A 131,561-nucleotide genomic window follows, 5' to 3' on the forward strand; every position below is an offset into this window, starting at 1 on the left:
TATTATTGAATGTTCAGTCACTGACAAAAAAAAATCCCACTGATAAATGATCCGTTAGAAGATCTAAATCCCACTATCTTCTGCATTTCTGAAACCTGGCTAAATGAAAAAGATAATGTACTTTTAAATCAAATTGATCAACACAACTATGATACCTTTCACTTCCCCAGACCTAAACATAAAGGTGGAGGTCTACTAATTATCAATAAAAAAGAACTTAAACTTATACCTTACAAGTACAGATTAATCCACCCTATGAAATAGCAATACTAAAATCACCACAACTAAACATAAGAATGGTCTATTGTTCCCCTAGAATACTTCAAAAAGACTGCTCACCCTAATTGAATTATTCACTAAAGCATATCCATCACCAGATTCTACAATAATAGTAGGAGATGTTAACCTATATATAGGGCCTCATTTTCTAAACGTATCACACGCGATAAGGAACGTTTCGCACGCGAAATGTCCCTTTTCGCGTTCGATACCAAAATGGGGGCGGAGTCGGCCCCGGAAGAGGAGGAGTCGGGGCATCACCGGGGCCGACTCCGCGAAGACGCCGCGGATGACAAAAAGGTAAGGCCCTTTTCGCATCCATGTTCGCGCCCAATGGCTACACCTCCTATGGTGGCGCTATTGGGTGCGAAACCGGCAGCGATCACACCACGACGGTGCGATCGCTGCCGGCTAGCGCAGGCCCGCCCCCCCTTTCGGGCCCCCCGCCCCTCATTCCCTAAAGTATCACAGGCCTGCGATACTTTAGAAAATGAGGCCCATAGAGAGAACACCAAGAACTACAGCATGTGAAATCTTTTTAGATACAATGGAAGCAATGGGATGGTCACAATTTGTAACCAACCCCACTCAGAAAGGTGAACATATCCTAATTCTATTTTTTGCCAACAGCAATAACTGTTTAATCAGTTTCTCCCGCAATACATTACCCTGGTCTGATCACCAACTAATAAAAGCAGAAATAACACTCCTCAACACTAAGCAAACAAATTCAAATAATAATCAAGCCTTCACCTTCAGAAAAAAAAGATTTTATTCACCCCTTGTTTAATGTAAACCGGCATGATGTGATGCCTATCATGAATGCCGATATAGAAAAACACTAAATAAATAAATAAATAAATCAATCAAACTGGATACTCTTGAAGAATCATTGAAAAATTAGATAGTTGAATTCAATCAAACTAATGCCACCTCTTTTAACTCCTGGGATAAGATCGTAAATGACATTGCTGAAAACCTAAGCCCAGTACAGACAAAAACTTTCCAAAATGAACGGAATACCTCAAAACAAAGGAAGCCTTGGTACAACGAAGAGCTGAGACAAACTAAACAGTCACTAAGAAAATCGGAGAAAAAATAGCAGAGACGCCTGTCTGCTAAATCCTTAGTAAAATATGGATCCCTTCTATCAAAACACTGTGAACAAATCAATAAAGCAAAAAAAGACTATTACGTTAAACAGATTCATGGGGTAATATTTAATTCCAAATTACTCTTCGAAACCATCAAAAACTTAATCAAGGACCCATCTTCCTCCAACTCGAATATATACAACTTCTCAGAGAATGACTGCAATGAATATGCCACCTCCTTGTTAGATAAAATAAATAGATTAAAAACTCAATTCAACACTTGCTCACCAACAAAAGAACATGAAGAAAAACCTGGATGTCCTACATGGAATACATTCAACATAGTAACCAAACTCGAAGTAAATCAAATCATTACCAATATTAAGCCTGCTATCCACCCATTAGACCCAATTCTGGCAAGTTCCCTTGAAATAGTACACAGAGCAATCACTCCAACAATCACAACCATAATCAACCACTCGCTGTCAGAAGGGCTAGTCTCATGCGGAACGAAAAAAGCTGTGATCAAACCAATCCTAAATAATAAAACTGGCAGAATTGATGATTGGGACAATTATCGACCAATATCCAACTTGCCTTTTATTGCAAATGTTCTAGAAAAGCAGTGTTATCTCAATTGGAAAATCATGTAGAAGACAATAATATTCTATACCCAAACCAATTTGGATTCAGAAAAGATCGCTCAACAGAAACTTTACTCATATCTTTAATGGACCCAATGCTTCAGGGGTTTGACAATGATAAATCTTGGTACTAATAGAATTAACTGCAGCATTCGCCCTGGTCGACCATACTCTGCTATGCCATCAGATGAAAAAAATTGGAAAAGACAGAAGTGTACCTAAATGGTTCTCCTCCATCCTAGCTAATAGGACATTCCAAGTCAAACTGGGCAACCACTTGTCTGACACATTCCCAATCGATACAGGTGTCCCCCAAGACTCTGCACTCTCGGCCGTATTTTTCAACATTTATATGCTTCCACTATGTAAATTACTAGCGGAACTGGGAATCAACTTCTCTATAAGCAGATGACATACAGTTCTACATTTCCATCGCCAAATCAATTGAAAATACAGCATCGAAACTATCAACATACATGAAGGCAATACAGCAAAAGCTATCTCAGCTTAAACTAAAACTAAACACAACAAAAACCTAAAATTGTGTGGCTAAAGAGAAACCACTCTATAATTAAACAGCTATCCCTAGTCTTGGGTAATTTTCACATCACACCCTCTGAACAAGTACGGGATCTAGGAATACAGATCAATGAGAACAACACAATGAAAAAGCACATAAACAAATTAAAACAGGATATTCCAAGTTACGAATTTTACAGCGGTTGAAGCCTTTACTAGCATTCCAGGACTTCTGATGTCGCGGTCTCTGGCCGCAAACTTCCGCGGCCGGTGTCCCTTTCCACCCACTGCTGCGGGACTCACCCCGTGCGGGCTCCTTCTCCCCGACGGCCCTGGGACGTGACCTTGCGGCAGGGAGCCGCCTCCACTACACCCGACATCGCCAACGCTGTTTTCCCTGCTGGAACCTCTAGGTGAGCGCGCCTTCCCCCGGTTTAAAGGGCCAGCGATTGGGAGGCTGCCGGTATCCCCGTTTGATGACATGGGCTGGGGCTCTATTTAAGGCCAGCCTTACCGCTTCTTCCCTGCCTCAGCAACAGGTCCCACTCTGCTTCAGAGCTCCTGGTTGCGTTGTGTTCCTGGTTGTGTTCCTGCTCCTGCTCCTGTCCCTGTTCTGGCTTCTCGTCCCCTCGGTTTGCTCTTCTGGTTCTTGACTTGGCTCGTCCCTGGATTCTGCATTATCTGCAGCCTGTCCTGACCACTTGCCTGCTCACCATCTCTTCTGCTAGCCACCTGCCCCGACCTCTGGCCTGTTCCTGGATTCTCCTGTTCTCTGCCAGCCCCGATCTCTGGTATGTCTGACTTCGCTTCCGCCTTTGAGGATTGTCTTCGTCTGGAGACCCGCACCTAAGTCCTGCAGGCCCTGGTATCCAAGGGCTCAACCTGCGGGGAATGAGGGCTGGTATAGATGAATGTCCGGTTGGATCTTCATCAACTGCGTCCACCTTCTGACGATGAGGACTATAGGGGCCCCTCTCCTATAGGTGGCACCAACCTCGTCTTGGCTCAGATGTTCACCACTCCGCGTAACATCCGAGCTGTTTTACAAACACTAATATTCTCAAACATTGATTACTGCAACTCCCTATTACTAGGCCTACCCTCAGGACTATTAAACCACTACAACTTAGATCACAAAACAAAGGACTATTAACCGTACCTACACCACAGAGCACTCATCTAACACAAATAAGAGACCGAACATTTTCTATAGAGGGTCCCAATTTGTGGAAATCTCTACCTGAGTCATTAGGTTTGATTACAGAAAGAAAGAGCTTCAAACGTGAACTGAAAACATGGTGTTGTGCTCGGGGGTTGACCCTTGTCCTGAGGCAGTGGAGAACTGCCTCCTGGTTGGGACCAGGAAGCAACTGCCCCCAGGGGATGGAGCACTGGAGGAGACAGAGGCTAGGTAGAGCTTCACCACTGGAGGACCGAGGTCCCCTTGGGAGGAGCCTGTAGGGAGCCGGGCCGCTTGGACTTAGGTGGGCCTCGCAGGGTCTCCTAGGAAGGTGGAAGTCTGGCGTGCCCATGGGCAGAAGGGGAGCGCAGTCAGGTTCGAAGCAGGAGGTCCGATGTAACAAGGAGGACCAGAAGAGCGTGGGTGATGACAAGGCGAAGAACAGAGCCAGAATCTAGGGACGTGGTCAGGCAGGCAGAGGTCAAAGTCCAGGAGTCAGTCCGAGGAGTGGTCAGTGAGCAGAGGTCAGGTATCGGAGGTCAGACGGGGTCACAGGCAGGCCGAGGTCAGAAGGCAGGCAGCAGACAGGCAGGTCGATGAACAGACTGGAGTCAGAGGCAGGCAGCAGGTAGGCGAGTCAAGGAACGGACTGAGGTCAGAGGCAGGCGGCAGGCAGGTGAGTCTAGGGACGGACTGGAGTCAGGAGGCAAGCAGCAGACAGGCAGGCAGGTCGAGGAACAGACTGGAGTCAGAAGGCAGGCAGCAGACAGGTAGGCAGGTCAAGGAACAAGCCGAGGTCAGTACCAGTAAGACAGTCCAGGGTATTACCTGGGTAGATGAACAGGAACAGGAGGACACTGGAGTACTAGGAAGCAGGAACAAGGCAGGAACAGAAGGATCCTGGAACAAGACAGGAGCAAGCAACAAACGCAGTGACAATCTAGCACAAACTCTGACCCGATTGCCAAGGCAAGGAAGTTCAAGCAATGACTTCCTTATAACGGTGAATCAATCAGGGTGCGCCGCGGAGCTAGGACCCATCCTTGGCCCTACAAGAGGCCGGGCGGTCCATGTGCGCATAGGGGCATGGCCGACACAGCCGAGGACACCGAGCTCCAGCGTGAGGCCTGGTGTGCAGTGGAAGGCCCAGCGACCGCCGCCGCAGGACGCCGGGACCTTGGAAGTGCTAGCAGCAGCCGCTAGGGAGGCCGACCCAGGACCTGCGGTGGAACCATGAAGGGGAGCAGGCCCGTGCGCGAGCCGGGCATGGACGGGATGCGTAACACATGGCTCTTCAAAAATGCGTATAATCTAACATAAAATAACAACTTGTAGAAAATTACACAGATATTGGTTGTTGAACGAGCGACAATTATTAAGAGACGTAAAGATTATTAAGACAACTCATTGACTACTTCATGAAGGTTATTTAAAAATAACTTATTTATCATGAATTACTTTTTAAGAATCTAGTTAACATGTTTTGATGTTGGGTTGACCTTTAATGTGAATGTTGCTTTTGTAAACCATTGTGATCTTCTTTTGGAACAGCGGTATATAACATGCCTAAATAAATAAATACATCTAGCCCCCAGCGCTTCCTGCCTGGTAACAGGACCGGGGCGCTGTAGAACTTTTCCCCATTCCCCAAGGAGAAGCACTGAAAGGCACTGCCAAGGGAGGGAGGAGATTTTCTGTTCGTTGGGCAAAGAAGGCAGGGAGGGGATGGCTGAGAGAGGTGAGACAGGAGCAGCCAGGTGAGGGATGCCATTTTTTTTTTCCTAGCAAGGTATGGGATGTAATTATACATTTCTTTGCCACAAAATGTGGGGAGGGGGAGGGCACTTCCAAATCTGATGATGAATTGAGATAAAAAATGTCTTAAACCGGTGCGCATATTTCTTAACATGCTTGCTAAAAAAAAAAAAAAAAAAAAATAGTTAACTCGTGATGCAGTATGCTAATTGTATGCAAATGAATGAGAGTTTAAAAAAAAAGTACATAAACCTAACAATGTGTACAAAAAAAAAAATAATAGCACACAGAAATCATGTTCAGACCTGGGAATGTGTGATGTCCAGTCACAATGAGATTCTGCATTAGGAAGGGCGGTTTACACACGAACCTTCTCCTTTCTCATATGCACACGCGTCAGCACACTCACATGTTCACTCTGAAACTCTCTCTCTCAAACACATGCCCACTCACTCTCCTCTGCCTCAACCCTACACACACACTCAAACACACACACACACACCCACGCTCACTCATTCTCTCTTTCCTGGCCTCAAACCCTTTAGGAGCAGCTGCCTACCAACAGGACTCCTCCTCCTATACAGCTCTGTCTGGCTATCTGGCTACGGTTAGCTGCACACTTAGCTGGATAAGTACGGACTTATCTGGCTATCTGGCCAAGAGGAAAATCTTCTTTAATGCCTGTCCCTGGATTTCTGTGCCAGCACAGCAACACTGGAGACGTTACTCCATCTCTGGCCAGGAGTAAAGTTTTCAGCATTAGCAGAACCTGGGTTAGGGTCTGTGCATCTCTCTGCATTGGGGAGTACTGCTTAATGCCCTCATTTCAAGGGATTTCCATGTGATGGCACTAAGCAGTACTCTGTTTCTGCTCGCAAATCTCCTTTCTGTATCAGCAATAAGTCTTGCACACAGATATAAGTGCAGTGAAATGCTGGTAAAACCATGCATTTGCCTGAATGCAACTTTCGGCATCGGTCTGTCAGACAAGCATAGCACATGCGAGATACAATAGGGGTAGCACAGGGAGAAACAGTTAAAGTAAGTGTGCTGGTTCCATCTGGCTTTTGAATCAGACAGGAATGGGAATTGAAAGATTAGTCCTATGGTGTCATAATGTGGTCTGTGAAGGGCAGGACATTTTTGTGCTCCCAGATGTTGCAAGACCTGCTTGGATGAGACGTCGGTATTTCTTTAGTATGAGACAAGAAATCAAGATGCAGGGGAATTTTTTAAATGCTAGATTGAAAAGGAAGAATAAAGCACATACACTTTGATGCAAAGCAGCTTTGAAGGAATACATCAGCCACTCTCAGCATTGCAGAATTGGAAGCTGCCGAGTCTGTTGAATTACAGTAGAAGAGCCTGTAGCTTGAGAGGGGCAGAAGCCACGGGTGAGATCTCAAAGGCATTGACTCTTTTCAGATGTATACCCATTGTTCCAGAGTTAAGTTGTACCCAAGTGAATAACAGAATTAGTACATTTGTTAGACAGTCCAAGTTTTATCCTGAGTAATATTGCATTGCCTGTACGATTGATTTATGTTACCGTGAACCACTCTGGCCAGTATTTTTCTGAATGTGTGGTATAAAAAAAGCGTGGAAATAAATAAATAAAACATCCCCTCCTGTGTTTGAAATCTCTGAAAGTTACAAATGTCTTAAAATAACAGTATTTGCCTACCTTTGTATTTAAAGCAGGAGCCTAATGATTTTAAATTTCGGGAAAGCTTAAAAGCCCTGCTTTTTATCTATGCTTTTAACTTATAGCAATTAAGTTTTTGTTTTTAAATCATAGTTTGGTCTCCTGCTTAGCCTGTTTGATTAGTTTGCTCTCAAGCATTTGCTGCTGATCTGTGTTATGTTTAGCACATTATTTGTACTATTTTATTATTATTATTTTGTTCATTTTAATGTTTATTTTATGTATTTTATTCTTATTTCATTATACTTATAATTGAATGTTTAATTTCATCTTGTATTAATTGTACACCGCTTTGGTATACATTTTTCTGGAAAAGCAGTATATTAAGTTTACAAATAAACATAAACATTGTTTCCTATGAGGGGAAGTATCATCATAATCATTGTTTGCTCATTTCACGCTTTTCAATCAAGGCAGTTCAAAGCTTGTAACAGCATGGGAAATTATTCATGGGATCCACTGGGACAGTGGTTCTTGACCTTGTCCTTGGGACCTGCCTGGCCAATCTGGTTTTCAGGATATCCACAATAAATATGAGAGTTATTTGCATACAGTGGAGACAGTGCATGCAACTACATCTCATGCATATTCCTTGTGAATATCCTGATAACCCCACTGACTGGATGAGTCCTGAGGAGTAGGTCGAAAACCATTGCACTAGGAGATCTTCATGGATAATGATTATTTATTTATTTATCAAGTTTTCTATACCATCACTAAGACAAGCGATCGTAATGGTTTACAAATCATAGAAGTAAATAAAATAGCAAATACAATCATAAAAACAACTTTATAAAATAACAATAATTTTAAATAACTAAAATACATATAAAATAAAAAACTTAAACCCTAAAATATATATTAATATTAGAATTTAAATGGCTACTAAGAACATCAATAACTTAATCACTAAGATAAACATTAATATTGAAAATAAAAGGTCCTAAAAAGCATAAAAGTAAAAATAAATGATCGGTAATTCTCACTGTATAAATTTTTGCAGATTGCAGGTCAATTATAATAATCTTTCTTTGTTGTAATTTGCAAGGAGATTGATCTATTGTATACAGATTTTTTCTTTACGAAGTGTGTACTCTAGACTAATGTATCTTGTAGACTTATGCTTTTCTAGTAATACTACACACATTAATTAAATGAGAAGTTCCTTGATTTGTGTGTGTATGTAGATATACATAGATATAAATATATAATATCAGCAAAAATCCCAATGCTTACAAAACACCCCCCCAAAAAATTTAAAGCAAATATTTTGTTGGTAAATCATAAACTGAATGCTCCTAATTCTGCAGACTGTTTTGACAAATGAGGAATTCTGGAGGTAGTGAGTTTCAGATAGCATGGATACACATTAACATATTTTCAAGCAAATTCTTAAATTAGACAAAATCCTTTATTTAAAAAAAAGGAATTGTTTTGTATGAACCCAAAGAGGCTCAGGTAGCCATCAGGTGCAGTCAGGCCCAGCTTTGGCGCTTCCGTCAGGTGGCTGTGTTCTGCTGATGGAAGAGTGTTAGACGTTCACGCACAGTAACAGAAACTGACTGTGGGAGGGATTGACAGATGAATGGCCCCCATCCCCCAAGCTAGGAGATTTCAGTTAATGTAAGAATTAATGCTGCTGTACAAATTATTGGTTGTGCAATTATCATTTTTTCAAAGATAGTCAAATGCTTTTCTTAGGGGGTTTTGTCAGTAAAGTGGCACTACATGGTGTTCCCTTTCAGGTCAGCTTGAGTGAAATGCTGTATTAATGCGTAGAGTCTCTATGAAGCAAACAGCACACATTCATTTTTGCCACGTATATATATATCAGTCAGATACTTTCAAGATTATTAGCATTTTAGCAGAGATTTCATGCAGCAGGCTTCACATTTATACATTTTAAAAAGACAAGCAACCACTTTTTAGCTAGCCTGAAATGCTTCAGCACTAGTTTAACTACAGTCAGGTAGGTATTAACTCACTTCATGTACCAGGAGACAGACCAGGGTTCTATCCTTCCATTTCTGAGCACTGTGGCCAAAATGAATAGAAACCTTATACACAGAATGATCTGGATTTCTGTAACAAAATTTATACCACAAAGGCTGGTCGCTGCTAAAGCCATATGACTCTTAGGCCTGGATTTTCTAAGTTCACAGAACTTAGAAAATCCAGCGGTAACGGGGGGGCGTGAAGCGGGGGGCGGGCCTGAGAAAGCCGGCAGCGATCGCACCTCTGCGGTGTTATCGCTGTCTGCTTTTGCACCCAATAGCGCCACCGTGAAAGGTGGTGCTATTGGGCGCGACACTGGCAGCGATAAGGAGTCTTATCTTTTGCCGTCAGCGAAGTCGTCGCGGAGTCCGCCCCGAGGCCACCCCAACTCCTCCCTTTCCGGAGCGGACTCTGCCCCGACTCTACCCCAATTAAGATATCGCGCGCGAAAAGTCCCTTTTCGAGTGCGATATCGTTGGAAAATGACCCTCTTAGTTACAAATAGCCAAGTCTAGAAAAATGTTCAACATTCAAGTGTAAAAGTAGGAGACTGGATGAAGTTTTTGAGCTAGTGCTAAGGAATGCAACAGTGATGACAGTGGTCAAACTATTGGGTCTTCTATGATCTGTACAGAAAACCGTGCATTTGACAAAATCCCTCACGAGCGGCTTCTAAGAAAACTAAAAAGTCATGGGATAGGAGGCGATGTCCTGTCATGGATTACAAACTGGTTAAAAGACAAGAAACAGAGAGTAGGATGAAATGGTCAATTTTCTCAGTGGAAAAGGATAAACAGTGGAGTGATTCAGGGATCTGTACTGGGACCGCTGCTTTTCAATATATTTATAAATGATCTGGAAAGGGGTATGACGGGTGAGGTAATCAAATTTGCAAATAATACAAAATTATTCAGAATAGTTAAATCACAAATGGATTGTGATACATTACAGGAAGATCTTGTGGGACTGGAAGATTGTGCATACACATGGCAGATGAATTTTAATGTGGGCAAGTGCAAGGTGTTGCATATAGGGAGAAATAACCCTTGCTGTAGTTACACGATGTGAGGTTCCATATTTTGACATCTTCAGCTCAGTGTGCTGTGGCGATCAAAAAACAACCGAATGTTAGGAATAATTAGAAAAGGAATGGCAAATAAAACAGAGGATGTCATAATGCCTCTGTATCGCTCCTTAGTGAGACCACACCTTGAGTACTGTGTACTGTTCTGGTTGCCACATATCAAAAAAGACATAGGTACACTTTAGAAGGTACAGAGAAGGGCGACCATAATGATAAAGAGGATGGAACAGCTCTCCTATGAGAAAAAGCTGAAGAGGTTAGGGCTGTTCAGCTTGGAGAAGAGATGGCTGAGGGGGGATATGATAGAGGTCTACAAAATCATGAAAGGACTTAAACGGGTAAATGTGAAACAGTTCTTTACTCTTGTGGATAAAGAAGGACTAGGGGGCACTCCATGAAGTTAATAAGCAGCACATTTAAAACAAATAGCAGAAAATTATTTTTCACTCAATGCACAATTAAACTCTGGAATTCATTACCAAAGAATGTGGTTAAGGCAGTTAGTGTAGCTGGGTTTAAGAAAGGTTTGGAGAAGTTCCTGAGAAGTCCATAAACTGATATTAATCAATAGGGAATAACCACTGCTTGTTGTCGACATTAGTAGCTTGAAATCTATTTAATGTTTGGGTACTTGCCATATACTTGTGACTGATGGAAACAGGATGGACCCTTGGTCTGACCCAGTATGGCATGTCTCATGTTCTTATGTTCTAACCTGATGCAAAAGAACCTCGGCCCCACTGCTGACTGCATAAAGTTTGTGCACACAACGTTTTGTGTAAAAAATGTATCCAGGAAAAAAAGGAGAGTTGATGGAGGCATTCTAGGATAGGGGCTAAATTTTAGCTGGTGAGCACACCTATCAAGTGCTCTCCTGCTAAACCTACATGGAAAAATAGCTTTCCTAACTTGATGTGGGTAACTTTATCCGCATATGTTCAGAGACAGGCTTATGTGGTTAAGTCCCCATAAACATCTGTAAAAATTCACAATTTTACCCAGATACATTTGATCACAGGATTGCTGCATATCGACCTGTAGGTTCCTAAAGAATGAGGGGTAGATTTTTAAAAACAGCGCGATCGCGTACTTTTGTTTGCGCAGCAGGCGCAAACAAAAGTATGCTGGATTTTATAAGTTACGCGCATAGCCGCACGTATCCTCTAAAATCCTGGATCGGCGCGCGCAAGGCTGCCGATTTTGGGCAGCCGGCACACGCCGAGCCGCGCAGCCTGCCTCCGTTCCCTCTGAGGCCGCTCCGAAATCGGAGCGGCCTCGGAGGGAACTCTCTTTCGCCCTCCCCTCACCTTCCCCTCCCTAACCCACCCCCCCGGCCCTATCTAAACCCCCCCTTACCTTTGTCTGTAGATTTACGCCTGCGAGAAGCAGACGTAAATCTACGCGCGCCAGCAGACTGCTGGCGCACCGTCCTCCGACCCGGGGGCTGGTCCGGAGCCACGCCCCCGGTCCCGCCCCCCCCCCCCTTCCCAAAACCCCGGGACCTACGCGCGTCCCGGGGCTCTGCGCGCGCCGGTGAGCAAGGCTTTTAAAATCCGCCCGTGAGTGCCTTGGGAGGCAGTGTTGATTTTTCAGTACTAGGTATCTAATCTAGGTAGTGAAATCTAGGTGAATGAATTGCAGACATAAAATTAGGAACCTAAGGTTTAGTGGCCTAAATGTAGGAGATTTTTCAGGTAAAATTTGTCTAAGTTTGACTGAAATTTGTCTAAATTTAGGTCCTAAAACATAGGCACTTAAGTGCTGAAGATTTTTTTGAAAATTGGCCCCGTTGTATAAAATGGTAGATGATGACCTTCTGGCTTATTTACTCTGTTTAATTTATTATCTCCTTGGGCAATGCCATGGGCACCCAGCTGATCCATAGTTTTTCCTTCACTTTGCAGCCATCTTGAATTCTGTTACTTGAAATACGGAGCAAAACCAAAAATGTGTCCAGTGGCAACAGATAGTTTTAGCTTGCTAACAGTTTGGAGCTTTTTCAAAATTAGATTTCCTTACACAACGGGGATGGCAACCGGAATTTTTTCTCTTAAACAAAAAAAAAAACCATGCCAAGTGATGCATGGTGAAAGTAGTATTGATCTCAGAAATTCGCAAATAAGGTAGAGAGTATGAAGTGATGTGTATACCACATGTGAAAATGTATCTGTGCAAAGGTCTTGTCTCCGGTATCAAGACTTTTTGATCCTTTAGGATATTACGCCACCTTCTGGCTTAACTGCACAAGATAAAAATATTTCTCAGTGCACGTAAGCTGCCTTCACTTTTCATCCCCTGACAAAAGAAGATAAGTCATAGTTGTCTTATTGTTGTTGCTGCTGCTGTTTTTCCTGTCTTCTTTCTAGGTGTCGAGGATTAGACGATCAAAGCCCACCCTGGTGCCTTTGACCTTTGCTTGGTAGAGCGCGTGCCATTGTCTTCTGCAGCTCACAGCCCTGGTCTTCTCTGGTAGTCCTACCCCAGCAGGTACTAGCCTGACCTGACCCTACCTAACCTTCCAAGAGCTAACAAGTTCAGGCTCTCCCAGGCCAGTGTTACTGGGGGCACGGCTCTCTAAGATGGCTTCAGCGATCTCACCATGACTGCCGCAGCCAATAGGGTACATTCAGATATTATCTGTCTTCTTGCTCTCCAGCTCTCCTGTGACTTAGAGGAAGGATGAACATAATAGATTCATTGATTTAAATCGTATTGGGATTTAGAGACCGATATTCATAACAACAAAGCGAAACTGCAAAATTTAGGTATTTAACTTAGGTGCCTACTTTCAATCATACTTGCGGATTTTCTAAATTTAGGGCTGGTACTGATTTTCCTAAATTAGGGCCCGTGAGTTAAGTGTCTAGTGATGAAAATCAGTGCTGAGTACTGAACTATCTAGAGAGGTCTAGAACGGGTAACTGTGAATCGGTTATTTACTCTTTGGGATAATAGAAGGATTAGGGGGCACTCCATGAAGTTAGCATGGGGCACATTTAAAACTAATCAGAGAAAATTCTTTTTCATTCAACGCACAATTAAACTCTGGAGTTTGTTGCCAAAGGATGTGGTTAGTGCAGTTAGTATAGCGGTGTTTAAAAAAGGATTGGATAAGTTCTTGGAGGAGAAGTCCATTACCTGCTATTAAGTTCACTTAGAGAATAGCCACTGCCATTAGCAATGTTAACATGGAATAGACTTAGTTTTTGGGTACTTGCCAGGTTCTTATGGCCTGGATTGGCCACTGTTGGAAACAGGATGCTGGGCTTGATGGACCCTTGGTCTGACCCAGTGTGGCATGTTCTTATGTTCTTATCTTTCCCCACCTTAAGTCCACCCCATAGCCTCCCACTTTTTAAGGCTTCCAAATTTAGGCACCTGCTTTCAGCAGGCGTAACTTTGCCGACAAAGGTAGGGGGGTTTTTAGATAGGGCCGGGGGGGTGGGTTAGGTAGGGGAAGGGAGGGGAAGGTGGGGGGAGGGCGAAGGAAAGTTCCCTCCGAGGCCGCTCCGAAATCGGAGCGGCCTCGGAGGGAACAGGCAGCGCGCTCTGGACTCGGCGCGCGCAGGTTGCACAAATGTGCACCCCCTTGCGCGTGCCGACCCCGGATTTTATAAGATACGCGCGTATCTTATAAAATCCAGCGTACTTTTGTTCGCGCCTGGTGCACGAACAACAGTACGCGATCGCGCAAATTTTTAAAATCTACCCCTCAGTCTTCATTAAATTTGCAATAGGTGCAATTTAGGAGCCTAACTCTCAAAGATGGGCTCCTAAACCCGTCAAAAATTGACCTCATAATCTTTAAATTTAAATAAATACACTGCAAGTCAATTCTTTTAAAAATGTTCTTAACACAATACAAAAATATATATATATATTGAAAGTAACTACAACTCCCGTCCTGGCAAACCGAAATCAATACAATAGGCCAAACAGAAAGAGGGGAATCTTCGAATAGCTCACGCTGGGCGAAAGTCTGAATTTTCAAAGCGGACTTATGCGCATAAATTGGCTTTGAAAGCTAGCGAGCGTGCGCAGAACCCTGGTGGCACACATGCACTAGTCAAAGTCCGTGCGTAGATTTCACACCTACTTTCAAAAATCAAAAGTATCCATGTAAATGGTTTCCCTGCCCCAGCCTCACCCCCTGTAATGCCTTTTTCTAGTGCATGTAAAAATATGTGCAAAATTGCTTTTGCATATATGTTCAAACACACAGCCCTCCCATTTATGCGCACAAGTAAATATAGTAAGTTTCTATAGCTATTTTGGTTTCTCTCCGCTTTCTCCTCTTTACTTCGTTTCAGTGCTCTACTCTTAGTCCTTCTCGTTCCCAGCCCTTCTTTTCTCCCCTTTTCTTGCCTGCTCCCCTCGTCTCGCCCCCCGTTAAATGTAATTTTCCTTTCTTTGAGTTAATTGTAAACCGGCGTGATGTGTTCTACGAATGTCGGCATATTAAAAGTTCATACATAAAGTTCATACGAGACCAGGTTTTTATGCATGTAAATCCTATTGAAAAGTCAGCTCACAAAGTCCAACTAAGTTTTTAAGTATCATAGCTGCCTACCTCTTTATACTGGTGTAAGGGGGTGTCAAAAGTTTTCCCTTGCTAACAGTGTTGCCCTTTACCTATATGTGGCCTCATCAGGTCTGCTTGCCAGCCGTGTAACTCAGACGTCTCACTACTGTGTGATAGCAACCTGAGTCATGAATGTATTGATCTGACCCTATGAATGTATAGACCCATATTATGAATGTCTCATTAAACTATCGAATAGCCATGATCTATGAATGTCTCTTGTGAACCGTTGTGATCTTTATTAGGAATGATGGTAAATAAAACGCTTAAATAAATAAATATCAATTTAGTGAGGTGTGTAAGTGAAGTGTACCACTCCCCATTAACAAAACTCCTGTGCCCATGTGACATGGGGGAGAATTGTAGAGTCAAACTTGAGAGGCCTGAGATGGTGGGTGGAGGACACTTGGTGGGTCTGTCCCTCCACAGGCATAGGACTATGAGGAGCGACTTGAAGTTTAGGAGTCCAGAAAGGATGAAGTCCTGGGTCTCCAGAGAAGAGTTTATGGAAGCTCGGAGTTTTGAAGGTCCTTTTGTGGATTGCAAACTGGTTAACAGGAAACAGAGAGTAGGATTAAATGGTCAGTTTTCTCCGTGCAGAAGGGTAAATAGTGGAGTGCCTCAGGGATCTGTACCAGGACTGGTGCTTTTTAATATATTTATGAATGATCTGGAAAGGGGAACAACGAGTGAGATGACCAAATCTGAAGATGACACAAAATTATTCCGAGTTGTTAAATCAGAAGCGTATTCTGAAAAATTGCAGGAGGACCTTGTGAGACTGGAAGACTGAGCATTGAAATGGCAGATGAAATTTAATGTGGACAAGTGCAAAGTGATGCACATGGGAAAAAGTAATCCACACTGTAGTTACATTAATTTAGATTCCATATTAGTTTTTACCACACATGGAGAATGATCTGGGCATTATAGTGGACGATACTTTGAAATCCTTGGCTCTGTGTGCAGCGGCGGTCAAAAAAGCAAGCAGAATGTTGGAGATTATTAGGAAAGGAATGGAGAATAAAATGAATGTCATAATGCCTCTGTATCGCACCATGGTGAGGCTGCACCTAGAGTACTGTGCAATTCTGGTTGCCACATCTCAAAAAAGATAATGTTATATTGAACAAGATATAGAGAAGGGTGACCAAAATGATAAAGAGGATGGAACAGCTCTCCTATGAGGAAAGGCTGAAGAGGTTAGGGCTGTTCAGCTTGGAGAAGAGACGGCTGAGGGGGGATATGATAGAGGTCTATAAAATAATGAGTGTAATAAAACAGGTATATGTGAATCGATTATTTACTCTTTCAAAAAATACAAATGCTAAGGGACACTCCATGAAATTTGTAAGCAGCACATTCAAAACAAATCATAAAAACCTTTTTTTAATGCAATGCACAATTAAGCTGCTGGAGGATGTAGTTAAAGCAGTTAATGTTAGTTGGATTTAAAAAAAGGTTTTCCTGGAGGAGAAGTCCAAAAAATTGCTATTAACCAAGTAGACCTGGGAAATAGCTACTACTTATAACACAATAGCAGCATGGGATATATTTACTGTTTGGGATCTTGCCAGTCACTTGTGGCCTGCATTGGCAACTGTTGGAAATAGGATACTGGGCTTGATAGATCTTCGGTCTGACTCTGTTTGTCAATTCTTATGCTCTTATATTCTTAGTGTGGTGTGGTTCTCTGCTCAATGTGCAGCAGCGGCCAAGAAAGCAAATAGAATGCTAGGGATTATTAGGAAAGGAATGGAGAATAAAACATAAAATATCATAATGTCTCTGTATCACTCCATGGTGCGACCTCATCTTGAGTATTGTGGGCAGTTCTGGTCATCGCATTTCAAAAAAGACATAGCAGAATTAGAAAAGGTACAGAGAACGACAACCAAAATGACAAAAAAGATGAAACAATTCCCCTATGAGGAAAGGCTAAAGAGGTTAGGGCTCTTTAGTTTAGAGAAGAGACAGCTGAGGGGAGATATGATAGAGGTCTATAAAATAATGAGTGGAGTGGAACGGGTAAATGCGAATCACTTGTTTACTCTTTCAAAAAGTACAAAGATTAGGGGACATTCAATGAAGTTATAGGTGATATATTTAAGACAAATAGAAAATATTTTTTTATTCAGTGCATAATTAAATTCTGGAATTTGCTGCCAGAGGATGTGGTGAAAGCTGTTAGTGTAGCTGGGTTTAAAAAAGACTTAGATAAGTTCCTGCAAGAAAAGTCCATAAACCATTATTAAAGTGAACTTGGGGAAATCCACTGCTTATCTCTGGGATAAGCAGCATAGAATCTATTGATCTTTTGGGATCCTGCAGGTGCTTGTGACTTGGATTGGCCACCACTGGAAACAGGATACTGGGCTTGATGGATCTTTGGTCTGATCCAATATGGCAAAACTTATGTTCATATGTGCTTTACTTATAGCAAAATTGGCTACGTATGCTTTTATTAGAACCTCTCTATCAGGATGGCCTAGTACACCTGTTATTTTAGTATTCTTCAAAGATAACCTTCCTTTGAACCATGCACTGTAGAGCAACTATCAGCTTTTCCCATGTTCTAGTTTAAAAGCTGCTCTATCTCCTTTTTAAAGGTTAGCACCTAACCCTTCCTTCCTGGGCACAAACCCTTGGAGACCCATCCTTGGTGTGAGAGCAAGTCCTAGCTACAGGAACACTTCCTGCTACACCAGTGTTACCCTTGCTACTCCGAGGCATAGGGGCTGTCAGACTGGAGTTGGGGCTTGGCTACTATGTCCCTGAAGGTCTCTATTTACCTCTCTGTCTGCCTCAGCTCCTCCAGGTCTGCTACATTAGTCTCCAGAGCTCAGACTCATTCTCTGAGAACCGGGAGCTCTTTGCACCGGGTGGCACTTGATGCAAAAGATTGGAAGGCCCCTTTCTTGCTGCTGGACTGCAATATGTATCTTAATATTGTTGTGTTCTTAGTTAATTTAGGTTGCTAAGGGAATAAGGATGTGTAAAATAAAGTTCTTTAAATTTATTTGGTATGTTCAAGACCCGGTGCGACCGAGTGTGCATACCGTGCATTTGCATGGGGCGGCACACCCAGGAGGGGTGGCAAGCCGGCGGCAACAGGAGAGGCCATTGGGCTGCCACAGTGGCATACCAAGGGGGGTCAGGGGCGGCCAATGCCCCCGGGTGCAGGGCCATAGGGGACGCCAGTGGATCCCATCAACAGGAAGACAAGCCATGCAGCCGCCAGTGGACCTCATGTATGTGTGAGAGAGAGAGAGAGGATAAAGTTTGTCTGCCCTCCTAACCCCTTAATCCTTGACAATCTTAGGGTGATTGGAAATCAAGAGTTCCCAGGTATGGACAGCAGGGGCTTTTTAAAATCCTTATTAGTTTTAATTATTGGGTGTTATTTAATGTATCTGCTGTTTTGAAATATTTTATTAATAGATGTTATTCTATTCATCAGTTTTGAAATATTCTTTTATCAATATGCTTTGTTTCTTGATTTTATTGTTTGTTTTATGAGGAATGGTTTATTTTTATTTTATTTATTTAAAATATTCTATATACTGTTTTTTAATACTATATGTAATCAAAACATAAAATCACATACTTAAATTTAATACAAGGTAAAATACTTTGAGAAACTTAAAAAATAAAGACAATATATTCTTAAATAAAATAAACAACAAATTAAGGCCTGGATTTATCAAAATGCAGTAAATATCACATGTGATGGGAAAAGGGGTGTGTTTTATGGTAATTAGGAGTTTATTGCAATTTGTACTAATACCTATGGGGGTAGATCTTAAAAAAATATGCGCGCACGTACTTTTGTTCGCGCAACCGTCGCGAACAAAAGTACGCCAGATTTTAAAAGATACGCGCGTTGCCGCGCATATCTTTTAAAATCCGGGGTCGGTGCGCGCAAGGCTGCGCAAAATCAGCAGCCTGCACGTGCCGAGCCGCGCAGCCTGCCTCCGTTCCCTCCGCATCCCCCCACCTTCCCCTCCCTTCCCCTATCTAACCCACCCCCCAGCCCTACCTAAATCCCCCCCTACCTTTGTTGTACAAGTTACGCCTGCTTGAAGCAGGCGTAACCTGTGCGCGCCGCCTTGTCATCCCCCGGCACAGGCCGCAGTGCCGGGGGACTCGGGACCGCCCTCCCGGCCCGCCCCGCCCCACCCCAGAAGCCTTGCCACGCCCCTGGACCCACCTCAGACCGCCCCCTGACCCCGGGCACGCCCCCAGGACACGCCCCCGGTCTTTGGACACCCCCCAGACACGCCCCCTCCCGCCCCTTTTACGAAGCCCCAGGACTTACGCGTGTCCCGGGGCTCTGCGCGCGCCGGTGGCCTATGCAAAATAGGCGCGCGCAGGGCATTTAAAATCCGCCCCATGTGAAGAGCTAAGTTACTGCAAATTGTGATAACTGTGCCAGAATGTGGTATTTCCTACATACAACCAACTGGGGGGGACCATGTTTACTCCAGGAGAGAGAGACTGACTAGCCATAATGTTTAGGTATTAGTGTAGGGGGTTAGGGGCCACTTTGGCATTCAATGTGAGATGTACGTACAGAACAGTACTCTCTTTGAACATTTGATGACCTTTGGAGTGAGAAAACTCAACCAAAGATGAGATTTCTGCAATGTTCTCTCAACCTAGCTTGATGGACTTTCTACCTGGGTAACATCAAGCTAGGTTGAGAGAATATTGCACAAATCTCATCTTTGGGTGAGTTTCCTCACTCTGAGCGTCATCAAATGTTCACAAGAGAGCACTGTTCTGTTCGTACATCTCACATTGAATGTCAAAGTGGCCCCTAACCCCCTACACTAATACCTAAACCTCACCTCGAGTTACTAGGTGGGCCTCCCATAGAGATATAAATACGTATCTAGGGTGATGGCATTATGGCTAGTCTCTCTCTCTAGAGTTTTGGGGCCAGTTTTACATCCACAGTGAGACGTATGAACAGCACAGTACACATCAGTGAAGATTTGACATGATTTTAGAGTGAGGAAAGTCACACAGAGATGAGATTTCTACAATGTTCTCTCACCCTAACCCTGTGCATGTAAAACTGGCCCCAAAATCCTAGACCACCACCCAAACCTCACCTCGAGTTACAAGCTGGCCCTCCTATAGTGGTATAAAGAGTCTCTCTCTCTATCTCTCTCTAACCCAAAAGTGAGAAATGCCTGTCTGGACAATTTGTAAAGTACAAATATTGCAGGGCACAGTGCAATAAAGGACCTATGCGAAGCACTAATATAGTGCACAGTGCGGTAACTCTTAGCCATGCCCCTTTTCCTTATCACAGGTGTTATTCATGCGAAAATCATCGCATTTTGATGAATCTAGGCCATATTTTAGGAATGTTGCCGGTATTTTATTAGTGAGGAAGTTGCTGCACTAGTGGGTAAGGACTGGAAGCATTTATAAACGGTTTCTGTGAGGGAAAAATACATTTCCAATCTCACTGTGAACTCACCAGGTTCACAGTTTAAGAAACTGGAAGAAGTAGATTCTATGACAGAGATTTATTGTTCTGAAATATTTGGTTTCTTGGATTTATCACTTGAAAACTGAAGTCCCAGATGAATGGAACAAGGAGTTGGATCTGTGCTGCACTCTGCCCGCCAGATAAAACAAATCTTTTTTTTTTACTGGCATAAATGTGCCTCCATTGTTGATTCCCTGATTTTCATTTCCATCAATTAAATTTCTTTCAGAGAAAAGCAGAGACAACTGTGAAAAACCCTGAGGTGCTGTTGGTGGAGTGTCCTATTACAGTGTTTCCCAATCCTCTCCTGCAGGGGCGTAGGGTGACTGCTGAAGATGGTGGTGCACCAGAAAATTTGCTGCGGTCAGGTGCCCTAGAACACGGTCCACGCTGCTGCATTACCTTGGCAGCACTACTTTCTTTGATGCAAAATGCCTATCAATTTTATGCTCACAGCAACCCAATCCTTAGAGGGAAAATTAGCTAAAGCCATCCCTTAAAAAATTCACCTACATCTACTAACAGCAGTTTCAATAAAATATGTGAATGAAAAAAATATTTCCTGCAAGAACATTCAAAATCATTTTCTGAATGTAAATGAAATGAATAAAGAGCAAACTTCAGTTTAAAATAGAAATGAGGAAGAGAGGACCATAAGGCTATAGAAGCCAGTGATGATAAGTACCATTGTTCTCACAGCAAGAATTAAACTTACACAAGAACTGGACCTTTAAAATACAGACAATCCCTCACCAAATACAAAATAGAAACGTGCCAAGAAAAACTGTTCTGGAAGCTAGAAGCCCGACTGTATTATTTCTCACAAAACATCAAACAATAAAATCAAGAGATATAAAACATCATTTATAATATACTAATAAAAAAAATGTCAATGTAGCCGATGAACATTAAATAATTTTAAAAACTTGCATAAATTTCTTCTAATATTTCACAAACATCAATAAAATATTTCAAAACATCTGATGAATAAAAACATCAAATAATTAAAAAATGTTCTTTATATTTCCCCAAAAAACCCCAAAAAGCTTCAAAACAATAGAAACATTAAATTATACCCAATAATTAAAACTAATAAGGACTAAAAAAATGTCCTGCTCTCCATACCTGGAACATTTTGATTTCCACTCATCCTGAGATTATCATAGATTGGGGAAGATAGGAGAGCTCTCTCATTCACTCACACATACTAACACATTGATTCTTTCACACACTCCCTCTCTCATACTCATGCTCTCACACAAACATCCTTCAATCTCACACACACAGGCCCTAGACACTAATACACCACCTACTGGGTGAGCAGAACAAACCAGACTGCTACAAATCCCTACAGAGAAGCTACACGCTAGTCAAAATACTGCACCTTTGTCACACATGCACATCAGACAGACCCTTATCTAATACAGAATAAGGGACTACAAATTAGAAACAGAAAGATGCAGGCAAAACTGAAATGGAAAGTCAGAGAAACTAGACTCTGTGAACTCTGGAATAATGAAGATAAGGTAAAGTACAAATATATAAGAAATGCACATTCCCAAAAATGGCATATTCCAATTGCTGAAAGACAATTTTTTTTTTTACCTTTGTTGTCCGATTTTATTTTTCTAATTGATTGATCCCATTCTCTTTTTTCCCCTTGTCTGTCTTTTCCTTATTCCTTTTTCAGGGTCTCTTTTATTCTGTTTCTTCTCTCTCTTCCTGTCTTCTTTACTTCCTCCATACACACACACTAGGCTCTCTCCCACAAGCATGCTCTCTCTCTTACATGCAGGCTCTTGCCCTCATATGCTGTCACACGCAAGCTCTCACTCTTACATGCTCTCATTCACACACAAGCTCCCAAGCCCACAACTACACACAGGATCTCATTCTCAGATGCTGTGTTACACACAGGCACTCAAGCTCTCACATGCAGGCTTCCATTCCCATACATATGAACACACACAGGCTCTCACTCTCACATGCATGCTGCCACTTTCTGACACACAGGCTCTCACTCTCACATGCAGGCTCCCATTCCCCCCCCCAGACATACACATTCTGTTATAATTTGTATAAATTATAATTTGTATAAATTCTGTTATAATTTGTAATGTATACTCTCATGTTATAGTTATGTACGTTATAATGTATTGCTCACCCCTTGTTTTATGTAAACCGACATGATACGAACTTCCGTGAATGCCGGTATAGAAAAACACAAATAAATAAATAAATACAGCTTCATATTGTCACACAAACACATAGGCTCTCACATGCTCTCTCTCACAAGCTGGCTCCCACACCCATACATTTGTACTCACAAACAGGCTCCCACTCCCAAACACCCATACACACTCTCTCTCACACACACTCAGGCAGGCACTCATTCACACACCCCCCCCCCACAAGCAGGCCCCCATTCACACACACACCACCAAGTAGGATACCATTCACTCACATACAGAAAGAGAAAACCTAGGCAGTCTTCCCAACGGGTTCGGAAGGCCGCTGGCAGACCAATCCCGTATGTGGCCGAGAAGAGGAAGGAACCCATTCTCCCGCTGCTCCTAGTGTGCCTGCTTTTCAAAACTCGCGGGGCTAGCACATCCTCTATGCTGATCGTGCGAGATGGGGTCCACCAGTGGCCTCCTGGGCCTCTTCCTCTTCTCGGCTGCCAGCGAGATTGGGGCCGCCGCCAGCCTCTCAGGCCTGTTCTTCTTTTCAATTGCCGGTGAGATGGAGTCCGCTGGTGGCTTCCTGTTCCTGCTCTTGTCCGCCAGCAAGATGAGATCCGCCAGTGTCCTCGTGGACCTCTTCCTCTCGCACACCCTGTTTTAAAGTTGAGGGTGCCTGTGCACCACTGTGTACTATGGACACTATGCCCATGTGCTCCTGGAGGCACACCTGACCAATCTGGTTTTCAGGATATCCATAATGAATATGCCTGAGATAGATTTATATACAGTATGCAAATCTATCTCAGGCATATTCATTGTGGTAATTCTGAAACTCCAACTGACTAGATGTGCCTCCAGGAGAGTATTGGGAAACACACTGTCCTACTAAATGAATCATTATAAGACAGTTTCTAGTTTGTTTAATGTACATTTAGAAATCCATATTCAGCCACTGTGCAGCACAACTACAGGCTGATGCAATACCAATGCACTAAAAACATGCATCCAAACTGGATGCACTTTTTTTTTTTTAATATGCGAATAATCACCTCTCCTGGGTGCTCGATGCAATAGGCAAATGAGCCATTGCACTAAAAAGGAGTGGTAGAGAGTGTAGAGCTGAGCAGTTGGTGTGGATGGGCAGACTAGATAGGCCATACGGTCTTTTTCTGCTGTCATGTTTTTATGTTTCCATGTACAATTACACCTGCTTTTAGGTTTGAAAATCCAAAAGTATGCACATGAGCCCAAACCCCTCCCCAACTCCACTTAGTCTGGGTAACATTATGCAGGCATTCAGGACATATATGCCTGTAAATTTACCTGCATATCAGGTGGGCACGTTTATAACAAGCCATTTCTATGGGAAAAGCATCGATTTACTTGCAGAAATTATTTTACAAAATGACCTTCTTAAACGGCGGAAGGCCTTTTTATTATTAATTGTGAACCTGCAGTCATGCATCAATTGTATTTTTGAAATTTTGCAAGACCTTTGCAGATTTTTAGAGGCAGATATATGTATTTTTTTTATTTTATTTTTAAAATTCTTACATACCGCTTAATCAGTGAGGATAGGACTAAGCGGTTCACATAGGAACATACATAATAAGTAACAGACATATAGATAATCAAAAAATAAAAACAAAAAGAACAGAATGCATTAAAAAATAAGGGGGGAACGGAGGGAAAAGGTGGAGGCAGGAAATGAGGGTTTGACTCACAGCGGTTATTTATAAGCGATCATGAATAGATAAGTCTTTAACTGTTTCCTGAAATCTTTGGTATTTGTTAGGCATCTGAGGTAGTCCGGGAGAGAGAGTTCCATAAAGAGGGTCCTGCGTCAGAAAAAGAGTGACAACTCAGATAAAATCTTTTTGTTTGCCTAGGATATATAAGAAATTAAAGTAGGTGTAACAGGAAAAAAAATAAATTTAATTGGCATTTAAATGTAGCAGAATAATTAAAGTCTTCCTTTTCATTCTATATTTCATTCTTGAGGTGAAATTACTGCTCAGAGTTTTCAGAAATAATCCACTTGGTCATGCCGGCTACTACCCGCATATGTGAATGAAAGTTATAGTTTTCACCAGGGATCCATGCAATATGCACAGTCTGAATGCCCATTAATTCTGTGCCTAACTATGGCCATGACCAAATCTGAATAGGATTTAGTTTTAGTGCATTTTCTATTTTGAAAAAATGAATTAGTTCAGGGGATCTTTTTTTGAAGAGGGGAAGGGGGAATGGAGGTTGGCCTAACAACTTTCTCCTGTTCCTTTTGTCTTCCAGCTCGATTGGAATCAGCCTTGGCTGGGCTAAAGCACCATAAGCCTTCATTTGTGATTTTTCCCCTTTTTTTACATCTCTGCCATAATTTAGCCCAGCCATCGCAGTGACAGTCCTTGGTTGAGACTGACAATTGCTGCTCCTTACAGAACCTGGCTAAAATAGATCCTAGCTTCGGCCACTAGGTGTCGATGTTGCGCAATGTTTTTGACACTCTCTATCCCTCCAGGGGCTGTGAACACCGCCTTTGCAACATCTCCAGCCGCAGCTGGCCCAGGGAGTAGCAGGCCTGGCCTGGGAATCGAATTTAGATCTTTTTTTCTGGCAGTGTTGGAATCTGGGGAACAAGAGAAAGAAAGATTGGAGATTCTGAAATATGGAAGAGGGATCTCGATGGGGGAAAGCAGGTGTTCCTTCTCGAGCACTGGTCGCTTCCCTTTGTATTCTCAACCCTTTCCTCCCCCTCTTTCCTTATCACAGGTGGCCCTCTCTCACCCTTCATCCCAGGTACCCTCTCTCCCCATTCCTCCCCAGCTGATTCCCTCATCCTCCCCAAGATGAAACCCCTTCTCAACCTCTACTGCTATCTTTCATCACCCCCCAACCAAGTCCCTTCTCAACCCATATTCCTCTCAGCTGTCTTTCACCCTTTCCTATCTTGCTCTCCCCCCAGTCCATCCACTCATATCTTCTGAGACCCCAAACCCCTCTCTCACATCCCTGATCCCTCCTTTCATCTTTCTCCCTCTCTATTCCCCTTCTTAACCCCACTTCCCCTTATGATTCAGAACAGCATGAGGCACCTTCAGCCATGGCTTCCCATTGCCTAGGGTCTGACTCACACTTTAAGCCATGAGGGGCACTCCTCACCCTTGCCTGATGAGCATGGGGGATCAGAGGGAAGGAAGAAGCACAGTCACAACCTGATTCCCAGTTTCCCGCAATTCTATGGGGGGACCGGCCTATTTGATGGCAAGAGCCAGATTTTGTGGTCCTTGCCATAACACAGAGCCAGGAGAAAACAGGGGCCCTGCTTATATGTGCATTTAAGGAGAAGGAGAATGTATGCTGCCTTGTGGAAGTCCATTATTCAATAGGGATGTGCAGGCAAAATATTTTCAGTTTGGTTTGCTGAATTTCCTTTCAGAAGGGAATATTTTGTTTTATTTTTTGGGGGGGGGGGGGGGTTCCCAGCAAATAGGGTTTTTTAGGCATTTTTTAAATTCATTCCAGATTTAACGAAATGAAAACATAAATGGTCTCATTCAGTTCGGACTGCACATTTATTTTAAACAAATGCATATCCTTATTATTCCGGGTCTTTGGCTTACTCAAATAATGTTAAGTAAACCTACATCTTTAATTGGTTAGAATGGTCAAACTTAAAGAAAGCACCTTGGTAATAGGTAATAATTGTAATAATCATATTTCCAAACTGTATTATAGACAGATGAGAGGCATATGAATGCCTCTCTGGTCTTGTGGTTATGGTGATAATTAGTCTGAATTTTTGCAGTAAGAGGTAAGTGAGGACTTGGTCACACAAACCTTGTTTAGGTCTAAATTTTGCAGTCTCTCTGCGAACGAAATCCTTTGATTATCAGGCTCATTCTGTGAAGGAGTTTAGAAGTCTTACACAGTGGTGAAATCGATCTAAAACTGCTGGGACATTATCAACAGACTTTCTTTATGTTAAGAAAACATCTGTAGACAGCAGCCTCACTGCCCTCTGTTTTACCCTTGATTTTTCCTATGGGACTTTACATTATGAACTTCTTGCAAGTCTACTATGATCTACTGTTGGTACAGATTGAGAACGCCTGGTATGCAGTACAAGTTTGATTGCACACATGATTGTTTGCTGAATAGCAATGCTTTTCCCATGGGTATGGACAGGAAACCCGCTTCACATTCTGCTACTGCAATGGGCACAATTTTAATTATTGTAGCGCTATTTGTTCGGAAATGCACATCTGTATCATGCAGCACAAGAACAGGTACATTTTTTCCATCTGGGAGTGACTGAAACTGGTAGAGACATATCCTTATGTTTTTAGATAAATCTGAATCAGTGAAGAAATGTTAGTGTTATAGCACATATGTCCAAATAAAAGGGGTGAGAGCCCCAACTCATCAGATGAATTCCATGGCTCATCTCACACTTACTAAAGAACTAAAGTATCCCACACATCCACAGAGCTAGGGAGGAGTTCAAATCTGGGTCATTTAGCACGTTTCACAGATGCCTCAATTCAGTTCTAGGTTAGATGTGTAGGGGGAACAACATTATTCATGCTGCCATTTTATGCTTTTTTTTTCCTTCCTGGGATGGAAAGCAAATATTCTAATGAGAAGGGTGTGACTGTGCTTTGCTGAAAAAATGTTCCTGAACTGAACTCTCAGTCAACATGTAGGAGAAAAATGACAGATGAAGAATGTATTTGCCAGCTCTGTTAGCCTCAAATCTGCAGCCAAGAAAGCCCTGGGAGACACTTGTCTCTTCTTTCTTTCACTCCCTTTTGACGCTTTCCTTCCAGCTGTTCTCGGTGCTGGAAGCATTGCTTGGCAGTGTTTGTCTGAAGGGGGGGGGGGGGGGGGGGGGAAAGGAAGGTTAAAGGGACATGTGCAGAATTCTGAAACCTCTTATACCCATTAATGCAACAGTAAACATTCATTTTTTTCAAGCAGGAGGGGACACAACTGATCCACACCTAGGGGCGGATTTTCATACTCCGCGAATAGGCCTACTTTTGTTTGCGCTCCAGGCGCAAACAAAAGTACGCTGGATTTTAGTAGATACGCGCGGAGCCGCGCGTATCTGCTAAAAACCTGGATCGGCGCGCGCAAGGCTATCGATTTTGTATAGCCGGCGCGCGCCGAGCCGCGCAGCCTACCCCCGTTCCCTCCAAGGCCGCTCCGAAATCGGAGCGGCCTTGGAGGGAATCCTCTAACGCCCTCCCCTCACTTCCTCTACCTAACCCACCCGCCCGGCCCTGTCTACACCCCCCCCTTACCTTTCTCTGGGGATTTACGCCTCCCGGAGGGAGACGTAAATCCCCGCGCGCCAGCGGGCCTCCTGCGCGCCGGGCTGCGACCTGGGGGCGGGTACAGAGGGCGCGACCACGCCCCCGGACCGCCCCGGGCCATAGCCACGCCCCCGTACCCGCCCCCAAAACGCTGCCGACACGCCCCGAAAACGCCGCGACGACCGGGCCCGCCCCCGACACGCCCCCCTCGGAGAACCCCGGGACTTATGCGAGTCCCGGGGCTCTGCGCGCGCCGGTAGGCCTATGTAAAATAGGCGCACCGGCGCGCAGGGCCCTGCTCGCGTAAATCCGGGCAGATTTACGCGAGCAGGGCTCTTAAAATCCGCCCCCTAGAAAATTTGTTTTGTATCCTTCACTCTTTTCTTAAGTCCCATCATATTTGTCGCTCATGTTAATGAAGTAATGCTTTTAGGTTAGTTCTGCCTTTGTTGTAGCCCAAAAGCATAAAGAGGTCTATGATCAGACACAAGCTGGATAGCAAAGTTAGCTGGATACACGTATCCGGCTAATTTTGGAGGCATATTCAGTCGTGCAGTCGCACGACTGAATACAGCCAACTATCTTAAGTAGTTAGCCAGCTAACTTTAGGACAGCTCTTTGACCTGATTAGACTTAACTGGCTAAGTTAACCGGCTAACTTCCAGTTATGTCCCCAGAACGCCCCCGACTTATCCGGGGGAAGTCTAATTCAATGGAACGGGCTCCGCCTTAACCAAGGTGGAACCTAACTGCTGGCGCTAACTTTTAGAAAGGAGATAAGAGCAGCTTTTAAATTAGACCATGGGGGAAAGCCGACAGTCACTCAGCAGTGCATGGTTCGAAATGAGATATAAGCCAAGCATACTTGCAAAATAGGGAAGTTAAAATCCCAGAAGAAAGGGTGTGGTTAAGGCTGACGTAGCCCAGATAGATATAAAGAGCATGCAAATGTGATTGACTCTAAACTGCCTGTATCATCTGCTAATAAGCAGGTTCTGAATTACAGATTTAAAAAAGCATACTTTGAAATATCTGTATGTGAATGCCAGAAGTCTGAGTAGTAACACTGGAGCATTAGAATGTATGGTTTTATGCAAGGAAAAACGACATTGTTAACTTTGAATGTTTTGATTATTCAATAAGTATTAAAATAGATACAATTACTTTAAATAAGAACCTGTTACTACAATATTATACAATGTAATTGAATGCAATTTATGTGAACCATTGTGATCTTCTGGTGGAACATTGGTATATAAAAAGCATAAATAATAAAATAATAAATAATGTGGCAGAAGGAGGATAACCAATGGAACCCTGTGATATCAAGGTATAAATTATATCAGTGTGACAGGGCAGATCCAATTGGTGGATGGGGTGGTACTGTATGTCAAGGATGGCATAGAGTCAAGCAGCACAAAAATTATGCAGGAAACAAAATGCATTGTGGAATCCATATTGATAGAAATTCCATGTGTGATTGGTAAGAGTATAGCAATCATAATGCAATCATATTTAATATTAATATTGCAGGAAGGACATTAAGTTAAACTACTGCAGTAGAATATAACTTAAAAAAAGAAGACTATGGTAGAATGAGGAAATTAGTTAGAAAAAAACTAAAAGGAGCAGTTATAAAGGTTAATTGTTTGTATGAAGTATGGATGTTGTTTAAAAAACATTTTGGAAGCCCAGATAAAATGTATTTCAAGCAATAAAAAGGTAAAAGGAAGACCTAACAATTGCTAGTATGGTTTAACGGTAAAGAGAAAGAGACAGTTAAAAGCAAAATAGCATTGTTCAAAAAATGGAAAATAGGAAAATAGTCAACAACATAAATAATGGCAAGTTAGATGTAATGCCAAACTCACTTTCTTGATGAAGTCTTTTTTATTAATTTTTCTTTTTAAATATGATCAAGAGGACCATCATACTTAGAATCAGAGCTATAGTATTTTCAGGAACACTATTGGATTTGTTATTTAAACACCATGAAATCTGAGGGCATCAATGATGATCCTGAATGGTATTCAATTATATGAATGCAGTACTGAGGGAATACACCTAATTAAAAACATCCAATCAAATGATGTAGTTGCCATTACTTCATTTAATGTTTTTGAATATCTTCCATGTTTCCTTCCGTTTTTAGTTAAACTGACAATTTTTTTTTTTTTGAATGAGTGAGACCAGAAAATGTCTTCCCCCTGCTGCAGAGAAAAATGAAAACACAGACTCATTTCAGGGCTGAGCGAAGCTAACTCCATACTATCAGTTGACATTTTATGTGCAAAAAAAAAAAAACAAAAACGAAAAGTCTGTGAGGAAATCAGTTGGGTCGCTAAGTGACCAAGGGATAAAAAGGATGTTCAGAAAGGACAAGGAATAAGCAGAAAAACTGAATGAATTTTTTGCTTCGGTCTTTACTGAGCAGGATGTTTAGAACATACCCATACTGTAACATGGATATGTCACATCTTTGATAGTGATGATTCTGAGCCATTAAAACAAATCTCTGTGATAAAGGAGGATCTAATTGACAAATTAAAGAGAAACAAATCACCAGGACTGGATGGTATCCACCACAGAGTATCCACGTGGGAGGACTCTTGGACGTAACCAGGGCCTGGCTCTGCTAGGGCGGATCAACCTGGCAGCACAGGTCCCGGCCGGCGACCTGTGCGACTTCTCAAACCTCGAAGACCGGAGGCTATGCTGAAGATTTCTACCTTACCTTGTCTTCGGTGCTTCCCGGTTTCATACCGGGCGGTCTCCGGCTGTGGGGGGAGAGGGCAAATACCTTCACCGCCACGCTCGAGGGTGCACCCGCTGCCTCTCAGCCGTGCCAGAGATCGGGGGCTAGGTTCTCGCCGCGATTCAGCCGCCGGACCGAGGCTCACAGAAATCACCTCGGGAATTCTCAACTGGGGGAGGGACCCGAGGGTATCACCGCAGGAGAGCGGGGCTCATCTTCATGTAAGTTTTCTTCCGACTTTGGGTTTTCTCCGTTGGATTTGTTCTAACGCTGTGAGAACGTGCAGATAATCCTTAACTGCTATGGAGATGGAAGATACTGAAGAGCTGCACTTCCTGCAGGGGTATATGTACTAGGGGCTGACGTCAGATTGAAATCTGATCCGTCTCCAACTGCTATCAGGAGTACACTATACCCATTGGTCCTGAGTCCATCTGCTACACACGCTAGGAAAGATGCTTTTATTCTGTTGGGCTTCAGAGAGTTTCAGACTCAGCTGTTGTTCTATTAATTATTCTTTGGCTTGATATCTATTTTAACTTTTCCCAGGTATTTTACATATAAAAATGCTGTACATTATTAAAAGCAATTGGACAAAACAACAACAAAACATTGAAAAATGGTGCAAGAATTTACTATGTCAAAGTCTTGCTATCATTGGAAAGCTGAAAAACAGGCATCTTATTAATGCTATAAAAGTAGATGCACATATTTCTGCTTGAAAGTGACTGCCAAAATTAGCCTCAATATATTTTTCCATGCTACTTGTTGATAAACCATGACTGTTACACAGCTATAGTTGTATCCACTTATCAAAGTTACACAGCAGTCTATCATACAATACAGTCATAATAAACAAGATGATCAGGTTTAAATGTTTTTAATTTTACAAGATAATTTTTCGCTTTCCATTTTATGCTGAACATTCAACAGTTAATCTTTATTCAAGACCATAGAATGTAAACATTAAGAACCATCGGATGAACCAGTAATAAGATTGTCTCTGAAACTGAAAAGTAAAGCTTATATTCATTTGAGGTTTAATACAAATTTTTTACCTAGCTAGCTATGTGCTGCCACAGTAGAGGGGATTAATAAGTCAGAAAAACTTGAATTGGCCACTGCAGGTTTTTCTAGCACATAAAAGCTTTGCTTATGTGAATGAACAAAAAATCTTGACTCAGGCCACTGACGCTGAATTGCAGTCTACGTTATTAAAATTTTGTGTTAACAAACTATAACCTTTATATATATACCCACACCTAGATAAATTTTATTTTTACAAATTTTTTTTTTTTACAAATTGTTTTGTTTTTACAAAAGGTTATAAAAAAATTGGTCAGCAATGAGAGATTTTTGAATTGTAAAAAAATGTTTTCCCATTTATTATTTTTTATTTTCATCATGAAATAGACATAATTTAATCAATGGGATCACAAATTACTCATTCAAAATACCAGTTAACAAAATAAGTTCAGAAGCACCGCCTACATCACAAAAACATTTTGTGATACACAATCTCAAAAAAGTTTCTTTTGCTTTCTTGATTCAGGTGTGCCAGACAAGTACAAAAAGGCAACACTGAAAAGCAGAACTATTTTGAATTGAAAGAATAAGCAGACTGGGTAGAACAGGTTAATGGCTTAGAAATCTCAAGGCAAAGTTTATCTGCAGGGATTGAATGGTCTTATTAAATATATTTTCCTCTGTTTCAGTATTCAAAGTCTGATTAGAGATTTTATGACGCATCCTCAATCACTTCTGAATTACATGAAGCAAGAACTTCTTGAAGTTCTACTTTATCTGTACACAGCTTGATGTAGGTGTCCACCATTAAATCTAAATCATGCTTTATGTCATAGTTTATGTTAAGCAAAGCTAGGTTGCTTGACCTTTCTTCTGATGAAGTGTCTTTCAAATATGCCTTCATCCGCTTTCGACCAGTTTCATATTTTTCATTTTCGACCTTTATTACTGGAAGGATGCACAGAACTTTAAGCAAAACAAACACATTAGGGAAAAATTTTATGTCGGGCAAATGTAAAGCTTCATATATTGTAGCTGGAAGCTCCACATCTTTTCCTCTATGCTTCCATTTGATCCTCCAGCAATGAAGCTCTGCAGAAAGTGTGTCAGGATTAGGGAGGTCATACTTGTACATATCTGTATGATGCTCCTCAGTAGTACTGAATTTCAGCTGTCCCATGACGGAAGGCACCAAAGATAAGCATTTCAGTGCTTTTAGGTGTTGCTCAGAAAAAATATCTTTTAGTTCTTGAATGATGTGCTCTACAGTTGGAATACTAAGTGCCTCTTTGTAATAATTTTCTGACACTATTTCAGATTCCAAATTGCCTTGCTGTGCTCGTCGAAACCTTCCAGGAAGTTTAATTTGAACGCCAAGCTTTGTAGCTAGATTGGTGGCTTCTTCAAACCAGAATTCATGATAAACTTCAATGTTTTCCATCACTTCATTGAGAGAATGCAACACTGCTGTTAAACTGCTGGCTGCAATGAAAACATCAGATGTTAACCCCTGCAAATTTTTTCCAAAAGCTCTTGTAAAAGACAGGGCATTCTTCAAAACCACAATACTGACAATGAAATCAAAATCTGTCAATCCATTTGAAAGTATAAATGCTTGACTAACTAAATAGCTGTTCCATCTGAAAGTGGTATCACTGCTGACACTATCCAAGCACTGCACCAGCGCCTGCACAAGGTCCACCATGATCTCAAATGTATCGTGCCGACTTATCCAATCAGAACGGCAAATCTCCTTTAATTCCTTAGCCTTTTCCTCATTGCTCTGAAAAAGAACAGAGATGGCATTTTCCAGTTCTTGTAGCAATTGCGGGGACTGATTAAAATATGAATAAATTTCCTCTATGATCCCCAGGGCAACAGAAACTCCAGCGACAGGAATGGATTTTGCCAACCACATGTTTAAGGCACAAGATGAACACAAAGTATATATAGCTTGAGGATATTTCTCAAGTAACCTGGTAGCCACAATTTTCATTTTTGAAGCAAATCCACTGGAAACTACATAGGCTTGTCCTCGACAGTATTCCATGTTTAGTCCCCATTTTTCAGTAATAGTTGTATGAAATTTAACAGCTAAAACTTCAGCATCAGACTCGTAAGGTAGGAATCCCATAAATTCTTCTCTTAGATTGTTAGACTCATCTAAAAATCTAACAAACACTGGAAGGTGTTCCACATCTGCTATGTCTACCACCTCATCAGTGACTATTGAAAAGAAATTAGAGTCTCGTATTTCTCGGAGCATCTCCTCCCTGATGCAGCTCTCGCAGATTTCCAGCATTTGCTTCTGTTGTGCTTTAGAACAGTATTCCAGGTTCACTGCTGTCATCTCAAATCTCCTCCTGAGAACTTCATCTCCAGCATTTATTCTGTATTCTAACAAAGCTTGGAAGTTATCAGGGGTAAACACACCCTCTGGAACTTCCATACTATGGCCATTCAAAGGAATATTCTGCTTACCCATTAGGATCAAAATTTCAAATAAAGATTTTAAGTACTCTTTGTTTTCCTTCTCTTCCTGGGTTACAGGTGATATTTCTTTTACTCTCTCTTCTTCAGGGATCTGAATATTGCCTTCGTTAGTCTCTGGATTTGCTTGATCCTGTTCATTTGTTTCATCAACTAAAGAAAAAAAAACATCAGAATGATAAACATGCAAAATTAAGTACTATAAAAAAGTTCAGATTAACAAAAACAAAAGCTAACTTAAAAACATGCAATGCAGGTCTAACATAACATAGTAGTACTCAGGAGAAAAAAAACCAAACTGGTCCATCCAGTCTGCCCAGTTATTCCAGTCCACATTATCAAGGATATATCCCAGCTGACGGCCACAGAACTTGTAACACTCGATATCCAAGATGGTTTTTATCATCTTCTTCCTCCACTGCACTGCTCTCTCCTGGATAGCTAGGCATACAAGATCCCCAATTTTATTCCCCTGCCTCTCTCCCATGTCCAACTACAAGATCCTTTAATAATCCAAAATGCCACCATCATGGCTGTTAACCACCATCTAGTCTCTTAAATCACTGCAGCCTTTCCTGCTGATCCCTGCCACCACCAACTGACCAAATCAACTGGTCAACATGAAGAGCATGTAACCTGCGAGACAGACCTAGCCTCGAAAACACCTGAACTTCTATTAGGACTTCTATTTATTACCAGAGGCCCCAGTTTCCTGCAGCAAATTTTTCTAAATTCTATGGCAATTATGTGGCAGGTTTGTATAATTTTGCATAAAGATTCACACCTCCCACTATGAGGAAAGTAAATTTTTTTTTTTTGTTAAAAACCATTCACATAGTTTTTAAACAATATTTAATCTACATACAAATAAAGCAGAGTTGCTTACCTGAAACAAGTGTTCTCCTAGGATAGCAGGATGTTAGTCCTCACATGTGGATGACATCAGATGGAGCCTGGCATGGAAAACTTTTGTCAAAGTTTCTAGAAACTTCCATTAGCACACTGAGCATGCCCAGCATGCCACCATCTGCGCAGGGGGACCCTTCAGTCTCATAACATAGAATTCATGAGCGAAAAAATAAAACAATAAAGCTCAGGAGAACCCAACTTCATGGGGTGGCGGGCGGGTTTCCTGAGGACTAACATCCTGCTGTTACAGGTAACCAACTCTGCTTTCTCCTAGGACAAGTAGGATGGTAGTCCTCATCTGTAGGCAAGTACCAAGCTACAGGCTGCTCCTTGATACAACAATGATCAACCAGTCCCTAACTGGGTGCCAATCGGCACAAGAAACTATGGTGCTGTTGGTAACAGAGGGAGGCAACCTGAACCCTAACAATGGGCACTAGGTGGAGAGAGCTGGGTTTAAGGCTGGAAGAGATTGCAAAGGACAGATTGGCCGAAGCTACTGTTGTGCTGACCATCCTTGTCCAAGTAGTAGTGGGCAGCAAACATGTGTAAGGAACTCCGCCTTGCAGCCCTGCAGATTTCGGCAACGGGAACTGCCTGCAAGTGGGCTACCCACGCTGTCACAGCTCTCACAGAATGAGCCTTGACACAGCCTCCAAGCTGAAGGCCCACCTGCGCTTAGCAAAAGGAAATACAATCTGCTAGCAAGCTAGACAGAGTTTGCTTGCCCACCGCAACTCCCCATCTATTCTTGTTAAAAGATATGAAGAGTTGTGTGGACTGCCTACGGGCTGCTGTGTGTTCTAGTTAGAAAGCTAAGGCCCTCTTGCAATCCAAACTGTGCAGCACCCATTCACCCAGGTGTGAATGAGGCCACAGAAAGAAGGTAGCCAGAATGATTGACTGATTGAGATTAAAATCAGTCACCACCTTAGGCAGGAACTTAGGGTGGTTCTGCATACACATCCTATCACGAAAACTTTGTGTAGGGCGAGTACATAACCAAAGCCTGAAGCTCACTGACGCTGCGCGCCACCAGGAAGAGCGCTTTCCAGGTGAGGAACTTCAGATTGCAAGAGCACAGAGGCTAGAAAGGATCTCGCTTGAGCCACACCAATACCACATTGAGATCCCAGGGCACAATGGAAGGCTTCAGCTGAAGCAGAACCCCTTATAAATTGCCCTACCAAGTGCTGCACAGAGATGGACATACCAGCAACACCCTGATGGTAAGCACGGATGGCACGCAGATGTATCCTGACCGAATTGGTTTTCAACCCAGCCTCTGTGAGGTGCCACAAATAGTCCAGCAGCTTTGGAGTGGGTCAGGCAAATGGATCCAAGACATGACCCTTGCACCAGATGGAGAACCTCTTCCACTTCAGTCTATAAGGCCTCCTGGTGGAAGGTTTCCTAGACGCAACCAGCACCTGAGACACGTGTTCAGGGAAGTCAAGGGACTGCAAGACTAGCCTCGCAACACCCAGGCCGTCAAAGATAACAATAGCCATACTGCTAGGCCTACCAGCTTCCACCGTCAAACCACTTCAACTCCTACAAAACGCAGCAGCAAGATCTCTCACCAACAGCAAAAGATCGGATCACATCACCCCAATTCTCAAAGAACTATACTGGCTCCCGATCCCTTACAGGATATAATACAAAACCTTGTCCCTCATCCACAAAGCACTATACAGCAATAAAACAGAATGGATGAATCCCGCACTACACTTCCAAACACCACAAAGGAATCTACGTTCCACAAACACCGGCCTTAAGAACATAAGAAAATGCCATACTGGGTCAGACAAAGGGTCCATCAAGCCCAGCATCCTGTTTCCAACAGTGGCCAATCCAGGCCATAAGAACCTGGCAAGTACCCAAAAACTAAGTCTAGTCCATGTTACCATTGCTAATGGCAGTGGCTATTCTCTAAGTGAACTTAATAGCAGGTAATGGACTTCTCCTCCAAGAACTTATCCAATCCTTTTTTAAACACAGCTATACTAACTGCACTAACCACATCCTCTGGCAACAAATTCCAGAGTTTAATTGTGCGTTGAGTAAAAAAGAACTTTCTCCGATTAGTTTTAAATGTGCCCCATGCTAACTTCATGGAGTGCCCCCTAGTCTTTCTACTATCCGAAAGAATAACAGATTCACATCTACCCATTCTAGACCTCTCATGATTTTAAACACCTCTATCATATCCCCCCTCAGTCGTCTCTTCTCCAAGCTGAAAAGTCCTAACCTCTTTAGTGTTTCCTCATAGGGGAGTTGTTCCATTCCCCTTATCATTTTGGTAGCCCTTCTCTGTACCTTCTCCATCGCAATTATATCTTTTTTGAGATGCGGCGACCAGAATTGTACACAGTATTCAAGGTGCGGTCTCACCATGGAGCGATAGAGGCATTATGACATTTTCCGTTTTATTCACCATTCCCTTTCTAATAATTCCCAACATTCTGTTTGCTTTTTTGACTGCCGCAACACACTGAACCGACGATTTCAGTGTGTTATCCACTATGACACCTAGATCTCTTTCTTGGGTTGTAGCACCTAATATGGATCCCAACATTGTGTAATTATAGCATGGGTTATTTTTCCCTATATGCATCACCTTGCACTTATCCACATTAAATTTCATCTGCCATTCTCACCATCCCCTCCCCAAAACTAGCCCACCATAGCTCAACCAGGGAACATGCCCTCCATAGCTGGACCCTCCCTATGGAACACCCTCCCCACAGACCTAAGACTTGAAGCAGCGACACAAACCTTCAAAAAGAAGCTAAAAACATGGCTCTTCCAAAAAGCCTTCGCAACATACTAAGGACCACCAACACTCATCTCACTCCCTCCCGTCCCCCCACCCCTCTACCTTTCCCTCCTCTTTTTCCCACACACTCAAGCCATATTTTGAAAACAATTAACGCAGAATGTTAAGCTTCTATATACCTAAATGATGATAAGAGATAAAGTTATCCTTTAATAGCTTGTTAAATTTCTCTCCCCCCTCTTAGGTTCGCCAAGTTCCAAACCCTGTTACAATGTAACCCACTTATCTCGTTCCATGTAAACCGATGTGATAACACATGTTGAATGTCGATATATAAAAGCAAATAAAATAAACCTGAGGTTCAGATGGCACAGCCTGCCCTAATCCTGTGTAATCAGATCAGGGGAGGTCCTCAGACTAATCGGATCTCTGATAGACAGATCTCACATGAGCGGGAACCAGACCTGTCTTAGCCAACAGGGAGCCACCAGGATCATAGTCCCCTTCTCCTGCTAGAACTTCAAGAAAGTCTTCATTACCAGCAGAAATGGAGGGTACGCATACAGAAGACCCTTGCTCCAATGGCAGGCAAAGGCGTCTGAGACTGGTAGTCCATTTGCCCTGAACAGGGAGCAGATGTGGCTCACTTTGCTTTTGCAAGGGGAGGAAAAGAGGTCTACGTCCAGGGTTCCCCACAGGTGGACGATCTGGTCTGCTACTGTTTGATCCAGTGCCCACATGTGAGGTTGGAACGCTCAACTCAGGTGGTCTGCAACCACATTCTCTAGCTCTGCTAGGTACACTGTTCGTAGAAGCATGCCTTGTGACAGAGCCCAGGCCTATATCGGCACCACTTCCTGACAGAGGAAGAATGAACCAGTGCCCTCTGTTTAAGTACCACATCGCCACCTAATAGTCTGTCTGGATCAGGATCACTTTGTGGACAAACAATCCCGAAAAGCCCAAAGAGCATAGTGGATCGCCAGAAGATCCAGGAAGTTGATCTGGTATTGAGATTCTTGAGCTGACCAATGACCTTGGGTATGGAGGCTGACCACGTGTCCCCCAACTCAAGGAGGATGTATCGGTGGTCAGTATGACCTGGGGTGGGGGGATTTGAAAAGGGACCCCTTACTCCAGATTGGACAGGTCCTCCAACCAGGAAAGGGAGACTTGGAGAGGCGGTGTAATACAGATATGTGCATCAAGATCCTGGGTCGCCTGTATCCACTGAGACTGCAGCATACATTGCGCTCTGTGCATGCACAGATGGGACAAGGGGGTAACATGGACAGATGCTGCCATGTGACCCAGAAGATTCAGCAGAAGGCAAGCTGAAACTTGCCGACATCGGCAGACCACACTCGCGAGTGCTCGATCGTGGGGCAGGAACGCCCTGGCTTGCACTGTGTCCAGTCTGGCCCTGATGAATTCTAGGCATGGCGTTGGGACGAGATGGGAATTGGGGTAATTGATAAACCCCAGAAACTGCAGTACCGCAATGATCAGATTGAGAGTGTGTAGTGCACCCTAAGTGGCACTCTTGATCAGCCAGTCATCGAGGTAGGGGAACATGTATCCCCCATGACGGCGAAGGTACGCCCCCACAACTGCCAGGAACTTGATGAAAACACAAGAGGCTAATGGATTGGCCACTGTTGGAAACAGGATGCTGGGCTTGATAAACCCTTGGTCTGACCCAGTATGGCATGTTCTTATGTTCTTAAGGCCAAATGGCAACACTCTGTACTGAAGTGTTCCCTGCCTATAACAAATCGGAGATACTTCCTGTGACTAGGGAAGATCTCGATGTGGGTGTAGGCGTCCTTTAGGTCGAGGGAGCACAGCCAGTCTCCTTTTTGCAGGAGTGGGATCAGGGTGCCCAAAGAGATTATCTTGAACTTTTCTCTTTGAAGAAACTTGTTCAAGGCTCTGAGGTCGAGAATAGGGCAGAAGCCCCCTGTTCTCTTTGGTATCAGAAAATACCGAAATCACGAAAAGGTTTGTAAACGGTAACCAGAACATGGGTAGAAAGGGCTGGAGGAGACCTTAGATTTGGGCAAGAAGCGTGAAACAGTAGAGGGTTCTATCTCATCGAAGCTAGACCATGTAACGTGTACATTAATAACTTTCATTTTATGCGCAGAGGTAGATATTTTATGAAGTTGGCTGAGAGACATGCTTATCTTGCTTTTGAAAATAATTACTTGTATTTGTATGTTGAAGCACCGGTTCACAGAGACCTACACCCTTCGCTCCAGAACTTCCACCCCAAAACCATAGACAAAAGAGAAATCAAATTCCCTTGACTTAATTAACAGATGTAAATACATACACACAAGTTAGCTGATGTACATAACATAAGAACATAAGAAATTTCATACTGGGTCAGACCAAGGGTCCATCAAGCCCAGTATCCTGTTTCCAACAGTGGCCAATCAAAGTCACATGTACTTGGCAAGTACCCAAACATTAGACAGATCACAAGCTACTATTGCTTATTAATTACCGTAATAGCAGTTTATGGATTTAACCTCTAAGAGCTTATCCAAACCTTTTTTAAATTCAGTAACTCTAACTGCTGAAACCACATGCCCTGGCAATGAATTCCAGAGTTTAACTGTGCTCTGAGTGAAAAAGAATTTTCTTTGATTTGTTTTAAATGAGCTACTTGCTAACTTCTTGGAGTGCCCCCTGGTCCTTCTATTATCTGAGAGAGTAAAAAACGTTTTACAATAACTTGTTCAAGTCCTTTCATGGTTTTGTAGACTTCTATCATATCCCCCCTCAGTCTTCTCTTCTCCAAGCTGAACAGCCCTAACCTCTTTAGTCTTTCCTCATAGGGCAGCCGTTCCATGCCCTATATCATTTTGGTCACCCTTCTCTGCACTTTCTCCAGTGCAGCTATATCCTTTTTGAGATGCAGTGACCAGAACTGCACACAGTATTCAAGGTGCGATCTTCACCATGGAGTGATATAGAGGCATTATGACATCCTCCGTTTTATTTTCCATTCCATTCCTAATAATTCCTAACATTCTGTTTGCTTTTTTGATTGCCACAGCACACTGGGCCAATGATTTCACTATGACGCCTAGATCTCTTTCCTAGGTGGTAACTCCTACAATAGAACTTAACACTGTGTAACTACAGCAAGGGTTATTTTTCCCTATATGCATCGCTTTGCACTTGTGCACGTTAAACTTCATCTGCCATTTGGAAGTCCAATCTTCCAGCCTCACAAGGTCCTCCCTGCAATTCATCGTCCGCAAATTTGATCACCTCACTCGTCGTACCCCTTTCCAGAGCATTTAAAATTATAGGGGCAGATTTTCAAAGGGATACGCGCGTAACCCCCGAAAAGCTGCCCCTTCCACCCCCTGCGCACGCTGAGCCTATGTTGTATAGACTCGGCGGCGCACTCAAGCCCCGGGACGCGAGTAAGTCCTGGGGCTTTGCTGGGGGGTGCATTGCGGCCGGCGCATCATCTGGGGGCATTCTGGGGGCGGGGCCACGGGCATGGTTCCGGCCCGGAGGCGTTTCGGGACATGGCTGAGGCCTCCGAAACTGCTCCCGGGCTGGGGAATCGCGCACCGGCAGCCGGCCTCGGGCAGGCGTAACTTTTATAATAAAGGTGGGGGGGGGGGTTTTAGATAGGGCTGGGGGGAGGCGGAAGGAAAGTTCCCTCCGAGGCCGCTCCGATTTCGGAGCGGCCTCAGAGGGAATGGAGGCAGGCTGCGCGGCTCGGCGCACGCAGGCTACCAATTTACCCCCTTCAAAAAAATGTACGAGATTTGTGAGGCAAGACTTCTCTTGGGTAAATCCATGTTGGCTGTGTCCCATCAAACCATGTTTATCTAAATGTTTTGTGATTTTATCCTTTATAACAGTTTCCATGATTTTTCCGAGCACTGAAGGCAGGATCACCGGTCTATAGTTTCCAGGATCATTCCTGGATCCCTTTTTAAATACAGGGGTTACATTGGCCATCTTCCAATCTTCAGATTTTAATGATAGGTTACACACTTTTACAAATAGTTCTGAAATTTCATTTTTTAGTTCTTTCAGAACCTTGGGGTGTATACCATCTAGTCCAGGCGATTTACTACTCTTCAGTTTGTCAATCAGGCCTACCATATCTTCCAGGGTCACCATGACTTGGTTTAGTTGATCAGAATCATCACCCATGAAAACCTCCGGAACGGGTACCTCTTCAATATCCTCTTCAGTAAACACTGAAGCAATGAAATCGTTTAATCTTTTCGCGATGGCCTTATCTTCTCTAAGTGCCCCTTTAACCCCTTGATCATCCAAAAGGTTCAACTGTCTCCCTTGCAGGTTTTCTGCTTCGGATATATTTTAAAACGTTTTTATTATGAGTTTTTGCCTCTATGGCCAACTTCTTCTCAAATTTTCTCTTAGCCTGTCTTATCAATGTCTTACAATTAACTTGCCAATGCTTATGCTTTATCCTATTTTCTTCTGAAGGACCATTCTTCCAATTTTTGAATGAAGATCTTTTGGCTAAAATAGCCTCTTTCACCTCACCTTTTAACCATGCCGTTAGTCATTTTGCCTTCCTTCCACCTTTCTTAATGCATAGAATACATCTGGTCTGTGCTTCTAGGATGGGTTTTTGGGGTTTTTTTGTTGTTTTTTTTAGCAATGTCTATGCCTGTTGCACACATTTTACCTTTGTAGCTGCATCTTTCAGTTTTTTTCTATTTTTCTCATTTTATCAAAGTTTCCCTTTTGAAAGTTTAGCGCTAGATCCGTGAATTTACATACTGAGCGTGAGCTCAGTTTATAAAATACATAAAAGTGTGCATACTGACTGGTTTAGAATACCCTCTTTGTACACACATACTTTTCCACTCTTCTGAAAATTTGCTTACCATGCTCAGAGGCTACTTGTGCATGTATATGCCAGTTTTACAGGCACAACCCCCATAAACCTTTGAAAGTTTCCTCCATAATGTATTTGATTATGCACTTACTTTTTGTTTGTTGTAAACTGCATTAGATGGTCCTTGGATGGACCTGAAAGGAGATATATAAACTCTAGGTTTTATCAGATTAGGACATACACTGATTATGTATGGGAATTCTGTATATACTGAGTCCTCAATGTATGCAAATATATTCCATGCATACTCATTCTGGAAACCAGACAGGCTATGGCAGCATTTAAATGTTTCTATCATATCGCCCCTATCCTGCCTTTCCTCTAGGGCAGGGGTCAGGAACCTTTTTGGCTGAGAGAGCCATAAACGCCACATATTTTAAAATGTAATTCCATGAGAGCCATATAATATGTTTAAAACTAAATACAAGTAAATGTGTGCATTTTATGTAAGATCACACTTTTAAAGTACAATAAGTCTCTGAAAATATTACACCAGGCCTTAAGACACCAATACATCTCCTATTAGGAAAACGGACCAAGTCAGGCTGCTATAGAGTCCTACACAGAAACTACACGCCAGCAGAAAACCTCACCTGAATCACGTGCTGTCCCTCACCTAACATAGAATAAAGAGACCAAAACGCATAACAAGAAGCATGCAGACAAAAACTGAATTGGAAACTGCAACAAGCCAGAGTCTCTGTATGCAGTGTAACAAAGGAAAAAAGAAACATCACACATCCTTATAAAACAAATCAAGAAATATAAAATCATCAGCAGTAAAACTGTACTAACAAAAAGAACATATTTCGAAACAGCTGATGAGTGGAATATCCAATAATTAAAAACTCATATAAAACATTTCCAGATACCAACAAAATATTTCAAAATAGCAGACACAAAGATCCAGTAATGAAAAATAATAAGGATACAAAAATTTTTTTGCTCTGCATACCTGGGAACGTTTGATATCCAGGTGTCCTGAGATTGTTCTGAATTAGCAGGAGGTGGGGTGGTTTGCTTGGAACTTTCTCCTCTCTCAGTCACATACCAGCGCTCTCTCTCACACTGGCTCTCAATGACACACCTATACACACATGCTCTCAGTCACTCACATATACAAATGTTTTTTCTCTCTCACTTATATAGGCTCTTAATTACACATTTACACACATGCTGTCTATCTTTTCACGCTTACACACACACAGGCTTTCAATCACATAAATACATGCTGTCTTTTTCTCTCACACACAGACTCTCATTCACATGCTTACAAACATGTCCTCTCTTTCTCTCATTTACACACAGGCTCTCAATCACATACTCACATGCTCCCTCACCTAAATCAGCTCTCAATCACACACAGACACACATGGTCTCTCTCTCTCATTTAAACACAGGCTCTCAATCACATACTCACATGCTCCCTCACCTAAATCAGCTCTCAATCACACAGACACACATGGTCTCTCTCTCTCATTTAAACACAGGCTCTCAATCACATACTCACATGCTCCATCACCTAAACCAGCTGTCAATCAGACACAGACACACATGATCTCTCTCTTACTTATACACACAGGCTCTTAATCATACATACACATGATCTCTCTCACACACAAAGGATCTCAATCATACACACATACTCTTTCAAACAAACAGGTTTTCAATTACAAACTTACACATACAGGGTCCCAATGGTAAACTTACATTCATGCTCTCTCTCTCACAGGCAGGATCTCAATCACAGACATACTCTCTTTCACATATACAGGCTCTCAATCATTCACATACATGCAATCTCTCACTCACACACACAGGATCTCAAACACACATGCTTGCTCGCTCATTCACTCTCTCTCTCCCCCTTCCCCCCCCCCCAGGGAACTCGCGGCAGCAGCAGCCACCTCCCAACGCTAACCTCCTTCATTTTCAGCCCTCGCGGAGGCGAAGGCGGAGTCCCATCGGCCGCGGTTGAAGATTTTCATTTTCCTCCGAGCCGCGCTGCAGTCTTCTTCCCGTCGGACACGCACCCGATGCTCTCCACTTCCTCTTCCGGGCCGCGGGAAGAAGAGAGCACCGGCGTGCTCTCTTCTTCCCGCGGCCCGGAAGAGGAAGTGGAGAGCATTGAGTGCCTGCGCGGGAAGACCCGCGCAGGCACCCGATGACTCCAGCGCTGGCACCCGGCTGACACCCGATGACTCCCGCGCAGGCACCCGGATGACTCCAGTCGGTGTGCTCTCTTCTCCTCCCCCCCGCGGCCCGGAAGAGGAAGTGGTGAGCATCGGGTGCCTGCGCGGAAGAAGAGACCACGCTAGTGTGGTCTCTTCTTCCCGCGCAGGCACCCGATGCTCTCCACTTCCCCTTCCGGGCCGCGGGGGGGGGGGGGGGGGGGGGAGGAGAAGAGAGCACGCCGGTGCCGCTGACTCCAGCTGTCCTGCCGCGTTCCGCCCGGGCTGACAGCATTTTAAGCCCGGGCAGCGGAGGACCGGGGAGCAGCTGGGTCAGCGGGGAACCGCGAAGTATGGCGACACTTGTCTGCGAGCCAGATGCAGCCCTCAAAAGAGCCATATCTGGCTCGCGAGCCATGGGTTCCCGACCCCTGCTCTAGGGTTTGTGTATTTAGACATCAAGTCTGTCCCTATATGCTTTATAGCGAAGACCACTGACCATTTTAGTAGCCACCCTCTGGACCAACTCCAATCAGTTTATATCCTTTCCTGAACTATACTCGATATTCCAAATGAGGTCTCACTAGAGTCTTATACTGGGTGTTGCATAACCATTGCCTCCCGCATTGCAGCAACTACCAGAAATCTGATAGATACATGCAATTATATCATTTTAATCATCATTCAAAATATAATTAAACATTTGGGGGTAGATTTTTAAAGTTATGCGTGGGCGAAGATTTGTTCGCTCAACCCGGCACTAACAAACCTACACCCGATTTTATAACATGCGCGCGCTGCTGTGCGCATGTTATAAAATCCAGGGTCGGCGCGCTTAGGGGGGTCTGCCGAGATATTTTTTTAAGTAAAAAAAAAAAAAATACAGAAAAGCATTTTTTCTGCTTTTCTGTACTTCTTTACATGTGCTCAGCACACTTTTTTTTTTTAATGCAGAGTGAATGAGTAATAGCCTCATTCACATGCATTTGCATGTGATAAGCGCTATTGCATTCACTCCGCGTTGGACACGCGTTCAATAGGCGCTAATCCCCCTATTGCATTAGGGTTGGATTAGCACCTATTTAACCCACATCCGAGTGTGGGTTATACAGTGCGCTCGGCTAAGCGCACTGTATTGTATCGGCCTCTATGGGAGGGGCTGGAGCAGCAGCAGAGAGATTGCAGAGGTTTAAATCAGGCACCCTGTTGCTTTCTTCAAATGATCAAATTAAAGGGTGGGAAAGCCTCAGCCAGGAATGTTGACTCTGCAGCAGGTTGCCAATAATACAGCAACAAGCTAATTGTGTGGTTTCTCCCATGGCTACAAAATCACTGCACAGAGTATAAGATATTTAAAAATGATCTTGCTGACTGATTTTTTGATGTTAGGGTTTTTGTCTCACTCACTCTCCTTGTCTCTCTCTCTCATCCAATCCAGCCTCATGACTTACACTTTTCACAGTTTTTCTTAATTTCTTCCAATCTTTATCCTAACCAGTCTGACTCTTCCTCTCAGTGCAGTTGCTTTTCCTTTTTTCCCCCTGCTCAGCTGCTAAGGCCATGCCACCTATATCTTCTTATCAGACCCCAAACTGGACAGGACCTTGCTCCCATAGACCATGCAGATTGCATCTACCACAATATGCTAGTTCCTGATCCTCTCATGTCTCCTTTAGCTGGGTATAGGCAATTATTTCCCATTTCCCTTAGTCATCTTGCCTATTGCAATTCTTAACGGAACACCATATTAATATATTGAGCAAGTGAACCGGTAAAGAACCAATTTATTCATGACAAAGTGAGTGGCTGAAAACTGAATGCATCTCTCAACCTAACTTTCCAATTGTCCATTTCTAGCAAATGCAGCAAAATTGCACTGTGTAACATATGTCTGCACAAAGGGGCCCGCCCCTTTGTGCGCCCCTTCGTGCAGCCCCTGAAGCCCGAAGCCAGGCCATATTCCTTTTAACCTTCCACTATTCTTACGCGGTCACTATCTTCCCTGCACCGCGAACCTGCGCTCCACCCTCGGCTAGGGTCGGCCCTCCCAGCACGGTCGGCGTCGGCCCTTCAGGGCCAGGGGAGGCAGACACCTAACTAGACTTTCGCGAGGACGGTGGACGGAAACAAAGGAGAAAAGAAAATAACTGACTGGAAGGGAACTGGTAAGCCCGCCCCGGAAACCCCGACGTCTCCCTCGGCTCCCCCAGAGCCCTTTAAAACGGCAGAGACGGCCTTAGGCGTCGCGCAACTCCAAACAAAGCACCCACTTGTTGTTTCATCCGGCAGCTCAGTCCTACCTCCAGACGTAGCCACCCACCTACCCACCATCATTCATTCAACCACTCCACTTGCATTCTGCATCACTCCTTTCTCCTAACTGAGCTACACCTAGCAGAATCTTTCAACGGACTCACCCCACAGCCAGCACTCATCGGACTCAACGGACTCATAGACCAGCACTCAACGGACTCACTCAGCTAGGACACCACCCAACGGACACCATTCAGCTAGGACTCTCCTAGCTGAGCTACACCTAGCAGAATCTTTCAACAGACTCACCCCACAGACAGCACTCATCGGACTCAACAGACTCACAGACCAGCACTCAACGGACTCACAGACCAGCACTCAACGGACTCACACAACAGCACCATTCGGACTCACAGACCAGCACCATTCAGACTCACAGACCAGCACTCAACGGACTCACACAACAGCACCATTCGGACTCACAGACCAGCACTCAACGGACTCACACAACAGCACTCAACGGACTCACACAACAGCACTCAACGGACTCACAGACCAGCACTCAACGGACACACAGACAGACCAGCACCCTTCGGACTCACAGACCAGCACTCAACGGACTCACACAACAGCACTCAACGGACTCACAGACCAGCACTCAATGGACACACAGACAGACCAGCACCCTTCGGACTCACAGACCAGCACTCAACGGACTCACACAACAGCACTCAACGGACTCACAGACCAGCACTCAACGGACACACAGACAGACCAGCACCCTTCGGACTCACAGACCAGCACTCAACGGACTTCCAACTCTAACCACACTCAATCACATCAGACAGACAAACAAACGAACTTTCATCAACTACCCCTAATAACCCTTATACATAAAAAAATAAATAAATAAATTTCTAGCTCGATCATCCAAGCACCAACAACCTTAGCTAAGAACATCACAACACAGGAGTACCAAAAACCAATATCTTCAACTCCCCCTCACAATTACCTTATTTCCTACTTCACCTGTGGAGCCAATATGCTAACCTACCCCATCCCCGTCATTCATCATCACTACTCTCACAACTTGAGACTGCTACAACGTCCCTTAAGCCACACTAAGAGATCACTCATCCCCATCATGATTTCACCTCTCACCCAGCTATTAGGACTCACTTTATTTTCTCTGACACTCTTCAACGCCCAATCCCTCACTAAGAAAACCCACATCCTCAATGACTACCTACTAGATTCCAAACCAGACATCTGTGCCATCACAGAAACCTGGTTAAAAAGCTCTGACACTCCCCTGATAAACCAACTACCGATACACCTCTACGACTTCTTCTCAATCCCAAGACTCAAAAAAAAAGGAGGAGGGCTTCTACTAGCCGCCAAGAAAGAATTCTATCTTACACAGCAACCAGTCAAGACCCCCACAAAAAAAACTGGAATTAGGTCTGTTCAAGTCAAAACATATCCAAATTCTTTTGGTTTACGCTCCACCAGGTATACTCGACACCGAAGCCTCCCTTCTCATAGAAACTATAGCCAAATACATCAACACAGACTCTCCGGCTATGATATTGGGGGATTTCAATCTTCATGTTGATGCCTCACCTCTCTCTCCTAATGTTGAATCCTTACTCTCAACTCTCAGAGCCATGGGTTTTGAACAAATCATCAATAAACCAACCCACAAAGCAGGACACACGCTTGATCTCATATTCATTAATTCTAACCTGTCTTACTATAATTCTCCAGACTGCACCCCTGTACCCTGGTCAGACCACTCCCTGATATCAACTACTCTCTCCACCAAAGTAAATCCTATTGAATCTCAACCTCAATCTACCATCCACTTCCGGAAAGTATGTCCCTCCGACACTCTTAGCGAACATCTAACTAAAGATCTTCCTAATATGGATATCTCCAACCCCAACGCGGCCCTTCTCTCTTGGAGCAACATCACGGAATCAATAGCCAACAAACTCTGTCCTAAAATGACGAAAACCATCAATTGGTCACAAAAAAAGAAACAACCTTGGTTCTCTCCGGAACTTAAACTGATGAAGCTAGACCTCAGACATAAAGAAGGCTTATGGCGTAACAACCCCAACTCCACAACTCTATCTGAGTACAAACGTACCCTCCATTTCTACAAGATCTCTATTCTACAGACAAAAAAAAAATTCTATGCAAGCAGAATCCACGATATACAATACGATGCCAGGGCCCTGTTTTCCTTCGTATCCCAACTCACAAAACCTTCTGCCCCTACTATCCCAGATGAACAGGCTCAATCAAAAGCCAATGAACTAGCACGCTTCTTCCAAGATAAAATCACAAACACACTGGCACTTCTTCCCACGAACCCAATGACCCCAGCTCTAGACTCTAATCCCACCCATCATCCCAGAGCCACCTTCGACTCCTTCGAACCTACAACCACCTTGGAGATAGAATCAACCCTTAAAAAAATGAAACCATCCAGCCATCCGACGGACCATATCCCTACTAAACTTCTGCTCCTCATCCCCAGCACCATCTCTAGAGCACTGACTAACTTCATAAACTGTTCCCTAACTCAAGGAAACTACCCAGATGAACTAAAATCTGCATCTCTCAAACCCCTCTTGAAGAAACACAACCTGGATACAAAAGAACTCTCCAATTACAGACCTATATCCAACCTTCCGTTTCTAGCAAAGCTCACAGAGAAAATTGTGAACACACAACTCTCTGACTACCTCGAGGAACATAAAATACTATACCCCTCACAGTACGGTTTCCGGAAATCCTCCAGCACAGAAACCCTCCTCATCTCCCTATCAGACCACATCCTTCTGGGTCTTGACAAAGGGCTTTCATACCTACTGGTCCTCCTAGATATCTCAGCAGCCTTCGATACGGTAAACCATGCCATTCTTCTAAACCGTTTATCTGACATTGGAATTGCTGGACTCGCCCTCAGATGGTTCAACTCTTTCCTCAAAAATAGAAGCTACAAGGTTAGAGTCAACAACAGAGAATCACCAACTTATAAAGCAACGCTAGGCGTCCCACAAGGCTCTTCTCTATCCCCGACCCTCTTCAATATCTACTTACTGCCCCTCTGCCATCTGCTCACAAACCTAAAACTAACACATTACCTCTATGCAGATGATGTGCAGATATTGATCCCCATAAAAGATTCTCTGCCAAAAACGCTTGACTACTGGGAAAATTGCCTGAAGTCCATAAAAAGCCTCCTCTCTAGCCTGAACCTGGTTCTAAACGCATCCAAGACGGAAATCCTTCTTATCTCCCCTGAACACTCGACCAACACCGACATTACAGCTCTGGACCCACAGATCTCTCAAACTAGAGATTTAGGAATTATACTAGACAATCATCTGAATCTAAAGAAATCAATTAATAATATCACCAAGGACTGTTTCTATAAGCTTCAAGTTTTAAAAAGAATCAAACCCCTTTTCCACTTTCAGGACTTTAGAACCATCCTTCAATCTACGTTATTTTCGAAAACAGACTACTGCAATGCATTACTCCTGGGGCTCCCCATTTCAGCCACAAAACCTATACAAATGCTCCAGAACGCAGCAGCCAGAATCCTAACCAATACCAACCGCCGTGCTCACATTACCCCCATCCTTCGAAACCTACATTGGCTGCCAATAAAATATAGAATTCTATATAAAGCTCTCACTATAATCCACAAATCTATCCACCAACAGCTCACACTAGACCTTCAGAACCCTCTCAAACAACACTCATCCGAAAGACCCATCAGAGAAGCTTATAAAGGAACCCTTCAAGTCCCACCTTCAAAATACACCCGTCTAAAAACCACCAAAGAACGTTCCTTCTACACAGCAGGCCCGGTCCTCTGGAACAGACTTCCGACTGACCTAAGACTGGAACCTTGCCTTCACACCTTTCGAAGACACCTGAAGACTTGGCTTTTCCTCCAAGCCTTCCCCTAGTCAAAATGACAATTCGGACTCAGCCTAAGAAATGAGATAATTACTAATCTCATAACCCGTTGTATATTATTTATTTGTTGCTCATTTCTCTCTACCTTTCTTCCTGGCTACTTTAGCCCCCAAGTTCAATGCCCTTGTTTTATGTAACTTTGCTTGTTTCAGCCTTCTTGTTTGGTTACACTTGTTTATCCCCTAAGTTCCATGTAAACCGGCCTGATGTGAATTCTATTCGTGAAGTCCGGTATAGAAATATTAAATAAATAAATAAAAAAAATAATATGTATCAACCCATAAACAATTCATCTAATTGAAATGTGATATGCAGATGAGATAATTATAATAATCTTAGTAAATCCAGACAATTCATATACATTACGTTATACGTTTAACCTACTCACGTTTTCTTTGTTTCATAGTATTTATCTCATCTTCACTCTAGGAAGAGAAAAAAGAAAAGATTGGCCTATTAAGGATCAAGACCAAGGAGCATCTCAAAGTTCATATACCACTAGATGGCACTGTGGTATTAAAATAAACTGCTTTAGCTCCTTTATTACTTTCAGAAAAGAAAAGATGGACAACTTCCAAGGAGGGGAAATGTGGTTGTTTACTTGGAGAACAGTTACTGGTAAGTAAATATCCCTTCTCCAGGATAAGCATTCCTAATTAAACTTATGTTGTTTAGCTAGCTAAGAATTATCTTGTTAAAACAAACAGCACTAATGTGGCAAAAGAAAAAATAAAATGCAACAAAGACTTTGCTTTATGATTTTTTTTTTTTTGAAACACAAGAAGGATGGAGGCAGATAACTGCAGGAAAACAAAAAACTAGGCCTAAGATGAGTGGAAGATGCACATTATTCTAATAATCCCTGGACCACAGTTGAACTAGAGTCCCAAATAAAACCAGTATTTAGACTATGGAAGGTCAAATACAGTCCTTGAACGATACAAATGGGTCTGGTTTTTAAGGAACTCACTAAGAATTTGCATGAGATACATTTGTAAGCATTTGAGCTAAGAACCAAGTTAATATAATATTTTGGTTTTTCTGAAAGTTGGACCCATGTGCAGTTTTGGAGAACTAGAACTGGCTATCTCCGGTCTAGAGGAAAGTGCTTGGTGAAGGTATTGACTTACATATGCACTGCAGTCTTGAATATTGGGGGCTGGCAGCTGATGTCAACATTGTGCTATGAATACAGCCAGAGCCCCCCCAATTTCCTGCGGCAGATTTTTAAAAAATCTGTTGTAATTATGTGGCAATTTTGCATAATTTTGTATATATTTTCAATTTAAATATTTTTTTTTTACTTTGTAAAAATAGTTTTCTGACATTTCTGTGTCCAGTTAATTTATTTAGTTCTTTATTAGAGGAAAAGAGATCTTAGTTATTGGGGCTGGGGAGGAAAGAGGATCTAAGAACTGAAACAGAGATCTCAGAGGAGGGAATGAAGAAGGAATCTTAAGCAGAAGGGGTAGAGAGATGGAGGAGGATAGAGGCACAAAGGGAGAGGGAGGAGAGGAGATTCAGGAAGGATAAGGAAAGGGAAGGAGATGGAAAGGAAGAGAAGATTAGGGATGGGGTGGATGAGGAGGGAAGATTGGGATGAAGAAGATAAGGAGAAAAGAGGGACAACTGGGTATAGGGGAATGAGGAGGAGGAAGAGGAAGGAAGATTGGGATGGAGAAGGAAGGCAGGCACAGGCCTCCCAATCACACCTTCATCTTCTCTTTCCCTTATCCACCCCTTCGGTCACATCCCAATACCCCCTCTAATCCCCTCAATCATATCCTATACCCTCTTCAATCTCCTTAATCCACTTGCAGGCTCCTCATCCTCTCCAATTCTCCTCACTTTGCCCCATTTTCACAATGACACTCTCTCCAACCCACAGTCACTTTTTCTCACTCACTCTTACCGCCTCCCTCTGTAATCCCTCACTTTCCCTCAGGCAGCCCCAAGATCTCTTCACTCGATGTCCCTTATTCACTTTCCTCAGGCACTTTCTCCCTCCCCCACCCCCACATTCACTTTCTCCCCTCATTCCCTCCCCTTCCCCTATGAGCCCCTCATTTATTCTCTCCCACCCATATTATCTACTCATTATTCAGTTTCCCATCCTACTCTCCACTCCCCTCATTCATCCTTGTTCTATACTTCCCACTCACTTGTCATTCACTCACTTCCCTCCATGATCGTCTCATTCACTCTCATTCACTCCTTGATCCCAACAGTTCCTTCACCCATCCTTTATGATGGGGGTAGGACGACGACGACGGCCTTGCAGCACCTCAGGCACATCCTCCTCCTCCACTGCCAGGGCTGACATTCGGGTCCCATGCAACGAAGGAGGACTCGCTCCAAGGCCTTGAAAGGCCGCTGTCCTCCTCCTATTTCCTGACAGGAGGGCAAGTAAGGGCATCGGGGATGAGGGCAGAAATAAAGCAATGCGCTGACCTACTGCCATCAATTCAGTTTCTCTGGAAGAGGAACAAAAGTGCCATCCCACTGCCACTTCTCTTCCGGGTAGGACCCAGCCCTCAGTCCTACCCAGCCAGAACTGCAGCAAGGGCCGAATTTTGTAGCCCTTACCATGGCTGCAGAATTGCAAGAGACCAGGGTACATTAGTATAGCTTTGTACCTGGAAGCCATAATAAACAGTACATGTCAGTAGACAAGGACCAATTAATTCGCCCAATCTGACCAGTTATCCCTGCCTACACTGATCTAGCTAAGGATATCTCCTAGCTGTCAACCTGCAGGAGATTGCTCCTTGTCCATGTTGTATTTTTGTCTCCCCTTTTTGTTCCTCTTCTGTTCCAAGTAGATTACCAAGTTTCCATACTTTAACCCAGGGGTCGGGAACCTTCTTGGCTGAGAGAGCCATGAACGCCACATATTTTGAAATATAATTCCGTGAGAGCCATACTAACTACAACCCCCCACCCTCCTGACCCCCCCCCCAAGACCTACCAAATTAATTTACTACAACCCCCTACTCTCCTGATGCCCCCCAAGACTTGCCAAAAGTCCCTGGTGGTCCAGCGGGGGGTCCAGGGCTCACAGACAAATCTTTAATAAAAAAGTAAAAATCTAACAAAACCCCCCACCCTCCTGACGCCCCCCCCAAGACCTCCAAAATTAATTTACTACAGCCCCCCACCCTCCTGACCCCCCGAAGACCTGCAAAAAGTCCCTGGTGGTCCAGCGGGGGTCCGGGAGCGATCTCTTGGACTTGGGCTGTCAGTAGTCAAAATGGCGCCGACGGCCCTTTGCCCTCACTATGTCACTGGGGTCGACCAATGGCGGCGGTAGCCCCTGTGACATAGTAAGGGCAAAGGGCCATCAACGCCATTTTGATTACTGTTAGCCGACGGCCCTTTGCCCTTAGTATGTCACAGGGGCTACCGCCGCCATTGGTCGACCCCAGTGACATAGTGAGGGCAAAGGACCGTCGGCGCCATTTTGACTACTGGCAGCAGACAGCCCAAGTCCAGGAGATTGTTCCTGGACCCCAGCTGGACCACCAGGGACTTTTGGAGGTCTTGGGGGGCATCAGGAGGGTGGGGGGTTTTGCTAGATTTTTACTTTTTTATTAAAGATTTGTCTGCGAGCCAGATGCAGCCATCAAAAGAGCCACATCTGGCTCACGAGCCATAGGTTCCCGACCCCTGCTTTAACCAATACTCAGGTCCATTTTTTTTTACCAACCTATTCCTACCCTTGTATCTGTCTCAGCACACTTAAATTGTCACAGTTTATTTATTTTACTTAAAAATTTTTATATACTGCTCCATTAATATAAAATTATCCTGAACTATTTAAAATAATAAAACATAAAATCATAAAAACATACAAGACATACAAAATCCTAAATATTACAATACTAAACAGCCTATAACATTAAACTAGAACAATGGTTCTCAACCTTTTTTCTATCAGGCACACCTGAGAGGCGATGCTCATATGCATGACACATTGATTACATGACCATCATATGACTAAATATAAGTATATGTTCTGCATCCACAGGAGTCCCCCACTTCCTAACAATGGGTGCAGAATAGAACTAAAACATTTCCCTGTACAACTCACCATTCAAAAAAGATTCTGAATCTGGTGTCATCTTAATAACAGCATCACAAACTCCCTCTACTACCAGGTGCACTGTAAATTACAACAAAAACTCCACTCTGTACATGTCTATCAAACCTGCAGCAGCACTAACTCCAAGAAATGAAACAGCAATAGCCCTACCCATGAAAAGGCAGCAGTTCACCATCAGTGCAATATAATATTGAGACAATAAACAAATAAGGCTGATACAAACCTCTAGTAAAGTTCCTTATCTCAGTCACATAACACACAGACAGACCTGCCTTCACCAAATACAGAATAAAAGACCACAAATTACAAATGTGTAAACAAAACCTGGAATGGAAACCCCAATACCTCCTTCTCCTCCATCAAAACTGGAGACTAGAAACAAAAATATATTTCCTCCAACACTAAGCAAAGTTCAAAGAGAAGAAATGCATATTCTCAAAACTGACATAGTATGGCCCTTGTACCCAGTCACTCCCCTCCATGCCCCCATCACCCCTCACTTCTCCCAACTACTCAATCATCCCTTCACATGCTCATATCCCTGTCCAACATTCCCGACACCCCCACCCCAACCTTCTTCCCCATGCTCCCTCTCTCCTCATTCAACCCTTTCTGCCCTTCCCTCTCCCCTTTCCTACCCAGAATCTCTGCCCATCTCTTTCCTACCCCTTCCTGCTCAGCATCCCCACTCCCCGCTGCCCTCTCCCCAACCCAGCCATCCCACACCTCCCATCTCTCTTCCCTGCCCAGTAGCCCCAACCCCTCCCTCCTCCACCTCTCCCTACCCAGCAACTCCAACCTCCTTTCTCCCATCCCATCCAAGACATTCAAAATAATAAAAAGAAAAGGAAAAATCACAAAGTTCCATTCAAGCTACTCACTTATTCCCACAAACTCACCACTCTCAAAGACTATCCCCCTTAAGAAACACCCAAGTTTTCAGCTTCTTTCAAAATGTGAGGTAGTTCTTTTCTTGCCTTATATCCACCCCAAACTTATTCCACATAACAGGGGCTACCTATTGAAAACATTCTAACCTTAGCGTAACCATTTCACACTGATTTACAAATGGTACTGTAAATAATGCTCCTAGTTGAGATCTCAAATTCCACTCTAATTTGTTAAACAGATAAAGCGGCCATTTCCACATATTATTTTAAATATTAGACACAAGATTTTAAATTGTGCCTGAGCTATCACAGGAGAAGAGACGGCTGAGGGGGGATATGATAGAGGTGTTTAAAATCATGAGAGGTCTAGAACGGGTAGATGTGAATTGTTTTTTTACTTTTTCAGATAATAGAAAAACTAGGGGGCACTCCATGAAGTTAGCATGTGGCACATTTAAAACTAATCGGAGAAAGTTCTTTTTTACTCAACGCACAATTAAACTCTGGAATTTGTTGCCAGAAGATGTGGTTAGTGCAGTTAGTAGAGCTGTGTTTAAAAAAGGATTGGATAAGTTCTTGGAGGAGAAGTCCATTACCTGCTATTAATTAAGTTGACTTAGATAATAACCACTGCTATTACTAGCAACGGTAACATGGAATAGACTTAGTTTTTGGGCACTTGCCAGGTTCTTATGGCCTGGATTGACCACTGTCGGAAACAGGATGCTGAGCTTGATGGACCCTTGGTCTGACCCAGTATGGCATGTTCTTATATGCATCCAGCTGGAATAGGATCGTCCATGACAACACAGTACTACTCACACCACTGCATTTAGGCTCTATAATCCCTAAGACAGCCAGTGCATAATAGTGTACTATACAATTTGCTAGCCAACTGGACAGAGCTCATTTGGCAACTGCCATTCCCAGTCTATTGGGATCAAAAGACACAAACAGTTGAGAAGCTTGATGGTGAGGTTAAGTTCTCTTTAGGTAATATGCCAGGGTTCTCTTACAGTCCGAGGAGTGAAAAACCCATTCTCCTTTGTACTCATGTGGTTTTGGAAAGAATCATCAAAGACTGGTCCCAAACTTCAGCTGATTTTGCTGCTGAGCCTTTGGCCAACGCCTTTCCCTCTGTCAACCTTGGGCAAGTAGCTGCTGCTACTGAAGAGTGGGAGAAGCTTGAAGATGTTGAAAAGAGCAGACGGTGCATCTTTGGAAAAATGGACACTTGTAAGGAAAATATTGGCATTGGGTGGAGGCTGGATGGTCCCCTGCCAAAGCTGATAGCAATTGCATTATGTATTGATGTTCTTTAATCAGAACCACCATCTCTTGAACTTTGTTACCAAATAAACTCTCCACTCTACAAGGCATGTTCACAAGACAGTCATGCATGTCCTCTCAGAGGATGCTTGCCACATGAGCTGGAGGCTCCTATAGATGTGGCCGAAGTCCTGGCTGCAGTGTCAAAAGCTTCTAAGTACAACGGATGAGATGGTTTTCATCCTCCATATCCTCCACTGGTCGGCCAAAGTCAGAGTTGGTCAGTTGTGATCCAGGCATTCAGAATTCCTGGATCCCCCCCCAAAAAAAACATGTCCAATGCCTTTGGGTATTTTCCAAGGAGGCGTGCCAGAGTGATCACAAGTATGCATAGCACATTTCAGCACAGTCTGAGTGGTGGGGAAGTTGGATGACTCTAAACCTTGGGGATACTTAGACCCTGTATTTTAAATACAGCTTATGCGTCACTAGTAATTACCACCACTTAGTCATCTGGAGGACCTGCAGAAGCTAGACAGCCAAAGAATCTGCTGAAGATTCAAGGAATTAAAAAGCATAAGAAGCTGCCATGCTGGGTCATACCGAGGGTCCATTAAGCCCTGCATCCTGTTTCCAACCAATCCATGATACAAGTACCTGGCACATAGCCAGACAGTAAATAAATCCCATGTTAATAATACCAGTAATAAGCAGTGGCTATTCCCTAAGTCAATGTGATTAATAGAAGTTTATGGATTTTTCCTCCAGGATCTTGTCCAAAGCCTTTTTTAAACTCAGCTACACTAATGCCTTAACCATATCCAGAGCTTAATTGTGCATTGAGTGAAAAACAATTTTCTCTGATTTGTTTTAAATGTGCTACTTGCTAAATTCATGGAGTGCTCTCTAGTCCTTGTATTATCTGAAAGAATAAATAACTGCTTCGCATTGACCCATTCTAGTCCTCTCATGATTTTATAGACTTCTATTATAAATCTATTCAGCCATCTTTTCTCCAAGCTGAACAGCCCTGACCTCTTTAGCCTTTCCATATAGGGGAGCAGTTCCATCCCCTTTCTTATGTTGGCCGCCCTTCTCTGAATGTTTTCCAATGCAACTACATCTTTTTTGAGATGTGGCAACCACAACTGCACACAGTATTCAAAGATGGTCTTACCATGGGGGGATATAGAAGTACTACGACATTCTCCATTTTATTCAGCATTCCTTTCCTAATAATTCCCAACATTCTATTTGCTTTTTTGACTGCTGCAACACACTGAACTGATTGTTTTAATGTACTGTCCACTATGATGCCCAGATCTTTTTTCTGGGTGGTAACTCCTAATATGGAACCTAACATCAGGTAACTACAACGTGGGTCGCTTTTCCCTATGTACATAGCTTTGCACTTGCCCACATTACATTTCTTCTTCCATTTGGATACCCAATCTTCCAGTCTAACATGGTACTCCTGCAACTTATCACAATCTGCTTGTGATTTAACAAATCTAAATAATTTAGTGTCCTCTGCAAATGTGATCACCTCACTCGTCATTTCCCTTTCTAGATCATTTATAAATATATTAAAAAGCAGTGGTCTAAGTACAGATCGCTGTTTACCTTCCTCCACTAAGAAACTGACCATTTAATCCCATTCTCTGTTTTTCTTTTAATAAGTTTGCAGGCCACAAAAAGAACACTGCCTCTTATACCAAAACTTTTTAATTTTCTTAGGAGTCTCTCATAGTGAACTTTGTTAAATGCCTTCTGAAAATCCAAATACATTAAATTATTTGGTTCATCTGTATTCACTTTTATTAACCACTTCAAAAAATGTAGCAGATTTGTGAGACAAGAATTTCCTTGGGTAAATCCATGTCTATCTATATATTTTGGGATTTTGTTATTTAGAATAGTTTTTATGATTTTTCCCAGCACTGGTCAGGCTCACCGATCTAGAGTTTGCTGGATCATCCCTGGAGCCCTTTTAAAATATCGAAGTTACATTGTCCATCCTTTAGTCTTCAGGTTAATGGCAGGTTACAAATTACTAGTAATAGATCTGAAATTTCATTTTTGAGTTTTTTAGAACCCTGTGTGCATAACATCTGGTCCGGGCAATTTGCTACTCTTCAGTTTATCAATCTTTATTTATTTAATTCTTTTCTATACCGACGTTCATGGTGAAAGTCATATCACATCGGTTTACATCGAACATGGGTGAGTTACATCGTACAAGGGGGTAATAACGTTAACTTAACCCTTAAGCAGGGACGAGATAAACTGGGAAAAGGGTTACTAGCGCTAAGAAGATAGGAGAGGTTGGGAGTGGAAGGAAGGAACAACTAAATGACAATGGTTACAAAAAATGATATATCTTCTATATCTTATTTATTTATTTAAATTCTTTTAATATACCGATGCTCAAGACCATGTCTTATCGTATTGGTTTACATCAAAACCAGGGGAAAACCATAAATTATAAGAAAGAAAGTTACAATGAACAGGGAGAGTAATACAGGACAACTGAAAGTAGAAGGAATTAGATTAAGATAACGCTTTTTAAGGAAATGCAAAACAGGCAACTATAAACAATTGTTTTGCAAGGAGGCTAATTTAGCGGGTACAATTAGCTAAAATTGTTTAATCTAAAGGTTTCCTTAAGGTAGAGGATAAAAGGGTCGTGGCGGGGAGGGAGGGAGATAGGAGGGAAGGGTAGGTGAAAGGGGGGGGGGGGGTAGAGTCATTGCTAGTTAGGGATAGTCTCATACTGGAAAGGCTTGAGAGAACAGCCAAGTTTTCAGTTTCTTTCCGAAGGAAAGAAAAAGATTCTTGCCTTCTATATCTTCCAGGTTCAAGTGATTTGATTCAATTCATCTGAATCACCCTTGAAAACTGTTTCCAGAACAGGTATCTCCCCAAAATCCTTATTAGTAAACATCAAAGCAAATAATTTAGTATTCTGCAATGGCCTTATTTTCCCTAATTGCCTATTAACCCCTCGATCATCTAATGGTCCAACTAACTCCCTTGTAGGCTTCCTGCTTTGGATATATTTTTTAAAAGTTTTTATTATGAGTTTTTGCCTCTATGGCCAGCTTATTTTTAAATTTTCTCTTAGCCTGTCTTATCAATGTTTTACATTTAACTTGACAATGCTTATGCTTTTTCCTATTTTCTTCAGATGGCTCCTTCTTCCAATTTTGAAGCAAGTTCTTTTGACTAAAATAGCTTCTTTTCACTTCACCTTTTAACCATATCAGCAGCTGTTTAGCCTTTCTTCCACCTTTTTTATTGTGAGGAATACATCTGGACTGTTCTTATAAAATGGTATTTTTAAGCAATGTTCATGCCTGTAGCTGCACACTCTTAACTTTTGCAGCTGTACAATTTCATTTTTTTTCTAATTATTTTCCTCATTTTCTCAAAGTATCCCTAGATACTACAGCTAGAGCTGTAGATTTACTTATTGTCCCTCTTTCAGTCATTAAGTCAAATTTGACCATGTTATGATCACTATTAAGTGGCCCCACCACTGTAACAACTTGCACCAAATCCTATGTTCCACTAAGAATTAGATCTAAAATTGCTCCCTCCCTTGTCTGTTCCTGAACCAACTGCTTCATGAAGCAATCATTTATTCCATCCAGAACTTTACCTCTAAAGCATGTGCTGATGTTACATTTACCCTGTTAATATTGGGGTCATTGAAATCACCCATTACTGTTCTGCCAAATTTGTTAGCTTCCATAATTTCTCTTAGCATTTCATTACCATCTGATCATTTTGGCCAGGGGGACGGTAGTGTACACCTAATACTATACTCTTCCTCAACACACATGGGATTTCTACCCATAAAGATTCTACTGTGCATTTAGTCTCCTGCAAAATCTTTATCCTGTTGGACTCTATACTATCCCAAACATAAAGTGCTCCCCCCCCCACCTAGTTGATCCAACCTATCACTGCAATATAATTTGTACTTTGGTATAGCCACTATCCCTTTGGTTATCCTCCTTCCACCAGATCTCTGACATGCCAATTATGTCTACCTATTTATTCAGTGCTATACACTCTTTCCCATCTTATTTCTTAGACTTCTGGCATTGGCATACTGACATTTCAAAGTGTGCTTTTTGTTTGTATTAACCTGCTTAACAGTTGACTGGGTTAATTTGGAATTTTTTTTTAATTATATGTTTATTGCATTTTAATATTCAACAAAGCTAAAATACTTTGATACAGAAACACGATTGGAAACAATTTTACAAGAAATACATTCCACAAAAAAGAAAAACCTTCAAATCTGAACAGTCCACAAATAAAGAAAGGGGGCATAATAAAAGGAAATAAAAGGAAAGTAACATAAGAAACTATTCAGCATGAATTTGTACTAACTTCCTGAAATTATACAAATTAGACCGATTCTGAAACTGAAGTTAATAAACAAGGATCATTAATCAACTTTTTGGAATCAATAAATGTTCTAAGCTGCTCAGAGGCAAAAAAAATACAAATTAATTCTGTTGAAATTTAACCACACATTTACAGGATTTTTTTTTCTGATGTTTATATTCTGCTTTTTGGCACATCAAAGTGGATTACATTCAGGTACTGTAGTTTCCCTGTCCCCAGAGGGCTCACAATCTAATTTTGTACCTGAGGCAATGGAGGATAAAGTAACTTGTCCAACGACACTTGTAAGAAGCAAGGGGAAAATCAAAGATCAAAACTTGACATACTAATTGACCCTAATAGTCTTTATCAACTGTCATAGTCAATGTTTCTATGTTATGCTTATCTCCCAAGGGACTGTGAATGTTGTCTCTGCAGCACCCCCTTTCCTAACTGGCCTGGGGAGCAGAGTCATGGTAATCAAAACCGTAGTTGCTGCTGATCCATTTGGCCAACTGTAATGGGATTGCTTGGTCTAAATCTGACAAGCTTGGTTTAGGATTATTCAGAAGGCAGATCTCATTGTACTCATCATTCTCACCAGTAACCTCTTGCATCATCTGATTGTACAAGTAAAGGAAATGAAGAAGTAAGCAACACATGTATAAGCCATGTGGTGAGGGAGTTAAAATCATGAAAGAAAGGTAATTTTTTCTCTCCCTGAACCATGTTTTAGGAAATCACATCTTGCTCTTAAAACATGCTTTTAGATGTGATGAAGAAGGTATAATTAACAGTGGGGTAAGGTCAGACAGGGGGGACCAATGTAATAAAACACATGCTAAAATTGGAGTTAAATTTTAGTATGAGTTTTACTTAATGTGCACGTTAAAAACAGGGGTTCCATGGATGCAGTAAGCTAATGAGATGCAAATCAAACTAGTAAAAATGCACATTAAATAAAAAATGAGCACTATAGTGTGAACTAAACTGAAAAATATGCACTAATGCAGAAAAGTGCTTTAAAACAGGAGTAAGGAGGTAAGTGCTTTCAGTGACCAAATGACCTGGAATGCAAGATTGGCACTGGACATCCCAACTTGGGCACAATCTCATATGCAAGACCATTTGGGCAAGGCATGCCAAGTGAAATCAAAGTGTAAGCTCTCTAGGGTAGGCACCTACAGCTGAACATATGCATTTTGGTGTTTGTGCATCTCAAATGGCTGTAATTGCCTGTTCCAGTGAGGTTACCCTTTGATTTCATTGGCAAAATAGACTTGCATGCGAGATTGGAACAGGAAATCCCAACTTGGGCACAATCTTGCATGAAAGTTCATTTTGGTCACACTCCTTCCAATTTCAAGTGGTTACCTCCATATTCCTGGTTTAATGCACCTAAGTGGATTTTCAGGTTAATTCCTTGGCAGGGATGGTATAAAAATTAACTCATCTTTCTGGTGGCTATGATATCTATTTCAGTGACCATGTAGTAGTGCCTTTCTAGCAGACTGGGTACAGCAATAGAATAACTTTGGCCACCAGAAAGGAGAAATTTCCTTACCTGTTAATTTTCTTTCCATTAGTGCTGCTACCCCAAGCCAACCATGACAAGTGAGTTATCCCCCTCTACCAGCAGATGGAGGTAGACTATATAGATTTCTACTGTGACATCACAGCCACTACATAATAGGTGGTGCTAGCAACAGAGATCCAGTATCCTTCTGACCAAGCTTCGGATCAGACATCAATCCAGGAGCACAAATATTTCCTTAATCCAATTCTAGAAGAGGTTTCCCTGCAACACGCAACAGGAGGGAAAACCAAAATACAACTAGGGGAGCAAGAGGAAAGAACCAATCCCCCCTAAAACATATAGCAAACAACAGATCCTCGCTTCCCAGTCAGGTCCTGGACTGGTGTAGCAGGAATAATGGAAAGGAAATTAACAGGTATGGAAATTTCTCTTTCCATCTCATCCTGTTACACCTGTCCAGCCATGACAAACGGGAAGTAACAAAGCTTCATCTACCTGGGAAGGAGGAAGCGAGAGCCGCCCTACGGACCCCCGCCTCAAAAGCTGTATCCTCCCACGCCGTGACATCCAGCCAATAATGCTTCACAAAAGTGTGCAAGGAGAACCCAGTGGCCGCTCTGCAAATATCGGCTGGAGCTAGCGCCTGCACCTCCAACCAGGATGCAGATTGCACCCTGGTAGAGTGCATTTGAACCAAATCCGGAGAGCACTTGCCCTTCAGTAGTTTAGCCGACTCAACTGTCTCCTTTATCCAACAGGTCAAGGTAGCCTTAGAGGCTACCTCTCCCTTACATGGACCCCCAAAAAGAATGAGCCACCTGTCTGATTTGCGAAACTCATTTGTAACTTGCAAATAGCGCAGGATAAGTCTTCGCACATCCAAGCATCGGAGAGAGCGATACTCGGGTCTACACTCCTCCCAAGAAAAAATTGGGAGGGAAATTGCCTGATTAATATGAAAAGTCAAATTGACCTTAGGTAGAAAGAATGACAATGGACAAAAAACCCACTGCATTTGGAGAAATCACCAGAAAGAGATCCCAACAATGCAAGGCCTGAAGCTCCGAGACCCACTAAGCCTGAACAAATTGCCACCAATGCCACATCCTTCAGAGAACTCTGCCTCAGTGGCTCAAAAGGAGCCCCGGAGAGAGCTTTCAGGACCAGATTCAGGTCCCATGGAGGTACAATGGGCCAGAAAGGGGGAATGTAGCCTCTTTGCTCCCTTTAGGAAACAGGACACATCCTTGTGAGTGGCAAAGGAAGAACCCTTAATGGTCCCCCTATAACATGCAATAGCCGCCACCTGCACCTTATTTATTTATTTATTTATAGGCTTTTCTTTGCCGACATTCGTAAGGCACATCATGCCGGCTTACATTGAACTGAAAAGGAGGAAATACAATGAACAGAATAACATATCATAGTTAAAGCAAATGGTGTAAAATATGAGCAAAGTAAAACATTATATGATTATATATAATAACATAAAAGAACTGAAAGGAATTCAGAGCTAGACCTTTATCAAGTCCACCCTGAAGAAAGGCCAGGATGCAAGAAACTGTGGGCAACTAAGGGGATTCTGATCTGTTCCAACAAAATTGCTCAAACAGGCACCAGTCTCAAATGTAGGCTAAGGGGGTAGACCATTTCCAAGACTTTGACAACATGGAGATTATCGTAGAGGAATATTCCGTCTTACAAAGCCGTCTCCGCTCAAGAGCCAGGCCATAAGAGAGAATGGAGCCGGATCCTTTATGACCACCGGCCTCTATACCAGAGGACCTGCTCTTTCGAGAGCCATGGGGACTGGGTCACCTGAAATCGAAGCAGGTGCACAAACCAAGGCCTGCAAGGCCAATCCTGTGCATTTAGAATCACCCTGTTTGGATCCAGCTCTGTCCGTCATAGTAGCCTGCCTGCCTATGAGCTCCCACAAAGGGAAGGCATACAGAAACTCCCACTCCAGCCAAGGCAGCACCAGGGCATCGATCCCCGCTAAGCCGTTCCCCTTCACCAACTGAAGAAACAATTCACCTTTGCATTCCATTGGGTCGCCATCAGATCCAGCTGCAGACAACCCCACTTGTGTCAAATTACTCACTTTGTCAGTGCTCAATTCCCATTCCCTGGGAACTAACCGATTTTGGCTGAGGAAGTCGGCTTGAACATTGTCCTGGCCCGAGATATGTGCTGCTTACAACAGGCAGAGATGCTTCTCTGCCCAAGGGAAGAGGAGGGATGTTTCCAGCAAAACGCCCAGACTCTTGGGTCCCCCCTGCCAATTTACATATGTTACTGTGGTGGCCTTGTCAGAGAGAACCCGAACAGCTTTCCTCCGAATCAACGGAAGGAAGTGCAGAAGGGCTAGGCAAATTGCTCTGGTCTCCAATCAATTGATGGATTGTGGGACTTCCTCTAGGTTCCAACTCCCCTGAGCCACCTGTGCCTGATAATGAGCCCCCCCTATCCACAGAGGCTCGCATCCGTAGTGACCAGAATCAATGCCGGCATTACTAAGCTTACTCCCTTCAACAGATTGGAAGAATCCAGCCACCACAGCAGGGACTAATGTACCACCTGACTGAATGGAAGTCACACTCTGTAGTGCTGCATCTGCAGAGACCACAGAGTCTGTACCGATTCCTGGAGCAGCTGCATGTGAGACCTGGACCATGGGACCAAATCGAGAGTCACCGCCATAAGCCCGAGCACTTGCAGTTAGTTCCATGCCATGGGAATGGAAAAAAACAGAAACCCCCTCACCTCACCCATTCATCCATGAGAAACACTTGGCCTGCCCACGTGTCAAACTACACCCCTAAATATTCCAGGGACTGCATGGGCTGCAATGAACTTTTGGCAAAATTGGTGACCCAGCCCAAGTCTTCTAAGACCCAGACCTCAAGATGGGATACTCACACTGCCTCCTTGTGAGACGGCAATGGGATCAACCAATCATCGAGATATAGGTGGACTGCAGGGCCACCACCACCATAACCACCCCAATTTGTGAAGACCCATGTGCAGTTGCCAGACCAAATGATAATGCTTGGAACTGAAAATGTTCCTACTGCGCACAAAATTGAGATATCTCTGATCCTCGTCCCAAATGGGAATATGCAGGTAGGCTTCTGACAGGTCCAACGAGCAGAGGATCTCCTCCTGACAAACTGCTGCCAGAACAGAATGCAATGAAAACACAAGAGCTTGAGACACTGGTTCAACCCTTTGAGATCCATAAAGGGTGAAAAGACCCATCCTTTTTGGAGACCACAAAGTAAATGGAGTACTGACCCTGGACCCGGCACCACTGCCCTCAAATGTTTCAGCTTTTGGAGAGTCTGCACAAGGGGAAACCATAAAGGCTTCTTGAATGGGACAATGTAGGTCTAGGCTATAACTGAAGCAGATTATCTCTAGAATCCAGTGATCGGCTGAAACACAAGTCCATTGCCTGTAAAACTACTGCAGGCAGCCTCCCACAGGAGCCAAGAGTAGGTGAACCCGTGGAACTTCATGAGGAAGCTCTACTGGCCCCTGAGGAGAGAGCAGAGTCCCCTTTCTGCCTTCTGATTCCTTGAAAGAACTGCCCCTAACCCCTGGGGCCCAAATAATAGGCTGAAACAGTTCCAAAGGACTGTCTGCCTGGCCGATACTGCCGTGAAGCTCAAAACTGCCCATGACCCCTACCAGGTCTTTAAAAGGCTCAGCCTTTGTCCTCCAGTAGATGCTGGGGCTTAGGGTCTCCAAGATTCTTAACTAACTGGTCAAGATCTTCCCCAAACAGTAATCACCTTTAAAAGGCAACTTCCGTAGATGTATCTTGGATCAGGAGTCCGCTTCCCAGTTGCACAAACATAAAAGACATCATACTCCTTCTGAGAGGGCAACTGATCTGGCAGAGCTCTGCAGCAAATCATACTGAGCATCTGCCAGAAGGCTGCAGCAGACTCCATTCTAACTGCCCTCAGGAGGCTGCTGAAGAAGCGCCTGGATTACCATGGCTGGCTGAGCAGATAGAGATCTGCAGTGCCGTGGCCGAAGCGACAAACATTCCTGAGGGGCAGCTCCAACTTCCTGTCCTCCCCCCCCCCCCCTCGAATAGTAGTGCTCCTGGTCACTGCCGTGACCAATGCATCAATCACCTTAAAAAAATTTCTGGAGCACTGCAGGAAAAATAGGATAAAGCTGTTCAAAAGATTGAAACTCATCTCTGGGGATTCCCATTCCACCAACATCATCTCCTCCATCTCAGGGTGGAGTGTAAAGGTGGTGGTGGTTTTACATTTTCCCTTAATAACAGAATCCCACACTGGAGTCTGCGGTGGCTTGGACTCTTCCAGCCAGAGGCAAGTAACTATCTGCTCGATTAGAACATCTTGTTATGGTTGTGAGGTATTGGAGTGGATTCTTGGGTACTGCGGTGATGGCCACTCCCACAGGGAGGAGCCCCGCGAGGAACTGCAGTTCTAGGCTAGACTCTATACACGCAAACACAGAGAAGTTGTATTTATTGTACAGCTCGATGGTACTGCCCGGGGAGCGGGCAGCAGTGAAGGTAACCCAGTGAAGTAATCCAAGGGTCCACAGCAGAGGAGACTAGTCTCACACCTGAGTAGGATGGGCAGCGCAGTGTAGCAGGGATAGGTCCCAGATGTAGATGCAGAGCACTGAACTGCAGATGAGACAGACTGAAAAGGGTTAGGACTCACTGAAGTAGAAAGCTGTATAGTGAAGGTCCTGGCAGGCAGAAGTTGTTCAGTGGCAGGCACCAGATTAGGGAGAGCAGGCTCTTGAGGAGCGAGTACCCGGTTTCCCAAGGTAGGTACCTGAAATAGAGCAAAGGGGCCCCCGAGGAGCGGGTACCCAGATTAGTGAAAAAAATAAGCCGAAGGGCAGAGAGAGCTTCCCGCGGCAGCTGGGAAGCGGCAGAGCAGCTTAGACCGGAGGCAGTCCAATCCTTGCTAACTCAGTTTGTTAGCAAACGAAGGGCAGGCTAAATACCAGGATGTGATAACGTCACTCGGAGGGTACGCCCCTGAGGTTCCAGCCATGATGTGGATAAAGACGTAGGTTGCGTGCGCACCCTAGGAGGCCCTCATAAAAATCATGGCGAACACTGTCGCTGTTGCCGTTCTGGGGACGCCGGAGAGAGCAGCATGAAGACGCAGCAGCAGCCATCTTCCCAAGGCTTGAGGAGAGAGAAGGAAGAAAGGTGAGGCACAGAGGTCGAAGCCGTCTGAGACAGATGGACGCAACACATCTATTTCATCTCTATGAAACACGCAGATCACAGATTCATCCTCTGGGCCAGAAGGGGTAGCCCCCATCAAGGACATAGAACTATCCGCATCCCCTATGTCCCCTGCCTCCACTAGATCCCCTCCATGAAGGCCCTAGCGCCACAATAGCAGGCCAAGTCCTCTTAGAAGGAACTGGAGGTGAAGGACCCAAAATAAGACTCTCTCCGGTACAGGGAGAACTCCCCTGTGCCCTTCCCTTGGTCTTGCAAATGTGCAAAAAGCCTGATGCAAAAAATGGAAAAATCTGGAGAAAATTTGCCCTGGGGCCCCAGGGTTAAAGCCAGTATCATGACTGAAGGGGCACCGAAATCCTCCCCCATTGCCAAGATCTCCCCAGGCCCTGAAAGCATGGGAGAATGTGGCATATTAAGCCATTTATCTGGCTAAATTATAGCCAGATAAGTAGAACATAAGAACATAAGAAAATGCCATACTGGGTCAGACCAAGGGTCCATGAAGCCCAGCATCCTGTTTCCAACAGTGGCCAATCCAGGCCATAAGAACCTGGCAAGTACCCAAAAACTAAGTCTATTCCATGTTACCATTGCTAATGGCAGTGGCTATTTTCTAAGTCAACTTAATTAATAGCAGGTAATGGACTTCTCCTCCAAGAACTTATCCAATCCTTTTTTAAACACAGTTATACTAACTGCACTAACCACATCCTCTGGTAACAAATTCCAGAGTTTAATTGTGCGTTGAGTAAAAAAGAACTTTCTCCGATTAGTTTTAAATGTGCCCCATGCTAACTTCATGGAGTGCCCCCTAGTCTTTCTACTATCCGAAAGAGTAAATAACCGATTCACATCTACCCGTTCTAGACCTCTCATGATTTTAAACACCTCTATCATATCCCCCCTCAGTCGTCTCTTCTCCAAGCTGAAAAGTCCTAACCTCTTTAGTCTTTCCTCATAGGGGAGTTGTTCCATTCCCCTTATCATTTTGGTTGCCCTTCTCTGTACCTTCTCCATCGCAATTATATCTTTTTTGAGATGCGGCGACCAGAATTGTACACAGTATTCAAGGTGCGGTCTCACCATGGAGCGATACAGAGGCATTATGACATTTTCCGTTTTATTCACCAGTCCCTTTCTAATAATTCCCAACATTCTGTTTGCTTTTTTGACTGCCTTTAAGTAGTTAAAGGGGAGGGGATGAATCAGGCTACAGGCCCCTTAAAAAAAAAAAAAACAAGTTAACTTGGCTGTCAGCGCTACTTAACCGGATATCTTTTAAAGATATCCGCTTAAGTAGGAAGTTATCCGGCCACACAAGATCAAATAAATTTAGAACCTAACCAGCTATATTGAAACATAGCTAGTTAAGTTTTAAAGTTATCCGGATAACTTTAAGTAAGTATATTCACCAGGACGTTTATCACACTGCATATACAGGACAAGCTGTCCGGTTAACTTTACCTGGATAATTTGTTCACTAAATGGCCTACTCAATATTGGCCTCCCTTTGCTTTACTCATCTAGCTTTATGTGCAGCCCCCAGACAGCTTATTCTTTTACTAGCCGTTAAGCCCGTAACAACGGGCTACATTAAAAAAAACGTTTTCGGTCCATTTCCTTCCCCCTCATTCTCCCTTCCCCTCCCTCTCCCACCTCCCCCTCCTTCTCCCTCTCCTCCTCATTCTCCTCTCCCCCTCCTCCTCATTCTCCCTCCCCCTCCTCTCCCTTCCACCTCCCCCTCCCCCTCATTCTCCCTCCCCTTCATTCTCCCTTCCACCTCCCCCTCCCTCTCATTCTCCCTTCCACCTTCCCCCCCTCCCCCATTCTCCCTCCCACCTCTATTCTCCCTCCCACTCCTTCTCACCTCACTCTCTCCTCCCTCCCCTTCCCCTCAGTCACTCCCCTCTCTCAATCCCCTCCTCTCCCAGCTCATTCACAACCCCTTCGGATGGCGCGCGCACGCCGCTGCTGGTCCTCGCCGCCGCCGCCGCTACTACGGGTCCTCCCAGCATCATTTTGTCAACAGGCAAACTCTGGCCGACGTGCCCGCGCGGTAGAGCTGCTCTCTACTGCGCATTTGCGGGCTGGTCAGAGCTCATTTATAAGGTAGATTTTACTTGACATTCCTTATTAAAATGGCCTTTAATGTGAGAATGTGCACACAAGTTTGGATGTGCAGCACCAATCTCACATTTTAAGCAAGTAATATCAAAGCATAATCTCTGGGGCAGGCACCTTCAGCTGAACAAAATGCACTTTGGTGCTGTTCATCTGACTTTGGCATCCTGTTCAGCTTTAGGCAACCCCCCCAGAAAGTTTATGCTTTGTTAAGCTAGCTGTAGTTGCCTATCCCAGAGATCCTATGCTTTGATTTTATTTGCCATTCTCTGCCAAAAGGCCTTGGATGCAAGAATTTGCTCTTTGGAGTGGAAACTTACAGCTAGCTGAACAATGTAAAAGCTCGCTAGGGTGCATATCTACAGTTAAACAGTACGCCAAAGTTGGATGCACAGTGTCAGTTTACTGTTTAAATGTAAGTACCCTTCCAGAGAGCACTGGAAATTAAACTCCTGGCTCTGAGGAGGAATAAACTCACATTTTTGATGGCCAAAGTTATTCTATTGCTGTGTCCAGTATGGTAGAAGCAGCTAGACACTACCATACTGGGTAAAGCAATAATATAATATGGCAACCAAACCATGAGTTAAGTTTTACTCCTGCTCTGACCCAGGAGTTCAATTTCCAGCATTAAGAAAATGTGTTTTAAGGTGTCTGCCCTTTAATGCACCTTCCTGGATTGCTGAGGAATAGCTAATGACTTCTTTTACATGGGATTTGCAGGCACCCCCTCTAATCTTAGCATGGGTTTTTACGCCTGTTTTAGTGCGCATTTTTCCAGGGTTAAAATCCCCGTTAAATACTAAAGTTAACGCACTCCTGAAAACTGCACACTAAAACAGGAGTAAAAACCTGCGCTAACGTTAGTGTCCTTTATTACATCTTCCCCAAAGAATCCCAAACCTTCAACTGCCCTCCAAATAACTGTAAAAAAGCAAGGTTGCTTACCGGTAACAGGTGTTCTCAGAGGACAGCAGGATGTCAGTTCTCACACATGGGAGACATCAATGGATGGAGCCCAGCACAGAAAACGTTATGTTAAAGTTTCTAGAACTTTGACTGAGCCTTATTGAGCATGCTCAGCATGCATTATAACATACATCCATGTGGGGTCCCTTTCAGTCTTATAATATAGAATTCAAGGATAAAATAAAAAAAAGGAGAAGAAACCCATGTACTGGAAACCCAACTCCACGGGGTGGCAGGCGAGTTTCACGAGGACTAACATCCTGCTGTCCTCACAGAACATCTGTTACAGGTAAGCAATTCTGCTTTCTCAGAGGACAAGCAGGATGGTAGTCCTCACACATGGGTGAAATCCTTAGTTACAGGTTGCCCAACAAAACAGGGGACCAACAAAACACCCAAAATAGGTACAAACAGTCGCAACAATTGTTTTTTTTTTGGTAAGGGGGGGGGGCCTGAACACAAACATTGGGCCCTAGATGGTAACAGAGTTGGGTTCTACACGTCAAACAAGTTCAGAAGGATAGACTGACCAAACCTATAGTCACATCGGCCATCCCTATCCAGTCAATGTGATGTGAACATGTGGCGAGAACTTCAAAATGCAGGTCTGCAGATCTCTTCCATGGGAACTGCTTGCAAGTGGGCCACTGGTGCTGCCATAGCTCAAAGAGAATGAGCTTTGACATGGCCCCCAAGATGCAGTCCCACCTGGGCATAACAAAAGGAGAAGCAGTCTGCTAGCCAATTAGAAAGTGTCTGTTTGGCAATAGTGATGCCCAACTTATTCTTATCAAAAAGCCAAACAAAAAGTTGGGTGGACTGTCTGGAGTAAACAGAAGCCTCTAGACCAGTGGTTCCCAATCCTGTCCTGGGGACCCCCCAGTCAGTCAGGTTTTCAGGATATCCACAATGAATATGCATGAGAGAAAATTTGCATGCACTGCCTCCATAACATGGAAATTTTCTCTCATGCATATTCATTGTGGATATCTCGAAAACCCAACTGCCTGGAGGGTCCCCAGGACAGGGTTGCGAACCACTGGTCTAGAGGCTTCTGTTTACTCCAGACAGAAGGCTAAGGCTCTTTTGCAGTCCAAACTGTGCAAAGCTTCTTCGCCTTGGTGCAAATGGGGCCTGGGAAAGAATGTTGGCAGGATGATGGACTGGTTAAGATGGAAAGACTTGACACCGCCTTAGGCAGGAACTTAAGGTACATACACAAGACCAGTCTGTCATGAAAAAACTTAGTATAAGGTGAATAAGTCACCAAGTCCTGGGGATCTCTGACCCTCTGTACTAAAGTGATCACCACCAAAAATATAACCTTCCAGGTGAGGTACTTCAGGTCACTGGAATGCAGTGGCTCAAAAGGAGCTTTCATCAGCTGTGCCAGCACCATACTGAGGTCCCAGAACACAGCAGGAGGCCTTAGGGGAGGTTTCAATTGAAGCAGACCTCGCATGAACTGTACAATTATAGGTTGTACAGAGATGTGCTTACCCTCTACACTGTGATGATGTGTGTCAATCACACTCAGGTGAACACTCACAAAGTTGGTTTTGAGTCCAGCTTCTGAGAGGTGTATATGGTAGTCGAGCAGTTTGTGTGTCAGGCAGGGGAAACGATCTAAGACCTTTTGCTCACACCACATAGAGAACCTCCTCCACTTCAGTCTATATGACCTTCTGGTAGAAGGCTTCCTGAAAGCAACAAGGTCACGAGACACATCAGCTGAGAGATCGAGCGGTTGAAAAGTCATGCTCTCAACATCCAGGGTATGAGTGACAGGGCCTGAAGGTTGGGATGACACAACCTGTTCCGATCCTGTGTAATAAGATCTGGGGAAGTCCTCAGTTTGATCAGTTTCCCGATGGACCTCTCCCGTAGAAGTGGAAACCAGACCTGTCTTGGCCAATGAGGGGCTATGAGAATTATAGTCCCCCTGTCCTCGCAAAGCTTCAACAAAGTCTTCTGTACACGTAGAGCTAAAAGATATGCTGACAGAAGACCCTAGACCCAATGCAGGGTGAAGGCATCTAAGACTGTCCTGCCATGAGTCCTGTACAAGGAGAACAACTGAGGAACCTTCTTGCTCCAAGGTGTGGTGAACAGATCCCTGTCTGGGCTCCTCCAGATGCGGAAGATCCAGAGACCATTCGTGGGGTCTGAAAGCAAGACTCAGCCTGTCCGCTAATACATTCTCCTCACCAGCCAGATACATGGCCCTGAGCATCATCCTGTGGAAATGAGCCCATGGATCAGATCTGAACCACTTCCTAACACAGGAGGTACAAGCCTGTGCCTCCCTGCTTGTTGACATATCACATTGCAACTTGGTTGTTAGTCCTTGTCAGGATAATTTTGTTGAACAGCCGATCTCTGAAAGCTCACAGGGCATAACTGATCGCCTGAAACTCCAGGAAATTGATCTGACAATGTCATTCCTGGGTGGACCACAAACCCTGGCTGCTGAGCCCATCTACATGAGCTCCCCAGTCCAGGGTGGATCCATTCATTGTCAACATAATTTGAACCCGGGTACTTTGGAAGATAACGCCCCTGTTCCAGATTGGAAATGTCCCACCCCAGAACAAAGAGTAGCAGAGAGCCAGAAAAATTTGGATGCAGTCTCGGAGGTCCTGTATGGCCTGACGCCAACTGGGACCTTAAGGTCCATTGGGATCTCCTTATGTGCAGCTGTGCCAGGGGAGTGACATACACTAGAGTGGCCAAATGGCCCAGCAACCTCAACATGTCCTAGCAGGTTGATACCTGCCTGCTCTGTTGAATCCCCGTTGTGATGGTCATCTGGTTGAATGCCCATTGCTGTGGCAGGAAGGCCTTGGCCTCAGCCATGTTTAGCAGGGCTCAGATGAAGTCCAGTTGAGGTGATGGACTAAGATGAGACTTGGGGTAGTTGATGAGAATCCTAGTGACTCCAGCACCCGGATGGTCAGCTTCTGCCTGAGAGGTGCTCTTGACAAGCCAATTGTCCAGATAGGGAAAAACATGGACTCCCAGATTTAATAAGTGCACTGCCACCTTGGCTATTCAACCTAATAATGCTTTCTGGACTTGTAATGTTTATTTCTGAAAATGTTCACATTGTTATACTGTTGCACAACTAATAAGAAAAATGTATACTTTGTAAAACGTTATGATGGCTCTACCGAATGACGGTATATAAATCTCAACAAATAAATAAATAGCCCAAACATTAATACGCTGTACTGGAAGTGATGAGTTCCCACCACAAATCAGAGATACTTCCAATGACTGGGGAAGATCTCGATATGGGTGTACGTGTTCTTCAGATCAAGAGAGCATAGCCAGTCCCCTTTTTGCAAGAAAGGGATTATAGTACCCAGCGAAAAGATCTTGAACTTTTCCTTTTTCAGAAATTTGTTCAAGGTCCTTAGGTCAAGGATAGGACAGAGTTCCCCTGTTTTCTTTGGTATCAAGAAATACAGGGAGTAAAATCCCCACTCTCTTTCCCCTGGTAGAAGAGGTTCGACCACTCTGGCTATTAAGATGGAGGAGAGCTCCTCTACGAGTACCTCTTGATGAGCTACCGGTCCCCAAAAAGGACTAGGGGGGCAAATTGGCAGGGCACTTAATCGATTTAATTTGTACCCATTGCACACGATGGCAAGGATCCACTGGTTCAAGGTTACACTAGGCCACCGTTTGCATAGAACTGCAGCCTGCCCCCGACTGCAAGATCCTTTGCCATAGGTACAGCAGACATAGCTATGTTCCCTGAGATCCAGTCAGAATCCTGTCTACAAGGCTGATTGAGGTGCTAGCTGGAACTTTGGGGCCCTCTTTTGCCTGGGGCTGCTGCGAATGGCCTGCGATTTCTGACAGGGTTGAGGTGGAGGAGAGTAGTATTTCCTCGTGTGGAAGAAAGACTTCAGTTGCCCTGACCTTGAAGCCTTCTGGATGAGGGGGGTGGGTCCTGGGTGCCAAGGAGAGGTGCTGAGAGTTGCATGGTGGTCCTGAATTTGGCCCATCGTGTCCTTCACCTTATCTCCAAAGAAATTCTCTCCTGTGCAAGGCATATCAGCAAGTCGTTCCTGCACCTCCAATCGGAGGCCCAAGATACACAGCCAGGCGAGTCTATGAGCCTGCTGCAGAGACTCTTGCTGCCATTTCAAAAATATCATAGGTTGACCGGACCCAATGTGTCCCGCACTCCAAGCCCTTGTGCACCAGCGACTGGAGTGTATTCTGCTGCTGTTGAGGCAGCTGCTCAGCTATCTCAAGATAGCTGAGCAGCAAACGGCAAGATTACTGACAAATTCCAGGAGGAAGGACCATATTACTCCAATCCTAAAAGATCTCCATTGGTTGCCGATTCATTTTAGAATCCTCTACAAATCTCTTTCCATAATACATAAAACCATTCATCAACACTCCCCACTCGACTTACAAGTCCCTTTCCAAAAGTATAACTCCTCCAGACCAACCAGAGACGCACTCAGAGGATCCCTCCAAGTACCCCCAGCCAAAACTACTAAACACATCACTCTAAGAGATCGGGCCTTCTCAACAGCCGGCCCCCTTTTATGGAACTCCATCCCACCAGACCTCAGACAAGAACCCAGCCTCCCAATCTTCAGGAAAAGACTTAAGACCTGGCTGTTCAAAAAAGCATTCTCGGACACTGATTAACCCCTGCAGCCTGTTGAACTACCTCCCATTGTAAAAATGTTAATTTAATGTAAATATCTTTATCTATTGTTATCCTCTCCCTTTCTTCTCTACTCCCAGTTCTAGTACCTTGTTATTTGTAACTGCTTCCTCCTCACTAATAGGTTACTCATTTGTTCTTTGTACACCCCTGTTCTATGTAAACCGGCATGATGTGATTGTATCATGAATGCCGGTATATAAAAATTTTAAATAAATAAAATAAATAAATCTCCTGCACCTGCTTCAGAAGGTCCCGAATATACTGGTCCATATAGAGCTGGTAGGCCGCTATACAGGCAATAAGCATAGCTCCTTGAAAGACCTTTCTCCCAAGAGCAATCATGGCCCTCTGATCTTTCCCTGGGTGCCCATGAATGAGTCCGAAGACACTTGGCATTCTTGAGAACAAATTCGAAGGCTGGTGTGGTAGGTGACACTTATTGAATTAGACAAGATAAACCGCATCTGCCTTCCTCTTTATTGAAGGCATTGAGAGGTGGTGTTCCCTCATCATCAGCAGCTGTACAAGGATCTTGTGTACAGGGACTGCCATGATATCCTTGGGAGGCTCCATGTACTGAAGGATATCTAGCATCTTGTGCTGGGTATCTTCCTTCGTCTCTAACTGAAAGGGGATGGCTTCCACCATCAACCTAACAAACCCTGTGAAGGAGAGGTCCTCTGGTGGAGACTTCCTTTGATCAGCTGGAGAAGATGGATCCAAGGGGAGACCTTTGGATGCATCTGTTTCAAAAGCATCCAAGTCATCATCTCCCCAGGAGTCATTGTCATCACTGTTATCTTGTGGTGCTTGGCCCACGGCTGGCAGTATGGGAACAGTTGGAACAGGCCGTGTTGGCCCGGGCCCCAAGGCTGCCCCCATCTCTCATGGAGCTTCCCCCTCCGGGAAATCAGAGATGACTATTGGATCGGTTGGTGGCACCTTTGATGCCCCGCCAGGCATTGATGCCAGCCCAGGCACCGGCAGACTATGGAGGTAGCAAGACGATGAGTACGTGTAGAGATTCGAGCAGGAGTTCAAGATAAATCGGTGCTGGCCCTGGTGTCATCATTGCCCCGACACCAAAACTTTGCACCGCCTGCTCCACAGCCACCCGCACATGGTTCTCAAGCTCCTTCTTGATCATCCACAATGCCAAGACTGACTGGGAGCCAAGAGTGACCACATCCTCTTTGTACCTGAGGATCAATGGTGGACATCTAGATCGGTGGAGGCCACGGTGAGCCCCGGGGCATCATGGAAGATTGGCTGTCCTCCCCACAGGGGCCGCTTTGGAGGCATTGCGGCATCTGCCAGTGCATCTCCATGCCTGGCACCGTGCATCAACGGGGACCGATGCTGATGCTTCTTCGGCTTCTCTTGATACTTGGATCAGTCTCACCCCGGTGCCAAGGCTGAAAAACCAGACGACTTCAACTTGGAAGTGCTAGGCGAGTGTCTGTCTCCATCGCCCCTATAGCCTTCAATGTCGATAGAACTGACAGTCTCGCTGATGTCGAGGGCTCGATAGCCATCAATGCGATTCAGAGATCCTTCGATGTTGATAGCTTGTACTTGCCTGATTCAAAGAATCGCTCTATCTTCTCTAGTTGGACCAGGCATACTTTTATGGTCAACTGGGCGATTCTGCTACAACCCCGAATGACATGCAATGCACCTAGGCAGAGGACACTTCTATCATGGGGATCTGTGCCAGACATGGTCCTCGTACTCTTGGCCAAATGAAGTAGGTGGAAACCCAAAATCATGGTATTCTTAAGTAACAATAATAGCAGTTGGGAAAAAGGTTAAGGTCCACAAAACTCAAACAGCTGTTCAAAGAAGTATTTTATTCATTAACAGAATATAACATCTTAATGAGTAATGTTCACGGTCCCCCGACACAGACCGTGTTTTGACTGCGTTGGAAGGGACCAGATCTCAATATAGATGTTACCGGGACTTATTAATAAGATAAAAAGACACAGCTTATAATCAGAATGGCTTCTCATTCTGTCAAGTCATTCTGCAGAGTCCTCTTCCCTTAATTTCTTTGGGACCAGTGTGGCATTTCTTTATCGAAGCCATTTTGATTATAAGCTGTGCCTTTATCTTATTAATAAGTCCCAGTAACACCTATATTGAGATCAGGTCCCTTCCAATACAGTCAAACGAAACATGGTCTGTGTTTTGGGACAGTGAAAATTAGTCATTAAGATGTTATCTTCTATTAATGAATAAAATACTTCATTGAACAGCTATTGAGTTTTGAGGACCTTAACCTCGTACTCTTGAGACATCACTTAAATCCCGTAGAGAACATGGTGTCGCAAAATAAAAGGGACACTAAACTGAAATCGATGGCCGTGGCTGTCAATGACTGGTGGACACCAACCACACTTCCGCTCCGGGGGAATGACAGATGAAAAGAAAATTACCCAAAATGGCAAAAAACCTAACTAAAAGACGAAGTCAGAAATATGAAAAATTACAAATCTTTATAAAAAGAAGAGACTACTTTAACTGCAAAACTCGAGCAAGACACATGGCTCCTCAGAAAAGAAGAGACTGAAGGGACCTCACATAGATGTGTGGTATTATGGATTGCTGAGTATGCTCAGAGAGGATCAGTCAAAGTTCTAGAAACTTTGACATAAGTTTTCCGTGCTGGGCCCTATCGGATGATGTCACCCATATGTGAGGACTGCCATCCTGCTTGTCCTTGGAGAAACTGTTATTAACCAAACTTTGGGGGAAACCACTACTTATCCATGGGTGTTAGCAGCATGGGATCTATCTACTGTTTGGGATCTTGCAAGGTACTTGTGATCTGGATTGGCCATTGTTGGAAACAGGACACTGGGCTTGATGACCCTAGGTCTGACCCAGTGTGACAATTCTTATGTTCACTTCTACAGTGAAAGGCATATTGTGTGCTCTAGCATATTTCTATTCACATGGTTGAATTAGTTAACAGAATTCATGAAAAAAAGAAAAAAGCAAGGAATCATTAATGAAACCTAAAAATACACAGTTTAACAATTTAAATGAGACCACTTGCTAACAATCTTATGAAAAAATAGTTAATAGAAATATTACATGATGTTTAGTGAGATTACTCTTCCTGTATGGTAAAAGCAACATTGTAAATGTAGGTGTGTAGATAAAAATGTAAACCCTGTGGAATTAAATAAACATTTTTTGAACAATATTGCTACATTTAGCAGGAAATTAATTGTTCTGCTACTACATATTAAGTTAAAATGAATCACACCAGAAAAAAACATACCAGTTCTTTTATCCTCTTCCTATGCCTGCTGTGTGGATTGTTCAAGTGACTTGTAAGATCAAATATAGTTGGTATAGCATTCTCCAGCAGAACTGTTCTGTAAGGACTCTAAAATGAAAACAAAGTTTTAAAACCTGGTCTTACATAACCTAGCCCTCAAAGCCAAATGTTACTTCTAATTTCACCAAGATTTTTCAACTGAGAAATGCATTAGGCAATCCCATGCGTTATAACTCAAGATACTCGCACATATGATATAAATTACTAAAACTGAACGGTCATTTTTAATATGATACATCTAGCTATATACTACCTTTTACAACTGTGTAGTTATATTTTAAATTTAAAACTAATAAACCCACATCACCGAAATCTAGAAAAAAGGGGTCTTCCATGAGTTATATATCATCATCAGCTTGCTTGAATGCAGAAAAACAAACCATGTAAATACTTATGAAATAATTTATTTCATTGTTTTGCAATTAAACTTGGTAATGCCGTTTTACTATAATTTTAAATATAGTTATAATTTACAACTGGATAAATCCAGAGCACTAGATCACTATGGCACATAGGAATCAAATTACTATACCCAGGATTTGTTCAGGAGCCTGGGGAAAGGTTTGGCTTTGAGGAGAACAAGGCCAATGCAGAAAAGCAATGTGAAATGACACACAAAAGTACAGGCCAGCATAACCTCTAAGAGCGCACAACCACCAGGAAGAACATAGTCAGTGCAGCCCTAAGAGTGACAAAATCATAGAAACATAGAAATGACGGCAGAAGACCAAACGGCCCATCCAGTCTGCCCAGCAAGCTTTCACACTTAGTTTTTTTCTCATACTTATCTGTTACTCTTGGCCCTTATTAGTAACTTTTTGGTTCTATTTACCTTCCACCCCCAACATTGATGTAGAGAGCAGTGCTGTAGCTGCATCTAAGTGAAGTATCTAGCTTAATTGGTTAGCGGTAGTAACCGCTGTAAGCAAGCTACTCCCACGCTTGTTTACCCAGCCCGTGCAATTCAGACCTTGTTGCTTGTTATCTGAATATAAATCCTCTTTTCTCCCCCCCCCCGCCGTTGAAGCAGTGAGTTGCGCAGGATATGTATTCCCAGTGAAGTATCAGGTTTAATTGATTCGGGGTAGTAACCGCTGTAACAAGCAAGCTACACCCACGCTTGTTTACCCAGACTATGTAATTCAGTCCTTGTTGGTTGTTGTCTGAATATAATCCTCTTTTCTTCATTCCCCCTGCCATTGAAGCAGAGAGCTATGCTGGATATGCATTGCAAGTGAAGTATCAGGCTTATTTGGTTTGGGGTAGTAAGCACCATAACAAGCAAGCTACTCCCCTGCTTTTTTGTGAATACAAATCCTTTTTTCCACATTTCCTCTTGCCATTGAAGCATAGAGCAGTGTTGGAGTTGCATTAACTGTGTGTGTGTTTATTTAATAAGGGTATTAATCTCCAGATAGTGGCTGTCATTCCCACAAGCCACCCCCATGCCTCTTCTCTTCATTCACATCCTCTAGACTTTATGGATACACAGTGTTTATCCCACGCCCCTTTGAAATCCAGAAGGGCATTCCAGGCATCCACCACCCTCTCTGTGAAGAAATACTTCCTGACATTGGTTCTGAGTCTTCCTCTCTGGAGCTTCAAATCGTGACCCCTGGTTCTGCTGATTTTTTTCCCCGACGGAAAAGGTTTGTCGTTGTCTTTAGATCATTAAAACCTTTCAAGTATCTGAAAGTCTATATCATATCACCTCTGCTCCTCCTTTCCTCCAGGGTGTATTTATTTTATTTATTTATTTAAAATTTTTATATACCGACGTTCATCCGGGATATCACATCGGTTGTACATCCGGGATATCACATCGGTGTACATATTTAGATTCTTCAATCTCTCCTCATAAGTCATTCGATGAAGACTTTTCACCCTTTTCTGGACCGCCTCCATCCTGTGTCTGTCCCTTTGGAGATACGGTCTCCAGAACTGAGCACAGTACTCCAGGTGAGGCCTCACCAAGGACCTGTACAAGGGGATAATCACTTCCCTTTTCTTACTCGATATTCCTCTCTCTATGCAGCCCAGCATTCTTCTGGCTTAGCTATCACCTTGTCACATTGTTTCGCCGACTTCAGATTGTTAGACACTATCACCCCAAGGTCTCTCTCCTGCTCCGTGCAAATCAGCCCTTCACACCCCATTGAATACAGTTCTTTTGGATTTCCATACCCCATATGGATGACTCTGCACTTCTTGGCATTGAATCTCAGCTGCCATATCTTCGACCACTCTTCCAGCTTCCTTAAATTCCATCTCATTCTCTCCACTCCTTCCGGCGTGTCCACTCTGTTGAGATCTAAGTGTCATCCGCAAAAAGACAAACCTTACCTTCTATCCCGTCCGCAATGTCGCTCACAAAGATACTGAACAGGACCGGTCCCAACAACGATCCTTGAGGCACTCTGCTCAACACTGCTCTCTCTTCAGAGTAAGTTCCATTTACCATCACACATTGTCTTCTGTCCGTCAACCAGTTTGCAATCCAGGCCACCACCTCAGCACTCACTCCTAAGCTTCTCGTTTTATTCACCAGTCTCCTGTGCGGGACCGTATCAAAAGCTTTGCTGAAATTCAAGTAGATGACATCGAGCGCTCTTCCTCGATCCAATTCCCTAGTCACCCAGTCAAAAAAGTCAATCAAATTTGTCTGACAGGATCTTCACCTGGTGAATCCATGCTGCCTCTGGTCCAGCAATTCTTCCGACTGTAGATAGTTCACTATTCTTTCTTTCAAAAGCGACTCCATTACTTTTCCCACCACCAAGGTGAGGCTAACCGGTCTGCAGTTACCAGCCTCCTCTCTGCTCCCACTCCTGTGAAGCGGGACCACCACCGCTCTTCTCCAATCACTCGGCACCACTCCCGTTTCTAGAGATCTATTGAACAGGTCACACAGCGGACCCGCCAGCACATCTCTGAGCTCCCTCAGTATCCTGGGATGAACCTCATCAGGCCCCATCGCTTTGTCCACTTTCAGTTTCCCCAGCTCTTCCCATACATTCTCTACTGTAAATGGAGTTACATCTACTCCACTCCCCTCCAGTTTCTTGTTAACTAGCGACGGTCCTTCTCCAGGGTCCTCTTTAGTGAACACCGAACTGAAGTATTCGTTTAATATTTCTGCCATTTCTTCGTCTCTCTCCATACATTGATCCTTTTCACCTTTCAATTTCACTATACCACTGAACTTTTCTCCTTTCTCTGATGTATCTGAAAAATGTTTTGTCACCTCTCTTTACCTCTTTGGCAATCCTTTCTTCCGCTTGACTTTTTGCCGTCTTGATTACTTTCTTTGTCTCCTCAGTTCTCCCAGTATTCTTCTTTGTACTCCTCCCTTTGTGATCCTTTATATTTCTTGAACGCTATTCTTTTAGCCTTTATTTTGTCAGCCATTTCCTTTGAGAACCAGATAGAAAAGTAAAGAAAAGAAAAATGAAACCTAACATATAGATTAGTTGCCTTGGTAATTGCTCCTTTTAGTTTGGTCCACTGTTTCACATCTCTCTTGTTCTCCCAGCCTTCTAGTTCTTCCTCCAGGTACTTCCCCATTTCATCAAAGTCCGTGTTTTTGAACTGCAAAATTCGGGTCTTCGTGCTTCTTCTCTGTATCCTTTTTGTGATATGAAACCATTCCGTTTGATGATCACTGGTGCTGAGGTGGGCCCCCACCTGGACATCAGACACATTATCTCCATTAGTGAGCACTAAATCGAGCATAGCTCCCTCCCTCGTGGGTTCCATTACCATTTGTTTGAACAGAGCCACTTGCAGAGCATCCACTATTTCTCTACTATTGTTAGATTCTGCAGAAGGGATTCTCCAGTCTACATCCGGCAGATTAAAGTCTCCAATGATCACCACTTCTCCCTTCTTTCCTTTCTTTTGGATATCTACAACCAGATCTCTGTCAAGCTCTTCCTTTTGATTTGGAGGCCTGTAAACCACTCCAATTAAAATGGATGCCCCATCATCTTTTTTTAGGTCAGCCCATAGTGCTTCTTCATTGCCCCATCTTCTTTGCAGCTCAGATGCTTGGATATTGTTTCTGACATAAAGAGCCACTCCTCCCCCCTTTCCTATCCTCTCTGTCCTTCCTTAACACGTTATAGCCCGGTATTGCAGTATCCCAATCATGAGATTCCGTGAACCACGTCTCCGTGACAGCAACAACGTCCAAGTTCACCTCCACCATTAGGGCTTGCAGATTTGGGATTTTATTGCCCAAACTACAAGCATTTGTGCTCATAGTTTTCCAGCTTTTCTCGTTCAGGTTACTGCTTTTCCTGGACTCCTTTTGTGACTTTAGTTGAATTTTGTTATCCACTTCACCCTTTCCCTTTGCATTTGTGCAAGGGTAAAGATTAGTGCCTCTGATGACAGAGTCACCCAGCACAATGAGCTTTTTCCTTTGGTTACTGATTGTTTTATGGAATTTCTGTATGTATTGGGTTTCTTCTCTCTTTTCAGATAACACTTCAATCTTTTTCTCAATAACTTCTTCAGTATTTAATACAGAGAAGGCTTTTTGAACTTGTTGCACTTGATACAGTGTGTGTCTTCGCATCACAGGTCTAATTCTACCAGAGCCCACTGTAATCCTGTTGTTTTTTTAGTTTCTTAATGCCCCTGTGTGAGTGTGGGCGGGGGGGGGGGGTAGACTTGTGGGCTGCACAGTTGTTGAGAATGGGTGTCTGTGGTTCACAGGTCTTATCCTACCTGAGCCCACTGTAAATCACTTTTTCCTTGACTTTTGTTTTTTCTGTGGTAATGGGGAATTAATTCCTGAATAATGTAAAGTGGGTGAAACTTTCATTATTGCATCTAATTCAGCTAAATCATCTAAATCATGGTCAGTTTGGCTGCACGGCTACCTTGGAAACTGCAGCAGCAGGGGGGATAGGTGGAAGGTGTGGGCAGGTGGAACGGGAATATTCAAAGATGGATATTGAGAGAGGGAAGATTTAGAGGTATGTAGGGCTGTGGGGGGGAGGAAGGAGGAGGGAGAAAAGGGTACACAAATGGTGGGGAAGTATGGAAGTAAAGATAGTGGAAAACATGAAGAAGGGAACAAGGATGAGAAAGACAAAAGAATTGAGGGAAGTGGAATGTCATCTCATGTGGCTTTAAAGGGTCCATGCCTGGGGGCAGGATTGTCATTAAGGGGCATACCAAAGAGGCTCACCCCTTTGGGAGCAATTAGAAGCATTAGGTTGTTTTGTGGTTTAAGTGGTTTGGGTGGGAGTTTGGCAACTAAATCTTAATGCTAAAAAAGAAATGCAGGGTTATGTATTTAGGTGCAAAAACCCAAGGGAGCATTATTGGGGATGAAATTCTTCCATCCACAAAACAAGCGTGGAATATTGGGGGGGGGGGGGGGGGGGGGGGGCTGATGAAATCTGATCATCTTAAGTTGGTCAAATAGGTAGACAAGACAACAAAAGCCAGAAGGATGCTTGGGTGCATAAAAAAAGGGATAGCAAACAGGAAAAAGAAAGCAGTAATGGCGACTCTAAAGTCTCTGGTGAGACCTCATTTGGAGTATTGTGTATAATTCTGGAGACCACACTTTCTAAAGAATATAAATTAGAGTTGATCCAGAGGGAAGATACTAAAATGGCCAACTGGGCAAACAAAGATCTAAACATATATACCCGGGAGAAAACGAGAAAGGGGAGATAAATAAAAATAAAAAATAAAAAAAAAATTTTTAAAGATAAAAAAGGGGGAGATAAATAAAAAGGCAAGTGCCTTTTTGAAATTCGCTGTGAATTCAGGGGAAACAGAGAGAGCCCTGGACACGCCCCCCAGAGTGACTTAGGCGCGCCCCAGCGCTAAGACAGCGACACCTCCAGGCGTTGTGCGTCGTGCATCGCGCGCCGAAGGGGCGCAACAAAGGGGTTATCCCCTTTGTGCAATCCCAAGTGCCGGCAATATATAATCTCCAAATACACCCTGAACATAAAGAAAAATGGCAATCCATCAACCTTCATCAGAATGCAAAGACAACAGAAACAGAACAAACTCCAACAACAACTGGAAAGTAAAAGGTATGAAATCTAAAACAAATCTCAAAATCAACACACAACGATTAATCACAACAACAACACTTTACTCTGTAACTATCTACACTCTCCTTCCTACTCTTTAATGCTCAATCAATAATCAAAAAAATTCCTATCATCAACGACCTTCTCCAAGATGAAAAACCAAACTTTATAGCTATCACAGAAACTTCGGCAAAAAACACTGACACTGAATAATCAACCAAATCAACAACTCTTCTTATAGAACTTTTTCTTTACCCAGACCAAAAAAGAAAGGAGGAGGCTTAATGCTCATCTCCAAAAAAAAATCTACAACTGAAACCAATTCCAACAAGCAATTGCTCTCCTCTAGATATTGCATTATTTGATTCTCCACACTTACAAATTTGCCTATTATACTGGCCCCCCCCCCCCCCCCCAACACTCTCGAAAAAAACTGCTCACCACTTATTAACTTTTTTCTGACCAAACTATCTATTACCAAACCTATAATTATTCTAGGTGATTTCAACCTACATATGGACTCTACCCCTCTATCACCTGCATCCTCATCAATCATTGATGCACTATCATCTCTATGTCTCAATCAAATTATCACTGGCCCTACACACAAGGCAGGTCACACACTAAACCTAATCTTCGTCTATACCAAGTTCTGGTCGAATCACCAAACGATGATTTCTAAAATTCCATGGTCAGACCATTCTATCATCCACACAAATCTATTCTCTTATCATAAATGCTCAACAAAAAAAAAACACCACCACCAAAACCTTCTCCTATCGTCCACCTTTCTGCATGGAAACCCTTCAAACAAATCTGCAGACTGAAATAACAAATATTGATCTATCAAACATAGAAAATGCAACATCTTCTTGGTTCAACATCATGAAAACTATAGCAGACAAGATAAATCCCATAATAACAAAAATAATAAAACAAACAAAAAATCAAAATCCCTGGTACAACAAAAACATCAGAGCAGCAAAAAGGAAACTCAGAAAAATAGAGAGATCCTGGAGAAAAAACAAAACAACTACACTTCTATACGCATACAAATCACAACTTGCCAAATATAAAAAAACTCATCCATAAAAAAAAAAAAAAAAAAAGACTTCTACTCCAAAGAAATGTCCAAATACCAACAAAACCCTAAGATGCTCTTCAACATAGTAAAAACCCTTACAAAAACCTCTCAAGACAATCAATCACTATCATCAAAGATCAGCAGTGATGACTTCGCCAATTTCTTTAATGAAAAAATCAAATTACTCATAAATAATAACCTAAAAAATGACTCTCAAGACCAGAAACTACTGAACATTCAAACAAAAACCTGGTCCAACTTTGAAACAGCATCTTCCTTAGAAACCCAAATGATCATCAAAAATATGAACCCAGCCAAACACACTATTGATGCCATTCCCAAAACAGCAATAAAAAATCTCGATCCATCAATCACCAAAACAATAACAAAAATTGTAAACCTTTCCCTCACTGAAGGAAACTATCCGGAAAGCCTAAAATCGGACATCATCAAACCCATTCTAAAAAAGAATAATCTAGATCCAGAAAATCCACTGAACTACAGACCCATATCAAACCTCCCATTCTTTGCAAAAAACATTGAGAAAATCATCCATACTCGACTCACTGATCACCTTGATGAAAATAACATCCTCCTTCCTTCTCAATTTGGCTTTAGAAAACAGCTTAACACAGAATCCTAACTACTTGCCATGCATGATTTCGTACTCAAAGGTTTTGAAAAAGGCCAAAGTTACCTTCTAATCCTCCTTGACTTATCAGCAGCATTTGATACTGTAAACCACTCTATACTGATTAATCGTCTTTCTGAAATTGGTGCTAACAAAACAACTCTTCAATGGTTTTCCTCCTATCTGTCACAAAGATCCTACCAAGTACTACTTAATGATTTCCTATCAAAGAAAATCAACTTAGACACCGGAATTGCCCAAGGATCCACCCTTTCAGCGACACTCTTTAACATTTATCTTCTCCTACTATGCCACTTCCTTACAAATCTGAATCTAACCCATTTCATCTATGCTGATGATATTCAAATCTTAATTCCAATAAAAAAATCAATTGAAGAAACATATAAATTAACTGCCTATTACCTAAACAGCATCAAGGAATTACTAAACATAAAACTCATCCTCAACTTTGACAAAACTGAATTAATAGTACTTGACAGAAAAAACTCTCTGTATACACTGACTCTAAATCTCATGAACCAAAATTCAAGCTTATCTCCAACCAACCATGCCCACAACCTTGGAGTAATAATTGACAAAGAACTTTCATTTAAAAACCATATATCAACAAAAATTAAACACAGTTATCATAAACTACTTACACTCCGTCATCTAAAACAGTTTCTCTCAAATAATGACTTCAGTTCAGTCTTGCAATCATTAATATTCTCCAATATAGACTACTGCAACTCTCTACTCCTCAACTTACCTCTAAACACCATTCAACCTCTCCAAATCCTGCAGAATGCAGCTGCAAGAATCCTTTCAGGTGCCAAAAAGAATGACCACATCACCCCAACCCTCATATCACTTCATTGCCTGCCAATAAAATACAGGATCGAATATAAAGTCCTTTCCATCCTACATAAAACCGTATATGAAGAACAGAAAAATTGGCTAAGCCCCTACATACAACTCCATACCCCAAGTAGAAACCTGAGGTCAGCAAATAAAGGACTCCTAAAAACACCACCAACGCACTCAAATCAACTCACCTCTACTCAAAATAGAGCGATATCCCTTGGTAGCCCAAAACTTTGGAACTCCTTCCCAACTAAACTCAGAATTCAAGAAAACCTAAAACATTCAAAAAAGAATTAAAAACTTGGTTGTTCAACAAAGCATATCAAACCACCCAAAGAATCAACTAATCATCACCGCCCTCCATTACAACCTCATGATTAAATGAATATCAGCACAACTATACTTTTCTAAAATAAGAATGAACTCGTTTTGATCTTAAGCATGAATTTGTTTACTACTAAGCATAATAACATTTTGGCAATAGTGATCATAATATGATCAAATTTGATTTAATGACTGGAAGAGGAACAGTGTGCAAATCCAAGGCTCTAGTGCTAAACTTTCAAAAGGGAAACTTTGACAAAATGAGAAAAATTGTTAGAAAAAAAACTGAAAGGAGCAGCTACAAAAGAAAAAAATGTCCAAGAGGCGTGGTCATTGTTAAAAAATACCATTCTAGAAGCACAGTCTAGATGTATTCCACACATTAAGAAAGGTGGAAAGAAAGCAAAACGATTACCGGCATGGTTAAAAGGGGAGGTGAAAGAAGCTATTTTAGCCAAAAGATCTTCATTCAAAAATTGGAAGAAGGATCCAACAGAAGAAAATTGGATAAAGCATAAACGTTGGCAAGCTAAACGTAAGACATTGATAAGACAGGCTAAGAGAGAATTTGAAAAGAAGTTGGCTGTAGAGGCAAAAACTCACAGTAAAAACTTTTAAAAATATATCCGAAGCCGAAAGCCTGTGAGGGAATCAGTTGGACCGTTAGATGATCGAAGGGTTAAAGGGGCACTTAGAGAAGATAAGGCCATCGCAGAAAGATTAAATGATTTCTTTGCTTCGGTGTTTACTGAAGAGGATGTTGAAGAGGTACCTGTAATGTAGATAAAGGTGAACCAGTAGATGTAGTGTATTTGGATTTTCAGAAGGTGTTTGACAAAGTTCCTCATGAGAGGCTTCTAGGAAAAGCAAAAAGTCATGGGATAAGTGGCGATGTCCTTTCGTGGATTACAAACTGGCTAAAAGACAGGAAACAGAGAAAGGATTAAATGGACAATTTTCTCAGTGGAAGGGAGTGGGCAGTGGAGTGCCTCCGGGATCTGTATTGGGACCCTTACTTTTCAATATATTTATAAATGATCTGGAAAGAAATACGACGAGTGAGGATATCAAATTTGCAGATGATACAAAATTGTTCAGAGTAGTTAAATCACAATCAAATTGTGATAAATTGCAGTAAGACCTTGTGAGACTGGAAAAGTGGGCATCCAAATGGCAGATGAAATTTAATGTGGATAAGTGCAAGGTGATGCATATAGGGAAAAATAACCCATGCTATAGTTACACAATGTTAGGATCCATATTAGGAGCCTCCACCCAAGAAAGAGATCTAGGCGTCATAGTGAATAACACATTGAAATCATCGGTTCAGTGTGCTGCGGCAATCAAAAAAGCAAACAGAATGTTGGGAATTATTAGTAAGGGAATGGTGAATAAAACGGAAAATGTCATAATGCCTCTGTATCGCTCCTTGGTGAGACTGCACCTTGAATACTGTGTACAATTCTGGTCGCCGCATCTAAAAAAAAGATATAGTTGCAATGGAGAAGGTACAGAAAAGGGCAACCAAAATGATAAAGGGAATGGAACAGCTCCCCTATGAGGAAAGACTAAAGAGGTTAGGACTTTTCAGCTTGGAGAAGAGACGGCTGAGGGGGGATATGATAAAGGTGCTTAAACTCATGAGAGGTCTAGAACGGGTAAATGCGAATCGGTTATTTACTCTTTCGGATAACAGAAAGACTAGGGAGCACTCCATGAAGTTAGCATGTGGCACATTTAAAACTAATCGGAGAAAGTTCTTTTTCACTCAGTGCACAATTAAACTCTGGAATTTGATGCCAGAGGATGTGATTAGTGCAGTTAGTTAGCTGTGTTTAAAAAAGGATTGGAGAAGTTCTTGGAGAAGTCCATTACCTGCTATTAATTAAGTTGACTTAGAAAATAGCCACTGTTATTACTAGCATCAGTAATTTGGAATAGACTTAGTTTTTGGGTACTTGCCAGGTTCTTATGGCCTGGATTGGTCACTGTTGGAGACAGGATGCTGGGCTTGATGGAACCTTGTTCTGACCTAGTATGGCATATTCTTATGTTCTTAATTTCTAGTGGAATCCTTTCTTGAAGCCAAAAGAACCCAAGCCACAACCTCAGCTAGATCAAGGGGTTGCGAAGTCAATTTCTCAATATCCAGGCTGTGAGCGCTAGGGACCTGATGTTGGAATCCTGCTACTGGACCTGATATTGAGTGATGAGGTCTAGGGAAGTCTCCAGTCTGATTGGCTCCCTGTTGGACATCTCCCCAAGGAGATGTCTGTAATCTGTAATCATTTGTATTTATTGTAAGAATTTGTATTTATTATTTAGCTATTTACATTGTTCTGTTACCACTTGGTCCTGTTCTCTCCTTTACCTCTAGTTCTAAGTTCCTACTAAGTTAGCCTTGTTAACATTGGTTCTGTGTAAACCGAAGTGGTATGTACTAGTACATGAACTCCGGTATATAAAAGCCTTTAAATAAATAAATAAATAAATAAAGGAGCAAGAGCAAGATCTTCTATGGCCAAAAGGAGGCTACAAGTATCATAGTTCCCTTGTCTTCTCTGAGCTTCAGAATCTTCACAATGAGTGAAAGGCGTCTGAGGCTAGTTTGCTCTGCCCCCCTCTTTCTGAAAAAGAACAGTGGGACTCTTCCTGTTCTGAGGGGATGCAAACAGATCTACTGATGTGACACACTGGAAAAATATCTAATTTTCCATCTCCCCAGTTCGGGGACCATCTGTGAGGGTTCTAAGAACCAACTTTGTCTACCAGAACATTCTCCACACCAGCCAGGTATGATCCTCCTAGACAGCTGATGTATTACATCGCAACCTGGCTGTCCATTTGAATCAGGATGACCTTGTTGGACAACCAACTTCCGAAGCCTTTACAGTATCCCGGATCACCCCTGAGCTCTAGGAAGTTAATCTGATAGAACTTCTCCCAATAAGACCAGAAGCCCTGTGTGAAGAGCCCTTTTACATGAGTTCCCCAGCCCGGGTTGGACACATCCGTTGTAAGGAAAATTTGAATATGAAAAAAATGGAAGGGAATACCCCCGACTAAATTGGAATTGTCCTGCCATCATGACAGGAGTCCCTGAGTAGTGCGTGAAATGGATGCTTGTTCCATAGGTCCTGATTGTGCCTGTAGCCGCTGTGACCTGAGAGTCTACTGAGCTCTCCTCATATGGAGGTGTGCCAAGGGAGTTACATGTACAGTTGATGCCATGAGGCCCAACAGCCTCAACATGTCCCATGCTGATATCTTCTAACTTATGTGGAAACCTTCCGCTGCAGCATCAGAACGATTGCCCTTTGTTGCAGAAGGAAGGCTTTCACCCGAATTGCATCTAGCAGAGTTCCAATAAACTCCAATTGAGGTAATGGGCTCAAATGAGACTTGGAGGAGTTGATAATGAACTCTAATAACTCCATAACATGGACGGTCATGCACAGACTCTGCTGCTCCTACCTGAGATGTGCTCTTAACCAGTCATCATCTAGACAGGGATACACATGCACCCCCAGCTTGCATAAATGAGCCTTAACCAAGACAAGGCAACTGGTGAAGACACATGGAACTGATGCTAGGCCAAACGTCAGTACGCAATACTGGAGGTGACAGTCTTGGTGACAGTCTCCTACAACAAATCTGAGATATTTCCTGAGACCAAGGAATCTCTGGATGTAAGCATCCTTTAGATTGAGAGAGCATAGAAAGGGGATTAAAGTGCTCAAGGAAACCATCTTGAACTTTTCCTTTTGATAAACCTGTTCAAAGCCCTTAAATCTAGGATGAGACAGAATATCTGTTTTCTTCGGAATCAGGAAGTACTTGGAGCAGAATCCCCACCCTCTTTCTCTTGGTGAAATGGGCTCCACTGCATTGGCCTGTAAGAAAGAGAAGAGCTCCTTTTGCAGCAGTTCCTGATGAGTCAAGTGATTCCCACCTGAGATCCAGTGGGTGATTCAGCAGAATACCCATAAATCTGTACCCTCTTCTGACAATGCATAAGACCCTTGTGCCTGAAGTTACACTGGGCCACCGGTTTACGTAAAACTGCAGCCTGTCTCCAATGGGAAGATCCTCCAGCAGGGGTACTGGGATGCTAGCTAAGTTCTCTGTGATATAGTAAAAATCCCATCCCAGATGTTGAGTTTCTGTCTGGGGATTTGGTGCCTGCTGTTGCCATGGATGGGTATGTGGGGTTTGCTGTTGATGGAACTGAGGTGGCAGAGGACAGCACCTCATTGGTTGGAAAAATTGCCTTCTCTGCCCAACTCTCTGGTGCCTCCTAGATGAGGAGGCCAGGTCTGGAGTGCCAGTGGAGAGCTGTTGGAATGTTGCACAGTGTACCCAATCTGTGCCACTGCCTCCTTCATCCTATCTCTGAAGAAATTCTCTCCTGTACAAGATACATCAACGAGTCATCCTGGACTTCTGAGGCCCACAGCCAGGTACAAGAGGAAGCTATGTAGAGAGTGCATTATCCAAATCCACTCCTCTTGTACCTTTCATTAATTGAAATGACAGAAAATCTTCAGTGAGTGTACTTTCCTTTCGTATCTCCTACTGTGTATGTAAAACTATCGCCTCCCAAACTCCATGCTGAGGTAAAAGAGCCCCCTCTTACAGTTGTATAAATAGAGAGTGACTTATTGATGCCTATGTTAAGTCTCTCTCACGGCATATGCGATAAAAACCTTTTCCCGGTATCGCATCTTGGAGAAATTACCTATGCAATGCGGGAGCAGGGCAATTATCCTAACTACACTTTTTTTTTTTTTCCAAATTGCAGATGCTATTTCTGCTACATTTATAGCATTTTGATCAGTCTAGGGGTTAGGTTGGAAAGGAAAAATGCTGTCCAGGGAGGAGGGCAGGACTGCATGGCTAATTCATCCTGCTACGTATGGAAAACACCATTTATGGTAACAAACTTTCTTTTTTTTTTCTGTTGATAAGTAGGCTGAATTAGCCATGCTCCATGGGGAGTCCCATGGAGCATGTTGCCAGCAATATCTGGTCTTTTTTTTTTTTTTTTTAAACAAGCTGAACTCCTCTGTGGACAGCACTTTACATGGAAGTTAACTGGTGTAATACTGCCTGTCCCACGGAACTGTCTGCATTTGTCAAATTATCTAGGCAGTAATGGAGGTGAAGGTGTGATTGGATGACCAGGTGGCCACTCTGCAAATGTCTGTGACATGTACGTTATTCAAGTGCGCTATGAAAGCCACTGTTTTCCTCACTTGATGTGCTTTTACTCGATGAAATAAGGAAAGCAACTTGGAAGCATAACAGTGCTGTATGAAAGATGTAATCCAGTTTGAGAAGGCACATTTTACTACTGGCAATTCCAGTCTAATTGGGTCATATGACATTAATAGTTGTGAAGATAGTCTATGCTCTTGTAATAGGCCAAGGCTCATTTACAATCCAGGGTATGGAGGCACTTTTCCCACTCTTCTTTGTGTGGTTTTGAGAAGCACACAGAAAGACTGATGGCTTGGTTTATGTGGAAGGCTCACTGCTGATTAACAAATAATGGTACCTAATCAAATCAAACACACAACCTTAACACTTCAGTTAGTCAACCAGAGTGACTCACTGCTCTCTTGATTAACAAATGTTGGTACCTAATCAAACCAAATCACACTACCTCAATACCTTTCAAAGGTGAGTAACTGAACTGAACTTTTCAACCTTTTTACTTAGGTATACACTGCTCCGAGCTTACTTCTAACTTCTGGCTATTTGTTTTTGTTGTTTTTTTGTTTTTAATATACAAGAACTCTAATTTCTGCTTACTAGCTGCCTTTGCATTGATCCCTGGTGTACCCCATCTCAAAAAAGACATAGCAGAAGTAGTAGAAATGCAGAGAAGGGCAACAAAAATGGTAAAGGGATGAAATGGGTCCTCTATTTATTTATTTATTATTTTTTATTTATTTATTAACTTTTATTTACCGACATTCGTGAAACACATCATGCCGGTTTACAAAAAACTCAAAGGAGGAAAGTTACAATATAACAATAAAACAGTAAAAATGATAAATAGATAAAACAATAGAACAATAGAGAAGCTAGGGCTCTTCAGCTTGGAAAAGAGATGGCTGAAAAGGGAACTGATAGAAGGTTAATAAAATCATAAGTGGGGTGGAAAAGATAAATTAAGAACAGCTATTTATCCTTTCAAATAATATTAAAATAAAGAGACACTCCATGAAACTAACCACCTTCAGATTTAAAACAAATCGTAGTAAGTACTTTTTTACCGAACAAACAAACAAGCTATGAAATCTGTTGCCAGAGGACATGGTCAAGGCAATTAGCATAGCAGGATTTAAGAGAGGTTTGGACAAGTTCCTGGAGGAAAACTTCCTGGAGGAAAAGTTCATAAAGCAAAATTGCTTACCTTGTAATAGGTGTTATCCCAGGACAGCAGGATGTAGTCCTCACATATGGGTGACGTCACTAATGGAGCCCTAGTGCGGGAAAGCTTTCTGTCAAAGTTTCTAGAAACTTTTGACTGGCACTGTGGTGCCACTGAGCATGCCCAGAATGCTATTATATTCTCTGCTACAGGTGTCTCTCTTCAGTCTTGTATGTAGCAATAAGGATTAGCTAAAATTAGACTAAGAAAAGGAATGTGTTCCAACTCCGCGGGGTGGCAAGTGGGTTTCGTGAGGACTACATCCTGCTGTCCTGGGATAACACCTATTACAAGGTAAGCAATTTTGCTTTATCCCAGGACAAGCAGGATGCTAGTCCTCACATATGGGTAATTAGCAAGCTAGAGGCTGAGTCATTTTGTAGTGAAACAACAGTGAAGTATTGTTGTTGAAAATGAGGCAGCCGAAGATCACAGTAGATTGGATGTAGAAGGAGTTGGGATTAAACTGGAAACAAATTCTTTAAGACAGATTGACCATATGCTGAATCTTGTCGTCCCTGTTTGTCCAGACAGTAATGAGCTGCAAAGGTGTGAAGAGAACTCCATTTTGCTGCTTTACATATGTCAAGGATTGGCACTGAACGATAGTGTACTACTGAGGTTGACATTGCTCTTACTGAATGTGCCTTTACTCGCCCTTGGAGAGGAAGGCCTGCTTTTTCATAGCAAAACTGTATGTAATCTGCTAGCCAATTGGATAGAGTATGTTTACCCACTGCTTTCCCTGGTTTGTTTGGATCATAAGAAACAAAAAGTTGATTGGATTTCCTGTGGACTGCCGTGCGGTTTAAATAGAAGGATAGGGTACGTTTACAGTCCAAGGTATGTAAAGCCTGTTTCTCCTTGGTGAGAATGGGGCCTTGGGAAGAAAGTGGGTAAAACTATGGATTGGTTCAAGTGGAATTCCGTTACTATTTTGGGAAGGAATTTTGGATGTGTACGGAGAACCACCCTATCATGTAAGAATTTCGTGTAGTGGGCGTATGTTACAAGTGCTTGTAACTCACTAACCCTTCTAGCTGATGTAATAGCTATGAGGAAGAGAGTCTTCCATGTGAGAAATTGGAGATCACAGGAATCTATGGGTTCGAAAGGAGAATGCATAAGTCTTGTTAATACCAGATTCAGGTCCCATTCTGTGACTGGTGGCCGAATTGGTGGTTTAAGTTGAGTCCACCTTCTCATAAACCTACTGACAAGAGGTTGAGTGGAGATTGGTGCATCTCTTATCCTGTCATGGTAAGCTGAGATTGCACTGAGATGTACTCTTACTGACGAAGTCTGGAGACCAGAGTCTGAAAGATGGTATAAATAGTCTAGTAGAGAAGTGATGGGGCAAGTAAAAGGATCAATATTGTTTTGTCTGCACCACAAAGTAAATCTCTTCCATTTTGAAGAATAGTTCTTTCTTGTGGAAGGTTTACGTGAAGCTATAAGCACTTGAGATACATTGGTTGAAAGATTGAGTGGTTGTAAAGTCAAGCTTTCAACATCCATGCTGTCAGGGATAGGGATTGAAGGTTTGGATGGCGCAACAGACCCTGATCCTGAGTTATGAGAGTGGGAGCTATTCCCAGACGAATTGGATTCCTGATCGAGAGGTCTAGAAGTGTGGGAAACCATACTTGGCGAGGCCAATATGGGGCTATGAGTATCATGGATCCCTTGTCCTGTTGTAGCTTCACTAGAGTTTTGGTTATGAGCGGTATCGGAGGATACGCGTATAGTAGGCCTGAGTTCCAAGGGCGAGCAAAGGCGTCCTTGGCTGGCTGGTTCTTCTGTTTATGTAGAGAACAGAAGTTGTCCACTTTGTGATTCAGATGTGACGCAAAGAGGTCTATTGTTGGTTGACCTCAACGTTGAAATATCCTGGTCGCTACTGAGGGATCCAGTGACCATTTGTGTGGTTGGAACTGATGACTGAGTCGATCCGCCACTACATTATGAATGCCTGCCAGATAAGTGGCCTGGAGAAGTATTGAGTGGTTTAGGGCCCAATCCCAAATCTGTGCAGCTTCTTGACAAAGGAGATACGAACCTGTACCTCCCTGTTTGTTGATGTACCACATGGCTACTGTGTTGTCCGTTTGGATGAGAACAGTCTTGTGTGAAAGGCAGTCCTTGAACGCATGCAGTGCATAACGTATAGCTCGAAGCTCCAGGAAATTGATTTGGAAAGTTGCTTCGAGTTTTGTCCAAGTACCCTGGGTTTGGAGATTGTTTATGTGAGCACCCCAAACCAAAGTTGGATGCATCTGTAGTTAAAGTTATCTGTGGGACTGGTTGTTGGAATGGTAAGCCCTTGCGTAAATTGTCCTTGTTTACCCACCAGAGAAGGGAGGAACGTAGTTGGTGGGTTACTTGGATTGAAGAATGTAGTGGTTGAATGGCTTGGATCCATTGTGATCTTAGAGTCCATTGGGTTACCCTCATGGCGAGCCTTGCTAGAGGCGTGACGTGAACTGTAGAGGCCATGTGGCCTAGTAAAGTTAGAAACTGATGAGCTGTTGCTTGTGTCTTTGAGTGAATCGAGTTTGCCAACAAGGACAACGTTTCTGCTCGATCCTCGGGTAGAAAGGCCTTTGCAAGGACGGTGTTCAGTTCTGCTCCTATGAAGTGGAGCAGGTGAGACGGTGTGAGATGGGACTTTTGATAATTGATGAGAAAACCCATGGAGTGAAGTAGAGCAATTGTTTGGTTGAGAGAAGTTATTGCTCCTTGGTGAGATTGACTTCTGATGAGCCAGTCTTCTAGATATGGGAAAACATGGACACCTTGTTTGTGCAAGTGTGCTGCTATTACTGCCAGACATTTGGTGAAAACTCTGGGAGCAGAGGCGAGTCCGAATGGCAGTACTGTGTATTGGAAATGTTGATGACCTACCATGAAGCGCAGATACTTGCGATGAGGAGGGAATATTGGGATGTGAGTGTAAGCATCTTGAAGGTCCAGAGAACAAAGCCAATCTCCTTTTTGAAGAAGTGGGAGCATGGTGCCTAGAGAAACCATCCTGAACTTCTCTTTCTTTAGAAATTTGTTGAGATTTCTGAGGTTGAGGATGGGACGTAGGCCTCCTGTTTTCTTTGGAATGAGGAAGTAACGTGAATAGAATCCTCTGCCCTGCTGAGTCTGAGGTACTAACTGGATAGCCTTGGCTCTCAGAAGGGCGGATAATTCTGCTTGTAGATGAGTTAGCTGAGATTTTTGCTGTGGGCAGAAACTCGGTGGAGAATCTGGTGGAATGGAGAGGAAATTTAGTTTGTAACCATGGGCGATTATAGAGAGTACCCATTGGTCTGTTGTTATTGTTTGCCAGTGTGTGTAAAAGTGGGATACTCTTCCCCCCACTGGAAGTTGTGTTTGAGGATTTAAAGGTGTGGCTTGTTCTCTGGTTTGAATCTCAAAACCCCGCCACTGGGCCTGACTGAGGCGGAGGTTGCGTGCGAGGAGCTCTAGGTTGTCTTGTTTGAGAGCGTTGTTGTTGTGGCCTAGTAGATCTACTCCTGGAAGTTTGGGAGTAGTATCGTCGTGGCCTGTAGTAAGAACGCCTAGGTTCCCTCCGGGGTAGGCGTTGTTGAGGTTGTGTGGAAGTATCCTGAGGCATTTGGGACAGCTGACGTAATGTTTCTGTAAGGTCCTTTAGCTGTTGGACTGCTCCTTGGACCTTATCTCCAAATAAGTTATCTCCCAAACACGGTAGATCTACAAGATTTTCCTGGACCTCAGGCCTGAGATCCGAGGCCTTGAGCCATGCATACCTGCGAGCAGTAATCCCAGCAGCTGCAGTCCTGGAGGCAGTGTCAAAGCTATCATAAGCCGCTCTCACCTCATGTTTCCCTGCTTCTAGGCCTTTGTTCACTATGGCCTGTGCTGGTTCTTGAAACTGTGCAGTTAAAGAATTTGTGAATTCTTCCATCTGTTTCCATAAGTCTCTCTGATACTGTGTCATGTATAACTGGTATGCAGAGATTCTGGAATTTAGGATTGCAGCCTGATACACTTTTCTTCCCAAGGAATCGAGGAAGCGGTGATCCTTACCCGGGGGAGTTGAGGAGTGAGGGCGGATACACCTTGATTTTTTCTGGGCAGATTCAACTACCACTGATTGATGTGGTAGTTGTGCCTTTTGGAAACCAGGTGCTGTCTGTACCAGATAAGTTGAATCCACCCATTTATTTACTGCTGAAACTGTAGATGGATGTTCCCAGATCTGGTGTTGGAGATCTAAGAGCACCTCATGAATTGGGATGCCAAAACTTGCTTGGGTGGATCTACAAATTGCAGGACCTCTAGAATGTGCTGTCTAGTGTCTTGCTCTGCTTCCAACTTAAAAGGAATGGTGTCTGCCATATCCTGGATAAAGGTGGAAAATGACAGGTCTTCTGGTGGGGACTTTTTTCTCGGTTCCGGTGGTGAAGGTTCCGACATGAAGTCCTCAGAAGACGTGTCTGTATCGTGGTTATCCCAAGAATCTTCTTCATCATCTCTATAAGGAGATTTTGTGGTGGATTTGGGTGGCAGATGTATTCCTGATGGACCCGGTAATGGGTCATCGATAGACGGTAATGGAGATGTCTGTTCCACTGTTTTTTTTTGGCAAAGTGTCGATGACATCCTGATATCTTTGTAGTAGACGCTGGAAGAAAGCTAGATCTTGAACTTCTGGCTCTTCCAGTGGCGATTGCGTCGATGGAATAGCAGTAGGAATCGACGTCGATGTCGAAGATGGTCGCCTTGGTGTTGAAACTGCCGTCGGCGGTAACATCGGAATCGATGTCGAAGAGGTCGATGGCAGGTGTGTGTATATCGATGTTGACGCAGTTATTATTCTTGGTGTCGACATCGAGTCACCTTTTGTCCTCGGTGTGAACGTCGACACCGGCATCGGCAAAGTTGCCGGCATCGGTGCTGGGAGCATCGGCATCGACGAGCCCGTCGGAATCAATTGTTGTTCCATGAAAGCCTGTGATACCGCTTGTCTGATGATATCAGACAATTCCGGCGTTACAACTGATGGTACCAGAGCAGTTGTAAGCGGTGGCGGAGGCTGAGGTGTAAGATCTGGTGCAGAGCCCTGCAGAGGATCAGGTATCGAAGACGGAGGATGAGGCCCAGGCGCCAATGTTTCCTCTGTCCATGGCCGCTTTGCCGTCGATGGTTCCTGGGGAGCGGGTTCAGACATCGATGGTCGTCGATGTCGATGTTTGTGTTTTGATTTTTGAGGTTCGATGGATTTCGAAGACGATGAAGGCGACGAATGATCCCCCGACGGTCCCGGGCAGGGTTTTTTAAGTAACAGGCGCTTAGTCGCTCCGGCTGGAGACGACTTCGATGATGTCGAAGGCGATGGGATGAGCTGAAGACAGAACAGATGTTCCATTTTCTCCAGTCGAGCTTTGCGGCCCTTCGGCGTCATCTCAGCGCATTGTGGGCAATTACTTATCTCATGTTTTTCTCCGAGGCACAGCACACATTCGATGTGCAGGTCGGTAATAGACATTTTTCAAGCGCATACAGGACATTTTTTAAATCCTGTAGCCATATTTCCAGTCGACAGCCGTCGAAAAGAAATGAGAATTCGTGAGAGGAAAAATTTTCCTTCAAAAGGAAGGAAAAAGAGAGAGGTACTCACCAGCCGGTGAAGAAAATACCCCGAGAGATTTGTGAAAGAGAATATCAAGAAAACTTTGACTTTGCAGTCAAAAAGTATGTTGAGAGAATCTTAACGGCTCCTATCTGAAGAGAGACACCTGTGGCAGAGAATATCATAGCATGCTGGGCATACTCAGTGGCACCACAGTGCCAGTCAAAAGTTTCTAGAAACTTTGACAGAAAGCTTTCTCGCACTAGGGCTCCATTAGTGACGTCACCCATATGCGAGGACTAGCATCCTGCTTGTCCTGGGATAAAACATTATTAGGCAAGTAGACTAAGCAAAGCCATTGCTATCTCTGTGAGAAACAAGAAATAGATCTACATTTTGGGATCTGCCGGGAACTTGAGATGTGAACTGGCCACCATTGGAGAAAGTATGTTGGGCTCAATGGAACTTGATCTGAACCAGCATGCATATCTTATGTCTCTGAATATCAGAATATTTTATGTTAATATAGGTGGTGGTTGTCTGAATATTTTACCTCAGCTGGCTGTATGGGGGTTGGGAAGAGGTGTGATGGAGGATAGATTATTCTATTAGGCGCACTGCTGGTCTAAAGATTCTGTTAACAGCATTATTCAAATATTTGTTGGCCTTTTTGTACCTATGTGCAATTCTTTATATTTATGGTACAATGGTATACATTTTCCATAAAGAAATATATTTATTCAAAAGGTTATTCCTTAGTGCAAGGGTATTTAATTCAGTAACAATTATGCAGATGTTTAAAAGCAATCAACACACATTAAATTGAAACTCTAGTATTTAGATTACAACTAAAGGCTCCACTTGATTAACTGGAAACCAAGAAAGTGGTCTGTGGGGCTCTGGTGTCCTTTCTTTTTTCTTTCATTAGGTTCACATACCACCATTAGATACTGCTTGAAAAGCATCCCAGGAAGTTCTTGTCTGGCTTCATAAAGATTTCCCTCCTAATCACAATAATATTTATTCTTGCTGTGAGAATAGATGTTAGTGCTTTAATATGAGGCACAAGTCATTTCTAATTCAGTTATACTTACACTTCTACAAATCATTGAAGTCTCAAAGTGTTGGGCACATAGTCTATAGTGTTTATTCAACTGGTCTGCTGTTTTATCCTCTAAATCCGCTCTTCGACAGTTCTCCACCCACTTCTTACATCTAAATGCAAAACAAAACAAAAAACTTTAAATCCTAAGAATCCAAACTATACCTGTTTAATCCATTATAGCACATCTAGTTTACTTTAGATAAGGGTTTCAAATTAACCTATTCATTCCATATTTTAAATTATTTGACCTCCTAGCTTACATGAAAAGAACACATTACTTATGCTCAATTGTTCTTGTTTAAAAGGCAGTCATTTCATGGATTCACACCTGATCTCCTGTGTGCTGCTGAAGGAGCTTCCCAAGTTTAAAGTCTAGAACTTCTGCCTACTAACCATCAATCATTTGCTCTAAAAATTGAAAACAAACTAAATTTTACCTATACTAAATCTAAAGAAAACAGAGCATATACCTCTTTAAATATGAGATGGCAAATTGTGAGACTGCAAAAAAATATAATTTTGAAAAACACTTATTTCAGGTAAGAAATCTTTCCTCTGATTTCAAATAAGCTAATTGAATTTAAAAACTCAGAAAGACATTCAAATACTGAAATGGGCCCAGCAAAATAAGGGAATGTGAACCAAATTTTCCTCAGCCAAACTGGGGCAATAAGAATCTTTATAGCTCTGTCCCTCCTTAGATTCAGGATTATTCTTGAAATTAGAAGTATTGGGGAAATGTGTGCATTAGGGATGTGAATCGTTTTTTGACGATTTAAAACAATCGTCAGATATATTTTAAATCGTCAAAAATCGTTAGAGCCACGATACAATAGCAATTCCCCCGATTTATCGTCAAAAAATCGGAAATCGGGGGAGGGCGGGAAAACCGGCACACCAAAACAACCCTAAAACCCACCCCGACCCTTTAAAACAAATCCCCCACCCTCCCGAACCCCCCCAAAATGTTTTAAATTACCTGGGGTCCAGTGGGGGGGTCCCGGCGTGATCTCCCGCTCTCTGGCCACGGCTGCGTTAATAGAAATGGCGCCGGTGGCCCTTTGCCCTTATCATATGACAGGGCAAAGGTAGCGCCGGCGCCATTTTGGTTCCTGGCACCCGACGTCACGAGTGCAGGAGATCGCTCCTGGACCCACGCTGGACCCCCAGGGACTTTTGGCCAGCTTGGGGGGGCCTCCTGACCCCCACAAGACTTGCCAAAAGTCCAGCGGGGGTCCGGGAGCGACCTCTTGCACGCGGGCCGTATGTGGAGTAAGGTGGCAATCACTGTAGAGGAATAACCACGCTTTAACAGGCGAGCCCTCTCAAGGGCTAAACTGTAAGACAGAACCGAGTTGGATCCTCGTGAAGAGCCGGTCCCAGCTGTAACAGATCCATATGCAGTGAAAGGCGAAGGGGGACCTCCACCAGAAGTCTTCGCAAATCTGTATACCACAGACGCTTGGGCCAATCAGCGCCACCAGGAGTACTAGCCCCCTGTGGCCTTCGATCTTGAGAATTATCCTGCCCAGCAAGGGCCACAGAGGGAAGACATAAAGCAATCTGTCTTCCGGCCAGACCTGTACGAGAACATTTATTCTCAGGGACCATGGATCTCTCCTGCAACTGTAGAATCGAGGAACTTTCACATTGTGAGAACTCACCAGCAGGTCTAGGAATGGAAAGCCCCAGTGATCCACAATCAGCTGAAATGTCCTGGCTGACAACACCCACTCCCCTGGGTCCAGACTCTCCCTGCTGATAAAGTCCACTCTTACGCTGCCTTTTCCTGCAATGTGAGAGGCCGAGATAATCTGCAGATGACCTTCCGCCCATTCTATAAGCTGGTCTATTTCCTGCGACACTTGCTGGCTTTTGGTTCCTCCCTGGCAATTGATATAAACCACCGTCGTCGCATTATCCAACATCATGCGAAACGCTTGAACCCGCAGTCTGTGGCTGAACTGCAAGCATGCCAGCTGAACTGCCCGGGCTTCCAGGCGATTGATATTCCAGAGGGATTCTTCGGCATTTCAATGCCTTTGGGCCGTTAAATCCATACAGTGAGCCCCCCAAGCATGGAGACTCGCATCTGTCATGAGTATCAACTGTGTCGGAGAGGACAAGGGAACTCCCTTTCTCAGATGACCCTCCTGCAACCACCACTGGAGGCATGAGCAGATTACTATTGGCAAGAGGAGCCGAACTGCATAGTCCCAAGACTGCAGGTTCCAACGAGATAGAGAGGACGCATATGTGCCCTTGCCCACGGCACCACTTCCAGGGTAGCTGCCATCAAGCCGAACACCTGTAGGTAGGACCACACCATCAGGCGCATGGTGTTCACCAACCAACGCACTTGAGACAATTTCTGGATCCGAACTTCCGTTACGAAAACTCTGTCCTGCTCAGTGTCTAACCGGACCCCCAAATACTCCAATGACTGGGATGGCTGAAGATTGGTCAGGTTCACCACCCAACTGAGCTCCTGCAATAAGGAGATCATCTTGTGTGTCATCAGGCAGCTCTCTTCCTGAGACGTGACTCAAATCAGCCAGTCGTCCAAATATGGGTGCACCAGGATCCCTTCTTTTCGCAAGGCTGCCGCTACTACCACCATAACCTTGGAAAATGTTATGGGAGCAGTGGCTAGACCAAAGGGCAGCGCCCAAAACTGATAATGGCGCCCCAACACTGTAAAGTGTAGAAAGTGTTGGTGTTCCAATAGGATACGAACATGAAGGTAAGTCTCTGACAGATCCAAGGAGGTAAAAAATTCCCCCAACTGCACTGGCATTATCAGAGTGTAAGGTTTTCATGCAAAAATGAGTCACCTTCAAATGATGATTGACCCTCTTGAGCTCCAGGATAGGGTGAAAGGAGCCCTCCTTCTTGGGCACAACAAAATGAATGGAATATTGCCCCATACCTCTTGAAACGTAGGCACTGGAACCACAGCCCTCAGGCTGAGGAGCCTTTGAAGCATGAACTCCACTGCCTGCTTCTTCTGCAGGAAGTGGCAAGGGGACTCGATGAACATGTCCCGAGGAAAACTATGAAATTCCAAAGTTATCTTGACCCACTTTCGATAAAACAGAGAGACACGTCCCCTATCTCTTATTCTGCCAAACCTTCATTGGGAAGTTCGGCAAGGTCCACCACCCAGTCCACTCCTTTCCTGGGCTGTTAGGGACAAAAGGACTGAGACCTACCGAAAGGCCAAATCTGCTGAAAGGTTGACCCTCTGTAGGGATTAAATTTATACGACCCCTCATACCAAAGGGGTGCTGTAACTGCTTCTTATCCTCCAGCAACTGAGAAACCGGATACTCACCCCATTTACTAGCCAGTTTCTCTAACTCGCTCCCAAACAAGAGTAAGCCTTTAAAGGGCATCTTAGTAAAATTACTTTGGAGGCTGTGTCAGCTGAACAATTTCGCAACCAGAGTTGACACCTGGCTTCTATCAACAAAGCCACTCCTATAGGCCGAAGTACAGACCAAATCATAGCCTGCTTGTACTAAAAAGGCAGCAGTAGGCTCCATAACCACTCTGGAATTCCCTCCAAACTCACCAACCTGAGAGAGAAGCAGACAAGATTGCTCCACAGGGGCGCAACAGGAAGCAATATATAAAGTCATCCTTCAATGCCACTCCTCCCTCTACAGGGATAGTCGTCCGATTAGAGACGGCACATACCAGACCATCCACTTTAGGAAAACGTAAACGTTCTCTGACATCTTGATCCAGAGGGTACAAGCCTTCCTACATCTGACCCGCTTTAAAATCTGCCTCTGGGGTGTCCCATTCCCGATCAATCAATTCCTGAATGGCATCCATCACAGGGAAAAAACAAGCAGCTTTAGGTAAGGAAACCAAAATGGGATTCTCCTTGGCTCCGACATGGCATCCAAACCAGGGATACCCAGCTGTTTCAAGGTCTGAGAAATCAGGGCCAGCAGTTCATCTTTATCTTTCATTTGGATTTATTAATCGCCCATGTCTTGGCGATGTACATAAGCACAATCATAACATTTACATAAAATCAATAGTCATAGTCAAGGCAGTACAAAGACAAAATAAGACAAAAAAAACCCATCTGCAGACTTAATAAAAGGCTTGTCTAAAGAGTCATGTTTTTAGTAGGGACTTGAAGGACTTTGCGCTGTCTGCCATGCATACAGCTTCTGGAAACGAGTTCTTTCATCTCTATGAAAGAATAGCAACATGGTTCAATACGGTTCCAGTCCTGGAGGAATTTCCCCATCTTCCAGGGAATCAGGATCAACCTCATCATCAGTGCCATCTGGATTCCTGTCAAGAACACCCGCAGGGAGCAGAGATGAGCTCCGGCGCTTAAGCATAGGAGTGGAAGAAGGGAGGAGCCACCGGCTGAGCGTCCGACCAGATGGGAATGGGGGAAGCGGAGGACTGTACCTGAAGAAAGGCTTGTAAAGCCTTGAAAAAATTCCACTCAAGAAAAAGCAGCTGGATCCAGACTAAGCCCAGAAGGAACTGGAGCTAGTCCCACAGAACTGCCCTCGCCAGTGGAGCAGCCCATCAAGGGAGAACCAAGATCTGGCGTCCCCCCAGACAAGGCTGTAACCATACATCATCAGAATGGGAGGAGCCAGACTTAGCAAAATCCAAGGAAGACAACTCTCCCTGATCGTTGAGCAGCGCTGACATAGGTTAGAAGCCAAGTCAGGCTGAGAATCCCTTTGTACCTAGGCAACACAAATAGGAAGATGCTTAGGCTTTTGGCTTACAGGTGCCATTGCAGCAGTAAACATGCATCTGAATAGCTCGCACTCAAAAGGGGAAAGCGCACAAATAATAAGCTCCTAGAAGGAAGTGCAGCAAGGCGCACGCACAACTTGTGCACCAAGCTAAGTGTGTGAACAGTGAAAAAATTTGTGCACGTAAAAAGCGCAAGCAAAAAACGGGCAGCAGAGCACACACAGGAACACGCAAAAAACACCGCTGTGGCCTACCACGCGACGTGCAAGAAATAAAGCCTAAGTGTGGGGCCTAGCCCACTGGGAGCAGCTCAACCCACCAGGCTGCCCAGTTCCCCAACCCCAACGGGCATGGGAATGAACATCAGTACAACACACCAAGAACAGAGAAAGTCCTGAAACCCCTCTGTCTTGAATTCAAAGGTAAAACTTATTTTTTTAAACCTTACCTGAGCTCAGCGCTTACCGGCTGAGTACAGACACAGTCTCCGGCTGCGGGGGAGAGGGCATCTGCCATCACCGCCGCGCTCAACCTCCTGCACTCGCTGCCTTTCAGCTGAACTAGCAACTAAGTACACGCCAGAAATCTCAACTGGGGAAGGACCTTTAAGTATCACCCAGGAGAGCGGGGCTTTCTTTTCCTAAATTTAGAATTTCAAATTTCTCCTTCCAAAAAAACTTGAAGCAATCCCCATAGGGAGACGCATGTCCACCATCTGCTGGAGACAGAGAATACTGGCAAGCTAGGGTCACTGCAGGGCTATATATACTGTGATGTCAGCTTGCTCCGTCTCCATCTGCTGGCAGGGGAGCGTAAACCCATTGGTCCTGAGTCCATCTGTCTACACGCTAGGAAATATATTGTTTTAGCAGAGTGAGATTGTTTTGTCAGTAGTAGTGTTTTTTCACTCTTCAGGGCTCTATTTGTAAAAATTATCATCTGGGCACCGTTGAAGTTCGTAACTGGGAGTGGGTTAGAAATTTCTCCACTCATTTCTATTTTAGTAAAACAACAATATCTTCTATAAAATAAGAAAGAAGTAATCGATACAATAAGATGTAATCCCCCTGATGCAGATGTTCGAAACCCAGTTCCATTTCGGGGAGTCTGTTCTTCAAAAATAAAAAAACACCTAAAAAAAAGATGAACATTGGCCTAAGATTAAATAAAAGGCAAATGAAGGTAGTCTACTCCCAAGAGTGCCCATTACAATGGCCACTATCAATGGCATTGAACTACATCTCAAGGATGATAGCTGTTTGCTTAATTATGTTCATTTTCCCACACTATTGTTTTCATCATGTAGTATTCTTCAAAGATACATCATTCTAAACCATGTGCTTCTGAGACTGTCGACTTTCCCCTATCACCTAGTTTAAAAGATTTTTAAAGGTTAGTGCCAGCAGCCTGGTTCTATTCTGATTAAGGTGAAGCCCTTCCTTTTGGAAAAGGTCCCCCCTTTCCCAAAATGATGCCAAGTTCCTAACAAACCTAAAATCCTCTCCTCATCCACGCATTGAGGCTCTGCCTGCCTCTGGGGTCCTGCACGTGGAATCCTATCTAGATGGCACATGAGGTCCAGCTTTGCACCAGGCAGGCAAGTTACCAAGATATCCTCACATCAACTAGCAAACTAGCTAATCTATGTTCCTAATAATCAAATCATCAATTACAACAGGCATCCTAATCCTTCCCTCCTGGGCACGTGTCCCTGGCGACATATCATCTGTGTGAGAAGATACCACATCTCTTTGAAGATAGGTCTTTAACTGCAGGATTGCGTCCTGCCTCACCAAAGTGATGCTTTCCTTCCAGGTGACCTTTCTCCTCCAAAGCAGCCCAGGATCTGCTAGATTGGAGGTGAGACCACACCATGTCCCTGAAAGTCTCCTCTATATTTATTTATTTATTTTTAGATTTTTATATACCGGTGTTCCTGTATGAAATACAAATCACATCGGTTTACATTGAAACTGAACATAAATTTTTGCCAATAGGCATTACATAGAACAAGGTTGTGGAACTTGGAAAAGGGTAAACTAGATCAAAATAACATTGTAATGTAAACAAATTAGCTAACAAAACTCATAGAGCAGTATAAATAAAAACAAATATATATCTGTATCTCCCTAGCTCCTCCAGATCTGCAACTCTAGCCTCCAGAAATCAGAGTCATTCTCGGAGGGCAAGGAGCTCTTTGTACCTAGAGCACACATACAACCTCTCTCCAACTCAGAAATAACCATACATGTGGCACTCAGTGCAAAAGACTGGATAATCTCCCTTTCGCTGCTGGATTACTATCTGCATCTTAATTTTGTTGATTTATCACGATAAAATTTCCCGTGTTTGTCTTGCTCTCGGGGATTGTCACCCAAGGTTTCCGTGTTTGTCGGCGGCCGTGGGCAGGATGCTGAGTCCCATCTGTCTACACTAAGGAAAATGAAATTATCAGGTAAGTAATTTCTCCATTTCCTAGCGTGTAGCAGATGGACTCAGAACCAATGGGATGTACAAAAGCTACTCCCGAACCGGGTGGGAGGCTGCCCGTGGCCCACTTAGTACTGCCCTTGCGAATGCTGTGTCCTCCAGAGCCTGAACATCCAGGCGGTAGTACCTGGAGAAGGTGTGAATGGAGGACCATGTCGCCGCCCGACAGATCTCGTCGGGTGACAGCATCTTGGTTTCCGCCCAGGACACTGCCTGGGCTCTAGTAGAATGGACCTTGACTTGTAAAGGCGGTGGTTTGCCTGCTTCTACGTAGGCCGCCTTGATGACTTCTTTGATCCAGCGGGCTATGGTTGATCGCGAGGCTGCTTCCCCTTGCTTCTTCCCGCTGTGAAGGACGAATAGATGGTCCGTCTTTCGTACAGATTCCGACCTTTCCAGGTATCAGGCTAGGAGCCTGCCGACGTTGAGATGGCGTAGACTTCGAGCCTCGTCTGACTTCTTATGCTCATCTGGCGATGGTAGTGAGATGGTTTGGTTGAGATGGAAGTGAGACACCACTTTGGGGAGGAACGACGGAACTGTGCATAACTGGATGGTTCCCGGGGTGAGTCTGAGGAATGGCTCCCGGCAGGACAGTGCTTGTAGGTCGGATATACGACGGGCTGAACAGACTGCCAGCAGGAAGCCTGTCTTCAATGTTAATAGTCGGAGAGACAGGCCGCGGAGAGGTCTGAAGGAGGTTCCTGCTAGGAAATCTAGGACCAGGCTGAGGTTCCAAAGAGGCACCAGCCACTTTAGGGGTGGTCGGATGCACTTGACTCCTTTCAGGAAGCGGGAGACATCCGGGTGAGAGGCTATGCTGCCGCTCTCGCTCTTGGTTCCGTAGCATGATAATGCGGCCACCTGTACCTTGATGGAGTTGAGGGACAATCCCTTCTGTAAGCCGTTCTGTAGGAATTCCAAAATCGCAGGAATTTTGACTGAGCGTGGTATGATGTCGTGGTCCTCGCACCAGGATTCAAATACTCTCCAAATCCTTATGTATATTAGGGATGTGGAGAACTTGCGTGCTTGGAGTAGGGTGTCAATTACTGCCCCCGAGTATCCGCTCCTCTTTAGGCGAGTCCTCTCAATGGCCAGACCGTAAGAGAAAATCGAGCTGGATCCTCGTGGAGGATCGGTACCTGTTGGAGCAGGTCTGTGTGTGGAGGTAGCGGCAGGGGGTTCCCCGCCAGCAGTCTTCGCATGTCTGCGTACCATGGTCTTCTTGAGCAGTCCGGGGCCACTAGAAGTACTGGTCCCCTGTGGTGTTCTATCTTGTGAATGATCGTGCCCAATAGGTGCCACGGCGGGAAGGCGTATAACAGAGTCTCCTGTGGCCAGGTCTGTACCAGGGTATCGATTCCCTGGAACTGGGGTTCCCACCTGTGGCTGAAGAAACTGGGTACTTAGGCATTGGATCGGTTTGCCAGGAGGTCCATGTCTGGTGTTCCCCAACAGTTTACTGTTAATTGGAATGCTGTGGTTGACAGTTTCCATTCTCGTGAATCTAGACTTTCTCTGCTGAGGTAGTCCGCCGCGACATTGTCTTTCCCGGCAATGTGGACGGCCAAGATCTCTTGAAGATTCACTTCCGCCCATGACATTAGGAGGTCTATTTCCAGAGACACCTGACGGTTGATGTAGGCCACTGTTGTGGCGTTGTCTGACATTACTCTGACCGCTTTGCCTCGGAGTCTGTGACCGAACCTTAGGCAGGTTGGTCTGACTGCCCGGGCTTCTAGGCGATTGATGTTCCATCCCAACTCTTCTTCGTTCCATTGCCCTTGTGCGGTTAGCTCCTGGCAGTGTGCTCCCCATCCTCGTAGGCTGGCATCCGTGATGAGCAGGATCCAGGTTGCGGAGGATAGTCTCGTTCCCTGGCTCAGATGGGATTCTTGTAGCCACCATCGTAGTTGGGCCCAAACTCTGTCCGGGAGCTGAAGCCGTACGGTGTAGTTCTGGGACAGTGGATTCCATCGTGATAGTAGTGAGCGTTGTAGGGGTCTCATGTGAGCTCGTGCCCATGGGACTACTTCCAGTGTGGATGCCATGAGGCCGAGAACTTGTAGGTAATCCCATGCTGTGGGGCGAAGTTCACTCAACAGGGTTCGTAACTGGGTCATCAGTTTTGATCTCCTTGTTGGTGTCAGGATGACCTTGTCTTGTCTGGTGTCAAACTGGACTCCCAAGTATTTTAGAGATTGGGAAGGCTGCAGGCAGCTCTTGTTTGTGTTGACCACCCACCCAAGGCTCTCCAGTAGAGTTTTGACTCTGTTGGTTGCCTGGTGGCTTTCCTCTGGGGATTTCACTCTGATCAGCCAATCGTCTAGATAAGGGTGCACTCGGATTCATTCCTTCCTCAGTGTTGCTGCCACCACCACTTTGATCTTGGTGAACGTCCGGGGTGCAGTGGCTTACCTGAAAGGTAGTGCCCGGAACTGGTTAGTGACGGTCCAGGATCGAGAAGCGTAAAAAACGCTGATGCTCTTGATGGATCGGAATGTGTAGGTAGGCTTCAGACAGATCCAGGGAGGTAAGAAACTCTCCCGGTTGTATCGCCCTTATTACTGAGCGTAGGGTTTCCATGCGGAAGCGAGGAATCTTCAGGTGGCGTTTCACCGCCTTGAGGTTCAGGATAGGTCTGAACGTTCCTTCCTTCTTGGGAACGATAAAATAGATGGAATAATGGCCAGTATTTATTTGTTGTGGAGGCACCGGTGTTATAGTCTCTAAAGCTAGTAATCTGGTCAGTGTAGCTTCCACTGCCATTCTCTTGGAAGGGTCATGGCAGGGAGATTCCACAAACTTGTCCGGAGGGAGGTGGTGGAAATCCAGGTAATATCTTTCTCGAATGATGGATAGAACCCACTTGTCCGAAGTTATCTCAACCCATCTTTGGTAGAATAGGGCCAGTCTGCCCCCTATGGCTTCTTCCTTTGGACGGGTCGGCTGATTTTCATTGTGGGGTGCAGCTGGGCCCTGGGCCGGAGCTAGCTCCCCTTTTATTGTGCTTGCTCCGAAAGGACTGGCTCCGGCCTGCGGGGCAGGCCGCTTGATATGAGCTTCTATATGGGTTGAAGCACTGTGATCCTCTGCCCCTGGAGGTCCGGGGGAAGGATCGCTGGTTTCACTTATTCCTGTCCTCCAGTAGCCGCGGCAGTAGGGACTCGCCCCATTTGTTGGCTAGTTCTTCTAGTTCGCTTCCGAACAGGAGTGTTCCCTTGAAAGGAATCCTTGTGAGTCTCGTTTTGGAGGATGCGTCGGCTGACCAGTTTCGAAGCCAGATTTGTCTTCTGGCTGCTACGGCGGATGAGACTCCTGTAGCTGCTGTGCGTACCAGATCCAAAGCGGCGTCCGCGAGAAATGATACAGCTGGTTCCAGGGCTTCCCCAGGAACGTTGTTCCTGGTCTATGCTAAGCAGGCGCGTCACCACAGCACAGCAGGCCGCGATCTGTAAAGACACAGCGGAGACGTCAAAGGACTGTTTAAGGATAGATTCCAGACGTCTGTCTTGAGCATCCTTGAGTGCTGCTCCTCCCTCCATCGGGATAGTGGTGCGCTTCGAGACCGCACAGACCATGGCATCCACTTTCGGACATGCCAGGAGATTTTTGGCGGCTGGGTCCAGAGGGTACTTGGCTGCCAGAGCCCGGCCCCCTTTGAATGTGGTTTCTGGGGCATCCCATTCCAGGTCAATTAGTTGCTGGACGGCTTGTAATAGTAGGAAATGGCAGGAGGTCTGACGGAATCCCCCCAAAAGTGGGTTCGTCTTAGGTTCCCCCGAGGCACTTGTGCCCAGGAAGGCAAGCTCTTTTAAGCTGTGTGCGACCAGGTCTGGAAGCTCGTCCTTGAAGAAGCATCTCATGGTTTGATGGGGTTCTGTCCCCGGAGGGAGTTCCCCTTCCTCCAGGGGTTCTGACTCCTCATCTGAGATGTCCGTGTCCCCGAAGGTGGGGCTTCTGGGTGGTGGGATCACTTCCCCGGGCATAGAGGGTCCCGGCATGTTGAGGTCCTCTGGTAGAGCCTGAGGCCACATTATATGAGGCCCCGGTTGCATGTGGACAAAGGTATGCAGACCTTTGAAGAACTCCACCCAGGAGATAGATGCTGGGTCTAGACTAGGGGGTGCTGTGTCCCTGGGGAGCCCCGTTTGAGGGGGGAGTCCTGCTGTGTAATGCTAGGTCCGGCGTACTGCGCGAGAGGCTGGGGTCTGGTACTGGCTGGGGAGGGCCATGAGTTGGGTCCCCTAGGGCCTCTTCGCACTGTATACACAGGGCCGTGGCCTCCTCATGCTGTGCTGCTCTAATGTGGCATGCTGGGCAAAGGCCCTGAGCTTTGAGTTATTTTCCGGTGGTGCCATGGCTTGTGCACATACAATACAGTTGTGCGCTCTGGTGTCTGTCAAAGTTGCGCGCATAGGGGCGGATTTTAAGAGCCCTGCTCGCCTAAATCCGCCTAAATCCGGGTGGATTTAGGCGAGCAGGGCCCTGCGCGCCGGTGCACCTATTTTACATAGGCCTACCGGCGCGCGTAGAGCCCCGGGACTCGCGTAAGTCCCGGGGTTTTCTGAGGGGGGCGTGTCGGGGGCGGGTCAGGGGGCGGGCTCGGTTGCCGCGGCGTTTTGGGGGCAGGCCCGGGGGCGTGGTTACAGCCTGGGGCGGTCCGGGGGCGTGGCCGCGCCCTCCGTACCCGCCCCCAGGTCACGTCCCGGCGCGCAAGCGGCCTGCTGGCGCGCGGGGATTTACGTCTCCCTCCGGGAGGCGTAAATCCCCCGACAAAGGTAAGGGGGGGGGTTTAGACAGGGCCGGGCGGGTGGGTTAGGTAGGGGAAGGTGAGGGGAGGGCAAAAGAAAGTTCCCTCCGAGGCCGCTCCGAAATCGGAGCGGCCTCGGAGGGAACGGGGGTAGGCTGCGCGGCTCGGCGCGCGCCGGCTATACGGAATCGATAGCCTTGCACGCGCTGATCCAGGATTTTAGCGGCTACGCGCGTATCTACTAAAATCCCGCGTACTTTTGCTTGCGCCTGATGCGCCAGCAAAAGTATGCCAATTCGCACGGTTTGAAAATCTACCCCATAGGTTTGGTGTGAGCGTGCAGGGAGATGTGCGCACAGGTCGAAATAATGCGTCTGGCACAGTAAGCGCGTGGCTAGGCGCATCGCTTGTGCGCCCGGTACTTGTGCGTGCGACGTTGTGCGCACAAGGCATTTGTGCGCACGGCTCGCCTCTATGCACACAGATTGAAACGGCGGACAGGGCGGCGTACCGAGCCAAAATGGTGACAGCGACCACGCAAACAATATGGCGACCACCTTGGAGGATCTCCATGTGGGAGGGCCCTCGGATCTGACCGGAGTCTAGCCCTGTTAGGGCCGATCAACCCAGTGGCATTGGTCCTGGCTGGCGACCTGTGCATCTCCTGGAGCTTCGGAGACTTTTAAATAGATTTCTACCTTACCTTGTCTCGGCGCTTCCCGGTTTCATTCTGGGCAGTCTCCGGCTGCGGGGGGGGGGGGGGGGGGGGGGGGGGGGGGGGGAAGAGAGAAAATACCTTCACCACCGCACTCAAGGTTGCACCCGCTGCCTCTCAGCCTCACCCGATGTCGGAGGCTAGGTCCCCGCCGAGGGTCGGCCACTGGACCGAGGCTTACCTCCGAGGGATCGCGGAAATCACCTCGGGAAATCTCAACTGGGGGAGGGACCCAACGGGTGTCACTGCAGGAGAGCGGGGCTCGTCTGTAGAGGTAACATTTTCTTCTTAATTTGGTTTTCTTTGGTAAGATTACTCTAACGCTGTGCTAGCGTGCATAGAGTCCCTAACTGCTATGGAGACGGAAAATACTGAAGACATGCACTTCCTGCAGGGGTATATGTACTAGGGCTGACGTCAGATTGAAATCTGATCCGTCTCCAATTGTTATCAGGAGTACACTATACCCATTGGTCTTGGGTCCATCTGCTACACGCTAGGAAATTGCTTATTTTTAACTTTTAAGTTTTATTTTGTATTTCCTTTCCAGAAATACAAAATAAAACTTTCCGGACCCTAACTGACTCTTAAGTCTCCAACAACCATAGTCAGGCATCACTAGATTACTGTAACTTACTGCTATATATGTTAAATTGCTATCGTCTTCTTCTTCTATTCCCAGTTCGAATCATTCCTGTTTTATTGTAACTTCAGTCTTCTTTGCACATGTTAAAGTGTTTTTACTGTATCCTATTATTGTTCACCCCGTTTAATGTAAACCGGCATGATGCGATCCTATTGTGAATGCCGGTATAGAAAAGCACTAAATAAATAAATAAATACATAAATAAATTTCTATTTTACTATTTATGCTTGTTTATATTTATTTTATTTGTACCAGATTATGTATATTTACTATTCAATATTTTAGTGATTTTTATTATGTATTTACTTTATATCAACGTTATATTTTTATTTTTATGATTGTTTTCGTATTCATTGCTTAGACCTATTTTATTTATTTTTTTTTTTTTTAAGTGTTAAGTGATTCATAAATTCCAATAAATATAAAATGTAAAGTATGGCCACTTCCGCCAGTATTCTCCGTGCCTACCCAAAATAAAAGACCATCCCAGTATATTGCAATGGAAATCGCTGGAGAAGGGGGGATATGATAGAGGTGTTTAAAATCATGAGAGGTCTAGAACGGGTAGATGTGAATCGGTTATTTACTCTTTCAGATAGTAGAAAGACTAGGGGGCACTCCATGAAGTTAGCATGGGGCACATTTAAAACTAATCGGAGATAGTTCTTTTTTACTCAATGCACAATTAAACTCTGGAATTTGTTGCCAGAGGATGTGGTTAGTGCAGTTAGTATAGCTGTGTTTAAAAAAGGATTGAATAAGTTCTTGGAGGAGAAGTCCATTACCTGCTATTAAGTTCACTTAGAGAATAGCCACTGCCATTAGCAATGGTAACATGGAATAGACTTAGTTTTTGGGTACTTGCCAGGTTCTTATGGCCTGGATTGGCCACTGTTGGAAGCAGGATGCTGGGCTTGATGGACCCTTGGTCTGACCCAGTATGGCATTTTCTTATGTTCTTATGCTGTAGTGCCTGCTGCTCCACTGATTGTTAGAGCCTGCTGCACTGTTCTATACTGCCTTCCCTTGCCTCAACTCCATCCTCTTCTTAGCGGGTAAAACGTTGCCCCGTGGGGTGTGACAATTTTTTTTTTTTGGAGGGGGGGTTTAATATTTCTACAGGGTCTGATTCTGGTCTGCAGACAGTGTTGCTAACAGGCTGATTCAGTATTGGTTTTGCCCCATTGAATGCACAGATTTGTACTTTAGGGAAAACAATGACAATCATAACTAGAAATTCTTGCATGCAATGGGTCAAAACCAGGACTGGATCAGCCTGTTTGGTCAACCTAGGGTCAGTTGGCAACCCTAGCTCTATTGCATCCCATGCTCCTTTCACCTCTCCAGAATCTCCCCATTTCAGTTTTTGAGATGATGTCCTGAGTAGTCATAGAAACATAGAAATGACGGCAGAAGAAGACCAAACGGCCCATCCAGTCTGCCCAGCAAGCCACGCAGTTCATCCATTTATTTTTTTTATTTTTTTTTTCCCACCCTTTTTCTCCCTCCCACCCATCACTATTGGCTTCCAGCATCCTCCGGCCCCAACTCCCTTCCACCCCTCCACCATGCCGAGAACAGCGCTGTATCCGCATCCCAGTGAACATCCAGCTCTAACAGGGGTAGCAACCGCCGCAACAAGCAGGCCACACCCCTGCCCCATACTCTTACCCACCCCTGCTTTGTTTGTTTGTTTCTTGTTTTTGTTTTTTTTTGGAGATGGCAGCCCTCCGTGAAGGCGGAACACCAACCACTGGCCACTGGCATCCCGCTCCGTGAATGCCTCTGTGGCTACTGCCGCTCCGTGCAGTGTTTTGCTGCCTGAAGGTGGAACCCCAACTACTGGCCACTGGCATCCCGCTCCGTGAACGCCTCTGTGGCTACTGCCGCTCCGTGCAGTGTTTTGCTGCCTCCTCTTTATTTATTTAGTCTGGAGGATTTGGCTGACACTGGCGGTTGGGGCAAGGCCTTAGATGACATACGTGGGCCAGAGCCTGTGACTGAGAGTGCACCCCTTCCAATAGCTCTGCTCACTCCTCTTTGCCCAGCATCCCTCTGGTCCCCTCCCCTACACCTCCCTCCCAGCATTTACTTTACCCCTCCTCCTGTCACAGGGAAACATCATACCACCCGTTATTCCAGAAACCCCCTCGCCCCATGTGAACACACACAATACACACATGTGCACACTAAAAACAACCTATCCTTCACTCTCCCCAGCTGGAGCAAGTCATCCCCCCAGCCTGAATATGTCAGTCGGCATGAAAGTGTATGTGGGGGGTTGTGTGTCTGTCAGCATGCATGCGTATAACACAGCATGTGAGAATCAGTGAGCATGTGTGTCAGCATGCATGAGTGAGAAAATGTGTAAGGGTCATGTGTGTATATGTTTGGGAGCATACTTGCCCCTTAATCTGGTCTTGAGTGAGCACGTGTGAGAATGATCACGTATGTTCGAAAATGTGGGTGTGTGTATATATGAGAAAGAGAGGAGAAAGTTGTGCACACCCTCCAAGCCCAACCCAATGCATGTTAACATTTATTTCATTTTATATACCCTGTTTCAGCCACTTCAAAGTGAATTTAATTCTCAGGATGACTGGAAAAAAGTTCCCAGGTATGGGGAGTTTTTAATCATTAGTTTTAATTATTAGCTGTTAATAGATATGTCTGCTGTTTTTAAGTGTTATTGGTGTTTAGGAATTTTTATGAAGTTAGTTTTTAAATAGTTTTAAAATATTTTTTATTAAGATGATTTTATTACAATTGATGTTTTATTTTTCTTGATTTGTGTTTTGATGGTTTATGAGGAATGATGATGTTCCTGTTTTTCCATTGTTGCACTGCATAGAGTCCGGCTTGTTATGGTTTCTGTTCAGTTTTTGTCAGCACAATTTCTATTTATACTTCATGGTCTCAAAACAGGCGTAGTACACTATTTAACCTGCCCTTGGGACACCGGTTTTGGACGTGCATCCACAGCCCCTTATTCCATAAGGGGATTAGCACGTCCAAAATGCGCACCCAACCCGCCCCCCAAAACTAATAGCGCTCATCACATTCAAATACATGTTGATGAGGCTATTAACTACTCTCCCTCAATTAAAAAAAAAAAAAAATAGATACAAATGTGCGCCCTACCCGCACATTTTTACCCTTAGAAATTAACGCCTGCTCAGAGTCCTGGAGTTATTTTCTAATCCCTGAAAATGACTTTATAAAAAAAAATGAAGTGCATTACACGCACTGTTCAATATTAGGTATTTATTCAAGCCCTATCGAACTCAGCAAGTTATCGCGCGACACACTAGACGGCTCTCTACCGCTATTTTATGCAGAACACCATCAAACGACCAACAAGAGTAGAAAAGCTGAAGCCAAAGACGCCTTCCGGTCGTTACAGCAGTTGAGTTCATGTTGTAGGCAGACAAAAAAAAAACACAGGAAGCAAACCCGCTCCCCCCCAACGCGCATGCGCCCTCTCGCTGCTCCGCCTCAGGAGAGCGAGGCCTGCACGCGGCGATCGGAGCTGCGGGAGGCGGACAAGGCAAACGCCGCGAAGAGAACACAAGCCGGTTACAACATCCATGCCCGCCAGAGAGAGTCGTCACTGCCTCTCGCTCTGTTCTCCCTCCCCGATGAAACCCGCCTCCCCCTCGCTGCGTCTTTTACAACCATTGACCCATCTCCGGCCTTCTGGGCCTCCCTCGGCGACGGGAAGAGCTTAAACGCGTCCTCCCGTCCCCTTACAAAGAAAATTATGACTAGAAAGCGAGGAGGGGTCACGGCTGCGCCGTTTTGCCAAATTTCCAAGGAAATGTAAAAAAAACAAACAAACCCCAAAGCCAGTATTTATAAAGGCGAGTAATTAAAAGCGCGGTACTCACCTGGCTGGGTCCCGTGGAAACCTGAAGAAAGCGAGGTCAGACTGCGTGCTTTTGCGGGTGCAGTTGGGCGCTGCGCAGAAATTTGGCATCGTCGTTCTCCTGTACCCGTTGTTTTGGTTTGTGTGTGTTTTTGTTTTTTGTTTTTTTTTTACTATTAAAAAAATAATAAAGACGTAATGTTTGTTTTTAATTTTCCGATTTAAAATGGGGGGGGGGGGGTTTCCGGTGGATTTGAATGGTATTATTTCCCTCCCTCTCTCCCGTGTGAGAGAGAGAGTGTGTGTCGGAGGGCTGACAGGGTGCTGGGGCCGCAGCGCCACAGTGGCTCGGAGCGGTCTGGAGGATTCAGCGCCAAAACCGCCTCGCGCCGTCCCCGAACGGCCGCTGCCGCTTCGCCAATTCTCCGAGTGGGAGGGGCCGAGGAGTGCCTCCTCTTTCCCGTGATGCCCCGCGCGGCGCCCGCAAGCTGGCTTACCGAGGTGGCACGAGCTCGGTTTGGGCGGCCGTGCACCTGTAGCTCTTGAATGCAACATTAGGAGGAGAGGGAGAAGTTGCTGCCAGGAGGGAAGCTGGGTCGTCAGCTGTCGGAAGTTATTGTTCAGCTTTAACTTTCATTGGGAAGGCTATGAGAAAGCCTCTTTTATCTTGAGGGCAGCTACTGCAGCTTGCGCTAGTGGAGCAGTGATCAGGGTCCCTGTTGCAAGTTCTCATTTTGGTTACCTCCTTCGCCCATGTAGCCCGAGCGCAGCTAACCGTAGACAGGTAGACCTAGCCTGCAGCTTCTCTAACTCGCTTTTCCCGCCACTAGCCCCTCTTAAGATCAGCGGTTGGAGGCACCTCTTTGTGCTGCAGATTTCTACAGCTATATGGTGTAAATAGCTGAGAGGGAATGGGACCAGTGACAGGAAGCGCGGTTTTAGAGAAGCAACTTCCTTCTACAGCACAGATTCATCTGGCAGCTGGAAAGCAGACTGCTGGGTGCAAGGGGTGTACGAGGAAGGTGGGATAGAGAAGCAACTGATAACATCTAAGACCTGCAGGCACAGGCATTGCTGATCGGTACTTAAACTCACCTCTCACGTCGATAGAGCTATTAAAAGCTTGGCTAGCAGCTATATCATATTCTCCCCTAAGTCCAATACTTTAAAATCACATAATTAGGAATGTAATTTTCAAAACCAGTTCTATAGGAAAAGCACTGCTTTAATCATAACTAAAATCTTTTACAAAGTTGCCCACTATCAGGCCGATGCAATAAACTGGTCAATCCAGTACCACGTGGTAGGAAGAGCTGCGTTAGTGCCCGGCGCACCCGTGTTTGCCGCACGCACAGTGCAGCTCACCTACCGCTCGATCCTGTAAATAAATAGCTTGCAAATGCAAGCTGCGTCTAAGAAGCGTCCGTGAAGCGTTAGGCCCACGCAACCCATTTTACTGTATAGAGCGCCTATACAGTAACCTGGGTGCACGGGCCTAACGCTTCACGGCCACGCTGGTATCTGTCATTTCAAATGTCATTTGAAATGACAGGTACCATGAAGTGGACAGGTTGGACGTGCGTTTTCGATGGACGCTCGGGATTGTCAGCCCTCTCCCCTCCCGAAGCAAGCAACCAAAGCGTATCAAAAAAAAAAAAAAAAAAAAAAGTAGCAAGAGAGCGAGGGGAGAGAGGATGGGCAATCCTACGCTCGGGATTGCCAGTCCCCCCTCCCCTCCTCCCGAAGCAGGGCGCAAAAGCAGCCTTGCTCCGGGAGGAGGGGAGTCAGGACTGGCAGTGTAAAGCGAAAAAAAAAGCAAGAGCGAGGGGAGAGAGGACGGGCAATCCTATGCTCGGGATTGCCAGTCCCCCCTCCACTCCTCCAGAAGCAGGGCGCGAAAAGCAGCCTTGCTCTGGGAGGAGGGGGGACTGGCAGTGTAAAGCGACGAAGTGACTTACTTTTTGCAGCCCTCCTCCGGACATCGGCGAGGATGACCGCGGCTCCCCTCTCCTGCCTCCAGCTGCCCGGGCGAAAGCGGTCCCTGTTCGAGCAATTGGGCCGCTCAAGGTGTGACATCACAACGTTTGGCGTCACGGCATGTACAAAAGTACGCCCTCGCGCAAATTTATAAAATCTACCCCATAAGGTATGCTCTAACAACTCTCACCACTTTCAAGGAAAAAAGTATTCTCTTCCAAATAGACAAGCAAGTCGCCTTGTTCCATATGAACAAACAAGGAGGTACAGGATATTGGATCATGTGCCAAGAAGAGATAAAAAAAAAAAAATATGGGAGAGGGCATGCAAACATCCAGCTGTACTGCAAGCCATTTGCCTTCTAGGAATTTCCAACACGTTGGTAAATCACCTCAGCAGAATCTTTTGTCCCCATGTATGGTCTTTTCAGCAGACAAACTGTTCAGTCTCTGCGGATTTCCAGCAGTCAAACTATTTGCATCAGAGCAAAACAGAAAAGTTTTGCTCCATTTTTCCCAGAAAACTCAGATCCACTCAAGTCGCTTTTCTGCTGAACTGGAATGCAGACCTCATATAAGCTTTTCTACTGATCCTGGTAATAACCAGGATGGTACAAAAAGTACTGAAGGATTGGGACTCTAATTCAGGGCTTCGCAGACCTATCCTGGGGACCCTACAGCCAGTCAGGTTTTCAGGATATCCACAATGAATGTGCATGAGATAAATTTGCATTTACTGAGTCTTCATCTATCCTTCCACCTGACAACCTGGATGTTTAAGTGCTTAATTAAAAAAAAATCGTGCTTACTCAAAGAAGTCAATAATGTAATAACATCTGCCAGTAAACTGTCAACTAGAAGAGCTTACAGATTTAAGTGGGAAAGATTTGCCACACGGTGTCAACGCAAATGCTTGGATCGATTCTCATGCAAACCAAAAGAGTTACTGATTTATCCGCTCTCTTTCTGATTCAGGCCTCGTGACCTCATCAGTAAGCGTGAACTTCAGTGCCCTAGCAGCTTGCCGTGTACAAACTGAGGGTAAGCCAATCTCCATTCATCCACTACTATCCAACTCCATGAAAGGCTTGTGACATACTAAAGTACCTGCCCCATGGGATCTGAACAGGCTCCCGGCCCAACTGATGAAGCCACTCTTTGAACCATTGGATATGGCTTCTCTCTTGTAGCAGTAAACTGACCCACAAAAATGTCCTCAAACGTCAGGCTTCATTATCCTCGTTATATGCAATTCTTCCATAATAGAGTGGCGCTCTGCACAGGCCCAAGGTTTCTACGAAAGGTTGTGTCAGCTTTCCATATTAATGAAGCCATCATACTACCCACGTTCTTGCCGAGACCAAATGCACATGAAGGTGAGAAACCATGGACTTTAAACGAGCTTTGGCTTACTACAAAACAAGAAAACAGCCTGGTCGTCAAGCTTCCCAACAAGGAACAAAACCAAGTCGTTACTACTACCAGGGTACTGCCACTTTTGCTAAGAGGCAGCCTTAGAGTAGTTCCTGCACAGGTGGAAAAGACTGCTCCAGAGGGGAGATCACCCTTGATCCTTATGTGGGGAGCGACGGACATCGGACTGTCTCCTCAGTCTTTTTCCTCCCTTATCCGCTCGTTGCCATCTAAGTGCCGTGTCCAGCTTTCCCATGGTCGCCGCCATCTTGGGAACCTGAAATGATGCAGGGATTTGTGCCTTATGAAAGGCCGCCGACGCCTCCGCCAGTGTTTTAACCTTATAAGTCACGCCTTGAACTTGAAACAGAAGCCCGAAAGGGAAGGTCCAGCGGTATTTTATATCCTTCGCCCGCAATGCTGTCGTGACCTCCCTCAAGGTATACCTTTTCTGAAGCGTAATGGGCGCCAGATCTTGATATATGGAGAGTTGCTGATTTTTCCACTGGATTTCCTTCTGGGAGCGGGATGCCGCATAAACCCTCTCTTTGATTTGGAAGCTATGGAAGCAAATAACTAAATCTCATGGCCGCTGATCCCTGTGCTGGCCCAGTGCACGATGGGCACGCTTCCAGGCGCACCTCCGGGATGTCAGCCTGTGATGTGGGTGTGCCATCCTGGCCCCCAGTAAGCAATTGCTGGCAAATTTGTGTGGCGATACTCGCCACATCAGAGAATTCTGGAGTGTCTGGTACTCCCCTTATGCGAAGATTGTTTCGTCTGTTTCTATTTTCTAAATCTTCTATTTTCTCCTGTAGCTCTAAAATATCAGATTGACATTGTGCTCCCTGAGAGTGTAGAGAATTTAAGGCCTCTCCATGTTTATCAACCCGGGTTTCCACGTCATCTACCCTAGCCCCCAGTGCCGCCAAATCCTCTTTTAAATCCGCCACTGAGGCCATGATATCCTGCTTATGCTGTTTCATATCTTTTCTAATGTCCATAAACCACTGCCATACCTCATCTCGTGTGAGAAAATTGTCTGCCGATGCAGCAGCCCTGCCGGGCATCGCCGCTTGCGTCACCATTGCCTCCTCGCTGTTGCCTGCACTGAGATCGCCAGAGGCGCCATCTTGCTCCGGGTCCGGCGGCAACTTGTTATAGGAAAATTGCCGAAGATCAGCAGTTTTACGCTTTGAGGCCATCAGAAAAAGGTATGCTAGCACTGAGGGCAAGTCTCCCGATCGTTTTGCAAAGTTCTACCCGGTTGGCGTCCTTTTTGGCGGGTTGCAGGCTCGCGGGGGAGCGGAGCTCAGTAGCTATGCGTCTGCACTCATCGGCTGCATTAGAGTGGCCCCTGCCATTGCGCATTTTGATGAATGATGGGGTATGTTTGAAAAGTCACGTTTTCACTTTCTTCTTGCAAGTCATATTCTCAATCTCCTGCCAAATTTCCTTAGGGGCAGAATTCCATAATTCCACTCGAAACACTAAGAACATTCGCCTGCAATTCTTTACTTTACCTACTTCTTGCCAAGACGGAACTTGCAACAAATATTAATCTCCTGACTGGTTTCTAGCCGGAATATACCTCATCAATAAATGTCTCCTGTAACCTGCTCCCCCACCCTTTACTGCTTTGAAAACTAACTACATGATCTTAAACTTAATTCTCTCTCTCACTGATAAGAGTGTAACTAAAGTAGCAAGGGTTTCACACTCACCTTTCTTGGACAACTAAAAACCATTCTAGCCACCATATTCTGGACTACTTGTAACCTATGAAGTGATCTTTTAGGTAACCATATCAACATAGCATTGCAATAGACCAGGAAAGGGGTGACATAAGCCTGCAAAGGTTTTCAGAAAAAGCCCCTACTCAAAACCGACCACAGTGGGGTAATTGACGCAATTTATAAAATGCCCATCGCAACATTACCTATATCTGCACCTCCAAAGAAAAATCTAAATCTAAAATTATCCCCAAATCTCGTACTTTATCAACTAACCCTATGTCCTTTATTTTCAGTGGCATCAGCGGAGCCTCAAAAAATCTTCTGCAAACCTTCATTCACTTTATAAATAGTCACTCTACAATCTTTCCCAACAGGACCACCAGCTGAATATCATCAGCATATAAAAACCTTAAAACCCAAAACTTGGATTAACCTTGCCAACGGTTTTAAAAACAAATTGAAAAGCAAAGGAGACAATGTGGAGACATGGTGTGATCATGCAGATAAAATGAAGGGTTTGATAATTTGCCTGTACAATTACCTTAATAAAGATCCCTCAGAGAAGTCAGCCTTTATGAAGGATTGGGAAAATGATTTAGGCCGCGTTTTATCAGAAGAGGAATGGGATAAGATATTTTATAACACTAAGCATGGTTCTATTTCAGCGTTATCATATGAAAATAGCTATAAAGTGTTATTGAGATGGCATCTTACTCCTGTCCATCTTCACAAGGCTTACCCTAATAGAGATGATCTATACTGGAAAGGTTGTGGAGGGAGAGGAACCTTCTTTCATTTGTGGTGGGAGTGTCCAAGAGTGGCTCAATATTGGGAGATAATATCTTTTTTTTTATTTATCTAGACGGTGTACAATAAATAAATACAAAAATTTTCAATACATTGCGCAAATCATATAACATTCATGTAAAACAGGTACAAAACAATTAAACTAAATTCATTAAAATATAATAAATAAAAACTAAAATTGTTTATGCTTAAACATAAGAATACAGACAATTTAAAGCTAGCATAGTGGATACAAAAAAATATTTAAGCTAAAATTCGGTAAAAATATGGATAAAATGATAACTAAAGTATTTAAGGCAAACATTAAAACAAGGGAAAAGATTTGTTAAAAAGAAAGTGCATCAGACTGCTAGAATACTGCTTAGTCCATTGCTTTAAATGACAATCGCGACTGACTGCTGTATAGTACTTGAGATAGGGTTTAATTTTCGTAAGCCTTTTTAAATATTTATTTATTTATTTAATTTAATTTAATTAATTTATTTATTTATTTAAATAACCAGGTTTTAAGGTTTTTCTTGAATATTTTGATATCTTTTTGGAGTCTAATCTCAGCTGATAGCAAGTTCCATAATTTAGGCGCAGCCACTAAAATTGTTCTCTCTCTAACTTCAGACAGATGTGCTGTTCTTATGGAAGGCACTGTGAGAAGACCTTTGTTTGCAGACCTAAGATTCCTTTGTGGTGTATGCAGATATAAGGAGGTGTTTAGCCATTCAGTTTGGTTGCAGTTTAATGATTTGTGTATGATGCACAAAATTTTATACTCAGTTCTCTGCTTTATTGGAAGCCAGTGTAAATCCATCAAGGGTGGTGTGATATGGTCGTATCTTTTTCCTCCACACAAGACTGACAGTTGCATTTTGGAGAAGCTGTAAAGGTCTTAATTTCCAGGTAAACCAAATAAAAGAGAATTACAGTAGTCTATGGTAGAAAAAAGTAAGGTTTGTAGAATAGCTCTAAAGTCATCCAATTCTAATAATGGCTTAAGACATTTTAAAACGTGTAATTTAAAATAACCATCCCTAATTTTTCTCTTGATATCAGATTTCATTCTAAATTCATGATCAATAAGAATTCCTAGGTCGCGAACCTGGTCTGTAGAATAAATCTGCATGTAATCTGAATTAAAATGGAAAGGTCTGTCAAGGTTTGATTTTTTAGCTAATAAAATCATTTCAGTTTTTTGATGATTTAAAATAAGTTTCATATGTATTAAAAGTTGTCTTATAGCAGTTAGGTAGATATCAATTGTCTTTAAAGTGTAGTCAACAAATTTCTTGATAGGAATTAGGAGCTGTATGTCATCAGTATATATAAAATGAATTATACCTAATCCAGACAACAGTTTGCAGAAGGGTAATAAATGTTAAAAAGGGTTGCCGATAACTATGATCCCTGTGGTACTCCGGAGTCGATATTAACATTTTCAGATACACAGGTATTTAATTTTACTTGATAGGATCGCTCTGAAAGAAAGGACTTGAACCAAGACAGAACTTCTCCACTTAGACCGATCTCAATCAGTCTTTGAGTTCAAATTTCAAAATCAAGCTGCGGAAAAGTCTAAAAGGACTAAAATGAAAGATTCTCCATTATCAAAACCTCTAAGAACAATATTGGATAATGCTAAAAGAAGGGATTCTGTACTAAACATGTTTCTAATTTTGTGCGAGTCTAAGTATTCAGATAATTGTTTCTGAACAGATTTTTCCATTACTTTAGCAAGAAAAGGGAGGTTAGAAATTGGATGAAAATTATTGAAATCTGTGACATCTTTTTTGTTGTTTTTTAAAATTGGTTTAACTATGGCACATTTTAACGGCGCTGGAACATTACCTTCACAAAGAGACAAGTTTACTATATCAGTGATAGTGGAAGTAATGCAATCAAGACAAGATTTAAAATATTTGAGAGAAATCGGATCCCATGGATGATTGGCAGGTTTTAAATTGGATAAAATGGATCGAATTTCAAGAGAGCTAACAGATTTGAAGGATGACCAAGATTTAGCTGGGTCGACTGGGTAATGTGATCTTTTGTGTTTGATTTGAAGGAAAACTTTTTAAGATGTTAACAATTTTTTCCTTAAAAAACTTAGCAAGATCTTAACTTTGAAAACCCACAAAAGAAATGTGAAGGACTAGATTCTGACCAGATGGTGAGATAAGAGCTTGTACAAGGGAAAAAAGAGCTTTAGGATTAAATTTTAAATCATTGATTGTGTTTCTGTAATACAGTGATGGCTAACCTATGACACGCGTGTCAGAGGTGACATGCTGAGACGTATTTGCTGACACGCGCAGCGTTTCAAGGACTATTGGGAATTTTTTTTTTTTTTTTTTTAAATCGGCTGCGCCGAGCCTTTTCTTTTTCAGCTGCGCCGACCCTTTAAAATTTGTTTTTTAGTATCCCCCTACCCGCCGGACTCCTCCACCAACGCCCCCGGGCGCAGGGAGGCTCATGCGGCGCAGCGATGAGGCTCAAGACAAAGATCGCATTTAAACGCGCTGATGCTCCTCTTCCTTCCTGCCTGTGCGTCCCCGGAAGTAAACATTGCCGGAGCCGCACGGGCAGGAAGGAGGTGAAGCATCAGCGCGTGCAGAAGAGGAGCAGCATTTGCGTTTACAGGCCACCGCGAATCCCAAGTCGCAGCGGCCCGAGAAGAGGAAGAGGCCCGGTAGCAGGGCCACCGTGGCCCGAGAAGATCAGGGCCACTGCAGAGCCCATCCTGCGGTGACCCGCGAAGAGGAGGCCCAGAGGTGAGAGAGAGGCTGAGGGTCTGTAGAGTGTGCATGTGTGCGTGTTTGAGATGAGCTGAGAGACTGTGTGGGAGTGAAGACCTGAATGTTTTCAGAGACAGCATGTGAGAGCCTCTGTGTGTTTGTGAGAGAGAGAGAGAGCGCATGTGCCAGTGAGAGCCTGTGTGTATGAATGATTGTATGAGAGAGAGCATGTGCCAGTGAGAGCCTGTGTGTATGAATGATTGTATGAGAGAGAGCATGTGCCAGTGAGAGCCTGTGTGTATGAATGATTGTATGAGAGAGAGCATGTGCCAGTGAGAGCCTGTGTGCATGAATGTATGAGAGAGAGCATGTAACAGTGAGAGCCTGTGTGCATGAATGATTGTATGAGAGAGAGCATGTAACAGTGAGAGCCTGTGTGTATGAATGATTGTATGAGAGAGAGCATGTGCCAGTGAGAGCCTGTGTGTATGAATGATTGTATGAGAGAGAGCATGTGCCAGTGAGAGCCTGTGTGTATGAATGATTGTATGAGAGAGAGCATGTAACAGTGAGAGCCTGTGTGCATGAATGATTGTATGAGAGAGCGCATGTGCCAGTGAGAGCCTGTGTGTATGAATGATTGTATGAGAGAGAGCATGTGCCAGTGAGAGCCTGTGTGTATGAATGATTGTATGAGAGAGAGCATGTGCCAGTGAGAGCCTGTGTGCATGAATGTATGAGAGAGAGCATGTAACAGTGAGAGCCTGTGTGCATGAATGATTGTATGAGAGAGAGCATGTAACAGTGAGAGCCTGTGTGCATGAATGATTGTATGAGAGAGAGCATGTAACAGTGAGAGCCTGTGTGTATGAATGATTGTATGAGAGAGAGCATGTGCCAGTGAGAGCCTGTGTGTATGAATGATTGTATGAGAGAGAGCATGTGCCAGTGAGAGCCTGTGTGTATGAATGATTGTATGAGAGAGAGCATGTGCCAGTGAGAGCCTGTGTGTATGAATGATTGTATGAGAGAGAGCATGTGCCAGTGAGAGCCTGTGTGTATGAATGATTGTATGAGAGAGAGCATGTGCCAGTGAGAGCCTGTGTGCATGAATGATTGTATGAGAGAGAGCATGTAACAGTGAGAGCCTGTGTACATGAATGATTGTATGAGAGAGAGCATGTAACAGTGAGAGCCTGTGTGTATGAATGATTGTATGAGAGAGAGCATGTGCCAGTGAGAGCCTGTGTGTATGAATGATTGTATGAGAGAGAGCATGTGCCAGTGAGAGCCTGTGTGTATGAATGATTGTATGAGAGAGAGCATGTGCCAGTGAGAGCCTGTGTGTATGAATGATTGTATGAGAGAGAGCATGTGCCAGTGAGAGCCTGTGTGCATGAATGATTGTATGAGAGAGAGCATGTGCCAGTGAGAGCCTGTGTGTATGAATGATTGTATGAGAGAGAGCGCATGTGCCAGTGAGAGCCTGTGTGTGTGTGAGAAAGAGAAATGCATGTGAGAATGAGGACCTGACTGTGTGTTTGAGGGAAGAAGATGGAGAGAAAAGAAACAGAAAAAAAGACAATATAAAAGGAATTGGCAAAAAAATAAGAAAGGGAAGGTGGAAAAAAAAAAAGCCTATGACCAACCAATTAGAAAACTAAGATCAGTCAGCAAAGGCAAAAAAAACAAAAAAAATTACTTTTTAGTGATTGGCACATGTAATCTTTGGGAATGTGCAAGAATAGCACTTTCTCTACGGATCTCACAATGTACGAGATCAGCATGGAGAAAGTGGAAGCCCACGGGGCCTGCACAGAAGAGGCAGCAGAATGGGCTTCAGTGTCAGTAGCAGCAATCGGCACCTCCCCAATAGCCATGTGGCAGCAGTTACAGTGGAGGCAGAGGAATAAGAGAGGCTCTGAGGTTGCTGGCAAAAGAGAGGGGGGTCTGCCTTTAATGTGTGCATGTGAATGAATGGGACTCTACATGGGGGTGTATGTGTGTGAATGCATGGGTGCCTGCCTGGGGGTCTGTGTGTGTGAGAATGAATGTGTGCATGCCTGGGGGATGGGGAGGGAGTGGTGTGAAAATGAATGGGAGCCAATAAAAGAAACCGACTGACAGATGAAGTTTGTAACGCTTGCTTGGACTTGAAGTGTACGAAATACCAACCTTCAATTGAAGATTTAGCCAATGAAATTCAGCAACAAAAAAGTCACTAAGCAGGTAAGGTAAAGAATTATTTGTTTTTGCTTTATTAATAAATACAGTACATATTAAAATTATAACTTTTTGTTATTGATTAGCGCTACAAATATCACAAAATTATGGATTTTTCTAGAAGTGACACACCACCCGAGTTATGCTCGGTTTTTTTATGAATTTTGACACACTGAGCTCAAAAGGTTGGCCATCACTGCGTTAGGAGCTATGCTGAACCCTAGGCTTACAGGGCCCACAGACACATTGCCATCACCTAAGACAAGAACTCATGTTTCAATTTTATGGGTTACTTAATAGTACAGAAATACCCCTTTAAAAATCTTCAGAGAGACGTAGGATGTAAACCGGATTAGTAGTTTCGGATACACAGTGGAATATTATAGTATTCTACAAAGAATACTGCTCACAGTACAAATTTGAGGCTTGTATATTTTAAATGAATATTCAAAGTTTTAATGTTAATTCATAAGTTACTTACCGTAATTTGTCAGTTTTACAACTAGGCTCTCTTTTGTGTTTCTATTCCGATGTGTTTGCTCAGATCAGCAAATAAAGGCCTTTTTCTGTGGTAGGCCCTTCCTTTTGGAACACAATTCCTGAACAGTTAAACTATGGGCCTGATTTTCCAATATCGCATTGGTAACGCATTAAGGGGCGTTTCCAATGCAAATGAGGCTTTTTTCGTGTAGCGGGGAAACTTCGCGTGCCGCGATGTTTTCGCGATTTGCGCAAATGTATTCGCAAAAACATCTTCGCGGTGCGCGATAAAACAACCAACGAATCATCACAGTGCATGAAAGTGGAGGGGGAGAGAGAGAGAGAGAGACTTGCTATAATGTCTACTCCCTAGACAGGTATTTGTATCCCTATGGGAGGCCCACCTAGTAACTCGAGGTGGGGATTAGGTATGAGTGTAGGGGGTTGAGGGCCACTTTCACATTCAACATGAGATGTACGAACAGAACAGTGGTCTCTTGTGAAGATTTGATGGCCTTCGGAGTAAGGAAACTCACTCCAAGATGAGATTTGGGCAATGTTCTCTCCACCTAGCTTGAAGCTAGTGGTCTCTTCTTCTGAAGATTTGATGGCCTTCGGAGTGAGGAAACTCACTCCAAGATGAGATTTGGGCAATGTTCTCTCCACCTAGCTTCAAGCTAGGTGGAGAGAACAGGTAAGGTAAAGAATTATTCTGTTCTGTTCGTACATCTCATGTTGAATGTGAAAGTGGCCCCCAACCCCCTACACTCATACCTAATCCCCACCTCGAGTTACTAGGTGGGCCTCCCATAGGGATACAAATACCTGTCTAGGGAGTAGACATTATAGCAAGGCTCTCTCTCGCTCTCTCTCTCTCCCCTGCAGGATACTGAAACAGGCTGTCTGGTTCACATCGTGAACCGCGATACACCTTTACCGGCCTCTAGTGCACAACGTACCGCAAATGAAAGGGTTGTAGCTATTGGCCGCGTTAGGAGCCGCGTTAACACTGCGGCTGTTTCGCCGCACTCGATAACTCTTTCCTACTTTACATATGCTCCGCCCCAACTCCGCCCCCTGAATACAAAATTAAAAATTTGCATTCGCAAATCACGTTAACGGCTGTTAGCGCGATTTGCGGAATTATCTCCTGCGGT

General features: G+C 44.0%; 1 protein-coding gene across 1 annotated transcript; it reads right to left on the reverse strand.

The window, feature by feature from the left end:
- Positions 1–31,457: 31,457 nt before the first annotated feature.
- THAP12 (THAP domain containing 12) lies at positions 31,458–119,688 on the reverse strand. Its single transcript, XM_029602157.1, has 5 exons — positions 119,066–119,688; positions 101,821–101,941; positions 79,658–79,765; positions 51,515–51,551; positions 31,458–34,262 (listed from the first exon to the last, which is right to left on the reverse strand). The coding sequence occupies exons 1-5, from the start codon at positions 119,596–119,598 to the stop codon at positions 32,332–32,334; spliced, it is 2,730 nt and encodes a 909-aa protein (XP_029458017.1). The 5' UTR covers positions 119,599–119,688; the 3' UTR covers positions 31,458–32,331.
- Between the last annotated feature and the right edge of the window lie 11,873 nt (positions 119,689–131,561).

The sequence above is a fragment of the Rhinatrema bivittatum genome, chromosome 5 (assembly GCF_901001135.1).
Source record: "Rhinatrema bivittatum chromosome 5, aRhiBiv1.1, whole genome shotgun sequence".
In the NCBI taxonomy this organism is placed as follows: domain Eukaryota; kingdom Metazoa; phylum Chordata; class Amphibia; order Gymnophiona; family Rhinatrematidae; genus Rhinatrema; species Rhinatrema bivittatum.

Coding starts and splice junctions, on each gene's coding strand:
- THAP12 (XM_029602157.1), bottom strand. CDS start 119,598: ATGTTGCATTCAAGAGCTACAGGTGCACGGCCGCCCAAACCGAGCTCG. Junction 79,766..101,820: donor CTTCAATGATTTGTAGAAGT/GTAAGTATAACT, acceptor TTTTCATTTTAG/AGTCCTTACAGAACAGTTCT. Junction 51,552..79,657: donor GGAAGAGGATAAAAGAACTG/GTATGTTTTTTT, acceptor TTCTCTTCCTAG/AGTGAAGATGAGATAAATAC.